The following is a 141695-nucleotide window of genomic DNA, read 5'->3' on the forward strand; positions in this document are numbered from 1 at the left end:
GCTTCTCGATCTGCTAGGGTTTCATCCACATCTCTTTCTGGTTGATCTTGGAGTTACCAGTCCGCGAGCTCGGACGCCTCTCCGTCGTCGCCTCGGCTCCTCCGGCCTCGCCTCGGCTCTCCGTCGTCGCCTCGGCTCCTCCGGCCTCGCCTCGACTCTCCGTCGTCGCCTCGGCTCCTCCGGCCTCGACTTCTCCTCCGTCGCCATCACCTTGCGGCACCAGCATCTACGTCTCCGCAGGTGAGCTCGCTTCCACTTGCATCTTCCTACACCGCATCTAGGGTTCCTGATCCTATCCTCACACGTTTCCTGTGGATCTTGGGACTGTGGATGGCCGCATCTTCCTCCCCACTCCGCCCTATGCATCCGCTCGCGAATTGCGACCGCTCGCACAGCTCTTCATCCGCCGCCCGCCGACCCGACCACGACGGCTCCACCACTACTCCGTGACTAACCGTCCTCGTCGCAAGATCTGGTGAGCCATTGTGTCGTCCGCGAGCAACACCGACGTCGCCAGCAACACGACACAACCTCTGCCTCTACAAGTTAGTCTTCTGTCCGCATCTCACACCCCTTCTTGTAGATCTATGGTTTCTTGTTTGTGATTCTATGGTTTCTTGTTTGTGATGTGAAAATAGATGTGAAAATAGAACTCAATTGCTTCATGTAGCTTAAAGATCCAACTGGTGAGCTGGTTTCTGTGTTCAGAACACCATTGCAATAGAATAGGATGGCATGTCGTGATGGATTTTTTTCTAGCATTGCACAACAACTATATTCATGCTTATAACGGTCCAGACATACACTGGTTGGGACGTTTGGTAGTCTTGCTATTTTCTAGCATGCAGACTAGTATAGTAACCGATCACTGCAGTAGCAATTTTCTACATGGTGACTGATGCATTTCTTTTATCCCATTGCAGTAGAGAAAATAGAATGCAGTTTATTTAGGAGCTGAGCACCTAGTTTTTCAAGTTTATGGGGGCTTAGCTGTGGCAATCATGCAAGTTTAGAGGAGCAAACCCAGGAGTCACAACTAACTGGGGACACATCCCAACCCAAACAATCTCTCAGGAAAGTCCAGGGAACACAGCTATGGGGCATCGGAATAGGATATGGTCAGAAGTTTCCAATTTGCCGCACATGAAACATTCTTCAGGCCCTGTCCACTTTTTCTTCTTCAGTTGAACTCCACATTGTATACGGTCATGTACTGCCATCCACAGAAAGATCTTCACCTTCAAAGGAATATTGCATTGCCATACTGTCATCATACAACGGTCCACAGCGCCTCCATATGTCATTAATCTATACAACGATCTAGAAGTATATTTCTTGGTTCTTTCCAGGCACCAGAAAACCTCATCTTTGCCTTCATACAGTTGAATATCATTCAAGAGATCTAGAAGGGAACCCATTCCTCAACCAAGATGTTATTCAGTTGTCACCTGAACTCTATATGCCACTGACCATTCACACAAACCTTGGCCACCTCTAAATCTGGATGTGACGCAATTCTAAAAAGATTAGGAAAAGGTCTGGTCAAGAACTCATTGTCAGTTTCCTGGATCTGATGGCTGGTGGGCCATAAATCTGCATCTAGATGCATATCTGCCACCTCAACACTTCCAAACAACATTTTATAATAATATGTGATGTGGGTTCTCAGACACTGGGGATCCACTGTTTCCTGCCCATCCACTTCCAGCATAGTAATCTGCATCTTCCTTCTTCTGCCATTAGCACATTTGTGAAAGTAACTGAAGTTAGAGTCCCCTGCCAGAATCCATTTCTCACCTCCCCTTCTTTGCCACTGTATCTCCTCATCAGCCAAGATTTGTTGTAATGATTTCTCTAATTCATACCTCTCAGTCCATTCTATTCGTGCCAAAGTTCTTGAGTTACTCTATTCATCTAATGTAGTTATTCTCTTCACAATATCTTTCTTGAGTTTCTTTTGATAACTGTCATAGTTCTGCCCCCAACCCTTGATAGCTCTTCTAAGTTTGCTTGAGGTAGGTTGCTATAATGTCGTTCTGCAAAGCAAAACGATCTAACCATCAGATTTCATTTTATAACACAATTGGTATAATAGATATGTGTCCCTATCTAGATATGATAAACTTATCAATTACATATCTATATATTTTTCTATTCACATCACATATAGTTTTGTTCTTTGCATGGCATCTCTGTGATTCTTCATTATGCATTTAGTTGAAACCTTGGCTTAAACTATAGTAGCTCTTCTTGCAGCCATATCTTATGACACAATGAATCTAAGTTCTGACTTTGAAATTTTAATCTTATTGGTTGCTATAATTTTATCCCTAAGTTAAATTGAAAATCTTGTGCTTACTATATCTTAACTCATGCAAAACCTCTTGCAAAATCACCACACCTTCTAAGATGTTCCTTCCTGGTATAAATGCTGTTTGGAAAGGACTAATCACTTTATCAATTACAACAGTCAACCTTAGGGTCAGAGTCTTCGACTAATGAGGGCATGATGCTTTTGCAGGAGTGATTTTCTGCTACGTCTTGGGACGGGGTGACACTGGTGTCAGGTTAGTTCCCCCCACTGTTGTTTTTTCCTAATTTGGCTGTCATTTTTGTTGTCAGTCATGTTCTAAAAAATTTGAATGCATGCATGCCTGGATGAGTAGGTGCTGCCTGGATGATTCATGCCTGGCCAATGAGTCATGCCTGGTTGGAATGACTCATTACAGTAATGCTTTAATCAGAGAGTGTTCAAGCAACACTTACATTTGAAGAAAATATACCTCTTCGTTAATATCCACCCCTTATTACAAAACCCTATCTTAACTGTTTTTTCTTATTAATCATGAGGAGGGCTTTCTCTCTTTCCATCATTCTTCATCTCACGTTGAGCTCTTCACAATGTCTATTTCCGTCAATCCTTGATCTCACGTTTACTGTGCATTGAGCTATTCGCAATGTCTGTTCCCATCAGTCCTTTATTTCCCGTTTACTGTACATTGAGCTATTCACAATGTATACATGGGGTTGGAGCAAAGAATTATGATGCCTTGCAGTAAACCTGGTGAAATATGAAAGTATACCATTTAGTGGTTAAAGTGTAACAACACTTCTTAAAAAAAAGAGTAATGTCAATTGTCAATTTAGTAGACTATTCCTGCATCACAAAAGAAAAAGGTAACAGGATTACTGGCAAGTCAAAACATGAAGTTTGAGAGGGTAGAATTGTTGAGGATATCAATCTATAAACTCTGGATGAGGACCATACAAGAAGTTACTAGGAAATGAAGTGAAATGAAAAATAATTACGGACGTATACTGTGATTTCTCATGGCAGGAGCAAGTTATCTTATTTCAAGAATGATAACCAATTGAAAAATTATCAAGACAGAACAGGAACAGGTTCATACCTGCAGTGACCACACATTGATAGTTTTATCATAACAAAATAGCAAATGTTTTAAATATAGACATTAATAGTGTTGGATTTTTACCTCCAACGGCTAATCCTGTTACACAATCACGGTGGGCAAGCAGTGTTGATGATTTAAACACTCCGGCAGACTGTGGGCCATCAATTCCTGACAAATCAATTCCCCTATTGTTTAAGAAACCATTATTACTTCCATGATCTCATTTGCAAGTAGATTGGTCAGTGTCTGAGCTGTGTTTCCGATCTTATTTGCAAGTAGCCTCTTTTGTTTATAAAAATAATGCCTCTGGTTTTGTAGAGGAGCTGTAGTACATGTCGCTCAGTCCTTGTCGCTGGTGTATTCATGTTATGGTGTTGGAATTTTGCTACTCCTATCCATTTTGCTAGGTTTGCTCATAGCTCTCTCTCTGTAGTACAGATCTTGCTATATGTACAGTATGTCTTGGCCTTTTTTTTATCTTGTGATAGAGAGGTGAGTGAGCCTGTTTGTTTTGTCCATTTCATGTGTAGAGAGATAAGGGAGATGAATGCAACTCACCGGTTCATGATATGAAATGTGTAGCAAGCATGACACTACACTGTTGTGCTGTGTATTCTTGTAAGGTGCTTGTAACTCACCATTTCGTTTGTGTTACTTGTAGAGGACTTGGCGGAAGCAACACATGATCAGAGAAAATTAAGTTTGTTCCTTTCTTCATCACAAGCATCTGAGAAAACGTTCAAGCTCATAGCGAGATTTCGCTCCTCCTGACTGTCAATTTTTATATACATGCACCTACTATTTGTCCATTTTTTTATGCTACAGCTATTTATGTAATATTGGTGTGTATGAACTGGAGGACCATAATTTATTCTTGTGTCAAAGTTTTTGGTCAAGAAATCAATATCCTGATTTATTTTTTATTATCTGTCTAGATGTGTGGATGGAGATGACTACTGATATTTCTATGGAAGCCACATATTAGTTTTGTTGGAAGATGGTACTAGTACTTGAATAGAACTTCTGTATTAATAGACTAGCTTTGTTTCAGGTTTGAAATATCCATTTATTTGTATGGAAAGACTTGTCCCTGACTTTTTTTCATGATTTTGTGTATTTTTTCTGATTTTTTTAGACAACAGTAATTTGCTTCAATTGTGCGGTCATTTTTTTCCAAACGGATTCTTGATTGTTATATTCTATATACTATATAAAACAGCAGTTGGGAAATTCATATAAAATAGCAGTAGGGAAACTCCCCTAACAGCAGTCTGCCAAACAACAGCAGGGAAATTCTCCCATACGTGGATATTTTCCCCAGAGTGGAGGCGGGAATGAGAAATCCAAAAAAATTCACGTCGGGGGCAAACTTCCCTGGGCTAATTTGCCGCTGCTGTCAAAGTAGGCCTAAGTGTGCGGATGGCCTGTTGCAACCCATGAGTCCTTTTGCTAGTATGAAAAAAAAAACATAGGAAAATAAGAAAGGAAATAAAAAGAAAACGGAGGAAAAGAAAAAAAAAAGTGCACGGAGACATCAAACGGGCGTCCTTTATCGGGGCAGCATCGGGTGGCTCCACACAAGGGCATATGGACCGTGGGATTGGAATGGAGCCACCGCCGTCGACGGGCAAGTGTCTCGGGATGGAGCCGCCGCCCTCGCCTCCGCCGGGCGCCGGGCAAGAGACTCCACTCCACCCGCCGAAGAGCGCCTCGCGCGTCTCTTCTAGGCGGAGAAGGGATGCAGAGTGGTGGCCGCCGGAATGAGGTGGAGGCGTCGCGGGTTCGGCGCCGCCGTCGTGCCCTTCTACATCGCCGAGATGGCGCCGTCATCGTCGCACGGGTTATCTTCTCTCCATCCCCGAGGTATGATTCATTGCATACTGCAGTTTGCATTTCAGTGAAATCTGAAACATGCTCTGTGCAGTGTACTACATTTTTCACCTCTATCTTGCTTGCACATTAGATCCACCAGAATGATTAGGGGATGATGACCTGAATAATAAAGAATAGTTCAAATTAGTTGGACCAGCAGTAGGAACGACAAATAGAAGAGAACGGGATCGGAGTAGTATGCCGAGGCATCCCACATGGCCACATGTGCCAACTAATCTTGGATTGGGTATGCAAACTGTAATTTTTATGGTTAGGTCTACTGGCTGCCCAATTTTCAAGTACTCCTATTGTCATTAAGATAGTTGCGTAACTATGGTTAGGTCTACTGGCTGCCCAATTTTAAGTACTCCTATTGTCACTAAGATAGTTGCATAACTATGGTTAGGTCTACTGGCTGCCCAATTTTAAGTACTCCTATTGTCATTATTCATTAAGATAGTTGCATGACCAATTGAAGAACCTCTCTATTCAAATAAAATTAATATATGCGAGGACCTCAGGACAAGCGAGCACCAAGTCTTCAATTCTTTTTTTTTTAAAGGTGCATCAATTGGAGACGTGCAGATCTCATTTTAGTCCATGCCAGCCTTCTGGATGGGCATCTAGCAGTAAGCTTGTACCAGATCAAAGGAGAGCAACCCATGGAGGGCACCGCACTGAGCATCAGCAAGTCCGTGCTGAGTGGAGCGCTTGGCTACGCCAAGTTCACTGTGGCGGAGGAGGTGGCCTTGCAGCTCGGCGTCACGTGCGACTATGCTTTCATCAGGGACGAGCTAGAGATGATGCTGTCTTTCCTGATGGCGGCGCACCAGGAGTGAGACAAGGAATGGGTAGTGGCATGAGGCGACAGGCTAGGCAGAGAGACAACTATGTGCATTCAGCTGGAGGCAGCGTGGGCAGCGGCTGTGGCGGTGGCGGGTATGGGCTCAGTCCATTGGCAGCAGAATTTTTGTTTTTTTCGATTATCACCGCCGGCCCGGCAGTGATCATTATTTTCAACGCAGGTTTAAAACCGATGGTCATGAGGCTCGATCGTTATTACTGCCCACTTTCACTTCAAAGGGCAAAACCGATGAATGGTGAAAGGGGTTTTAGACCTGACGATGATGAGTATTCTAGAGTAGTGTCAATAGCTTCAGCAGTGAGTTCGCGCTGCCATCCTCTTCACATGTTCACGCAAATATATTCTTGCATGTCGCAGTCTCGCAGCGTGAGTGTAAATTGTCCAGTAGCAATAGTAGTAGTGTGTCGAGGCATCTCACATGCCCACTAATCTTGGATTCGATGCAAATTGTAGTTTTTTCATGGTTATAGGTCTAACGGCCGAGCTGTCAGGCACTCCAATTGTCATTGAGATTGATGCATACTAAAGATGGCAACGGGGACCCGATCCCCGATTCCCCGCGGGGAATTCCCCTATTAGGGGACGGGGATGGAGTCAAATATGCCCCCACGGGGATCTAAACGGGGAGAAAACGTCCCCCGTCGGGTTTGGCGGGGACGGGTCTGGGGGAGCATTCCCCGTCCCCGATACCCGCATCCCCGCCCCGTTTATATACATGCTTTGCTCTCTTTCCTGATGGCCCAACCAGCCCACGAAGGCCCAATGTCTTCTGAGTATATATAACAGCAATAACCCTAGTTCTACACCTTTGTGATGATTAATATCCTGCTTCTTGCTATTTAGCTATTTTTGGATTGTGATTCGTGGTGTACTCTAATATTGTGTCGATGAACTCATGTGAATGATGATGAATTAACCTGAATGGTGATGAACAAATGCGGGGACGGGGATCCCCGACGGGGATTTTTTCCCTCGCGGGGGCGGGGATGGGGGAGAAATCGTCCCCGTGAGCTTTGGCGGGGACGGGGACGGGGATTTTTTCTCCCCGCGGGGACGGGGATGGGGAGGCAACCTCCGACGGGGAATTCCCCGTTGCCATCTTTAATGCATACCTTGAAGAACCTCGCAATTAAAATTACTATACGAAAGGACTCCGGGACTAGCAAACACCAGCAAGTCTTCATTTTTTTTTTCTAAAACAAAAGAAAGCATCAATTGGAAAACGTGCGATCCTATTTTTAGTCCATGCCAGCCTTCTGCATGGGCATCCAGCATTAAACTGTACTCCCTCTGTCCCGATTTATTTGTCGTTTTCGGTTTTCGTGCCATAACATTTGTATCTCCAAATAAATTTATTAAAAAATTAAATTTAAAGATTTTTCCGATAATACTAATTATGTATCATAAATATTAATATTTTTTATATATATTTTATTAAAATTGTTTCTCGAGAAGCGAAAGCGATAAATATTTTAGGACGGAGGGAGTACTAGGCTATAGCATTTCGTTCCAATCCACACAAAAACGCCCAAGAGCGCAACAACCGTACTGCACCATGGAGGCCACCGCGCTGAGCATCGGCAAGTCCGTTCTGAGTGGAGCGCTTGGCTACGCCAAATCTGCCTTGGCGGAGGACAGTACGGGAATCAGGCAAAGCCCAATTTACGCTCGGCAAAGGCTTTGCCGAGTACTGCACTCGGCAAAGAACACTCGGCAAATAATCCGTCGGCAAAGGCATCTTTGCCGAGTGTCTTTTGTCAGGCACTCGGCAAAGCCTTTGCCGAGTGCCGACACTCGGCAAAGTTGAAACCGAAAAAAACCGAAAAAAATGGGAATTTTTAAAAAAAAATGGAAATTTTTTTTTATCAATGGAGGCCCCCACCGGCCAGCGCCCACCTATCTCCGACATTTTTCACGTGAATTTCATGGCTATGCAGCCGACATGATTCGAACCTGAGACCTCTCGCATTGTACGTACCTCCTCTACCACTACACCACACTCTCACTTGTGTCTGGATTCCGTTTTAGTTCCTAATATATTATACTAAACCGAGTGTAAATTGCATATTTGAGGCCCTAAACGAATTCAATTAAAAAAGTTGTAAACTACAAAGTTTCATAACTTTTCGAGATCTACACTTTTAGTTTAGGAAGTTTTTCCATCTGAGGTCGTTTACAAAATTTGAATTTTAAAATTTTGAAATTCAAACGCAGTTTTGCATGACAAGATGTTTTCAAATCAAAAAGTTGTCAACTACAATGTTTCATAACTTTTCGAGATCTACAGAGTTTATTTTGGTTGTTTTCTCATCCGAGGTCGTTTGAAAAGTTCGAATTTTAAAATTTTGAAATTCAAATGCAGTTTTGCATGACAAGATGTTTTCAAATCAAAAAGTTGCCAACTATAATGTTTCATAACTTTTCGATATCTACAGAGTTTATTTTGGTTGTTTGGTCATCTGTTCATCCGACATGGTCGTTCTAACATTGTTCACAAATCTTATATATCTCTCTTGTAGTTTCATAAACTACAAGAGAGATATGTTAGATTTGTAAACAAATTTACTTTCACTTTGTCATATGAAGAAAAGACCAAAACAAACATTGTACATCTTGATGAGTTATACAACTTTGTAGTTGAAAACTTTTTTATTTGAATTAATTTACTGCTTCAAAATATGCTTTGAAATTTTCTTTGCCTAGTGTCAAAAAAATAACACTCGGCAAAGAAGCTCTTTGCCGAGTGTCAAAAAAAACACTCGGCAAAGAGCCTCTTTGCCGAGTGTTAAAAAAACACTCGGCAAAGAAGTTTTTTTTGTCAAGTGTAAATTGCATGTTTGAGGCCCTAAACGAATTCAAATAAAAAAGTTGTAAACTATAAAGTTTCATAACTTTTCGAGATCTACACTTTTAGTTTAGGAAGTTTTTCCATCCGAGGTCATTTACAAAATTTGAATTTTAAAATTTTGAAATTCAAACGCAGTTTTGCATGACAAGATGATTTCAAATCAAAAAGTGGTCAATTACAAAGTTTCATAACTTTTCGAGATCTACAAAGTTTATTTTGGTTGTTTGGTCATCTGTTCATCCGACATGGTCGTTCTAACATTGTTCACAAATCTTATATATCTCTCTTGTAGTTTCATAAACTACAAGAGAGATATGTTAGATTTGTGAACAAATTTACTTTCACTTTGTCATATGAAGAAAAGACCAAAACAAACATTATACATCTTGATGAGTTATACAACTTTGTAGTTGAAAACTTTTTTATTTAAATTAATTTACTGCTTCAAAATATGCTTTCAAATTTTCTTTGCCGAGTGTTAAAAAAACACTCGGCAAAGAGCCTCTTTGCCGAGTGTCAAAAAAAACACTCGGCAAAGGCGGCTTTGCCGAGTGCCCGAAAAAGAACACTCGGCAAACCACCTGGCACTCGGCAAAGAGCCGATCTCCGGTAGTGAGAGGTAGCCTTGTAGCTCGGCATCACGCGTGACCAGGCTTTCGTCAGGGACGAGCTGGAGATGATGATGTCTTTCCTGATGGCGGCACACGAGGAGCGAGACAAACACATGGTAGTCGAGACCTGGGTGATGTCAGCCGGACTCACTCCGGCGTGCTCTCAATCTCACGGTGAACTCAAGAACAGAGTGAACACAAGAAGAATTTTTTGTGCCAAGCACGAAACTCGTGTGTCAGCGTTTTCTGTATTAAGTTCTCCTACTTATACACAATGAGCTACTAACTGTAAAGGGAAAACGAAAGGCTGAGCTAGCCTCAGCTCCGCCATGCACGCCATACTCGTCATGGCCCGATCTGTGCGTGCCATCCCACGCACCAAGCCACCACGCGCAAGCTGCGGCAGACAACACCACGACGTGAACGAACGTGCACGCCGTGGCCCTGAATACAAGGACGCGCTCGGGAGGTTCTGAACAACCAGGCCGAGCTCAACTCTAGCTGAAACAAAGAAAAATGAGCGGGAACACAGGTTTACATCGGACTCGATCACATTTCACCCCCTAAACCTGATGTTCTCTGCTGACATTGACGACACCAAGCTGCACACGAAGTTCACAGAACCGATCACGCGCCAGCGGCTTTGTCAAGATGTCAGCAAGCTGCTCCTCAGTGCGGACGTGCTCAATGTCCATTCTCCCGTCAGCAACACACTCTCGAATAAAATGAAATCGAACATCAATGTGCTTGCTTCGATCGTGAAAGACAGGATTCTTACTGAGGGCGATTGCCGATTGGCTGTCCATCTTCAGCAGGAAGGCGGCGCGCTGCTCGCTTGTCAGGTCAGCCAAGAGCTGCGCCAGCCAGGTGCCCTGGCATGCCGCCGTCGTCCCCGCGATGTACTCTGCTTCGCACGAGGAGAGGGCGACAACCTTCTGCTTCTGTGACTGCCAGGACACAAGACAGGGACCAAGAAAGAACAGCACGCCTGTAGTGCTCTTCCTTGTGTCGATATCGCCTCCCATGTCCGCGTCACTGTATCCCAGCAGCTTCAACTTGCCTCCGCCGCGCCTGTAGTGACACCCAAGGTCGATGGTGCCGGCGACGTAGCGCAACACCCGCTTGACGACGTTGAGGTGTTCGGTGGTTGGGCGCTCCATGAATCGGCTGATGTAGCCGACGGCGTAGGCGATGTCGGGTCTGGTGTGCACCAGGTACCGGAGGCAGCCGACAATGCCTCGATACTCAGTGGCGTCCACCGGTGCCGCCGTGCTCTCCTTCGACAGCTTCAGGCGAGGCTCCATCGGAGTATGGCATGGGTTGCAGCCACCCATGCCCGCGCGCTCCAGGATCTTGCGCGCGTACGCCGCCTGTGAGAGCTTGATGCCGTCCTCCGTCTGCTGCACCTCAATGCCCAAATAAAAGGACAAGAGGCCAAGATCACTCATCTTGAACATGGAGCGCATCTCGTGCTTGAACCGAGCGATCTCGGTGTTGTCGTTCCCGGTGATGATGAGGTCGTCGACGTACACGCCCACCAGCAGCCGCGACGCGCCTTCCCCACGGGCATAGACTGCATGCTCCGAGGTGCTGTGAGTGAAGCCGAGCACCTTCAGCGTCGCGTCGAGCTTCGCGTTCCAGGCACGCGGCGCCTGGCGGAGACCATAGAGCGCCTTGTCCAGGCGCAGCACCTTGTCTTCCTGCCCCTTGACAACGAATCCGAGAGGCTGTCGAACGTACACCTCCTCGCGCAGCTCCCCGTTCAAGAACGCGGACTTCACGTCCATGTGGTGCACCGGCCACCCCTCCTGGGCAGCGAGTGCGAGCAGCAGCCGCACCGATTCGATACGGGCGACGGGAGCGAACACCTCATCAAAGTCGATGCCGGGTTGCTGGACGTAGCCTTTCGCCACGAGACGCGCCTTGTACTTTGCCACAGCACCGGCAGCATCCTTTTTCACCTTGAACACCCACTTTAGGCCGATCGGACGATGACCCGCAGGCAGTGGCACCAGGCGCCACGTCTTGTTGCACTCGATGGAGTCCATCTCCTCCTTCATGGCGTTGCGCCAGGGCTCGTGCTTCTCGGCCTCAGTGAACGTGGCCGGCTCTTCTTCAATCTGCAGATGGAGCTGAGCAGCAACCTGGCGCGTGGCGTAGCCCGATGGAGTTGCCGCGCCAAGGACATTGTCGACGGTGCGGTAGCGCGGCTCCACGTCGTCCGTGTCCGCGTCCCAGTACTCCTCAGCATTCGGTGGAGGGGACACGAAATCAGGTTGGGAAAGCTCGATCGGTGGCGGCGCAGGTGTGGACGGACCGGGCGCAGATGATGCGGGCGACGTCGCGGGAGTTTGAGCCACGGGCGAGCCTGGAGCAGACACGTGCGTCGACGGGACCTCAGAAGTGCCGCCGGTTTCAGCGTCGTGGTGCCCAGCGTCCAGCTCCATGATGTTGTCCTCCACCACGAACTCAGCCTCCGTGTTCATCTCCTCGTCCTTCCAGCTCCAGGGTGCCTGCTCATTGAAGACAGCATCCCTGGACACCATGGCGTGCCTCGACGCCGGGTCGTAGAAGCGCCATGCCTTGGCGCCAGGTTCGTAGCCGATGAAGACGACCGGTGTGCCACGATCGTCGAGCTTCTTCAGGTACGGCTTTGTCGACTTGACGTAGGCGACGCAGCCGAAGGTACGGAAGAAGGAGACATTGGGCCTCCTGCCTTTCCAGGCCTCGAACGGGGTGACGCCGTCGAGCGCCTTCGTGGGCGCCCGGTTGAGCAGGAACACAGCCGTGGCCACCGCTTCTCCCCAGAACAGCGACGGCACGCCGCGGCTCTTCAGCAGGCTGCGCGCCATCGTCACGACCGTCTGGTTCCGCCTTTCCACGACGCCGTTCTGCTGGGGTGTATACGGCGCGGTGCGCTGCCGTTCAACCCCGTGCTCGGCGCAGTACAGCTCGAACTCCACGGAGGTGAATTCTCCTCCGTTGTCGGTACGCAGAACGCGCAGTCGCTGGCCCGTCTCCGTCTCCACTCGAGCCTGGAACTTCTTCACTGCCACAAGCGTGTCGCTCTTGGCGGCAAGCAGGGCCACCCACATATACCTGCTTCGATCATCCACGAACAGCACAAAATACTGCTTACCGCCGGGAGTTGGCGGCGTGATTGGGCCGCACAGGTCCGCATGGACCAAATCGATCAGTCCCTCGGCACGCCGCTTTGCCTGCGCTGGGAACGGACTCCGCTTCAGCTTGGTGGTGACGCAGTCGGCGCAGAGTTGGTGGACGTGGTCGACATGCGGCAGTCCATGGACCATCCCGCGCAGCTCCAGCTTGCGCAAGGCGTCGAAGTGCAGGTGCCCGTACCGCTCATGCCAGAGCCACGCGCTGTTGGTGGAACGCGCAGACAGGCAGAGCGGCCGGGCAATCTTGACGCGCAGCAGGTAGAGGCGGTTCGCCGAGCACTTCACTCGCACGATGAGGCGTCCATTCTCGTCGCGGACGCGCAGGACGCCGTGCTTGGCGTGGACGTCGCAGCCGCCCTCGTCCAGCTGCCCGAGGCTCACAATGTTGGTGGTGAGCCTGGGGATGAAGTACACCCCCGTGAGCGGGAGGTGCTCACCGGTCTTCCCTTCGAACAGGACGGTGCCGGAGCCCTCGATGGCGACCTCCGACCCGTCGCCAAACTTGATGAAGCCGCGAACCGCCGTGTCGATGTCGATGAAGGCGTTGCGGCTACCGAACATGTGGTTCGTAGCTCCACTGTCGAGGTACCACACCCCGTCGTCGCGCTCGGAGTCGCAGTCCAGCTTGGCAAAGACCTTGCCCTCCATGACGCGAAGAGGGCGGCGCTCCGGCGGCGGAGTGGTGGCGGCGCCGTGGGGATCTGGCACCGGATTGGGGACGACTATGGCGCGGGCCATCAGCAGGGCAGGCTCGGCATCTTCTTCAGCCTGCGCGACATGGGCCTCCGCCTTGGGCTTGCTGCGGCAATCCTTGGCCCAGTGGCCGTATTTGCCGCAGCGCTTGCACTGGTCGGCCCTCGTTGCCTTGCCGGAGTTGGGCTCGGCCTGCTTCCCGTCGTGCGAGGTGGAGCCGCCTTCTCCTTTCCCGCGTCCGCGGCCTTGCCCGCGCTGGCCTCGCTTCTTCCCGCCGGAGCTCGACGCCGCACTGCGCCCGGAGCTGTCCTGGTCTCGGCGAGCCTTGCGGCGCGCCTCCCAGTCTTCCTCGGTGAGAAGGAGACGCCCCATGGCGTCCGTGACGGACTTCTGCTTGCCGCGGTCCTCGAACACCCGAAGGCGCCCGATTACGTCCTCGATCGAGATGGTGCGGAGGTTGCAGAACATCTCGATGGAGACGGCGGCTTGGGACAGCTTCTCCGGCACTACCTGCAGCAGTTTCTTAACTACCTCGGATTCGGAGATGTTGTCGCCGAGGGTGCGCGGGTTCGTGGCGAGAGTGGTGATCCGCACGCCGAAGTCGCTGACGGTTTCCCCATCCTTGAAGGCGAGGTTGCCGAAGTCGCGGTGGAGCTGCTGCGCGGTGGCGTCGCGCGCACGCTCGTCGCCGACCCGGAGGATCTTGATGGCGTCCCATGCCTCCTTCGCCGTGCGCCGGACGGCGAGTGCGTTCCAGAGTTCCTGCGGTACGGACCGCAGGATGCCCGCCATGGCCACCCGATCGTCGTGGTAGTCGTCCTCGTCAGGATCGTCGTCGATGGCGTCGACGACGACGTCCCATACTCGGAGCGTCTGGAAGTTGACCTCCATGACCAACGCCCACTCGGGGTAGTTGGATCGCGTGAGCATCGGCCACGCGACGCTCGCGGACGGACGCTCCACAATGCGCTCCAGGACGCGCGATCCGCTGCGGGCGCGAGAGCGGCGAGTGTGCGAGCGGCCTCGGCGGCGGCGCGGCGAACGCGATGGAGTAACCTCCTTCTTCTTCGACGGAGACTCGGACATGGCGCCGGCGGCGTGATCTCGGCTCTGGTACCAAATGTCAGCCGGACTCACTCCGGCGTGCTCTCAATCTCACGGTGAACTCAAGAACAGAGTGAACACAAGAAGAATTTTTTGTGCCAAGCACGAAACTCGTGTGTCAGCGTTTTCTGTATTAAGTTCTCCTACTTATACACAATGAGCTACTAACTGTAAAGGGAAAACGAAAGGCTGAGCTAGCCTCAGCTCCGCCATGCACGCCATACTCGTCATGGCCCGATCTGTGCGTGCCATCCCACGCACCAAGCCACCACGCGCAAGCTGCGGCAGACAACGCCACGACGTGAACGAACGTGCACGCCGTGGCCCTGAATACAAGGACGCGCTCGGGAGGTTCTGAACAACCAGGCCGAGCTCAACTCTAGCTGAAACAAAGAAAAATGAGCGGGAACACAGGTTTACATCGGACTCGATCACAGGTGAAGCAGGTCCGCGTCGTCGCCTACGACGTCGAGGACTCTCTCATGGACTTTGCCGTCCGTGTGGAGAAGAAACCTTGGTGGCTGCCATGGCGCATCCCACGCATGCTGCATGATAGGCGCCAAGTGGCCAAGCAGATGAAGGATCTCAGGGCCAAGGTTGAGGATGTGAGCCAGAGGAAAAAGCGCTACCTCATCGAGGGCGGCTCTAGCTCCAAGGCTACTGCTAGTGCTGGCGACACTGCCGCCTCTGCAGCAGCCATGTTTGGTATCAACGAAGCAAGGTATGCTGCAAAGACGAAGGACCAGCCAAGATTGGATCTGACCCAGCTCATCAACCAAGAGGGTGAGGATCTTGCAGTGATTGCAGTGTGGGGAACTAGCGGCAATGTTGGGCATAAGTCCATCATCTGGGAGGCCTATGAGAGTTCAGCTACCCAGAAGAATTTTAATTGCCGGGCATGGGTCAGGGTGATGCATCCTTTCAGCCCAAAAGGATTCATTCAGAGTTTGTTGGAGGAAGCTGTAGGGGGTGCCTTTCTGATGGAAACAGAGAAGACAGGGCAAGCACTGGCAGAGGAGCTCCTTGCCTATGTCAATGACAAGAGATGTCTTATTGTGCTCAACGGCCTATCCACCATTGAAGATTGGAATAGGGTCAAGAAATGCTTCCCAATCAACAAGAAAGGGAACAGAATCGTAGTGTCCACAACGGATGTTGAGGTTGCAAGCTTATGCGTGGGCCAAAATTGTGTGGTGTCAGAGCTCAAGCAGTTCTCTGCTGATCAGACCATCTATGCTTTCTACAAGGAGGTAATGTTGAAGTTTCAGAGAAGTTCTGCAGACATTATGTTTGCTATTCATCTTGTTCAACGTAGCTGTCAGTTGGCAATAGGATATTTCGGCTTCATTGTAATGTCAATTTTGAACTCCGCCTATGGTGGGGCGTCTTTGGTGTCCCAGCATAGTAGGTCCCAAGCCCTGGTAAAGGAGGAGGGTTGTGTTAGGCGTGGCGAGCCAATGTAAAAACTTAGCCACTTAAATGGAGATGAAACCCGAAAGAAAATCGTTGGGGCGTAACCCTCTTAGCGACGCGCCATATCGGAACCTGGGTATGGTGTTAAATGGGCAAGGGCCAGGTCGTCACCCCCGTGACGTGCCGTGTCGTGATCTGGGCATGGTGTCAAGTAACCAAGGATCGGGCCGTCGCTTCCTTAGTGGCGCGCTACATCGGCGCCCGGGTGTAGTGAAAAATGAGCAAGGGTCTTCGCATCAGAGTCGACGGGTGCGAAGGGTAAGGAAGCTAGTCGAACCAACTAGGATCCGTTTAGGTAGTTGGAATGTAGGGTCACTTACAGGTAAGTTAAGAGAATTAGTTGATACCGCGACTAGGATGCGTGTAAATATATTATGCGTTCAAGAGACTAAATGGAAGGGTCAGAAGGCGAAGGAGGTGGACAATACAGGTTTCAAGCTTTGGTACACAGGGACAGTCGTGAATAGAAATGGAGTAGGAGTTTTGATTGATAAGAGCCTCAAGAATGGTGTGGTGGGAGTGAGAAGGCAAGGAGATAGGATTATCTTAGTCAAGCTTGTCGTTGGTGATATGGTCTTGAACGTAATTAGTGCGTATGCCCCCCAAGTAGGCATCGATGAGAGTGCTAAGAGACAGTTCTGGGAAGACTTAGATGGCCTGGTTAGAGCTATACCTAGTAGTGAGAAGCTTTTTATAGGAGGAGATCTTAATGGGCATGTAGGTACTACAAGCGTAGGTTTTGAGGCAGTTCATGGAGGTTTTGGGTATGGTAGTAGGAATCAGGAGGGGGAGGAAGTTCTGGACTTTGCGGTAGCTTTTGACCTGATGATATCCAACACTTTCTTTAGAAAGAGAGAATCTCATCTAGTGACCTTCAGTAGCGGACAACACTGTAGCCAGATTGACTTTGTCCTCGCAAGAAGAAAGGACAAACGAGCATGCTTGGATTGCAAGGTGATACCAGGGGAGTGTGTTGTTTCTTAACATAAGCTTTTGGTGGCAGATTTTTGTTTTCAGGTGCGTGCCCGTAGGGATAAACAAGCTAAGATTGAAAGAACAAAGTGGTGGAAACTTAAAAGGGAGACGTCAGAGGTATTTAGGGAAAGGGTTATCAAAGAGGGCTCTTGGAAGGAAGAAGACGACATAAACAATATGTGGGACAAGATGGCAACCAACATTCAGAAGGTAGCCTCAGAGGTGTGTGGAGTAACCAAAGGAAGGGGACGCGAGGCTAAAGATACTTGGTGGTGGAACGAGGAAGTCCAAAGGGCTATTAAGGAGAAGAAAGAATGCTGTAGACGCTTGTACCATGACAGTAGTGTGGACAACATAGAGAAGTATAAGGTGGCAAAGAAGACTGCAAAGCGAGCTGTAAGTGTGGCAAAGGGTAGAGCGTACGAGGATCTTTACCAACATTTGAGTACGAAGGAAGGAGAGAAGGACATTTATAGGATGGCTAGGGTTCATGAGAGAAAGACACGGGACTTCAACCAAGTTAAGTGCATTAAGGATGAAAGGGAGCATCTCTTGGTAAAGGAGGATGAGATCCGACATCTATGGCAAGAGTATTTTGACAAATTGTTCAATGGTGAGAATATGGACACAACCTTTCAGTTGGATGACTCTTTTGATGACACCAATAAGCGCTTTGTGCGGAGGATCCAAGAATCTGAGGTCAGAGAGGCGTTGAAAAGGATGAAAGGAGGTAAGGCGATGGGACCGGATGGTATCCCAATCGAGGTGTGGAGATGCCTCGGGGACATAGCTGTAGTATGGTTAACCAAGCTGTTCAACCATATTTTTCGATCGAACAAGATTCCTGATGAGTGGAGGAGAAGTATATTGGTACCGATCTACAAGAATAAAGGGGATATTCAAAGTTGTACAAATTATCGAGGAATTAAGTTGATGAGCCATACTATGAAGCTATGGGAGAGAGTTATCGAGCATCACTTGAGAGCAATAACGCGGGTCTCTATGAACCAATTTGGTTTCATGCCCGGAAGGTCAATCATGGAAGCCATTTTCTTAATAAGACAAGTTATGGAGCGGTATAGGGAGAAGAAGAAGGACCTACACATGGTTTTTATTGACTTGGAGAAGGCTTATGATAAAATACCAAGGAATGTTATGTGGTGGGCTTTGGACAAACATAAAGTCCCAACGAAGTACGTCGGGCTCATTAAAGACATGTACAGCAATGTTGTGACTAGAGTTCGAACAAGTGATGGAGACACGGATGACTTCCCAATTAGGATAGGACAGTGTCGGCCCTAGGGGCAGGGCATCAGGTGCGACGGCCGAGGGCCCATGCGGAGGAGGGGCCCAAGCCCAGATATACAACAGCCTGTTCGCTTCGTATACGATCGTGGATTATAAGCTAGAACAGTATTTTTCTCTCACACTAAACTAGTGAGCAGTAAATAATCCACGATCGTTTACGGCCTGCCGAAGAGGCTGTAAATCTCCAGATCCTATAGTCCATTAGACATTAGCAAACTAATGAGAATAGAGACATAGAACTGGACAAACGGCACCAAAAGACAACATCGATATTTCTTTCCTAGTTTCCTTTTTCCACGGCCCTCGGGTAGAGAGGAGGCGGGGAGTCACGCTGCACACAGGACACTCTGATCGTGAGTTCACAACGTGCGCCTTACAAGCAGAGCTGGCGAGCCGCGCCTCCGCGAAGAGCTAGACTACCGGAGACACGAACACGATGCACGAGGACGATGACCAGACAAGGCTCCACGACGACGACATCTTGATTTTTGGCTTCTTACGAATTGCGATCATTTTTTTTAGAGATTCTAGAGAAAGTGAGACAAAGTGAAGCGAAAGAGTTTTCTTTGTATAAGAATTAGGTCTCTATCATATCTAAATAGAAGGAAAATCAAAAAGAAGGAAATGGGGATTACATTGGATGAATCCTTAAGGAAGACATATCACAAAAGAAACAAAGGATAAAGTAAGCGCTCCTTGCCTTTGGTTTGAGCAAAACAGATTCTTGTTTCACCAAGGAAAAGAGAGAAGTTCTGGATAAATTGACAATGTCAACTTGAATTGACTAATTCAGTTCCGCCTATTCCACATTAATGGGAGTACATTTATGTTTCTGCTTCACGAATATGATATTTCCGATCAGTTGTTTAGACCCAAAGTATTTTTTCTTTTTATTTTTAATCTAAATTAATTATTTGTATAGTATTCCAGACTTTCAGTACTTTGTATCCATATAGTCATATTTTTCTTCTAATTTAGGTGTTAGAATTTTAGAACGTTACCTAAGAAACATTTATCATGGGTGAGAAAAGAAAATGAATATATTATTTTTTTAATCTACATTGTTCCTGGAATTATCATACACCTACAAATATATTGCTTAATCTACATTGTTCCTCAATAATTATCAGACATGTTAAATTAAAAATATATTATTGAATTTACTTTTGTTTTACAAGTAAAATTAGTGTCTATATATTATAAGATTTTATACATGATCAAGAGGGGGCCGTTGCGATGAGATCGCCAGATGGCCCTTAAAATCCTAGGACCGGCACTAGGATAGGACTACATCAAGGGTCAGCTTTGAGCCCTTATTTATTTGCTTTAGTGATGGATGAGGTCACAAGGGACATACAAGGGGACATCCCTTGGTGTATGCTTTTCACGGACGATGTAGTGCTAGTTGATGAAAGCCGGACAGGAATGAATCAGAAACTGGAGTTATGGCGGGAGACTTTGGAGTCCAAAGGTTTTAGACTTAGTAGAACTAAAACTGAGTATATGAGATGTGACTTCGGCACTACTACTCGGGAGGAGGAAGATGTTAGTTTGGAAGGTCAAGTAGTGCCTAGGAAGGATACCTTTCGATATTTAGGATCAATGCTACAGAGGGACGGGGATATTGATGAAGATGTTAGCCATAGATTCAAAGCAGGGTGGATGAAGTGGCGGCAAGCGTCTGGTGTCCTATGTGACAAAAGGGTACCACAGAAGCTAAAAGGAAAGTTTTATAGGACGGCGATTAGACCTGCTATGTTGTATGGTGCAGAATGGTGGCCTACAAAAAAACGACATATTTAACAGCTAAGTGTCGCGAAAATACGTATGTTGCGTTGGATTTGCGGTCATACAAGAAGGGATCGAGTTCGGAACGATGATATACGTGAGAGATTAGGGGTAGCGCCAATTGAAGAAAAGTTTATCCAACACCGGTTGAGATGGTTTGGACATGTGCAACGGAGACCTCCAGATGCACCGGTGCGTAGTGGAATCCTAAGTCAGGATAGTAACGTGAAGAGAGGCAGAGGAAGACCGAAGTAGACTTGGGTAGAGGCAATAAAAGGAGACTTGAAATGATGGAATATACCCAAAGACTTAGCCTTAGATAGGAGTGTTTGGAAGACAGCTATTCATGTGCCTGAACCTTGATTGCTTCTGTTGGGTTTCAACTCTAGCCTACCCCCAATTTGTTTGGGACTTAAAGGCTTTGTTGTTGTTGTTGTTGATTGTAATGTCAATTTTGTTTTTTTGCAACCATACTAGCCCACCACCAAACCGTCTGTCCAAATCTTCACCGTGCCCAATTCTGTTCTAGGATATGGAGACAAAGATGGAAATACTCGAACCAAGGTAAGCGAATTCACTAATTTTAATTTGTGTGGAAAGCAGTCAGCTGAGCTTATGAGAACCCACGTTTTATTAATCTTACCAAGGGGTGGAAGGAAATCATTCGAGGTTAAGCAAAGTGAGAAAAAAACAGATAGCTATTTAAGTATTTCTGCATCGAAACAGAAAGAAACAAAACTGATATATAGTTCTCAGAGTTGAGAATATTCAGAACCTCTAAAATATAAGGACCATTTATTTCAAAAAAAATATAAGGACCAAAACGATAATGACTACCTACCAGTAATAAAGATAAACAAATTAGTAGTCACATACAACGTGGGTTAGAAGTATACAACACCGCTAGGATTAGTTATACTATAGTCTATAGAGTAATACTATCAGCTAATTGCATACATGATATGTGACTGAATATTCTTTTTATTTTCCTTCTTACAGAGCTCTCAACACATAGCACATTCTGCTGAGCCGGTGTCTAGCTCAACAATGCCCACATCTGAGATTCAAGTTGACCAACACAAGGATGCTAATGGAAAGATGATGTTAAAAGCATGACATCAGGAATTGTGCAGGAATCTCAGCTTACTGGGCGAGAGAGAGAAAAATAACTCATTGCCAATCTAATTTTAAAACACTCTGACAAACATCTTGAGGTGCTCACAGTATGGGGAATGGGTGGTATTGGAAAGACCACTCTAGTTACAGATATTTACCAAAGACAAGAGCTTAATGAGAAGTTTACAAAGCGTGCCTTTGTGACCGTGTTGCGTCCTTTCAAGCTTCAGGAGCTCCTTAGAAGCATAGCTATCCAGCTAAATGCAAATTCATCTGGAACGAAGGGTGCGATGGATTTTGCATGTGGAAAAGATGATTATGCATCGATGTCTGTTGAACGTTTGACTAAAGCATTGGATGGGCTATCACAGGATAGAAATTGTTTGATTGTTGTTGATGACCTATTATATACCACAGAATGGGATACAATAATAAAAGCATTTTGTGAAATTGGAAAAGCTTGCTGGACCATAGTGATCACAACAAGGCAAAAGGATGTTGCTGAGCGTTGTTGCAAGAAACCAGAATGTATACACATGCTCAACATTCTAGAAGCTAAGGAAGCTCATGAACTCTTCATAAAAACGGTACTGAAAAGACTCATATTCGGATTATTTCATTTGATATGATGCTTTGTGTAAGCACAATGTAACTCTATTCTCCATTATCTTAAAAAAAAGCACAACTCTACTGAAACAGGCTTCGAAAAGAGATTCTTTGAGTATTTTTTGGGTAAAACTATGAAAAGGGGAAAGACTTATATCTGCTGTACATGCTTTATAGGAGGTGTAATAATCCACCTATATATAAAAAGTCATCCCAAAAGGTTGAAACCATCTCATTTGATACGCCAGTGATACTACAAGATGGAGACAGATTTTTTATTCCCAATAACGATTTGCACCTTCCAATATAAAAAGAATAAAATCTAACACACTAGTGCCCATGGAAAAAAATAGCGGGCTATAGCGGTGGGAGAAGCCTGCCGCTAAGCTATTGGTCTTTTTAACGCTATGACGACTTTCGCTGCTATTTGCCGCTATAGCGCCGCTAAACGCTATGACGATTTTCTACTTATTAATTATCATTTGCTACTAATTTGGTATTTTGGACGGTTAAACTTTCATGAATCATATTGTAATGTCATTTGGTATTTGGTAATGTTACCTAGAATTGTGGAACCTTATAAACATATTTGTGTTCATCGATTTTCATATTTGTCATGTTTTTTTTATCAATTACTGGTGTTTTTCATGTTTTTTTATAAAAACGCTATCTGGCATAGCGCCGCTATAGCTGCATAGCTTCTGGAAAAAAAATTGCCGCTATTTTCAATAGCCCGCTATTTTAAACAGTGTGCCCAATCTAGCCATTTTATTTTCCGTATCTTTCACAACACCACTGAGGCACTTTAACGTGTGTTTACCTATTTTTGGTGTATTTTATACCATAATTAGCTTTCGGATAAAAAACTATATTGGTCCAAATAAAGTCAGTGATGCTCCAGAATCATGTTGTATTGCATGGGATATCTTGCATATAAGTTAATTTTGATGTACTGAACATTTTGTATTGCACCAATTTTAGGTATTCAAGGAGACAATTGATTTGAACAAGGAATATCCTGAGTTAGTTGAACCAGCAAAACTGATCCTAAACAAGTGTGATGGACTTCCCCTTGCAATAGTCACCATAGGAAGCTTCTTGGCAGAGCAAGAAACAAAAAGTGTTGTGGAGTGGAGAAAATTGAATGCACACATTACTTCTGAGATGGAGATGAATCCAAAGATTGAGCCTATAAGAGCAGTTCTTATGAAAAGCTATGATGGTTTGCCCTATTACCTTAAACCTTGTTTCCTATACATGTCCATCTTTCCTGAAGACTGCAATATCAGCCGAAGACGTCTGGCACGTCGCTGGGCTGTAGAGGGTTACTCAGCAGAGGCACGAGATAGATCTTGCATGGAAATAGCAGATGGTTACTTTGAGAACCTCATTGAGAGGAGCATGATACTACCAACTCATAATTCAATTTACAGCAGACGAAAGGCTGACTCTTGCAAGCTACATGATCTCATCCGAGACATCAGCATTTCAATATCAATGAAAGAAAATCTTGTTTTCAGGTTGGAGGAAGGCTGTAACTTAAACACTCATGGCACAGTACGTCACCTTGCCATAAGCAGCAACTGGGAGGGAGATGACAGTGGAGTTTCAGAGCATAGTGGAGATGTCCCGTATAAGGTCCTTAACTGTGTTTGGCATGTGGAAGCCATTTTACATTTCTGACAAGATGAGGGTTCTCCGAGTGTTGGACTTGGAAGACACTGTAGGTCTAGCTAACCATTGCCTTGAGAACATTGGGAAGCTTCTACATCTCAAATACCTTTCTCTAAGAGGGTGTCCTAGTATCTTTAGTTTGCCTGATTCAGTGGGTAATCTAAGTCAACTTGAGGTACTGGACATCAAAAGGACCAATGTACAAGTGCTGCCCAAAACCATAGTTAGGCTCAGGAAGCTACGTTACATCCATGCTGGCGAAGGTTTTTTCTTTGGTCCTCATAGGTCAGGGCTAAGTTACCGTGGGAAGTGTGTGAAACTCTTGGAGGTACAATGTGCAACATGTTTCGAACGGTTTCAGTATCAGTACCCTTACTCTTGGAGGTACAAGCGTGATCGGTGCGCTATAGCTTGCTGCGCAGCATTACCTTCTATTGTAATGGGCAGGCGATTTCCAGATGATGGTGGTGTTACGGTGCCGAGAGGTATGAGGAAAGTAAAATCGCTGCACACACTGCAGTATGTGCATCTCGCTTGGGGAAATGCTGTTGTGGAGGAGATACAAGGTCTCACCGGCCTGCGCAAGCTAGGAGTGGTTGGCATCAACAAGAAAAATAGTCAGAATTTATGTTTGGCAATTTCCAAGCTCAGCCTCCTTCAATCGTTGTCACTGTGCTCAGATCTAGATCTATCTAACTGTCTGAATGGCATGGAACCACCTCCGGAAAACCTCCAGAGCCTCAAGCTGTGTCATTGCAGGATGGCCAGATTACCGGAATGGATCAAAGGGCTCCAGAATCTGGTGAAGCTCACACTATTTAACACCGGTCTCTCGAGGGATTGTGCAGCCATGCTCATGCAAGACATTGGGGAGCTACGAAACCTGTTGATTTTGCGTTTGTTGGAGTGGTGTGACATAGCTATTGGAGAAGTCCAGTTCACGAATGGCCTTTTTAAGAGCCTCAAGGTTCTCGATCTTGTTTTTGGCTGCGCTCAGAAAATCGAGTCAATCAAGTTTGCCGAGGAAGCAATGCCCAAACTTGAGATGCTGCATCTGAGCCTTGGAGAACATATTCGCTTTTCTGGGCTAGAATATCTCCATAGCATAAAAAAAGTACTGGTATATTATGTTCCGGAAGAATCCAAGGAAACATTTTCTCTGGAGCTGTGGGAGCAGCTTGATAAGAATAAAAAGGGGCACGTGTTGAAGGTACACTGAAGCTTGGGTGCCGTGACTCCTACCTGGGATACTGCTTATTAGATGGTTGTGAACAAGAACCGTGAAGAGTGCGGTGCAGACCACGAGGCGATATGATTATCACTCTCACTCATGCGATCGGAGAATCATCCCTTTTACTGATCTACTCCGTATTGTAGTATTGTCTTCCCATGTATTCTGTTGACTGATGACTGTTGGCTCCTTCCTAGCTGGTATGGGATACTGCTTGAGGCTGTGTATCATGGAAAGGGTGCGGTACAGACGCCAGTGGAGAGTGTATTATGTGTGGCCATCGTCATGCATGCCATTATTTTTATTGGGGAATAATCTCCCTTTTATTCTCTTGTCTTCACTCTCGCGTTTGTTTGTTGTTGTAATAAATTCGTTTAAGGACTTGGCTCTGATAACTAATGAACGTAACCTTCTTGTGTTGCAATTTGGATTTCTGAACTATGATGCATGAATATGATTCACCAGATATGTACAGCTAGTACGCTTGCTGCTGCTATTCCTTATTCCTTCGGGACTCTACTCAGTCAGTCAGTCAGGCCTTGTTGTAGTAACAAATTCGTTCAAGGACTTGCTCTGGTAATGAAGGTAACCTTCTTGTGTTGCAGTTTCGATTTCTGATGCATGATTCACCAGATGTAAAACCAGGTGTGTACAGTAGGCTAGTTGCTGCTATTCCTTATTCCTTCCGGGCTCAGTCGTTTGGTTTGCCTTGCTGTTTAATCGTTTGTGTACTGTACTCACTCACCAAAAGGGGGAAAAAATGTGTACTGTACTTTCTTTGTGTTTGATCCCAGATGATCTGATCTATGGATGCTTCTGACGGACTAATTCCGATCCATGATGCAGTAGCCTTGGATGTCCTAAATTGCGTTGTGTTTGTTGTACCAGATGCATGCATGCATGAAACTTACCAAGACTGCTACTGATGGAAACATTTCTCATCCATGTATTGCTTTGCACTCATACCTTCACCTTCACATTGCAAAGGTGACCACAACAACACTGCTACTGATGCCTGATGGAGAAGTTCCAATACTTGAAGCTACTGTCTTATTCTTTCTAAATTCTGCAGTATCTTTATACTGCTCTAATTCACAGTTGTTTGCTTATCCCTTCGTCCCCGGGTAGGAAGTACTATTACAAAGTTACCAAGACCTGAAGTAATGTTTCACTGTGGAATCATAAGCAACAAAAAAAATAACTTCACGAATTGTTTGGGCAATAAAGCTTGCGCTTGAAGGCCCAAATTAAAGCAGGCAAATTTCAGGTTCTGCAGTTCTCTGTCTTATTACTCATCGTCATCGTCCATGCATTTGCTGATGGCCTGCAACACCGCTTGCTGAACCATTTGTTCATCCACGCTTCCCCCCTGCTGCTGCTGCTGCTTGCCCTGCTGGCCTGATCCACCAAGCGCTTGGAAGCGGAAGGCGGTGTCGTCGGCGCAGGAGACGTCGGCGTCCAGGACGTCGAGGCCGAGGTCCTCCAAGGCCTCCAGAACCGACACCAGCAGCCCAGGTCGGCTCCTCTCCGTTGACACGTTGATCCGGAACCCTCTCCTGCTGCTGCAACTGTTGCTATCAAGCTCCACTGACGAGACGCTCACCTGTGCAAACATGACATGCATGATGCAATGCATCGAGAGGTTCAATTGTTTTATCATGTATACATCCATACATGTAGGCATGTTGCGTTGCTTGCAAAATTGCCTCTGCAAATATAATGGCAATCATCATCTAGGGGTTGTGATGTTGTAACAATGTGATTACGTTACGTACCGTTGCTGGCATGGCGCTTCCAGAACCAAAAGCACTACTGCTGTCAGTGTCAGCTTGTGACCATGAGGCTGCAGCTGCTTCTTCTTCAACCTTGTCCTTGAGCTCCTTGATGTATTTCGACGCGTCTACCAGGATTGACGTCTTGTTTGCCTGCATGCATTTCATTGCTCATATAGAAATGAACAATAGATGTGCTATTTTTTTCTCTCTTTTCAGAAAAAATAAAAATCAGTAGGTACGGATCATCAGTTTTTTTTTTTTTGGAAAAAAATTGCGGATCATCAGTTAACTAGCTCGATCAATGAGTAGTCTCGGCATGTGTCAGAAACGGTCAAGTGCACCGCCGAATGGGTTTCACAATCACAACCAACATATGCACGAAGTACTAGTCTTATCATTTTCGTGATGACTACATATGTTGAGTAGTTTATATGAACTCTTTTTGAAAAGTGTATCGTCAGATTTTGAAGGGTAGAAAACTAAAGAAATCTTTAAAACAAGCACGCGCATCGAGCTTCCAACCAACGGAGAGATTGAAAGATTCCTACTATTGTTTTTGTCCTCTACTTTAATTTAATAACTAAATGATAGAATCCAGAAATGGGTTTGTAGTGGAAGGAAAGTATGATTATTTACCGCATTTGACTTTGTGACGGAGCGCAGTAGCTGGAGTTTCTCTTCTAAGGCTGCTTTCTTCTCCTTTCCTGACATCTCTCTCCCCACGCTCCTGCTACACTCTTCTCTTCAGTCTTCACACACATTCCCTCCCAGCAGAGTCTGCAGTGAGGATTTCAGGAAGCAGCAGCTCGCTCGAGGTTTTATATATATATATACAAGGACTAAGTAGAAGACACATGTATATTCTCTCTGCCTCTTTAATTTGAAGATCAGTATTGAGTACTGATCCCTGCATCATTGGGGTGCACATGATCATGCTGGAGTATCCCAAGACACAGATCGGTTGTACTCTAGTTTATTCTTCTTGTCCTTACTTCGATTTGTTCTGTACTAGTTAGTTTAATAAGTACTTTGTTGATTGCTGGGTGCAGAATTGCTCGATTGCCGTATCTTGTCGTCCTTAATTATGCTATGGTTACGTTTCATTCTAAATATATACTGTAGATCTCATGATCTTGTTCAATGGATTAGTTTTAAGTTCTTGCTGTAGTGGTTGAGTGATCATTCGTTTCTGCATTTGGTTTAGTTTCTATTTTATCACATCTTGTATGTTTAACTTGTTGTGTTTCCACAAGTAGTAGGTGTTAGACATAATCTGTTGCTCCCTATTCTCTTCTTGGTTGGAGACTGGTCGGCTCGGACGACCACTCTCTGTTGGGAAGTTGGGGACTGATCGGCTCTGCCGACCAGTTCCTGTAGGTGTAGCAGTATTGCAATAGGCCACCTCTAGTACATTAGTTGGTAGCTATTACATCAGCTATGTCTTGGTAGTGGGCCGATGTAAGTTTTGTACTGCTAGGAGTAGTTGGTATACTCTGTACCCTGGGAGTAGGTAGTTGGTGTACCCTATACCTTAGGAGTAGGTAGTTGGTGTACTCATGCACTCAGGAGTAGGTAGTTGGCCAATAACTATGTACCTGGTAGAGGTACAGCTAGAGTTGTATATATTCCATCCAAAGGGTAATGGAATACTCAGTTCAGTTGCCACAAACCAAAGGGCAGGGGTTCGGCCAACGCTGATGCTTGTGCTGAGTGTGTGTGCGCTGTTCTCAATCTTTTCTTCTACCTCTAGCCATAGTGAGTAAGTGTGTGTGCTGGTAAGCTAGTTGCTTACCTGTGTAGGGCAGCCAGGGATCAACAAGTGGTATCAGAGCCGTACAAGCGTCATCGCTGTACTAACCAATGGCGATGACGGACGGTTTGGAGATGGGCGACAGCAGCGGCGCTGCTGTGGCTGTCCAGCCACGACAGAAATTCGTTGTGCGCACAGTGCAGGAGGTTAGCGGCACCAGTTGGCCGACGCTGACTCGCACCAACTATGACGAATGGGCGGTGACCATGAAGGTCAAGCTCAGAGCCCGACGGCTCTGGAATGCCATTGACAAGGGCACCGACAACGAAGAAGACGACATGTCAGCGTTGGAAGCCTATCCTCGCTGCTTGTGCCAACGAAGTATAGGGAGCCGTTGGGGGTGAAGAGCTCTACTAAGGAGGCGTGGGAGGCCATTGCGGCGATGCGAGTCGGTTCCGACCGCACAAAGAAGGCGACGGCCTAGCTGCTGAAGCAGGAAGTACGCCAACCTCAAGTTCAAGGATGGTGAATTGATGGAGGACTTCTCCCTCCACCTGCAGACGCTCATCAGCAAGCTGAGGAGCCACGGCGTCACCATCGACGAAGAAGAGGTGGTCTCCAAGTACCTTCACTCCAGTGCCGGCGAAGTACATTCAGATTGCTCTCTCCATAGAGACGATGATGGACTTGTCCACCCTCACCATTGAGGATATGACAGGCCGTCTGCGGGCGGTGGATGAGCTCATGGAGCAGGCCACAGCAACGACGGACAGCCGCAAGCTGCTGCTAACAGAGGAGGAGTGGGCTGCCCGGATGAAGGAGAAGAAGTCCGAGGAAGCCTCCTCCAGCCATGGTGGCGATGGCAAGCGCCGCGACAAGGCTTCTTCGGAGAAGAAGAAGAAGAAGAAGAAGGTCGACCCCAATGCCTGCCGGCGCTGTGGGAAGACAGGCCATTGGGCAAAGGAGTGCCCAAATCGCAAGCAGGAGAAGAAGGCTGAGGCTCATCTAGCGTAGGCTGATGATGATGATGAGGCCACTCTTCTGATGGAGATGTTCTATGCACTGCACGACATTGAGCCCAAGGAGAAGGGAGAGGTGATGGTGGTGGAAGGGCCTGGGAAGGGTCTGAAAGCTGTCAACCTCGACGAACCACGCGTCCAAGTCCACCTCGGACATGTGGGTGGCGAGCAGGAGCAGCAGTGGTACCTGGACTCCGGTGCCAGCAACCACATGATGGGCTCCAAGGCAGCCTTCTCTGAGCTCGACGACGACGTGACCGGCATGGTGAAGTTCGGTGACGGCTCAAGGGTGGCGATCCGAGAGTGCGGCACCATCATCTTTAGGTGCCAGTACGGCGAGTACCGCGCACTAACGGATGTATATTATATCCCGTAGCTGCGTTCAAGCATCATCAGCATTGGCCAGCTGGATGAGCGCGGCAGCGAGGTACTGATCAAGGATGGCATCCTTAGGATCAGGGACCAGGAGCAGCGGCTTCTTACCAAGGTGAAGAGGTCCTGGAAATCAGTTGTACCTGCTCGACCTCAAGGTGGAGCAGCCCATCTGCTTGGTTGCACGGCGCACGGAGGAGCCATGGTTGTGGCATGCCCGGTATGGACATCTCAGCTTCGACGCTCTTGGTCGACTAGAGAAGATGGTGACTGGGCTGCCTCACATCAAGCACGTAGGCGAGCTGTGTGACAGCTACCTAGCCAGGAAGCAAAGAAGGTTGTCGTTCTCGAAGATGGTGAAGTACCACGCGGCAGAGACCCTTGAGCTGGCCCATGGTGACCTCTGTGGGCCGATCACGCCGGCGACGCCCGATAGGCGCAAGTACTTCATCTTGCTGGTGGATGACTGCACCTGGTACATGTGGCTACAGCTTCTAACTAGCAAGACCGAGGCAACGAAAGCGGTCAAGAAGTTCAAGGCGCACGCGGAGGCGGAGAGTGGCAAGAAGCTGCGCGTGCTGCGGACTGATCATGGTGGCGAAACACTAGAAGAGGAGTTATTAACTATCTTGATAGTTCATCTAGCATTGCCTTGAGCTCAAAGTTTTCCTTCTCTAGTTGTGAAACACTAGAAGAGGAGTTATTAACTAAAGCATGCTCAATTGACAATTTTTCATACCTTTCATTTATGGCCTTTAGTTCTTCTAACTTGGAGATGAGAAACATTTCTTGCCTTTGAAGTGATTTTTCTTGCTTCTTGTTCTCTTCTTCTAGCTCATCATTCTTTTCAACTATCTTCATGAATATAAGCTTGTCTTTGTTGCTTAGAAGATCAAGAGTGTAACTATCTTCAATTTCAATATCACTCTCTTCTTGATCATCCATTTGTGCTATCTCCTTGACTTGTTCTTTCTTGTTAGCCTTCTTCTTGCTTTTCTTGGCCATGAGACACAAGTGATGAGAATCATGAGATACTGAGGTTGATTCATCACTTGGTCACCACCGGTCTTGAGCATCATCGCAAATAACTACTTGCTGCTCTGCTACCTCGGGTATGGATATCGGACACGTCCGGTATGTGCAGACAGACAGCATACCATCTGCGGCTTGCACTTCTTGCTCCAGCTCGTTGCTTTGCTGGTTCCTTGAGACTTCTTCACTGCATAAAGATACAATGGACATACTTTCCATCGAATTGCACTCAATAGCATCATCACATTTGGATTTTCTATATAATTCAACAAGTCTAATCCAAATGAGATGAGCACTCTCCGGAGGTAGTTGTCCATTGAAGATTGCCTCATCTTGAACCTCTGCACTCAATGTACTCAAAATGGCATTAATTGCTTGAGCGTTGAGTTGCACACATCTCTCTTCCTCTTTTGACAAGTTTTTGTAGTTGCTCCAATCAACTATAGGAAGAGAGATGCTTGCATCCACAATACGCTCAACAAGAGGACTAATAGTCCTAAAAGCATTAAGTACATGAATTGATCAAGATAGAAAGTTTGAACCATTATTTTAGAGAAGCACTGGCTCCAACTCGATAGGCGTCGACATCCTTTTCTCACGGCAGTGAAGCTTTTTAGTGAGACCTTGCTCTGATACCACTTGAAAGGACCGAGGATGTCACCTATAGGGGGTGAATAGGCGTTTCTAAAGATTAACACCTTAAAATGCGGAAACAATTAGTGTGAGAGCTTCCAATTAATTGAAAGCTCCAAATCAGAGAAATAAGCCCCTCAAGAATAAACCACCGAGAATATAAGATATACTAAACAAGCCTAGAAGCTACAAGCCTGCAACACAAGAGTTAGAGCAAGATTTAAACAAAATCAGCACAACCCCTAAATACTGGACATGTCTGGTATTCATGATTTCAGCACAACAGCCCCAAACTTGCTCCTTTCGATTTCAATCTTCAATAGAAGCTTCAGGTGCCTACTAGAAACAATATGATACATAGAAAACCTACACAATAGCTCAAAGACCACAAGTGGGTCACAAATATCAAACGAGAAGGAAATGAGACACGGTATTTGTTTTACCGAAGTTTGGACTCCGTCGAGTCCTACTCTCCGTTGAGGGGGCTACGAGCGACCCAGCTAAGGTCAACTCTAGAGGACCCATGAAGGTCAACTCTAGCCAGAGTCTTTTCATCAAGACATGCTGTCGCTATTTCTGTCAGGAGCTACGTTGTCGTCATGGGCTTGTTATTCACCCGTTGGACCCTGGCCCAAGTTGGAGCATGCCCCAAGGAGATGGAGGACAAACGAAGGAAGCCCTTGGACGTCCTCCCCTTGGCCACCTCCTTAGGAGACTTGCAAGGGCATCCAAGCCAAGCCAGAGGCCCAATCCATGTGAAGTTCGAGTCCGTCTCGGGCTCTAAGAGTAGTCTGTAGTAAAACGGACGCCCAGGTCGCATACGGACTCTGTTTTCGACGAACCAGGTATGGATGGAAAGAAAAATTGATAAGGCAACCAATGGAAGTGGTTCCACGCCAAAATTCTTTCAGAATCAAAAGGAATCTATTAGGGCGCTGCATCGTCATCTTTTGGGCCGTTTGGGCCTTGTAACGTATCTAGACTCCTTAGGGACGCGAATAGAGGTCCTTGGACGCCCTTTAGGCTATATAATTAGTAGCCGCCGCCTACGTTAGGGTTTGGGTTTTGCTTTAGATTAATCTGTCTTTGAACAGTCGCTGCTATAGGTTTGTGAAACCCCACGTTGAGATCTTAATCATACATCTGCAAATTGTCACTTGAGTTGCATTTTATCTTGTTCTTGCTTATGTTTTTCGATTCGCAACAGAGATTAGCCTTCTTGGTGAGGTCAACCGGATTGTGATACGGTTGATAACCAGAGGAGACGTGGTGCTAAGGTTGCAGGGTTCGGGTCTTTGTAATCTAAAGCCGGATCGGTGTGTTGCTCTCCACCAAATCGATAGTTATCTTGAACCTGACGGAAGATCAGGAACCCCGCTCCCATCGTACCTGGCGATATAATCTCTATCTTTATTCTCTAATTCTCAACCTAATATTAAAGAGCAAAACATTTCTTTCAATCCACTTTTTCCTTCTCAAACTTTCCTTCATTCGTCCAGCTTTTTTATTTCCTAAATTTCCCTTGCGCCCTCTATATCCCGGATGTGACCTAGATTCATGATCCGCGCTGAACGAGTTACAACGAATCATGTCCAGTGATGACATATGGAGATCTATACCAAACTGCCCTCACTCCATTTGTATCCCATATGTGACCTAGATTTATAAGACGTGTTCATACGAGCTACGAGCTAGTAGAACAACTCACATCCAATGATAACACGGATTCTGATTTCAAGACGCATTGAGAGCGTTCCGTGTAACACGTATGTTTGCTAGTTAGCTACAAACATGCACAATGTAATTAGTGTCGATATTGTTTTTTTCCTTGAGTGACAGGGATATGGTTGTTTGCATGATGCATGGACGCATCTCAACGCGGATGGCTCCCTTTGACCTACTGTCCTTTATATATCGTGCTCCTATCCTTACGGCTACATATACACATGGTTTTTGTCCCCCCAAGAAAAACGGCTGCATATACACATATGTGTCACAGTAGTAATGGAATAACGGTGTGCAACGTATATGAGTGCATACGATTTGTTTTTTTTTTTTTAGAAAAGAGTGCATATGATTTGTGATAAACTGTTCGCGTGGACCACGTCATGGCCCATTAATTAGTTGAGCCAATCAGCAGGGTGGAGGGAAGTGACCCACAGCAGGCCCACACATACATGGGCTTCTTTCTGGGTTTATGGGCCTTGAAATTTTGGCAGGAAAGCCCTGAAAACTCCGACATTGGTGCGCGAAGACTGTAGCATCATGGAAGACAAGGACAGGCTCTCCTTGCATGTATGCCTCTATAGCTATAATCTCTAGCTATAATGGGAGAAGTGCATGGAGAACGATCGACCTCATGAATGGCCGGCCTCACAAGTGTCTTTTAGTTCAAGGTCTGAGTTCTGCATGAAAGGAAAGCCATTTTGGGACATTTATTACTGCCAATTATAAGCTATATACATAACCAACAGCCACATATGATCTACCATTTTAGGTCGCTTGGAGCTAGGGGAATATGTCCAAGGTGTCCGTGTACCAGACAGACTACCACGAGCATGTCCAAGGTGTTTCAGCGGTTGGTTCGCATCTGCTCAATTTGTCCGGCCGGAGTTACATCCATTAGAGTTGGTCGAAGTTGCATATGCTAGAGCTGGTGGTCATCAGTAGAGAGATTCTTTTGATTTATCCAAATAAAGGTCCATTCACAAAAGACTCTGATCATCAATATTGACATTTATGCTGTGGCTTGGATTGTTTTTTATTCTTAACCTTCTTTCGCTAATACTTGAAAAATAACCCATCTAAAAAGTTATTTATAGATCTAATCTTTTTTTTCAGCGTCATTGCCGCATGGCATGACAAAATTACTGTACCGTACCGCAAGATGTTCCGATCCACGTTAGAGCACACAGAAAGGGTTTACCAAGTGGAAAGCTTGTCGTGCCACTCTCATTGGCATTGTCGTTCATATATATACTTTTACAACAAAAGCTGCTTCTTCCGTTCACTAAATATTCAGAACCGGCAGACAAAGCAAAGCTAACCATCACAAATCACATGCTTATACTTTTACAAAAGTTAGCAGCTTGTTCAGTTCACTTCTCATCATTTAAACATATATTCGGAACCGGCAGGCGAAGCAAAGCTACCTAGCTAGCACTTGCTTGCACCCAACACAAAGCCTCTCTATATATTTATTTGCAAGGACTATGCATCGCCACAGCATGCAGGCCGCGGTTTGCACAGGAACACACCGTGTGTCGTCCTTGTAGCTGGCACTAACGGTGATAGATGCGGCGATGTTGAGCTCCTACACCCTCCTGAGCCGGGCGCCGGCGCCGGCGCCGGCGGAACTGGCGCCGGGGCGAAAGTTCTCTCCCGCAGGTGCACTGCAGCTTCGCAAACAACCGCCGCCGCCGCCGGCGGCAGTAGTGGCCGTGCCTTGGGCCTCAGGCAAGGAGTCCCGGTCCCGCCGGCGGGCTCCTGTTTTTGTGTGCCATGCTGCGAAGTACGACTACAAGGACATCCAACCCAGTGGTAAGCTGTAGCTGGTGTAGTACATATCCTGACCCCTGTATACTGCAACTAATAAGCTAGTACTCCTACGGTCCTACCTGACATGCATCACGTTATAATTAATAAGCTGCTATATACCATATAACTTGAGTTTGAAATTTTGGAAGGAAAGCCCTGAAAACTCCGGCATTGGCGCGCGACGACTGTACCATCATGGAAGACAAGGACAGGCTCATCATCCTCAAGCTCAAGGTGGGAGAGTCGACGAGCAAGGATCAACTAAAGGTTGAAACAACAGACGACCTGGAGCTCCTGGTCATCAAGTACACCGGCGACGTCAACGACGACAGCCCGGCGAGCTCGCTGGACCTCCGCCTGCTGGTGCCTTCCCGGCTACGACGGCAAGAAGGTGAAGGCTAAGCTGTTCAAAGGCTGGCTCCTGGTTGCTATGGCCAAGCCTAAGCACGATCCCAACCAGATTTTCTTCGATAAAGATAAAGAAACCTTTTATTACGATGCCAACAAGATACCCATCGACTAGCACTAATTGCACATGCCGACCCTGTATGTGATCATCGATCATCAGTATTACTATCACAGTATGTATATGAAAACGTACACATGAATATACGGGGCGCCGGGCTTTAAATTCCATCTCAGCTTCATTCTGATCTGTACGTACTTGCTAATACTCCATAGTGGTACGTATGTACGTACAGTTATATACTCCCTCCATCACTTTTTATTTGTCGATCGCCGAAAAGTAACTTTGACTAAATATATATAAAATATTATTAATACCTATGGTATATAATTAATATCATTAAATAGATCGTCGAATATATTTTTATAATAAATTTATTTAGAGATATAAACGTTGATAATATTTTCTATAAATCAAATCAAACCTATATGCACATAAACCAATAACGATAGATATTTAGAAACATAAGGAGTATGTATGTATAGCTTGTACGGTATACATAAGACAACCATTTAAATACTAATCTTTACTCTGATGTTTGACCATATACATCTCCTATACTATACCTACCTCACTGTGAGTCAACTGGATGTTGGAATAGTACGGAACTGCATGATTAAATACCAAATATAAATTACGACAAGAGAAAAAGGGTGACACATACATGCATGTTTCTAGTACTAGCTTCGATTTTTTGTAGGGTGGTGTGCTAATAATATGAAAATGCTACATACGTGCACACATGTCCATATTCTCAATGGTGTTTGAATTGGACGAGTTATTTGAAAAAATAATGTAGTCGTGCAAATTCATTTGGAACTACCAGCTGCAGTTTTTTTCTTTTTGTGAATTACACAAGTAGGCGCTCAACACGCACGCACACTTATCTCTATGAACACACGTACGCAAATCCTACCTCTATGAGCCTCCAAAAAACTGTGCCAGCACATCTCAAAATTGACGAAGTCACCACAGGCGTCTCGTACTCTCGCTGTTGACGGGAACGTCGTCTACCACTGAAAGCACAACGCCGTTAAATCCTAGAATAAATCTAGAAAAATGTGAGCACCCATGCCAAGTCGATGACTTGAACCCGGATAGACAGGTTCCACTACAAGGAACCTGACCAACTGAGCTAGGCTCAGTTCGCACCAGCTGCAGTTAGTGTCTTAAATTATACAACACCAGTATTTCGTCAAGTCTGCACTTGTGCAGTATAAATTGTAGGATCGGCTTTGTCTATTTCAAAGGCTTGTTTGAGCAAGAATTCCTTAAGACATTCATACCATGCTCTTGGTCTTGCTTTAAGTCCGTAGAGCGTCTTTTGGAGTTTGTAGACATAGTTGGAGAACTTGGGATCTTCAAAACCCGGTGGTTGCTCAACATAGGCAAGTTCTTGTATGGGACCATTGAGAAATGCACTCTTCACGTCCATTTGATATAGCTTGAAGTTGTGATGAGCGGCATAGGCTAGAAGCATCCGGATTGCTTCAAGTCTTGCCACCGGTGCATAAGTTTCTTCAAAGTTCAATCCCTCTACTTGAGTGAAACCTTGAGCAACCAATCTTGCCTTGTTCCTTGTCACCATGCCATTCTCATCTTGCTTGTTTCAGAAGACCCACTTGGTGCCAATAACATTAGTCTTGGGTCCTTCCACTAAGGACCATACTTGATTTCTTTCAAAGTTGTTGAGCTCTTCTTGCATGGCTATTACCCAATCCGGATCACCAAGTGCTTGATCTACCTTCACTAGTAGAGAACAGACCTTTGATCCTCGGCCAAAATGGGCTGTAGTCCCGGAATTTTTTGCCCCCGGGACTAGAAATACCTTTAGTCCCGGTTGGAGGCTCCAACCGGGACTAAAGGTCCCTGCCCAACGGCTACTGCGCCAGACAGAGGTGGCAGGGACCTTTAGTCCCGGTTGGAGCCTCCAACCGGGACTAAAGGTATACTTTTACTCCCGGTTGGTGGATCCAACCAGGAGTAAAGGTCTACTCCCGGGCCATGGCTGCGCCCGGGGTTGGAAAGTTACCTTTAGTCCCGGTTGGATCCACCAACCGGGACTAAAGGTCCCCCCTTTATATATCGGCCGTCTCCTTCTTCCTCCCCGAGCCCGAGCTCAGCGTATTTTGAAGCTCACTACAGTAGTGTTCTTGCTTCCTCCCTCCCTCCATTGTTCCTCCATCTATTCTTCGATTCCTCCGTCGATTTCTTTGATTTCTCCGTCGATTCTTCAGTTGTAAAGGTTACCAATCTCATACTCTCATTTTTCACCATTGTCTTATCTCATTTTGTTCACTATATATATATATGGTTCTTTATTGTGGTTTTTTTCATTTGTAAGCAATTTGAGCTCAAAATCACTTCAAGCTTGCATATTTACATGAAAGAAGGTTAAAGTAGCTAGTTGAACTTGCGGACCGTGTTCATCTCGGCGACCATGTTCTCTACCGAGCGGTAACGGATGTCAAGGAGGAGCTTTGATTCTACGAGGGAGAGCGGCAACGGTCGTGGAAGACCGTGTTCCCTTCCTTGTAGAATCGGAGCTCTTCCTTGACCAAGTACGTCCGGTGGAGAAATGCTCGCCGAGATGATCACGTAAGCAAGTTCAACTAGTACGGATGGTTATTTATTCACATATCCCGATATCGTCGCAGTAGTTTGTCAATCACCATACTTTTTATTTTAACTTTTTATGAAATAAAAAACATAGAAAATTATAGAAAATCCGTACTAGTTGAACTTGCGGACCGTGTTCATCTCGGCGAGCATGTTCTCTGCCGAGCGGTAACGAACGTCAAGGAGGAGCTTTGATTCTACGAGGGAGAGCGGCAACGGTCGTGGAAGACCGTGTTCCCTTCCTCGTAGAATCAGAGCTCTTCCTTGACCAAGTACGGTGCCGTCCGATGGAGAAATGCTCGCCGAGATGATCACGTAAGCAAGGTCAACTAGTACGGATGGTTATTTATTCACACGTCCCGATATCGTCGCAGTAGTCTGTTATGTGTGTACACTCCCATTCTTCTGTTAATTTACGGAAATATCATGTGAATTACTTACCTGCCGCAGTAAAAGACGAGAACACAATGACCATTAAAAATATCATTGTTTAGAGATCTAGATAATTTTATAGTTTGTTAATTTTATTTGTTTATAAAAGGAGAAATTTATAGTGTATTAAAAAATGAGTATAGAGAGTAGATGGCAACTGCTTCCGGGTCCTCGGCCTCTCATGGGTTTCCAAAGCGACTTAGGCCGGGCCTTCCTCTCATTCCATGCGGCAAGTGTCGTGATGAGACGAAGATTGTGATGGAGTACCGAGTGAAGAAGGAGGGTCCCAACAAGGATCGTATCTTCTACAAGTGTCCGGATCGCAATGTGAGTTATTTTATCGTATTTAATGATTATGGTTAGTTTATACCTATTTTCATGATGGTTGTGATTAAAGTTCTAATTTTTTGTTTTAATTTCAGTGGGATGGCAGTGGACGATGTTCAAGCTTCTACTGGGAGGAAGAGTATGTTGAACTCGTGCAAAAATATCTTGCACAACAGGTAGATACGGCGGCTAATGAGGCAGTGATCCAGCCGAAGAAGCCCAAAGATGTTGCACAATCGGGGGATCTGTCTGTTTTAGTTGAGATTGGTCGCGAAATCCTTGTGCTCCTGAAATGTATTTTAGCTTTAGTTCTTTTAGTGGTAGTTGGGATTGTCTACATTGTAGCGATGCTTTCATAAATTTGTATCTTTTGTGGTGGCACGCATGTTGTATAAATAATTAATTATGATCTAGGTTTTAATATAATATTTATGTCATATAATGCAGATGAGCCGTCATTGGATGTATAATGCTGATCGCCGCTCCCAAGAGTTCATTGACGGCGTGCATTCTTTCTTACGTGCGGCCGAGGCAAACAAACGCGACGGTTTCATGTGCTGCTCATGTGCCATATGTAAGAATACGGTGGAATATCCTTACTCAAGGACTCTTCATTCACACTTGTTCAAGTCGGGTTTCATGCCAAACTATATTTGTTGGACAAAGCACGGAGAAACCAGTGTTGTAATGGAAGAAGGTGAAGAAGAACAATGGGACGACAATGATATTATTCTTGATGGTGCGTGCTTCAATGATACTGCAATGGGAGAAGCTGAAGAAGAGGTAGCCGCAGAAGATGAGCCGGCTGATGATCTTTGCCAGGTCATTCATGACGCACAAAGAGAATGTGAAAGTGAAAAGGAGAAGATCAAGTTCGAGCGGATGCTAGAAGATCACAAGAAATTGTTGTACCCAACTTGTGATGCAGGGCAGAAAAAGTTGGGAACCACACTAGAATTGCTGCAATGGAAGGCAAAGAATGGTGTATCTGACAAGGGATTTGGAGAGTTACTAAAAATCTAAAAGAAGATGCTTCCGAAGTACAATGAATTGCCCGCCACTACCTACGAAGCAAAACAAGTTGTCTGTCCTATGGGGCTAGAAATAGAGAAGATACATGCATGTCCTAATGACTGCATCCTGTACCGTGGCAAAGAGTACGAGAAATTGGATGCATGCCCGTTATGCCATGCGTCGCGGTATAAGATCAGGCGAGATGACCCTGGTGATGTTGAGGGCGAACGTCCACGTAAGAAAATCCCTGCCAAGATTATGTGGTATGCTCCTATAATACCACGGTTGAAACGTCTGTTTAGAAACAAAGAACATGCAAAATTGTTACGATGGCACAAAGAAGACCGTAAGGTAGACAATATGTTGAGACACCCTGCTGATGGGTCCTAGTGGAGAGCAATCGACAGAGAATTCTCGGAGTTTGCAAATGACACAAGAAACTTAAGGTTTGCTTTAAGTACAGATGGTATCAATCCTTTTGGAGAGCAGAACAGTAGTCATAGCACTTGGCCTGTTACTCTAAGTATCTACAACATTCCTCCTTGGTTATGCATGAAGCGGAAGTTCATTATGATGCCTATGCTCATCCAAGGCCCGAAGCAACCTGGCAATGACATCGATGTGTACCTGAGACCACTTATTGACGAACTTCTCATTTTGTGGAATAAAGAAGGTGTACATGTGTGGGACGAGTACAAACAGGAACACTTTGATCTGCGAGCATTGTTGTTCGTAACAATCAATGATTGGCCTACTCTAAGTAATCTTTCAGGACAGTCAAACAAGGGATATAATGCATGCACACACTGCTTCGGTGATATTAGAGGTGTATTCTTGAAAAAATGTCGAAAGGTCGTGTACCTTGGCCATCGTCGATTTCTTCCTGCAAATCACCCCGTAAGAAAGAAAGGCAAGCATTTTAAAGGGAAGGCAGACCACCTGACCAAGCCTCGCAACCGAACCGGTGAGGATGTACTCGATATGGTCAATGATGTGAAAGTCGTCTTTGGAAAAGGACATGGAAGCCAACCTATTCCAAAAGACGCTAACGGTCACGCACCCATGTGGAAGAAGAAGTCCATATTTTGGGACCTACCCTATTGGCAAGTCCTGGAGGTCCGTAGCTCGATCGACGTGATGCACCTGACGAAGAATCTTTGTGTGAACCTGCTAGGCTTTATGGGTGTGTATGGAAAGCCTAAGGACACATTTGAAGCACGACAGGACCTGCGTTGTTTGAGAGAAAGAGACAACCTGCATTCAGAGAAGACAGATGATGGACGCCATTACTTACGTCCTGCTAGCTACACTCTAAGCAAAGAGGAGAAGGAAATCATGTTTGAATGCTTAAACAACATCAAGGTACCATCTGGATTCTCCTCGAATATAAAGGGTATTATAAATGCGCCAGAGAAGAAATTCTGTAACTTAAAGTCCCATGACTGTCACGTTCTCATGACGCAATTACTTCTAGTTGCATTAAGAGGAATTCTACCTCCAAATATACGTCTAGCCACCGTGAAGCTATGTGCATTCCTCAATGCAATTTCTCAGAAGGCAATTGATCCAACTGATCTAGCTAAACTACAGAATGATGTGGTTCAATATCTCGTCAGCTTTGAGTTGGTGTTCCCTCCTTCCTTCTTTGATATTATGACACACCTCCTAGTTCACCTAGTCAAGGAGATTTTCACTCTCAGTCCTGTGTTCCTACACAACATGTTCCCCTTAGAGAGATTCATGGGAGTCCTGAAGAAATATGTTCACAACCGTGCTCGCCCAGAAGGAAGCATCGCCAAGGGCTATGGAACAGAAGAGGTCATTGAGTTCTGTGTTGACTTTATTCCCGACCTTGACTCGATTGGTGTTCCTAAATCGAGACATGAGGGGAGACTAAGCGGAAAGGGGACACTAGGGAGGAAAACATATATTGGTACGGATGATGATTATTTCAATAAAGCGCACTACACAGTTCTACAGAACTTCTCTTTGGTAGATCCGTATATTGAGACACACAAGGATCTCTTACGATCCGAGTTTCTAGGGAAGACTGAAGCTTGGATTACGCATAAGCACATGGAAACTTTCGGCGGTTGGTTGCGAAAAAAATGTCAAGGTGATGAGAGCATCCATGAGCAACTGTATTTATTAGCTATGCAACCATCATGGCATATCGTCACATACAAAGGGTACGAGATAAATGGGAACATATTCTACACAGTAGCCCAAGATAAAAGGAGTACCAACCAAAACAGTGGTGTCCGCATAGATGCCACAGACCCGAATGGGAATAAGCAGACATATTATGGACGCATAGATGAAATATGGGAACTAGAATATGCACCTACTTTGAAGATCCCATTGTTCAAGTGCCAATGGGTCAAGGTGACCGGAGGCGGGGTAACAGTAGACAACGAGTATGGAATGACAACAGTAGACCTTAGTAATATTGGGTACAAAGACGAACCATTCGTCCTTGCCAAGGATGTGAATCAGGTGTTCTATGTCAATGATATGTCTACCAAACCAAAAAGAGGGAAAAACGATAATGACTCAACCAAAGAGCCAAAGCGCCACATAGTTCTTTCAGGGAAAAGAGTCATCGTGGGAATTGAGGACAAGTCGGACATGTCAGAAGAATATGAAAAGGATGACCGAATTCCGCCCTTCAAAGTGAACAAAGACCCTAGCATCTTGGTAAATGATGAGGACACTCCATGGTTACGAAGCGATCATAACCAAGGGACATACGTAAAGAAGAAGTTCACTGTTGTGCCCACTTAATGATATAGTGATTTAATATAGTGTGTGTTTGAGATATTATGTAATAATTGTGAATTCAGATGTTTATTATGTCATGTTTCAAATTAAATCAATGTTTGATTTGGTGGGATTTCTCTCTCAAAAAGGTAAATTAGGATACTGAGTGATGAAAAATTAAAATATTAACGTTAAAATGATGTGAAAACAAATTTCCTGTCCAAAACCAATAGTTTTAATAATTTTAATTAAACACTACATTTTTGCATTAACGAAATAATAAATATTAGTTACATTATGTTTTATAATTCTAACAAAAAATAAAAAAGTTAGGTTATAGATTTTTCCTATGTGCAATAAACAAAAAGAAAATTCATATTTTTAACAAAATAATTTTATGCCTTTTATTTAATTTACTATGTATTTAACAAAAACTATTGCATTTCTATTGTATTTAACAAGACTATTGCTTAAAAACAGGCGGGAAACGAAACTGCAGGCCACCTTTACTCCCGGGTGGGAAGCCCACCCGAGAGTAAAGGTGGGCTGCAGTTTCGTGGCCCGCCAAAAATATCCTTTACTCCCGGTGCGTGTTACCAACCGGGAGTAAAGGTATACCTTTACTCCCGGTTGGTAACACGCACCAGGAGTAAAGAGATCTTTACTCCCGGTAGGTAATACGCACCGGGAGTAAAGGGTTTTTACTCCCGGTTGGTGGCTGGCACTGGGAGTAATTCTCTCTGATATATAACCTCCAGCGCCTGGTGCAGATCGATCCGCTCGTCTTCTTCCTCGTCGAACACCGCCGCCCTCTTCTTCCTCGCGCCGCCTCCACCGCGTCCGTTCGCCTTCCGTGACACCGGCGCCGCCCTCTTCTTCCTCGTGCGGCCTCCACTGCGCGCGCCCGTGCCCCTCCTCCGCGCGACCCGTGGCCCTCCACCGCGCCCTCCTCCGCGCCCGAGGCCCCTCCACCGCGCCCGTGGCCCCACCGCGCCCGAGGCTCTCCACTGCCGAGCTTGAGGTGATATGTTCGTCGATCTCTTTGTACATTCGCCCGAGCCCTCCACTGCCGAGTTATAGATCACGTCGAAAACTACAACTTTGGTGGAAGCCATGTCAACGCTCGAGGTCGATTGAAAATTCCAAATTTTGAATCACAAAATCTAGGAACTGAAAATGAATATTTGGAACTCTATATATGCAGCGAGCGAGGCCAAAGAGAGAAAGATGGAGTTGTCAAGCTCACATCTCAAAACCATATCTTAACGCAAGTTTTGAATATTTGGATATTATATGGATAAATTAGCAAGTTTAGAGTGTCAAAAACTGCATTTTATGGTACTAAAATACATTTTAAGATCACTGGGACCTGAACTCATGACAAGTTTAATTAAGGACCACCAATGAAATTACTTTAGAAATTAATTACATCGATGTAAATCCATGGCTTGTATAATAAACACACTAATATTATTTGGAAACCATTGTCGTTGTCACTAAAGCTGAAAATGATCCAGCCAATCAATCGCCATATATTCATCACTATATGATATGCCATTATTCCAAGATGCAGTTTCAATAGAAGAATTTTTTCTATCTTCATAGATCAATGTTTGTTAACGAAATTTTATCCAAATATATTCATGTAGGGTCTTTTTTTGAAGGATTTGTTGTAGGATATATAATGGTCAAATAGGAACTCAATTTTGATACCCAGTTTGTAAACTAAGCGTTTTTTAGTTTATAAAAAATATCACATGTGATGATGTAAGCAGTTTTGGTTGGACTTGCATGCATGGCTACAGACAAATGAAGGAAAACTTCAACGTTTCTTCATTTGTGAACTTTGAATATACAGATATAATATATTAATGTTGCTAAAGTAATATGATGAATGACACATATACTTACATTTCATAATGACTTATACTTACATTATCAACATAGAATTTTCTCATATGATGAATGACTACATGGTTCACATGGTACATAGGATCACAACATCACGCACCGACACCGCCCCGGCTCGCCTCACGTCGTCGTCGTCGTCAGCACGCCGGCCCGCCTCACGTCGTCGTCGTCAGCACACCGGCCACCGCGCCGACACGTATATATACATCATTTGTATTCATATGCATGTATATATACGTCGCGAAGCACCGCCGCCCTCGTTCGTCCATGCGTTTCTATGTATACGGCGGAGCACCGCCGCCCTCGTTCACCCATGTGTACAGACATATATACGGCGGAGTGGAGCACCACCACTCTTGTCACACCGCCCTTTCTCGTGGCCTAGTTGATCAACATTCGTATTATCGTTATCGTTAATGCTAAACAATCACACCAGGGCGAACCGCGCTGTTGATGTACTATATATTGGTTTTGTTTTTTGAAGCTAGATGGCCGACCCGAGAAACATGGATGAGGAGGAGTTGATGATGAATTTGATCAACACTGGCACTCAAGTTGCCGGCGATGATGGTGCTAAAAATAATGTGCAAGAGGATGCAGATGACGGGAGTCAGTACTTAGCTCTTGAACAAAATGAGCAACAACAGATTGGCCAAGTATATATTTTTTATTATTAGCTATATATATTATCATATGTCTTATGTGTGCTCATGACATTAAAAATAATGTTTATGTTTTGTAGCCCTCTGGATCGACATCAACAACTACAACGAAGAGTAAAAATGTTCGAGGTCCCAAAAAGCCATTGGAGGGCCGCTTCATCATCTCGGTGTTCAATGTGGATACAGGAGAACCGGGGGGGGCCGAATAAAATGAAATTTGTGCACCACTGTGGTTACCTTGTACGGGACCGGCTCCCGATTAGTACCCGTGAATGGAAGAAGAAGACCAATGCTCCTCATATCAGTTTTGTCTCCGATCGTGACAAGGCGTTAATTTGGAATGATGTCTTGGTACATTTCACGCTCCAAACAGATGGTTATGATGATATAATAGATGGTGATGAATTGAAGGAGCGAGTTAGGGATTGGGCAATGAAGAAGATGGCCACCCAGTTTCAGACTTGGAAGAAACACCTATACACGACGTATGTCAAGAAGAACATAGCACCAGATTTTACTGTCCTAGGCCCGATCTCAAAGCAGAGGCCCTATTGGGATGAGTTTGTACAGTACAAGACTTCGGAAGAGGGTGTGAGTCGGTTGATAAAGAACCAACGTAATGCCCAACAGAAGACATACCACCATACCTTGGGATCAGGTGGCTACCCGACTGCCATTAAGAAGTGGAACAAAATGGAAGCAGACCTTCTTGCCAAGGGTATCAGACTAGAATCACTCGAGTGGGGAGAACGTGCAAAGAATTGGTTTTTCGGTCATGGGGGAACACTAGACCAGGAGACAGGGAAGTGCGTTTATGGCGCAAGACTGCAAGAAGCAGCAGAAAGATTGTTTTATGCTCAGAGAGCTACTGCTAGTGGTGCGTTCAGGCCCAACAGAGAGAAGGATGAGCTGACATACGCCATTGGGACTATTGAACATGGTGGCCGAACTAGAGGCAAAGGAAGTGTCTCGTGGGAGCATGGATTCCCTCAGGATAGACCTTCTTACAGAAGTCGCCAGAGAAAGAAGGAAGAAGAGGCACAGCGGCTCCAGAGATTGGAGGAAGCGGTGCGTGAAGCACAGGAGCGGGAAAAAAACCTTGAAGCGAGAATGCAGGAGGAAATCAGAAGGCAAGTGCAAATAGCAGTGAGTGCAAGTAAGCAGGCATCAGAGCCAGGAATCAACATTAGCCAATCTGTTCAGTTGAAAAGCAGCTGCGCTTCCACGGAGATACCAAATCAAGGGGACACAGGACTGCGCTTCCCTGTGGATGACATCACTGAACCTTGTACAATGTGTGAGCTACACATTCCGAAGGAGAATTCTACAATCAAGGTGGCTATCGGTCTTGTTAATCCTATCGACCGAACCAAGACACCAAGGATTCATGGGAATATAATCCAAGAAGGATATGCTACCATCTCGGTAGATAAAGCTGAAAAAGGTTTTAGTGATTTGCCTCTTGACATTCCTGGAGGTGATGGCGAGAAGACTCTAGGAGAAGCGGAGAAGACATTCATTCTATGGCGCAAGCGCTACATCATCATTCCAGGGATGTCGGCTCCACCTCCTCCTGAACTACCTCACCATAGGTACGTGCGGATGAAAACACTACATCATTAATTTGTATTGGCTTAAATAATTAACAATCTGCTCATAATAATATGTCATTCCTTTTTTTGTAGTAGATCCTCCCCTAACCTAAATCCAATTGTTCAATCGACAGATCATCATAGTGCTCTGTACGATGACATTATGTTGGAAGACGAGGCTGCATCTACACCATCTCCAAGGAGGTCTCCAACGCCGCAGCCGCCACCTCCAAGGAGGTCTCCAACGCCGTTGCCAACACCTCCAAGGAGGTCTCCAACGCCTCCCCCGCCCCCGCCTACCAAGAAGCCTAGCAAGAGGCCAGCCCCTCAAACGAAGAACCAGTCCCCGCCTGCAAAGAAAGCCACCGTGAAACCAAGGGCTATTCCCAAAATAATATCTGAAGAGAAGGAAGAAGGAACTGATGCATATAAAAAAGACATGTCTAGATTCTATGACAAACTTAAAATGAATCAAGAAGCAAGGAGAAACCCGGAGAAACCGTACTTCTTCGTAGCTCCAGATATTCTAAGAAAAAAGGTGACTTCTTACCAGCAACAACAGCGGGAATCTCGTAAGCCGTCCAAATCAACGTTATCAGACTATGACCGCACTCTCACCAAGTCAATTGAGGCGGCACAGAAAAAGAAGCGGGCAGGGAAAGGCATTGCCCAACTCGGACAACAAGCGCACCAATCAATCCCCCCGCTAGTTGTTGGTAATGAATATGGTTCGAATTTAGGATTAATGCATTAGGCAAACATACCTTCGGATGTCGATTTGGATCACCTTGGTGAATTTCTTGATGAGACTAGTCTCGACCTTTACCAGATGTTTGGTGATGGAAACATTGAGAGTGCGGCGGAGGTTGATATTTGGAAGAAAAAATTTGTACTAGGCCAGAGTCTATACAACCCTCAAGCCTTATCTGATCTGGGGACGCAAATGTACCTGCTAAACAAGTGGTACATGCAGGCGTCTACCAGTGAAGACTTCTGCGTTGGTGTCAGAATTAGAGACAAACATTGGTTCCGTGGCGATGATGTTATGTATGTTGACTTTGCAGAATTTCATCAACTATGCCACCTGACCTCTCTAGACAAAGTTATCATTAGCTGCTATTGCCTGTAAGTAATAATTCTTTCGATCTATTATTAAACTCATCATATGTGTGTATATGCATATAAATTATCCTAACAAGTACTATATATATGCAGATTTACAATGATAGAGCTCAGAAAGGAAGGCTGCAATGAAATTGGTTTTGTTGATCCCCATATAGTATTCAAAGACCCAATTACTCCAAAGACTAATTGGAAGTCTGAGTCAGAGAGTAACCTCATGAACTTCTTAGTGAACCAACGCCACAAGAAGGATATACTCTTTCCCTATAACTTCAAGTGAGTGTTAATCATGTCGATCATATCCTTAATGGCTCATATGTTGATTCTAGTTAATTAATGAGTGTTATGCGTTATATCCTATAAACACATGCAGCAATCACTGGATATTGATGGACATCGATCTGATGAAAAGTCACTTGATAATCTATGACTCGATGAGAAAACCACAACAAGACTACCAAGATATGATAGATATTATCCAGAGGTAATTTCGGGATCTCTAGCAACTATATATACACACAAACATGATGATTAACTATATCTGATGACGTGGCAAATTTTTTATTGGGCAGTGTTTGGAAAACCTTTATTGAGAAGCAACACATGGAAAAATGCAAAGCGCCACTGAATGTAATCCCTTTGAAAGTAAGTCCCCTGAATCGCATCATCTTTATTAATTAAACATATAGCTTTCACCGGATCACCAGATTGGATGACAAATCTTTTTCTCGTAAAGTGGTGTCTAAGGCAGGAACAGGGGAACAACTACTGTGGTTACTATGTTTGCAAGTTTATCAAAGTGCTCTCCCAAAGAACTCCTACAGAGAGACTCAAAGTACGTTAAAAATACACTATATATTCATTTAATTATTATTATTGATTGTGTTACTATGTCTTTATATATATATATATATGTACATATATTAATTTATTTTCCTTTAATTCAAACCTGTAGACTCGATGGTTGGAGGAAAAGGTCATACGGAAGACCAAATCAAAGCAATTCAAGAGTCTATAGCCGGATTTTTTAAAGAGCAGGTCATCGATTCCAAGGGCGAGTTCTACTTCGACCCAACACTGCCATTGAAGCCAAGCTAGAGGATGAGAGAAAACTTGTTATGTCACAACAACTGTAATGCAATCTTTTGTAATATATGCACATGAAATAATATAATGTAAAATACACATATGCATGCATGCATGTAAATATATATATGATGCATGCATATATATATATATATATATATATATATATATATATATATATATATATATATATATATATATATATATATATATATTCTATGCTTGAATTGTGTGATTTAATACGTTCATTGTGCCTGAACCGAAACATACTATATGCGCGTATAAATGTATAATTAGTAGCGTACAATACGACTTCGAAAACCTATTTTGAAAAGAAAACAAAAAAATGAAAAGAAAAGAAAAAAGAAAAAAACCTTTAGTCCCGGTTCGTATTACCAACCGGGACTAAAGGTGCCGGCCATCGTGGCATGTCAGGAGGCACCTTTAGTCCCGGTTGGTGTTACCCACCAGAACTAAAGGTCCTCCTTTAGTCCCGGTTCCTGACCCGGGACTAAAGGACCCCCCCTTTAGTCCCGGATGCTTGCTCCCGGGTGGGGAACCGGGACTAGAGGGGGTTCTCCACCGGGAGTAAAGCTCGGTTCTCTACCAGTGCTTGAGAGGCTCCAAAGAGGAAACAAACGAGTAAAATTGGCAAAAGTTTGCTAAATGAGAGCGAGTTGTTACTCCCTTTCGAAGACTCCCAAGGATGTTGTCAATAGGATGATATCTTTGTATAGTTTGCCTTAGCCAAGGGTTTCTTGCTGGTCTGCTGGCTCTTCGACTTCATCTTGCTCAAGGATTTGTTGTAGGTCTTGTCCTCGAACAGGTGAGTCATCAACTGCTGGACTGGTGGACTGCGGCACTGCGGCTCCCTAGGCGGCACTGCCACTATTATGGGTGGCTCTACCGCTCTTGCTTCAGCTGCTAAGTTGACAGTGGCTCCAGCTTGAGAAGTTTCCACCTCTGTAGCCTTTTCTTCCTGTGGTCTTATATCACCAATGGCTAATTGCTTGATTGCTTCACACGGTGGTTCCTCATTACCTACAACACTTGAATCAACTTGCTCTACCTGAGAGCCATTAGATTCATATCTACCACTATTTCAATTCTCTCGGAGGTTTTGTTGAAAACACGGTAGGCATGTTCGTTTGATAGATAGCCAAGAAGAAAACCTTCATCAACTTTAGGTGCGACTTTAGAGGTTTTGGGTTTCTTGTTAAGTATGAAACACTTACACCCAAACACTCTAAAATAAGACACCTTTTGGTTTGTTACCGGTTAGAAGCACATATGAAGTTTTCTTCAACTTCTTGTGTAGATAGAGACAGTTGATGGCATGACAAGCGGTGTTGATTGCATCACACCAAAAAATATCCAGGGTCTTATACTCATCTAGCATTGTCCTTGCCATATCAATAAGAGTTCGATTCTTCCTCTCTACTACACCATTATGTTGAGGCGTATATGGAGTTGAAAACTCATGCTTGATGCCCTCTTCATCAAGAAATTCTTCCACATAGGTGTTTTTGAATTCGGTTCCATTGTCACTATGCACTTTCTTGATGGGAAAACCAAACTTCCTTTGTGCTCTTCTAATGAAGATTTTCACCTTCTCTTGTACTTGGCTCTTGTCAAACACAAAAAACACCCAAGTGAAACGAGTAAAGTCATCAACAATAATAAGGCCATATTTGTTACCGCCGATGCTAAGGTAGGCGACCGGTCCAAAGAGATCCATGTGAATTATAGCTCCAATGGTTGCTTGGTGGAGACAATACTCTTTGGTGGGTGAGGTACACCTACTTGCTTTCCGGCTTGACATGCGCTACATACCCTATCTTTTTCAAAATGAACATTGGTCAGTCCGAGGTTGTGTTCATCTTTTAGAAGTTTGGCCAAGTTCCTCATCACAACTTGAGCTAGTCGACGATGCCATAGCCAACCCATGCAAGATTTTACCACTAAACAAGTCTCAAGCTTAGCTTTACTTTTGTTAAAATCAACTATGTAAAGCTTATTCTTTAGATGACCCGTAAAGAAAATAGAGGAATCCTCCCTTCTATACACTTTCACACCCTTATCCGTAAAAAGACAATTGTAACCCATCTCACATAATTGTGAAATGGACAATAAAATGTAACTTAACGAATCAACATGTAAAACATTTATAATTCAATGCTCAAGGGTTATAGCAACTTTATCAAGACCAATCACTTCCCCTTTTAAATTATCTCCAAAGATAATATTCTCATTTGAGTGTGACATCGGGGAATATGATGAAAACATACTCCTTTATCCGGTCATATGATTTGTACATCAACTATCAAGCACCCAAATTACGTTTGATTTCTCAAATTTAAAATTTGAATTTTTCAAACAATCTTAGATGGAGAAACGCCCAAAAAAGTTGTATATCTCGAAAAGTTGTGCAACTTTGTAGTTGACAACTTTTCATTTGAAATCATTTATCCAAGGAAAATTATGGTTAAATTTCCTTACATATGAAATTCCAAGTTTTCAAATAACATCGGATGGAGAAATAACCGAAACCAAAGTTGTAGATCTCGAAAAATTATAAAACTTTGTAGTTGACAACTTTTTTATTTGAACTCGTTTAGGATCCTAAATACTTATTTCAAAACCAAAGCGACATAAAATGGGGAGGATGTGAATATCCCAAATGGACACAAACGTCTTACAGGTGGAGTGGTTAAGGTACGAACACATGAAGCCAGAGGTAGGGGGTTCAAGTGCCGGCAGCCATGAAGCACGCATTTTTCACATGAAAAATCGCATGACAGTGTGGCTGTCAAGTGGGGTCTCTCATGGTATTAAAAATTTTCTATTTTTCTGTCTGTTTTTGGGTTTTCTAGAAACCACATCACTGCCGCTTTGGTTGTGCCAGTTCAGAGACCTGCAGTGATGGGGATTTTGAACCGACACTGATGTTCGGATCTGTAGTAGTGTGCATTTCTGAATAAATTTTTTTTGAATATTTTATTGGTCAAAGAAAAATAAGTTTGTTTGATTACAGCATTTTTTCAAGGTTATCATGTTTATAGAGTAATACTATAATCTAATTTCTTATATGATACACCGCTGAAGATATTTTTTTCCCTTTTTACAGATGAGTTCTCAAGACTTAACATATTCGGCAGAGTAGGTGTCTAGGTCAGCACGGTCCACTTCTGAGATTCAAGAGGACCAATCCGAGGATGCTGATAAAATGATGACGGTTGGAGAGAGCCACACACACACAAACATGACAGCAGGGGTTGTGGAGAAGTCTCAGGTCGCTGGGCGAGATGGAGAAAAAGAATGTATTGCCAAACTAATTTTAGAACATTCTGACAATCATCTTGAGGTGATCGCAGTGTGGGGAATGGGTGGTATTGGAAAGACCACTCTAGTTGCAGATGTTTACCAAAGAAAAGACATCAATGACAAGTTTACAAAGCATGCCTTTGTGACCGTCTTGCGCCCTTTCAAGCTTCAGGAGCTTCTTAGGAGTATAGCTATCCAACTAGATGCAGAGTCATCTGGAAACAAGGGTGCGATGGATTTTGTTCGTGACAACAACAAAAATTATGCATCGATGTCCGTACAAGATTTGACTGATGCACTGGACCGGCTTTCAGAGAATAGAAAGTGTTTGATTGTTGTCGACGACCTATTATATACCCCAGAATGGGATACAATAATACAAGAATTCTGTAAAATTAAAAAGGCAAAAAGCTGGACCATAGTGATCACCACAAGGCAAAAGGATATTGCTGAGCATTGTTGCAACAATCCGGGATGTATACACGAGCTCAACATTCTAGGAGCTGAGGAAGCTCGTGAACTCTTCATAAACACGGTAATGAAAAAGACTCATATTCAGTCTAATTCATTTGATATAATGCTTTGTATAAGCACAACCGTACTGAAACTGGCTTCGAAAAGATATTCTTTAGAATATTTTGTGGGGGAAAATATGAAAACTGGAAAGACTTACCTGCTGTACATATATTCTTATGGGAGGGGTGACAATTATCCACTTCAATATAAATGTTCATTCCAAAAGGTTGAAACCGTCTGATTTCATACCTTCCAATATAAATTATAAAAAATTGTAGTAGATACATAATAGACCTAGTCAACACTGTTGCTTCTTGCCATTTTCTTCCATTAACACATTGGCTAAAGACAGAGCACTAGCTCGCTGACAAGAATATAGCCAATTTATTTTCCATTTCCCCTCTCCTATCTGGCACAACACCTGAGGCATTTTTCTGTGTGTTTATATACTTTGTTGTACTTTCTATCATGATTTGCTGTCGGATAAAAAATTATAACCCTCTAAAATAAAGTTGGTGATGCTTAAGAATCATTTAAGAATCTTCATTCACGGGACTGTCTCGCATTTCCGAAAATAATCGCATATTGACTCACTACTGGATTCAGGCGTTTTGCCGAGTGCCTGCGGCACTTGGCAAAGCCCTAAATACACTCGGCAAAGGCTTTGCCGAGTGCCGCACTCGGCAAAGAGCAGTAGGCAAAGAACCCGTCGGCAAAGGTTTCTTTGCCGAGTGCCACATATCGAGCACTCGGTAAAGCCTTTGCCGAGTGTCACGTCAGCACTCGGCAAAAAAAATCCGACGTCAACTCTGCCGGCCTCTTTGCCGAGTGCCACCTCAGCGTCACTCGGCAAAGAATTTTTTCTTTTTTTTTAAATTCTTTGCCGAGTGCCATACTCTTGCACTCGACAAAGAAATTTTTTCTTTTAAAAAAAATCTTTGCCGAGTGCCATGGCTCTGGCACTCGGCAAAGCTGGAAAATTCGGTCTCTGCTTCCCAGCTTTGCCGAGTGCCATGGTCACAGCACTCGGCAAAGCCCTCTTTGCCGAGTGTAGCACTCGACAAAGAGGGGAAAATGCTATTTTTTGTTTTTTGCTTTCCATCAGCACAAACAAAGAAATCACATATATATCAACACACAGCACAGGATATATCACATACACATCCATATTCCATCACATACACATCCATAACCCATCACATACACATCCACCATCCATAATACATCACATACAAATCCATTGTCCATAATCCATCACATTCATTCGCATCATCCATGACAATATCCATCACAATATATATATATATGTCTCTAGTAGTAGTCCAACATAAGGCTAAGTCTAACATAAGTCCATGCAACATGAAAAGAAACAAATAAACGGTACCTACTGCTAGCCTCCCCACCCGGAGTGTGAACTGCCACCTTAAGGAGGGCCAGTTGTCCACCCGGCCTATGGAGAAGGGCCACCTTGAGGAGTCGGGTTCGAACCCGCCGACTGTTGCTGCACAAAGGAGAAGCGAATTCATGAGTATCTACAGGAGGGCCGCACAAGCTAAAGGAATAAACAACCATATATACTCACCGAAGTCCCTACAGGAGGAGGAGGAGCCACAACTGGAGCGGGCAGCGACTGGGGCACGACCACACCTGGCAAGGCCTGAAGGCTCGCCATGAAGCTGAACATGTCCTGCAGCCTCTGCGCCTCGGCCGCCCTCTGGGCTTGTACAGCCTCCATCTCCAGCCAATGGGCCTCCGCCTAGGCCGCCTGCTGGGTCTCCAACTTCCGCAAGTCGGCCTGCAACATTCCACCCGCAATGTTTAAATAATGCAAAGGCAAGGTAGATGTGTAAAAGCAATGAACGACGAATAAAACAGTACAAACCTGGAGTTCCGTCATCTGCTGCTGTGAGCTCTGCTGCCGAGAGCGTATGGGGAGGGAGGAGCTCGTGCTCCTTGCTCGAATCTCGGCGAGGTTGGGAACAGAGGCGGAGTCTACTGTGCTGTCCGCCATCCAGTACCGGTCGTGCTGCTTCCCTCCTCCCATCCTCATCAGGAGGTCTGTGTCCAGGGGCTGGGTGGTCAGATCGAAGTCCTCCCCATGACGCTCGCGGGCCGCCGAGGTGTACTCGCTAAGCTTGCTGTGGACGCTCGCGTTGGTGTACGCCTCGGGCCCATTCATCGGGTTGTAGGTGACTTCCGGGGCCGTCGCCTTGCCCTTGTGTGCCAGGGCGTACGCCATGAACTCATTGCATTCCTGGCCTTGGTGCGCCTGGGACTGTGAGGAAAACACAAAGATGATTACAAGTAATGAGAATTGAGCGTTAGAATAAATAAATAAAGATGAAAACACAAAGAAGATTACCCATGTTTGGGCGTACGCACTGAGGCTCCGGTTGCCTTGGTGGTGTGGCGCCCCACCCATCTGCAGACGGCAGTCCCGACGGATGTTGTGCTTCTCCGCCCACTCCTCCGAGAGCCACCTATCCACAATGGCCTCCCAGCAGAGGCGGTGCCTGGCGCACCAATCAGGACATTGCTGTATGCCATCAAGTTATTGATATATCAGAAGATGAAATGAAGCCTACCTATTCTTCATGGAAGGAGTCAGTATTAATGTTTCGTACTTATCGAGAGGTACTGCTCCTTGGTGAGCGTCCTGGTCCTGGCATCGGCCTTCCTCACCACCTGACCAAGGACGTCGGCGTTGTAGTTGATGATGCACTGGAGTCGCGTCTCGTGGTACAGGTCCGAGAGTCAGGACCTACAGACCTTGTCCTGCACTCGCGCCACCCGGTCCTCAAACCCTTCGTCGCACCTGAAGAAGTCCTGCATACAGACATCATGTATCGTTTCATTATTTCAAGAACGGCCAATGAATGCGTAGTATTGACCAATTTAGTGTGATGAAGACTCACCCAGAACTCGGCCTTGATCCGTGCCGCAACAGTGCCAAACTCGCTGTCCTCGGTGGCGTAGAAGTGGTCCCACGTCCAGGGCGGTGAAGTCACCGAGGCATAGGTGACCATGCCAGGGTAGTGCTGCCGAATCAGAAGGCCCAGGGTGCCATTGATGTGCCGGCCTGTTCCGGACACAACTTCCCAGTTGCTGCAAGAGTCATTAAGAAAAATTGTTAGTCTCCGGTTCAATTTTCAACATGTCATATGAAATAGTAGTGAAATAATACTTACTTGTCGCCGCTGGGTCGAATCACCGGGCACCGGTGAAGTGGGATCGGCCGCGCCGGGAGCTGTGAGGACCTGCACAAGTAGACTCCCGATGAGGTAGAGCCAGAGGCAGTGCAAGTGGAACCCCCTGCTATCGCTATCGCCGCCTCCCCGTTGTCCGACGAGTCAGAGGAAGTGCCACCCCTCCTATGTGCAGGCCCACTGCCTGGTCGTCCTCGTCCACCGACGGGGTGGCAGCCGGCTGCACCCTCGTCCTCGGATGGCCGTAGGGGCGGCCGCTCCTCGCCCTCCTCGTCGGCGGCTCCGGCAAGGGGTCCTCCTCAGCGTGGGGTGGTGAGAGCTCCCTCATGTAGAGGGAGTTGAACCCCCCCCCCCGACGGGCCTGCCTTCCGCCCGGTATTTTGTCGAGTGCCTGCAATTTCAAAGAGTAAACCAATTAGCACAGTTAAATTACAAGTACTTATAAAGAGATGCAAAATGAACGAAACATAATTGCAATAATAATAATAATATAGTATTACATGAATTAGAAATATTCTTCACGATCGGCAGCGGCTGGATCATAGGTGTCGTCATCACTATCAATATTGTCGAGTAAATCGGGCTCATCTCCATCGTTGTCATCATTGTCATCGCCTAACTGTAATCGCTTAAGCATTTGTAAGTCCTTGGCATTTTGCACCTCTTCTCCGTCGTCCTCATCTCCATCGTCCTGATCAATGTCATTGTCTACTTCCATGCCGATCAGCGAAAACATGTCTATGTGAAACCGGCCTCCCTTCTAGCCCCTCTGGTTGATAGAACTCCCGTGTGTTTGGGTCAAAGTTGTAATCCTCATCGTTTGGGACAGGCAGTTTACCGTGCGGCGATACCAACTGCACAAGGTACCAACCGATAAGATTATGATCACATGTGGAGATGTCCTGGTTTGTGAGCATCGTATGTGACAACGTGCTCGAAACTTTTTCAAATTTTTTCCACGGTATACGCATACGATACGGCGACAACTCGACAAGTTTCATGATTTTCGGAATTCGTTCGCATTTTATACAATTAAAAAACCACTCCCACGCAAGTTGGCGGCGTTGCCCCGTGAGCACGTTGATCGAAATTTCGAGATAGTTCTTGGATTTAGCCTAAATTTACACTAAGAAACAAGGATAGCATTTTTTGAACGAATGTAATCCATTATCCGATGCACCTGCAGTTCAAACTTACATTTTCTGGAAAAAATCAACAAAACAAAATAAACTATAGAAATATGCCAAAAGGCAATGAAAATGTCCCAAATTTAAACATGTTGTTTGTGGTAGTATACTAAAGCTTCAAAAAAAATTGGTGGCAAAAAACAAAAAAAAAATTATTTTGCCGAGTGCCAAGTTTTGGCACTCGGCAAAATAAATTCTTTGCCGAGTGCCAAACGGGGAGCACTCGGCAAAGAGGACGCCGTTGGATGCCGTTAAGCCCCTACCAATCTTTGCCGAGTGTCTGCCTTTGCCGAGTGCAGGTCTTTGCCGGGTGCCAGGCACTCAGCAAAGGCCTCTTTGCCGAGTGCCATATTTTGCCAAGTGCGGCGCTCAGCAAAGTAGGTCTTTGCCGAGTGCCCGAAATTTGGCACTCGGCAAATCACGTGTTTCCCGTAGTGACTTCACATTGCTTCAAATCCCATATTGAATGTGTTGACTTCACATTGTTTCAAATCGCATATATATGTTACCCTTGGCCTGTTCATTATTGAAGGATTCATATTAAAATGTGTTCTAGTCATTTTTTTATACAAATGAAGGATTCATCAAGTTGATACAATAATCATAATTCACTTCCGACCTCGGCATAAAAGCTCATGCTTAAACCTAGTCATACTAACCAACCTTGTGTTTCTTTATAATTTAATTTTAATGTACTGAATGTTTTATATTGCACCAATTTCAGGTATTCAAGAAGACTGTAGAACTCGACAAGGAATATCCTGAGTTGGTTGAACCGGCAAAACTGATCCTAAACAAGTGCGATGGACTTCCCCTTGCAATAGTCACCATAGGAAGCTTCTTGGCAGTGCAAGAAACAAAAAGTGATGTGGATTGGAGAAAATTGAATGCACACATTACTGCTGAGTTGGAGATGAATCCAAAGATTGGGCTTATAAGAGCAGTTCTTATGAAAAGCTATGATGGTTTACCCTATTACCTTAAACCTTGTTTCCTGTACATGTCCCATCTTTCCTGAAGATTGCAATATTAGCCGAAGACGTCTGGTTCGTCGCTGGGCTGTAGAGGGTTACTCAGCGGAGGCACGGGACAAATCTTGCATGGAAATAGCAGATGGTTACTTTAAGAAACTCATTGAGAGGAGCATGATACTACCAACTCATAATTCAATGTACAGCTGACGAAAGGCTGACTCTTGCAAGCTACATGATCTCATCCGCGACATCGGCATTTCAATGTCAACGAAAGAAAATCTTGTTTTCAGGTTGGAGGAAGGTTGTAGCTCAAACACTCACCGCAAAGTACGTCACCTTGCCATAAGCAGCGACTGGGAGGGAGATGAGGGCGAGTTTCAGAGCATAGTGGAGATGTCCCGTATAAGGTCCTTAACTGTGTTTGGCATGTGGAAGCCATTTTACATTTCTGACAAGATGAGGGTTCTCCGAGTGTTGGACTTGGAAGACACTGTAGGTCTAGCTAACCATTGCCTTGAGAACATTGGGAAGCTTCTACATCTCAAATACCTTTCTCTAAGAGGGTTTCCTAGTATCTTTAGTTTGCCTGATTCAGTGGGTAATCTAAGTCAACTTGAGGTACTGGACATCAAAAGGACCAATGTACAAGTGCTGCCCAAAACCATAGTTAGGCTCAGGAAGCTACGTTACATCCATGCTGGCGAAGGTTTTTTCTTTGGTCCTCATAGGTCAGGGCTAAGTTACCGTGGGAAGTGTGTGAAACTCTTGGAGGTACAATGTGCAACATGTTTCGAACGGTTTCAGTATCAGTACCCTTACTCTTGGAGGTACAAGCGTGATCGGTGCGCTATAGCTTGCTGCGCAGCATTACCTTCTATTGTAATGGGCAGGCGATTTCCAGATGATGGTGGTGTTACGGTGCCGAGAGGTATGAGGAAAGTAAAATCGCTGCACACACTGCAGTATGTGCATCTCGCTTGGGGAAATGCTGTTGTGGAGGAGATACAAGGTCTCACCGGCCTGCGCAAGCTAGGAGTGGTTGGCATCAACAAGAAAAATAGTCAGAATTTATGTTTGGCAATTTCCAAGCTCAGCCTCCTTCAATCGTTGTCACTGTGCTCAGATCTAGATCTATCTAACTGTCTGAATGGCATGGAACCACCTCCGGAAAACCTCCAGAGCCTCAAGCTGTGTCATTGCAGGATGGCCAGATTACCGGAATGGATCAAAGGGCTCCAGAATCTGGTGAAGCTCACACTATTTAACACCGGTCTCTCGAGGGATTGTGCAGCCATGCTCATGCAAGACATTGGGGAGCTACGAAACCTGTTGATTTTGCGTTTGTTGGAGTGGTGTGACATAGCTATTGGAGAAGTCCAGTTCACGAATGGCCTTTTTAAGAGCCTCAAGGTTCTCGATCTTGTTTTTGGCTGCGCTCAGAAAATCGAGTCAATCAAGTTTGCCGAGGAAGCAATGCCCAAACTTGAGATGCTGCATCTGAGCCTTGGAGAACATATTCGCTTTTCTGGGCTAGAATATCTCCATAGCATAAAAAAAGTACTGGTATATTATGTTCCGGAAGAATCCAAGGAAACATTTTCTCTGGAGCTGTGGGAGCAGCTTGATAAGAATAAAAAGGGGCACGTGTTGAAGGTACACTGAAGCTTGGGTGCCGTGACTCCTACCTGGGATACTGCTTATTAGATGGTTGTGAACAAGAACCGTGAAGAGTGCGGTGCAGACCACGAGGCGATATGATTATCACTCTCACTCATGCGATCGGAGAATCATCCCTTTTACTGATCTACTCCGTATTGTAGTATTGTCTTCCCATGTATTCTGTTGACTGATGACTGTTGGCTCCTTCCTAGCTGGTATGGGATACTGCTTGAGGCTGTGTATCATGGAAAGGGTGCGGTACAGACGCCAGTGGAGAGTGTATTATGTGTGGCCATCGTCATGCATGCCATTATTTTTATTGGGGAATAATCTCCCTTTTATTCTCTTGTCTTCACTCTCGCGTTTGTTTGTTGTTGTAATAAATTCGTTTAAGGACTTGGCTCTGATAACTAATGAACGTAACCTTCTTGTGTTGCAATTTGGATTTCTGAACTATGATGCATGAATATGATTCACCAGATATGTACAGCTAGTACGCTTGCTGCTGCTATTCCTTATTCCTTCGGGACTCTACTCAGTCAGTCAGTCAGGCCTTGTTGTAGTAACAAATTCGTTCAAGGACTTGCTCTGGTAATGAAGGTAACCTTCTTGTGTTGCAGTTTCGATTTCTGATGCATGATTCACCAGATGTAAAACCAGGTGTGTACAGTAGGCTAGTTGCTGCTATTCCTTATTCCTTCCGGGCTCAGTCGTTTGGTTTGCCTTGCTGTTTAATCGTTTGTGTACTGTACTCACTCACCAAAAGGGGGAAAAAATGTGTACTGTACTTTCTTTGTGTTTGATCCCAGATGATCTGATCTATGGATGCTTCTGACGGACTAATTCCGATCCATGATGCAGTAGCCTTGGATGTCCTAAATTGCGTTGTGTTTGTTGTACCAGATGCATGCATGCATGAAACTTACCAAGACTGCTACTGATGGAAACATTTCTCATCCATGTATTGCTTTGCACTCATACCTTCACCTTCACATTGCAAAGGTGACCACAACAACACTGCTACTGATGCCTGATGGAGAAGTTCCAATACTTGAAGCTACTGTCTTATTCTTTCTAAATTCTGCAGTATCTTTATACTGCTCTAATTCACAGTTGTTTGCTTATCCCTTCGTCCCCGGGTAGGAAGTACTATTACAAAGTTACCAAGACCTGAAGTAATGTTTCACTGTGGAATCATAAGCAACAAAAAAAAATAACTTCACGAATTGTTTGGGCAATAAAGCTTGCGCTTGAAGGCCCAAATTAAAGCAGGCAAATTTCAGGTTCTGCAGTTCTCTGTCTTATTACTCATCGTCATCGTCCATGCATTTGCTGATGGCCTGCAACACCGCTTGCTGAACCATTTGTTCATCCACGCTTCCCCCCTGCTGCTGCTGCTGCTTGCCCTGCTGGCCTGATCCACCAAGCGCTTGGAAGCGGAAGGCGGTGTCGTCGGCGCAGGAGACGTCGGCGTCCAGGACGTCGAGGCCGAGGTCCTCCAAGGCCTCCAGAACCGACACCAGCAGCCCAGGTTGGCTCCTCTCCGTTGACACGTTGATCCGGAACCCTCTCCTGCTGCTGCAACTGTTGCTATCAAGCTCCACTGACGAGACGCTCACCTGTGCAAACATGACATGCATGATGCAATGCATCGAGAGGTTCAATTGTTTTATCATGTATACATCCATACATGTAGGCATGTTGCGTTGCTTGCAAAATTGCCTCTGCAAATATAATGGCAATCATCATCTAGGGGTTGTGATGTTGTAACAATGTGATTACGTTACGTACCGTTGCTGGCATGGCGCTTCCAGAACCAAAAGCACTACTGCTGTCAGTGTCAGCTTGTGACCATGAGGCTGCAGCTGCTTCTTCTTCAACCTTGTCCTTGAGCTCCTTGATGTATTTCGACGCGTCTACCAGGATTGACGTCTTGTTTGCCTGCATGCATTTCATTGCTCATATAGAAATGAACAATAGATGTGCTATTTTTTTCTCTCTTTTCAGAAAAAATAAAAATCAGTAGGTACGGATCATCAGTTTTTTTTTTTTTGGAAAAAAATTGCGGATCATCAGTTAACTAGCTCGATCAATGAGTAGTCTCGGCATGTGTCAGAAACGGTCAAGTGCACCGCCGAATGGGTTTCACAATCACAACCAACATATGCACGAAGTACTAGTCTTATCATTTTCGTGATGACTACATATGTTGAGTAGTTTATATGAACTCTTTTTGAAAAGTGTATCGTCAGATTTTGAAGGGTAGAAAACTAAAGAAATCTTTAAAACAAGCACGCGCATCGAGCTTCCAACCAACGGAGAGATTGAAAGATTCCTACTATTGTTTTTGTCCTCTACTTTAATTTAATAACTAAATGATAGAATCCAGAAATGGGTTTGTAGTGGAAGGAAAGTATGATTATTTACCGCATTTGACTTTGTGACGGAGCGCAGTAGCTGGAGTTTCTCTTCTAAGGCTGCTTTCTTCTCCTTTCCTGACATCTCTCTCCCCACGCTCCTGCTACACTCTTCTCTTCAGTCTTCACACACATTCCCTCCCAGCAGAGTCTGCAGTGAGGATTTCAGGAAGCAGCAGCTCGCTCGAGGTTTTATATATATATATACAAGGACTAAGTAGAAGACACATGTATATTCTCTCTGCCTCTTTAATTTGAAGATCAGTATTGAGTACTGATCCCTGCATCATTGGGGTGCACATGATCATGCTGGAGTATCCCAAGACACAGATCGGTTGTACTCTAGTTTATTCTTCTTGTCCTTACTTCGATTTGTTCTGTACTAGTTAGTTTAATAAGTACTTTGTTGATTGCCGGGTGCAGAATTGCTCGATTGCCGTATCTTGTCGTCCTTAATTATGCTATGGTTACGTTTCATTCTAAATATATACTGTAGATCTCATGATCTTGTTCAATGGATTAGTTTTAAGTTCTTGCTGTAGTGGTTGAGTGATCATTCGTTTCTGCATTTGGTTTAGTTTCTATTTTATCACATCTTGTATGTTTAACTTGTTGTGTTTCCACAAGTAGTAGGTGTTAGACATAATCTGTTGCTCCCTATTCTCTTCTTGGTTGGAGACTGGTCGGCTCGGACGACCACTCTCTGTTGGGAGTTGGGGACTGATCGGCTTTGCCGACCAGTTCCTGTAGGTGTAGCAGTATTGCAATAGGCCACCTCTAGTACATTAGTTGGTAACTATTACATCAGCTATGTCTTGGTAGTGGGCCGATGTAAGTTTTGTACTGCTAGGAGTAGTTGGTATACTCTGTACCCTGGGAGTAGGTAGTTGGTGTACCCTATACCTTAGGAGTAGGTAGTTGGTGTACTCATGCACTCAGGAGTAGGTAGTTGGCCAATAACTATGTACCTGGTAGAGGTACAGCTAGAGTTGTATATATTCCATCCAAAGGGTAATGGAATACTCAGTTCAGTTGCCACAAACCAAAGGGCAGGGGTTCGGCCAACGCTGATGCTTGTGCTGAGTGTGTGTGCGCGCTGTTCTCAATCTTTTCTTCTACCTCTAGCCATAGTGAGTAAGTGTGTGTGCTGGTAAGCTAGTTGCTTACCTGTGTAGGGCAGCCAGGGATCAACAAGTGGTATCAGAGCCGTACAAGCGTCATCGCTGTACTAACCAATGGCGATGACGGACGGTTTGGAGATGGGCGACAGCAGCGGCGCTGCTGTGGCTGTCCAGCCACGACAGAAATTCGTTGTGCGCACGGTGCAGGAGGTTAGCGGCACCAGTTGGCCGACGCTGACTCGCACCAACTATGACGAATGGGCGGTGACCATGAAGGTCAAGCTCAGAGCCCGACGGCTCTGGAATGCCATTGACAAGGGCACCGACAACGAAGAAGACGACATGTCAGCGTTGGAAGCCATCCTCGCTGCTGTGCCAACGAAGTATAGGGAGCCGTTGGGGGTGAAGAGCTCTACTAAGGAGGCGTGGGAGGCCATTGCGGCGATGCGAGTCGGTTCCGACCGCACAAAGAAGGCGACGGCCTAGCTGCTGAAGCAGAAGTACGCCAACCTCAAGTTCAAGGATGGTGAATTGATGGAGGACTTCTCCCTCCACCTGCAGACGCTCATCCGCAAGCTGAGGAGCCACGGCGTCACCATCGACGAAGAAGAGGTGGTCTCCAAGTACCTTCACTCCGTGCCGGCGAAGTACATTCAGATTGCTCTCTCCATAGAGACGATGATGGACTTGTCACCCTCACCATTGAGGATGTGACAGGCCATCTACGGGCGGTGGATGAGCTCATGGAGCAGGCCACAGCAACGACGGATAGCCGCAAGCTGCTGCTAACAGAGGAGGAGTGGGCTGCCCGGATGAAGGAGAAGAAGTCCGAGGAAGCCTCCTCTAGCCACGGTGGCGATGGCAAGCGTCACGGCAAGGCTTCTTCGGAGAAGAAGAAGAAGAAGAAGAAGGTCGACCCCAACGCTTGCCGGCGCTGTGGGAAGACGGGCCATTGGGCAAAGGAGTGCCCAAATCGCAAGCAGGAGAAGAAGGCTGAGGCTCATCTAGCGCAAGCTGATGATGATGATGAGGCCACTCTCCTGATGGAGATGTTCTGTGCACTGCACGACATTGAGCCCAAGGAGAAGGGAGAGGTGATGGCGGTGGAAGGGCCTGGGAAGGGTCTGAAAGCTGTCAACCTCGACGAACCACGCGTCCAAGTCCACCTCGGACATGTGGGTGGCGAGTAGGAGCAGCAGTGGTACCTGGATTCCGGCGCCAGCAACCACATGATGGGCTCCAAGGCAGCCTTCTCTGAGCTCGACGACGACGTGACCAGCACGGTGAAGTTCGGTGACTGCTCAAGGGTGGCGATCCGAGGGCGCAGCACCATCATCTTCAGGTGCCAGAACGGCGAGTACCGCGCACTAACGGATGTATATTATATCCCACAGCTGCGTTCAAGCATCATCAGCATTGGCCAGCTGGATGAGCGCGGCAGCGAGGTACTGATCAAGGATGGCATCCTCAGGATCAGGGACCAGGAGCAGCTGCTTCTTACCAAGGTGAAGAGGTTCCAAAATCAGTTGTACCTGCTCGACCTCAAGGTGGAGCAGCCCATCTGCTTGGTTGCACGGCGCACGGAGGAGCCGTGGCTGTGGCATGCCCGGTATGGACATCTCAGCTTCGACGCTCTTGATCGACTAGAGAAGATGGTGATTGGGCTACCTCACATCAAGCACGTAGGCGAGCTGTGTGACAGCTGCCTGGCCAGGAAGCAAAGAAGGTTGTCGTTCTCGAAGACGGCGAAGTACCGCGCGGCAGAGACCCTTGAGCTGGCGATGCCCGACAGGCGCAAGTACTTCATCTTGCTGGTGGATGACTGCACCTGGTACATGTGGCTACAGCTTCTGACTAGCAAGACCGAGGCAGCGAAAGCGGTCAAGAAGTTCAAGGCGCGCGCGGAGGCGAAGAGCGGCAAGAAGCTGTGCGTGCTGCGGACTGATCACGACGGCGAATTCACTTTGGTGGAATTCACTGCGTACTGCGCGGATCAGGGCATGGTGCAACACCACACCGCACTGTACTTGCCACAGTAGAATGGCTTGGTGGAGTGGCAGAACCAGACGATGGTCGACATGGCTCAATCCATGATGAACGCTAAAAAGATGCGGGCAGAGTTCTGGGGAGAGGCGGTGACCACGGCGGTGTTTATCCTCAACCACAGGCCCACCAAGGCCCTGAAGGGCAAGACGTCGTTCGAGGCTTGGCAAGGACGCAAGCCGAATGTGTCCTTCCTCAAGACATTTGGCTGCATCGGCCATGTGAAGAACACCAAGCCTCACCTCGGCAAGCTAGAAGATAGGAGCACACTGGTGCTCCTAGGCTACGAGGAGGGCAGCAAGGCCTATCGGCTTTATGATCCCAAGAGAGGTAAGGTGGTGATCTCTAGGGATGTGGTGTTCGATGAGAAAGTGGCCTAGGACTAGGACAGTCCGGGCACAAGGAAGCTGGCAGCTTCACCAGCACCTTCTTTGTCGAGTGCATGGTCATCCACAGTGGTGGAGACACTGGAGAGGAGGTGTCGACCACTCCAGCAACAGAGCCGAGCACTCCTAGGGCAGTGCCAAGCACTCTAGGAGGGGTGCTGAGCACTGCAAAGGGGGTGCCGAGCACTTCAGCAGCAGTGCCGAGCGCTCCAGCAGTGGATCCGACCACTCCGGTAGTGGTGCCGAGCGGTCCAGCAGCGATGCCGACCACTCCGGCAAAATAGGGAAGCCGGGGACCACCGATCGAGTTCACCTCCCCTCCGAGCGACATTAGCGAGTTCGTGGATGCCTTCCACGACGGCGAGGAGGTTCGGTTCCACAGGCTGGACAACATCATCAGCAATGCAGGGGCCACAGGTCTGGTGAGTCAGCTATTCGACGATCCAGAGCTGCTCCTTGTTAGTGCTGAGGAGCCACCGATGTTCGTGGTGGCTGAACGTGACGCCAATTGGCGACAGGCGATGTTGGAAGAGATGAAGGCCATCGAGGACAATGGCACATGGGAGTTGGTAGATCCACCGGTGGGCTGCAGGCCAATCGGTTTGAAGTGGGTCTACAAGGTGAAGCGGAACAAGCGCGGCGTCATTGTCAAGTACAAGGCTCAGCTCGTCGCCCACGGCTTCGTGCAGCGTGAGGGCATCGACTTCGAGAAAGTCTTTGCTCCGGTGGCGCGAATGGAGTCCGTTTGCTTGCTGTTGGCCATGGCAGCAGCGAAGGATTGGCATGTCCACCACCTCGATGTCAAGTCTGCGTTCCTCAATGGCGAGCTCACGGAGACGGTCTTCGTCAAGCAAGCTCCGGGCTTCGCTGTCAAGGGCGCTAAGCACATGGTGCTCAAGCTGCGCAAGGCGCTCTACGGGCTACGGCAGGCCCCTCGGGCATGGAACGCCAAGCTCGACGCCACCTTGGGCGAGCTTGGGTTCACTCGCTGCGCTACAGAGCACGCGCTCTACAGGCGGCGATGGGGGAAGGAGGAGCTCCTTGTCGGCATGTACGTGGATGACTTAATCGTCACCGGAGCGCGAGCAGAGGACATCGATGGTTTCAAGCGTGAGATGGCGTCTCGTTTCAAGATGAGCGGTCTCAGTGTGCTCTCCTACTACCTCGGCATCGAGGTGAGGTAGGGGAAGCAGAGCATCTCCCTAGGCCATCGCGCCTACGCGGAGAAGCTGCTGGAGCGTGGCGGCATGGCGGAGTGCAAGCCGTATGCGACTCCGATGGAGGAGCGGCTGAAGCTGAGCAAGCACAGCACTGCTACAAAGGTGGACGCGATGCGCTACCGGAGTATCATCGGCGGGCTACGCTACCTCACTCATACCCGACCGGACATTGCGTTCGTGATTGGGTACGTCAGCCGTTTCATGGAGGACCCGCGCGAAGATCACTGGTCGGCAGTGAAAAGGTTGCTACGCTACGTCAAGGGGACGCTCGATCAAGCGATCATCTTCCCCAAGAGTGGCAGCAAGGGAGGGTTGCGGCTCATGGTGTTCAGTGAGGCACCCCCAAGGCAAAGGAAGGTGAGCCGGAGCTCACTGTTTTTAGCGATGCGGAGATGGCGGGCGACATTGATGGGCGACGGAGCACCTTCGGCGTGCTCGTCTTCTTTGGAGCGGCCCCCATTGCTTGGCAATCGCTGAAGCAAAAGATCGTGGCGCTATCGACATGTGAGGCAGAGTACGTCGCAGCGGCCACGGCGGTGTGCCAGGCTGTCTGGCTGCGCCGGCTGCTAGGCAAGCTAACCAGCGAGGAAGCTCACCCGCCAGCTCTGATGGTGGACAACCAGCCCGCCATCGCCCTCCCCAAGAACCCTGTCCTCCATGACCGGAGCAAGCACATCAACATCAAGGTCCACTTCCTCTGGGACTGCATCGATGGAGGGCAGATCGTCATCGAGTTTGTCGAGACCGACAGACAGCTCGCTGACATCCTCACCAAGTCACTCGGACGCCTGCGGTTCATGGAGCTGAGAAAGATGATTGGCATGGATGAGGCCAAGGCATCGGGATAGCAGCAGGATTAGGAGAAGAATTGTTAGACATAATCTGCTGCTCCCCATTCTCTCCTTGGTTGGAGACTGGTCGGCTCGGCCGACCACTTCCTGTTGGGAGTTAGGGACTGATCGGCTCTGCCGACCAGTTCCTGTAGCTGTAGCAGTATTGCAATAGACCACCTCTAAGTACATTAGTTGGTAGCTATTACATCAGTCATGTCTTGGTAGTGGGCGGAGGTAAGCTTTGTACTGCTAAGAGTAGTTGATATACTCTGTACCTTAGGAGTAGGTAGTTGGTGTACCTTGTACCTTAGGAGTATGTAGTTGGTGTACTCTTGTACTCAGGAGTAGGTAGTTGGCCAACAACTATGTACCTGGTAGAGGTACAGCTAGAGTTGTATATATTCCATCCAAATGGCAATGAAATACTTAGTTCAGTTGCCACAAACCAAAAGACAGTGTTTCGGCCAACGCTGGTGCTTATGCTGAGTGTGTGTGCGTTGTTCTCAATCTCTTCTTCTATCTCTAGCCATAGTGAGTGAGTATGTGTGCTGATAAGCTAGTTGCTTACTTGTGCAGGGCAGCCAGGGATCAACAGTAGGGTGGTCCAAGACTCAACTGGGTTATTACTGAAACTTGTTGACCGGAAGCTATTTTGTCTTGCTGATTGTTAAATTCGTGCAAGTTTTGAACCACTTGATGATCTTTTTATTTCCCTCTCCTAGTCTGGCAGCGCTAAAGTTGATGTGGACAATACTATTGTTAGATCGTAAGTAGCTGATATACAAACGACATACAACATTTTACAGCAGTCGTTTTCTTTATTTTTCTGTGAACTATGCATGCGTCAACACGGTTTCATTTCATTCACAATCATCCAATGCTATTGAGAGCTTTCAATTTGAACAACGGGCATCTTTCAGTCGCCTAATTAAAGAAGGTGGATATAAACGATTAAGCTGGCAGAGAGAGTGATGGAGTACATATATATAGAGAGAAATAATAAAGCTGCATGCATGTTGTATTGTACACGACGAGCGAGATTAAGCTAGCTTGCATGGTGACGCAAACAAAAACGCGTCCTGAGAAGGAAGGAATGCCATCTCACGCACGCTAGACGTACGTACGTGTCTCATCGATGATTGCTTTGCGTGTGTGCTTGAGTGTTTTTTGGCTAGGTAGCGCGTACAATGCAGGTGGTGTACATGCATACAACAAGCTCTCGTGGGGGAGCGTGAGCTGTACGTGCATCCAAACTGCCTCTCACGGGCTCTTTATATGCCAGTCCAGTATGCTGTGCCTCTATCCCATAGAGCCAGACGACGTCCATGCCTGTCGCTGTACTTGTTTTAGCACTGAAATAATGCAGATAAACATACATATTAGTGGCGGATCTACAGGGTATGCCGTATATGCCACGGCATACCGGCCTACGAGCCTGTCGTGCGTCGTAATAGGAAGTGTACGCAGGCATGGAACCCATACGCCAAGCCTCGGCCTCGGCCCCCAAGGCCAAGCGTAGCAGCTAGCTCGATTAGCGGTTGCAGCTGCGGCGCACCGCTGAGCCTGGAGGGGGATGCATGTGGCCATGGGGGTCCAGGTCAGAAACTATGAATAGATTTGTCGTTTGCGTATTGCACCAGCATCAATAATCTTTGATTCTTTCTCAAAAATCCTTACCTGGTGTTCATCGTCCACAGATTAGCAAGATTGATCAACAATTTAGTATCATGTGAGTGTTTGTGTCATCACATATGAGGATTGAGGATTCAATCCGTGCACTTGCAATTTTTTAAATTGTTTGGTATTGTGTTGTTAATAATTATTGCGTACGTCCGCGTGTCGTACGGTGTAATTCTCAAAAAAAAAAGAGAGAGACAGAGATATTGCATCGCTTTTTAACAATTGGTTGGATGAACGTGATATAATCAATACATAAGCGTCAGTTAAAAAGTCATATAAGTAGCATTGTAAGTCTTTTACTCTCTTTTATGCATATATTTGGAACTATCAGTAACATGCTTGAACTATTCATATTGTAATATGTGGATGTTTTTCAACTTAATCTTTATTTACTGTATATATGACGAATTATATTGCAAATTTTATAATTGTTACTGAATTGTCAAATAATTTTACCGATTTGTATATGAAATATTTTTATGGCATACCCTAATCTAAAATCATAGATCCACCACTTATATATATATATATATATATATGGTGCATTTTTTATACTTCCGAGAGTAGTTACTCCCTTTGTATTAGTGCTGTGGACAGAAACGGATCCGCTAGTTAGTTAAGTGATTTAATTAATTATTAATAAATTAGCTTTTCTGTGTCCTGTGTCCTTGACTCACGGACCCACGGTGGTTAGTTTTTTATCGTAACAACCAACTAAAATTTAGTAGATACATCGAAACTAACAGTGAGTATATAGGCATACTAAATTAATTAGTATGCATGCATATAGCCACCGTATCACTAGATTAATTAGAGTATGTATTTATACTATTAGAAGCACGTATGCATTTATACTTAGAGTATATGCATATACTTTTCTTCACAAGAGAAGTATGTGTACATTACTAGCTAGTGAGTATATACGTATACCTACCAAAGGAGTATGAGCGCACACACGTGTAATGAGAGTATGAATACATACCTTTTTTATAAGGAGTATATGAGTACATAATTATTTTTATGGAGTATGAATACGTACATGCTTTTATGGAGTATGAATACTTACATGCTTATAAGGAGTATGTAGTCATATACTGGATCTAATCTGAAAAAAAAAATTATCCAAAGATACTCTTCTGGTCTAAAAAGCATCAGATGATACTCTCATCTAAAAAAACCATGGAATTGCGGGCGCCATTGCTCCTGTCTCGCGCTCGATCTGATGGGTAAAAGTTCGCAGTTTCAGATGGAGTATTTACCAACGAAAGAAGTATCCAGCGATACACTTAATATGAAAAACACTATTCTAATCAAAGAAAGTATCAGGTGATACTCCAATCCGTGAAAGAAGTATCCAACGATACACTTATATGAAAAAAGTATGCAGAGATACTATTTTCTAAAAGTAACATGAATAAAAAACAACTCACAGCTTTCTGCATGTTCTCCTTCATGCAGATTTGCACATGGCTACATGTGCTCTTGAATCTTCTCCCCGTTGCCAGCTATATCAGGTTTAATTGGTTGTGACCCACTAAGGGTAGTAACGCATGGACAGGAGTACAGTGATAGGAGAAGGGACTAACTACTCCCAGGGAGTAGAAAAAAATTTCATATATATATATATATAGAACTACTACCCTGTAGCTGGCTATAAAATAACTTATTCTGTAGCCACTTTGAGTTACGATAATTACTATATTAATTTACGAGATTATAGTAACTTCTTACTAAGTGGTTTACTATAACGTTATAGTAAATATCCCTATGTGTTATAGTAACCCAACTATCATATATATGTATTGACATTATCGTAAATTAGTATATAAAATTATCGTAAATGGAGGTGGCTACAGTAAATGCATGATCGAGCCATGGGTAGCCAGCTTTAATTAGGGATGGCAGTTAAACCCGTGGATGTGGGTGTCCGTGGACGCCACACTGGCTTGTGTGTGGGTTGCAGGTGCCACGGGTCTCAACGGGTGAAGGCCCGAAATGAACGAGGGTAAGGTGTGGGTGCTAAATTGTACCCGCATATGCTGTGTTTATCGTGGCTTGAAGAACGTCTCATATAAGATGACTTTCGCTTGTTAACATTCTCTAACTTATCAATACAAACATAACGATATATTAATTGTGATATTAACACACCCAACCAGGGGCGGGGGGTGGGGGCTCAAGCCCCCCTACCCATACCGGAACAATAGAACCCCCGTGGAGCCCCCATGAATTTTTAGGCAAAGTTCTATAGTGTAGGGGGGCTGAGACTTAAGATCGAGCAGCAGTGTTGTTCCGTCTTCCCTGAAATATTTTCTAGATCCGCCGCCGCACCCAACTGGTGTCTAAAACCCACAAGGCCGGGGTGCAACGTTGGTTTCGAGGGCGGGTGTGCCAACATTTTCCCTAAGCAGGTATTTGCTCTGATCCCCCCGGTATACCAACATCATACCTGACCCACTGCCATCTATCCTTAGCTTTAATTTCCTACTTCCCTCCTTATATGGTACTCAACTTCAGTTGTGCTTTTATTGCGCTAATAATATGCATTTGGAGCATTTTTAGCGAAAGAAATTTTACCCGGGATAGGACATTCCGTAACAAATTATGTTCTGGACAAAATATACTTTAAATTCTTATATTTTTAGCTGTAAAGCCGAAAATAAAATGGGTGTTTGGTCTAGTGGTATGATTCTTCGTTCGGGTGCGAGAGGTCGCGAGTTCGATTCTCGCACCACCCCTAATATTTCCTCTTTCTCTCGTCTTTTCATATTTTACAAACCTAATTTTGTCTTTTCATATTTTACAACCCTAATTTTGTTCTTTTTCACAATTCTCTCTGTCTATTCACCCTTGTTTTTTTTCTTTTTTCTTTCTGAGTTGTTTCTTTTTTTTTCTTTTCACATTTTCCAATCTGAGCCATTTTTCTCTCGACACAAATCCCATGTGCTACGCTGCTCGAAACATGGCTTCTCTTTTCACATTTTGTTTTGCAGCAAGATTGGCAAGCTCCAAAAACACGTCCCTTGTCATCAACTGTGAAAAAAGACTGCAAGTCCACAGTTCTGGAAACAAGCTCAAAAGCGCCACATATTCGTTCGCTACTCAACAAGTAGTGCCATCATTTTATAAATAAAAAAAAACATAGCGCATTCAACAGATTCACAATTTTTTAGCTTACATGCTCCCTAGATGGCATATATTCTACTTGCTATAACTAGTGTTACACTGAACCTATCTAAATTCAAATTGGTATCTCTCAGTTGATCAAACAAGTGGCTAGCTCTAAGAGAATCAACAGTAGATACGGCACAATCACAGCATATCATTTTCTAGAACCAATTCGAGTAGTCAAAGTCTCTAAGCTTCCTGAAATGCTTCTCCACGTCTTGTCTTGACTTTGCCCACTCTTCTCTTTTAATGACAGTGGTTGCGTCGTCCCTTTTAGTCTGGTATAGCGATCATTTCATTAGCAAAAGACTCAAAATTACTACTGGAGCCCACTACAACAAAAAAGAAGGCTAATCAGAAGCAAGCACACTACCTTGTCAATAATTCTGAAAGACTCTCCTCCATCGCGTATCAGTAGTAGGTCGTTTCGCCTATCTCTTTTCTTTCCTTCAGGAACACTAACCTATCACACATGGGTGGATATCAGTGATCTAAGAACACAAAAGTAGGCATTTTCTTTTCTTTGTTTTTTTGTACTTGCTAACATGTAGAATTTTCTCAAAGATCATTGACAGATGGAGAAATACTCCAAAATTCTTGATGCCACAACTCATGGAACTGAATTGTATTAAGACAAGTACTGTTTGAAAAGCTTAAAAAATTAGTTTTTGAATATCTTACCACAACTTTAGCTCTTGTGATTGACCTTGTTTTCGAGTCAATAACATAAATCTCCTCAAAATCAAGAAAAAAATCTGGGTCATCAGAGCGCCTGTTTCTATAGTGTTTGGTTAAGAAAACCTGCAATATGAAACAAAACAAAACATATATTCTGAATATGAAAAACCATAAGGCCGTACCAGTGCCAAACCATAATGCACATAAACAATATAAGAATAAAGCTTTAACATGTTATGCATTAGCAGTCAGGCTTCACATTCCAGGGTAGAACTGAGTTAAGCTAACTTACCAGAAGCTCACTGACTAAGGGCAAGCAAAGCAGGATAATACAGAAACATAGGTGGACATCTCTAGTTCAGTTGACTAGGACAATCTGCAATAGACGAGATCTAGGGTCTTCAAAAACAAAGATACATAAAATCTGGGATTGCTACTACTGTTAGAAGTAAATACTCACTATGGAGTGAGCTAGGCCATCCAATCTAATGCTGCTATCCCCTAACCTAGTCTGTAGTATGTCTTATTTCTCTGCTTCAACTGGGCACTAATCTCTCGTAAAACCCTGATAGTAAATTATGTTGCAAGAGGTCAGCTTTTGTACTTTCTTCCTAATTAACACATAAAGGCACACCATTGACTTTTGTCAGAGTTACAGCAGAAACATCACTGTTCAACTATTCCTGACTTATATCTACAGTGTTTGGCCCACTAGAACAACAAACAATCTAAAATTTCAAAAAAATAAACTGCTACATTTGGAAATTAAAACTCTGCAGAATGCTTTATAAGATGGTTCACTAAATCAACTTAACATGAGCAGCTGCTTACACATAAGCTCTATATGGAAAGCAACTTGCAAAGAACATCCAGCAAATCCAGCTTGGCATTTGACAGAAAGAAGCATAACAGTGGTGGAAGGGAAAAAACGAAAGAGACCAGAAAAAATTCTCAGCATTATGCATTAGCAGTCACACTTCACATTCCAGGGTAGTATCGAGTTAAAACTGACCCAAGGATAATATAGAAACATAGGTGGACATCTCTAGTTCTGGGATTTTGGAGTAAAAGAGACAACAAGATCTAGGGTCTTTCAGAAACAAATCTGGGATTGCTACTACCATTAGAAGTAAATTCTCACTATGGTGCAAGCTGGGTCACCCAATATAATGCTGCTATAGTGCTATCCCCTAAGCCTACAGTATGTCTTGTTTCTCTGATTTAACAGGGTGATAATCTCTCATAGCACCCTGATAGTACATTTTGTTGTAAGATGTCAGCCTTTGCGCTTTCTTCCTAATTAGCATGCAAAATCATGCTATTGCCTTTTGTCGAAGTAAAAGCAGAAACCTAGGCAATTCACTGTTCAAATATTCCTGTTTTAGGATCTACAGTATTTGCGCCGCTAGGACAACAAACAATATAAAAGTTCAGAAAATAATCTGCTTCATGAGGAACTCAAAGCTCTGCCGAATGCTTTATAAGATGCTTCACTAAATCAGCTTCACATGAGTTGTAGCTTACACATAAGTGCTAAATATGGATAGTAACTTGCAAAGCACATTCCATCTTGGCACTTGTCAGAAAGAAGCATAGTAGCAGTGGCAGGGAAAAGAAGAATAAAGAGAGCAGAAAAGATTCTCAGCATACCTTCATGATCTCCCTCTCTGTCTTGTACAGGGGATCACGCAAGTGCTCTACTGGTGGCTCGCTCACGTGGTAACGGCCAAAGTTTTTCTTGGTGCACCTCACATACTAATCCCAACAAGATAAACAAGAACCACACATCAGGGCACATTCACATTCATCTGAACTGACATATGAAATAGCTGAAATGCATGTTCCTACCTTCTGCGGCATCGGGGCAACAACTCTTGGAATGGAGTAGATATCGGTGTCCGGTGGCGTGACATACATCTGTTGCACAGAAATGACATGTTCAGCAAATGCAAACCACACAATTGACCCAGAAGACATCTACATGTGGTGTTGTCAATTTGGATAGCATCGCCAGGCACGTGTTCAATGAAATGCCGCACTTGACCAGAAGCATAATTATAGACAGCAGGTTTGGTGAGATTGAAATGCCGCAGATAGTTGTCACAAATTGCACTAGGCAGCTCAGCAGTAGTACTGACTAATGAGGAGGATAGCCTATTGCTACCTATACCTCTCTGAAGTCGAAGACGTCGTCGTCGGGGTCGGGCACCTTACGGATAAGGAAGTCGCAGTGGAGCAGCCTAATCTTGTGGAACTCGTCCTCATCCACAGCGTAGTCAACAACAGTGTCTGACGCGGAGTCCCGCGTGGAGACGAAGCTCTCGGCGGCAACCATGGCGATGTCGCCCTCCTCCCCGGGGGCCGCCGTCGACGGCCCCGACGGCAGCGGCTTGACGACGGGGGCGAGGAGGCGGTCGTAGTCGACGTCGTAGTCCTGCTCGTTGTCGACGTCGTCGTCCTCGCCGACGCCGTCCGCGTCGTCGGGGTCGAAGTCGCCGAAGTCGTCGTCCATGTCGCCGTCGCCGTACGCCGCCGACACGTCGCGCGGGCGCCGCGGCAGGGTGGCGAGGGGGCTGGTCCGGAGGGAGAGGGAGCAGGAGGTTGTGGGTGGGGGCAGCTTGGGCTTGGGCTTGCCGGGGAAGTGGCGGGGGTGGCAGTGTGGATAGGGGCAGCGGCAGCTGCGGGAGAAGGAGACGACCAGTGGAGCGGTGGAGGTCGCCATTGCTGCGGCTCGACGACGGAGGGGTCAGGAGGCCCCAGGCCTTCACATACCAATACCACGCCCGGTTCGTTTCGCGCAAGGCCCACGGCCCACGAGGATATATAGCACTCAGCCCATTAGCCTAACCCAGCAAAACAGCACAATCAGTATTGCAAGTAATAATACCACTAGTTCCTCTCAACAAAAATAATACCACTAGTAGGCATTAAAAAACAGAGCGACTAGCGCCCCGACGTTCGGACACGCCTCCCGCACCCGCGCTCGATGTAGGCCTAGACTCGCACCCAACACATGCCCCACGCCCATCCCCACTCTGGAGGCAGTCCGTCCGGACAGAGCATGCAGCATGGAGGCCCGCATCCCATCTCGCCCGATGCACCGTGCCCGCGCCCATCCCACTGCACCCCGACCGATCCGTCGTGGCTTCCCGTCCCCGCTGCTCTTGTGTTCGCGGCCTCCATCTTCGCCACACCAGGAGCAGCGGTAGCTGGACCACTATGGGCTTAGACTTCCTCCACACCTACGATCTACTTTTGCAACAATCAAACAAAACAATTGCAACATACGCTTAAGATATATGAAACATTCGGAACATATACTTGCAACATAGCCATTTACAACATATGCAACATCGAGATACACACACCTGCACCATGAAAATAGATGAAACACTTCAAACATGTTCTTGAACGCATGCGTGTATAGCTATAACAACATATGCAACATCCAAATCTACTTTTGCAACATCCAGATGAAAAACTTACAACATAAATCTAAAAATATCTGAAACATACGCTTGAAAACATGCGTGTATAGCCATAGCAACATATGCAATATCCAGATAAAACACTTGAAACATACGTCTGAAACAACTAAAACACTTGAAACATTAACTTGCAACATATATGAAAACGCCCGAAACACCTGAAACACAGTGTCGCCGTGCGGTCACGGCCTACTTGGTGGGGAGCTGCGGTGGCGCAGGCCTCCCCTTCCTGCCGACGGTGCGAGGTGGACGGGGGGTGCAAGTGTATGGCTCCCCTGCCTCCCTTTCCGCGACGGGCGGGTGGATGAGGGTGCGGGTGGGAGCGAGCAATGGTGCGTCGGCGGATGAGGCACAGGGCGCATAGACCCAGTGGCACGGCGATGCGGGCGGGGTGCGCGGAGAGGTCCATCCGGACGTGACGGACGCCATGGCGTATCATTATCGTAAAAAAACTAATACCACAAGTAGCAATTAACATTGGCGATTTAATAATTATATTATATTATATTATATTATATTATATTATAAACTACAGCCCGTATGAAATACCCTATCAAAAAAGAATGCACGTCTCACTTTTGAGGAAACATTTTTTAAATTTAACTAATTATATATAAAAAATTACCAATATTTATGATCGTAATAAACATAACTAAATTAATACCATACTATACTTTAACTATAAATATATTTAGAGGTATAACTGATAATATTTTTATATGAATCTAGTCAATTTTAAAAAATATTTGATGATCCTTAAAAAACGAGTTGCTTATTCTTTTTTGGACAGAGGAACTATATACTTGAACGTTTATTAATTATACGATATAGACATTGACATCTTGTTCTGAATTGTAAAGGTTCAACAGCATGTCAGCTGCAGGGCTCGAAACATGCAGGTTTTACTATGGAGGGCACTTGCTTCCATGAGAGCATCCTCAGGCATTCGAAGGCACTTGCCAGACTCGTTGCCAGGTTCAGATCACAACTTCACAAGAGCAAAACAAGTTTCCAATCGTAGGAACAAGTATTCCGGCCAAAGAATATAAGTTCCAAGCCATAGCAACAATCATTTTGGACCCAAGAAATACGAGGTCTAAACCAATCCGGGAGCTCAATTCCGCGTACATCACACCGAGGACAAGAAGGTGCATCAATTTAAATTGCAATTTTTTTTGTTTTAACACTTCTTTGAAAACGATTAATGTGTGAGAACCAATCGGTTCTATTCATTTGGTCTAAAACCACCCCACCAATATTAAAACAATTTACATTACATTGTATCATGCAGAATGAGAAACACGCCCAACTATACACGCCGCATACCTCCCAAAGCTCCTCCCTTATTCCTTTGAGCAAGCAGATCCACAGCACTGCTACACGATGCAGCGGTGGCTGACCTGACCTGCACCAGGCTAAACAAAAGGGGACAGAGGCCTTTAGATTGCAAATTTTTGCAATCTGGACACTGTAGCACGTTTTGTTTGTATTTGACAAACTTTGTCCGATCATGGACTAACTATGCTCAAAAGATTCGTCTCGTGATTTACAACAAAACTGTGTAATTAGTTTTTTTTTTTACCTACATTTAATGCTCCATGCATGCGTCCAAAAATTGATGTGATGAAGAGAGAGTGAAAAAACTTGAAATTTAGAGGTGATCTAAACAAGGCCAGAGAAAGTATCCAATGGTATACAGTTTATGCTTCACTGGACACAAGAAAAAACTGCTGCCCAGCATCTCTCAACATTTTCAAAAGAACATAGCAAAGTCAATAATAAGAGGTTCTCCACTATTTATTGAGTTATGACAAGAGAGCTTCAACACATCCCGATCCAAAGGCTTACGACACAGTAAACTGGAAACAGCAGCACAGGCGCTCAAGTACTAGTGCTACAAAATGGAAAGAAACAACGACACTTCCAAAGACTAGATAATAAAACAATGAGTAATGATGAGTTATGCATCTAAAGTTCAACAACAGCATGGCATCGGCGGCAAGGCTCAACAACATGTAGCTTTACCATGGAAGGAACTTTAGGCTCAATGTATGTCCTGATAGCCAAGAGTCCTCGTTGAGCTTCCCTGAGAACATCAACGGGCAGTGGGGAGCACTTGCGACTTTTGTGAGCAGGCACAGAACACCTAGCTCAGCTCTGATAGGACTCCAGCGTAAGGTGTTCAAGTGATGTTATGATGCTGGTGTCCTTGCATCTTCCTCAGATCTGAGGGATCTGTGAATACGGAGACATGCTCCATTTTCTCCTGGGCTACCTAAGATGAGAAAGTAAAAAATAATTGCAGTACTGTTTTCAATGTGAGATAGCTATTAAAATCACAGAAATATGAACAGAAACATCCAAGACCAGTGTCGCCAAGGAGGGACAAGCGTCAAGAAAGGAAACTAGAGAAAAATAATCATAGGCCGGAGTAAAGGTCCGTGCGGTAAGAGCAATACTTAGCTTCTTGAGGTGGAGAAACTTGCTGTGCAGCATTTGGCATATTGGCCATCTGCATAAAGATGTTAGGTTAGTTATACATACTCCAAAGTAAGACTACTTGAGGTAGGATTCAAGATATGCACATCACTAGCCCAGTTCAATCTTTTAAGAGTATACCTCACTTGTCGAAAGTATACTAGCAATTTTAAGGTTTGGCACGATGGATGGAAGTGCAACACAAGCATAATGAAGTGCACCCGAGAAGATCAAGCGTATGTACTCCACTTTCAATGCTTCTCCAAGTGACAGTTGAATATGATCCCGATCTCCGGCGTAGAAGAAGCTGGATATATTTGGAGCTTTGTTGTCTATCACTTGCAGACTGCCACAGCAAATAACCTCTAGGTGCCTGAGCTGCCGCAGCATACAAGGGATCTTCAATCAAACTATCTGTTATCGTGGGCCGGACCTACCAGAGAAAGAGGAGGAATAGTGGCTGAGAGAAGGGGGGGGGGGGGGGGGGGGGGGACGCGCGAGGCGCGCTGGGCGCGGTCACCGCGCCCTAGGCCGGTTTGCCCCTTCAGCGAGAGTTGTTAGATCGGGAGAGAAATTAGGAATTTGTTTCTATCTTTGTAACAAGAAAGCCTATATGGCATAGACAGAGAATTAAGGAAAGGCAGCCTGGGATTGAGATTCATTCTCCCCTGGGCCCTCAGGCGTCACTGTTCATCGTCATCTTTGTGTCGACCTTGCCCCAAACCCTCGACTGTAGTACGGCGCCGTCGCGCCGCCGTTCCGCCAAGCCACGGCTCGCCTTCTCCCCTCCATACTTCCTCCGCAGTAAGGTGCGCCGTACCAACCTGGTATCAGAGACCATGGCTTCATCTTCTCCCACCCTGCCCACCACCACTGATGCCGCCGCCACCGCGTTCACCACCGCCCCACCGCTCCCCACCTAGCCGCTCGCCATCACCACCAGCCCCCAGCTGATCGCCGTCACCACCAGCCCCCAGCTAATCGCCGTCACCACCAGCCCCCAGCCGATCATCCCCACCCTCCCGATGGCATACTCCCAGCCGTCGGCCTATCCCCAAACACCGCAGGAGGCCTTCAACCAACTCACGGCTGCCATCTACGGGATGCAACATCAGCTCGGCGCCCTGGCCTTGCGCGTGACGGCCCTGGAGGATCGCAGCCCCGCTCCTTCGGCGCCCTTACCGCTGTACGGCATGCCGGGGTATGGCGGCATTTCCCCCCTGCCAGCAACGGAGCCGGTGATCTCCGAGCTCGGAACCACGCCGCCATTCCACACCCCCTTCCAGCCGCAGCGCCCGCAGCCCCAACTGCCATCACCACCACCCCCATCCACCGCTGTCCCCATCACACAGATCAGCTTCCCACACTCACCATCGCTTATCCCGTCCCTCTCGTCCATCATGAACGGGCCGAGGGCGCCAAACCCCACCTCCACGCACCTGCCTCCGCCGCTCCTGCACGTCCAAGAACAGCCGGCCGGTGGCCACGGCCCGCGTTTTCCCAAGCTGTCCCTCCCCACTTATGAGGGCAAGGAGGACCCGCTCGAATGGCTGAACACCTGCGAACAATTCTTCCAGGGGTACCAAACTCGCGCCACGGATCGGGTGTGGTTCGCGTCCTACCACTTGCAAGGCACGGCGCGCCAGTGGTACCTCGATCTTGAGGGGGACACGGGCCGCCCGTCGTGGGATGATTTCAAACGGCTGTGCCAACAGCGCTTCGGTCCGCCGCTCAGCTCCAACCACCTAGCGGACCTCGCTCGGCTGCCGTTTACCTCCACGGTAGACGCGTACATGGAAGCCTTCCAGGCCCGTGCAGCGCACGCGGGCGCCCTGACGGCGCTCCAGAAGGCGCAGCTTTTCACCGGGGGACTGCCGGAACAGATCCGCGTCGAAGTGGAACTCCAGGAGCCTCAAGACCTGCAGCGAGCCATGCGACTGGCGCGGGCGTACGAGCGGCGCAACACAGCCGCGCTGCTGGCCCTACCGGCGCCCGCTGCGCGTCCACCGCGCCGCCCACAGCCTGCCCTGCCGGCCCCAACGCCGCCAACAGGCGCTGCGACGTCCAGTGGGCCGAACGCTCTAGCAGCGCGCCCGTTCAAGCGCCTGTCACCGGAGGACATGGCCCTTCGCCGCAAGCAGGGGCTGTGCTACAACTGCGATGAGCCGTACGTCCGGGGGCACAAGTGTGCGCGCCTCTTCTTCTTGGAGGTGGCGGATTACACGGTCGAAGAGCCCGCCGAGGACGACCCAACACCAGAGGCGGACATCACTGAGAACCCGCCGTTCGACCCTGAGGCCCCCATGATCTCCCTCTCTGCGATCACCGGCATCCGCACGGAGGAGACGATGCAGCTCCGCGTTCATCTGGGCTGCCACGAGCTCACGGCCCTGCTCGACTCCGGGTCCACGCACAACTTCATCAGCACCGGGGTAGCGAGGCGCGTCGGCCTCCCCTTCAGCGACAGTGCGGGCGCGCACGTGGTCGTCGCGAACGGCGATCGCGTGACCTGCCGCGGCCTCGCCTCGGCCATGGGCGTGCGCATCGGGGCGGAGACGTTCAAGGTCGACTGCTACTCGATTCCGCTGGAGTGCTACGACATGGTGCTTGGCATATCCTGGCTGCGGACTCTCGGTCCTGTACTGTGGGACTTCGACACCCTCTGCATGGCTTTCAACCGTCAGGGACGCCGGGTCCTTAGGCGGGGCATCGGTGCCTCGGGCGCGCCCGGCCAGTTCACAGGACGCCTCCATGCTGGTCGTCTCTACTCCGCCAAGGGCACCGAGGGGGCCTTGCTGGAACGCCTCCTTGACGCTTACGACGACGTCTTCGCAGCACCTACGGGCTTGCCGCCGGCGAGGCCCTGTGATCACCGGATCCACCTCAAACCGGCCACCGAGCCTGTCGCCGTTCGGCCCTATCGCTACCCCCAGCTACAAAAAGACGAGCTGGAACGGCAGTGTGAAGAAATGCTGCAGCAGGGAGTCATCCGCCCCAGCACCTCTCCATTTTCAGCGCCTGTACTCCTCGTCAAAAAGGCAGACGCCTCCTGGAGGTTCTGCGTGGACTACAGGGCGCTGAACGCAGCGACGGTGAAGGATAAGTTCCCCATCCCAGTGGTGCAGGAGCTCCTCGATGAATTGCACGGCGCCAAATTCTTCACCAAGTTAGATCTCCGGTCCGGCTACCATCAGGTTCGCGTGCATCCTGATGACGTAGCCAAGACGGCGTTCCGGACACATCAGGGCCATTTCGAGTTCCTCGTCATGCCCTTCGGGCTCTCAAATGCGCCGTCCACGTTCCAGGCGCTCATGAACTTCGTCCTCAAGCCGTTCCTGCGCCGGTGCGTCCTTGTTTTTTTTATGATATACTAGTGTACAGTACTACCTGGACAGCACACTTGCAGCAGCTTCGCGCCGTTCTCGACGTCCTTCGCGAGCACCGCCTCCACATCAAGCGCTCCAAGTGTGCTTTCGCTGAACCGTCGGTGCATTACCTCGGTCACGTCATCTCCGGGGAGGGCGTCGCCATGGACACCGCCAAGGTGAGCGCGGTCCAGGCGTGGCCGCAGCCAAGGGCAGCCAGGGGGCTGCGCGGCTTCTTGGGTCTCGCTGGGTATTACCGGCGCTTCATCCACGACTATGGGACCATCGCCGCCCCCCTGACGCAGCTGCTGCGCAAGAACAGCTTCCAGTGGACAGAGGCGGCGTCCACAGCCTTTGCTGCGTTGAAGACGGCGCTATCTACAGCGCCCGTGCTGCACCTGCCGGATTTCAGCCGCGACTTCATCGTCGACTGCGACGCCTCTGGCTCGGGGTTCGGCGCGGTCCTGCACCAGGACGCCGGCCCGATCGCCTTCTTCAGCAGGCCGTTCGCCGCGCGTCACCTAAAGTCCGCAGCCTATGAACGGGAGCTCATCGGGTCGGTGCAGGCGGTCCGCCATTGGCGGCCCTACCTGTGGGGGCGTGCGTTCATCGTCCGCACCGACCACTACGCCCTGAAGTTCCTCCTTGATCAACGACTCTCGACGATCCCGCAAAACCATTGGGTGAGCAAGCTGTTCGGCTATGATTTCAGGGTGGAATATCGCCAAGGCCGCCTCAACGTCGTCGCCGACGCACTGTCCCGGCGGGACGGCGAGACACCACTGCTGGCGGCGCTCCCAGGCCCAGCGGCCTCTCTCGCAGCGCTGTCTGCTCCTGCGTTCAAGCTCTTCGCTGATCTGCGCAGCGAGCTGGAGGCCTCCGCTGAACTGCGCGCCCGTCGCGACGCCGTCATGGCGGGCGCCGATGGTGAGGCCTAGCTGGTGCACGAGGGCCTCCTCCTCCATCACGGTCGTGTGTTCGTCCCCGCTGTGTCCCAGGTGCTCGACGACGTGCTTCAGCTCGCGCACACCGGGGCACATGAAGGCATCCAGAAAACGCTTCAGCGCCTTCGCGCCGAGTTCTATGTGGAGCACGACCGGCGCGTCGTTCGCGATTTTGTGCGGGCTTGCGCGACGTGCCAGCGCAATAAGACCGAGGCTCTTCACCCGGCCGGCCTTCTTCAGCCTCTGCCGGTGCCGTCCCGGGTGTGGGCGGACATCTCCATCGACTTCATCGAGGCGCTGCCCAAAGTCCACGGTAAAAGCGTGATCCTCACCGTCGTGGACAGGTTTTCGAAGTACGCCCACTTCATCGCCCTGGGGCACCCGTACACGGCGGCTTCGGTGGCCCGCGCCTTCTTCCACGACATCGTTCGGCTGCATGGCTTTCCCGACTCCATCGTCAGCGACCGCGACCCCGTCTTCACCGGTCGCGTCTGGCGTGATCTCTTTCGCCAGGCGGGTGTCCAGCTGCGCCTCAGCACGGCCTTCCATCCCCAGACGGATGGCCAGTCCGAGGCCGTCAACAAGACAATCGGCATGTACTTGCGTTGTCTCACCGGCGACCGGCCCCGGGATTGGCTAGATTGGCTTCCATGGGCCGAGTTCTGCTACAACACGGCCTTCCATTCGGCGCTTCGCACGACGCCATTCACCGTCGTCTATGGGCGGCCGCCGCCCGCCTTGCTGCCATACACGCAAGGACAGGCGCACACGGCGGCCGTGGATGCCATGCTGGCTGACCGCGATGAGTTCCTGGCAGAAGTTCGCGCGCGCCTCCTTCAAGCTCAAGAGCATGCCCGCCGTGCCTACGACGCCAAGCACCGCGAGCTCACATTCTCTGTTGGCGATTGGGTGTGGCTCCGGCTTCTTCATCCCCCGACGAAGGCGCTGGTTCCTGGGGGCCGGGGCAAGTTGGGGCCGAAGTTTGCTGGTCCGTACCAAGTCGTTCAGCAGATCAACAAGGTGGCTTATCGGCTGCGCCTACCCGAGGGCGCCCGGATTCATGACGTCTTCCACGTGGGGGTGCTCAAGCCATTCCGTGGTGATCCACCAACGGACGTTCCGGCGCTGCTGCCGTTGCGCCACGGGCGTCCGCTCTTGCGCCCAGAACGTGTGCTGCGTTCCAGCCTGCGCCGCGGGGAGTGGCACGTTCTGGTGCAGTGGGCTGACATGCCGGCGTCGGAAGCTACCTGGGAGCATGCTGCAGAATTCAAAGTGGCGCACCCCGACTTTTAGCTCGAGGACGAGCTGTTTCCCGAGGAGGGGAGAGATGTTATGGTGGGCTGGACCTACCAGAGAAAGAGGAGGAATAGTGGCTGAGAGAAGGGGGGGGGACGCGCGAGGCGCGCTGGGCGCGGTCACCGCGCCCCAGGCCGGTTTGCCCCTTCAGCGAGAGTTGTTAGATCGGGAGAGAAATTAGGAATTTGTTTCTATCTTTGTAACAAGAAAGCCTATATGGCATAGACAGAGAATTAAGGAAAGGCAGCCTGGGATTGAGATTCATTCTCCCCTGGGCCCTCAGGCGTCACTGTTCATCGTCATCTTTGTGTCGACCTTGCCCCAAACCCTCGACTGCAGTATGGCGCCGTCGCGTCGCCGTTCCGCCAAGCCACGGCTCGCCTTCTCCCCTCCATACTTCCTCCGCAGTAAGGTGCGCCGTACCACTATCTCACCACAATACCTGATTACCAACCGCTCCAAAGCAAAAGAATTGCATAGAAGGCACCCTAACTAATCCCCAGTAAAAGAGACAGCATTAAGCTGCACTTTTGTCAAGCTTTTTAACCAAGGAAGTTCAGTTGTGGGTTGCAAGGAGCAACCACCAAGTTTGAGATACCGAATTGAGTCACCACTCCCATTAGACAAAAGTGAGCATGGGAAATTGTATGGTTCCCTCATTGGCAGTATAAGTGAAAGTTCTTCAATTCTTGGTATAACAGCAGTCAAAAGCCAACTGTTGAGATAACAAGAATCGTTGGCAGTGTAATATCTACACATGTCAATCACAAGTTTCTTGACACCAATGCCTGAGTGATTTTTCAGGATGTGGTCCACTTTGCTAGAAAAAATCTCTGGCAATTTCATCATTTCCATATGCCTTTTTATTCATACCCAATGCTGTACCATGGAAAGTGAGGTTGGGATGGCATCTCCAGGATCGTAGAAAAGCATGAGAGACACACGCAGCTTGGGCAGCATTTCGCATTGGCATCAGGGAATGTATATGACGCCAGATGTCCTGCATGCAAAAGCATGGAAGAGAAGTTCAGTATCACAACTATAATAAAGGTAAATGGAAGCTTACAAAACACTGCCAGTGGCCAGACCAGATTAGACACTACAAAAACTAAAAAAACTGTGTAGATGCCCAAATCAGGCATGTGCCCAACTTACTGGTTTCTTTGCATTTGTGCCAACTACGATGGATAGGATTATGTTTTACTATACAACAGTGTGCTGTCCAAAAGAGCATGCACTTCTGGACAGGGTACCATGTTAGAGTATGTCAGGGGCCTATTGGGCCTAGGCTTGCGGCATAGCCCGTTAGTGTTAGGGTTAATTAGAGATAAGGGTCGCTCTGGCTATGCCGCAAGCCTAGGCCCAATAGGCCCCTGATATACTCTAACATACCAATAGTCCATAATAATATATAAACAGGAGGTCCATGTAATTGTGCAATATTGATCAATTTTAACAGCGCTACTGTAAGAAATGTGATATAAACCTTAATAACTGAATTCATAGGGCAACTGATTGAGCAGGTCAGATAAAAGAATGGCGTCCTACACCTACAAGGCTATATACAGGCCTAAGTTACAATGTTATTGCCTGTAATGGTCTAGTGCAGAAGATAACATACCACACTTGTTAAGACTTCAAGGGAGTGGAACTTAATGATGCCACAAAGACACAAGTTATGACCTACCTAGAAAGCAACCGTTTTGTTTTTCGATTGTAAATTATAAGGAACTTATAGATGATGCAATGGAAAGTGCTTGTTGTTGATGGAACTTATGAGGCTAATAAGATGGTTGAGACCTTTGTTTTGGCCTGTGAAGCAAACAATCCATCTGGAGCACAGCACATTTAATTACTTCCGCTCTTTGCATTTGCAAAAGGGACAGCTCTTTGAGAATCATCATCTCGCTGACAGGGCAAGGCCTTTGTTTTGGCCTGTGAAGCAAACAATCCATCTGGAGCACAGCACACATTGTTATGAATAATTCAGAATTTTGAGGCACGAAGCAGCAACTAACACACCAACACGTACACACGGAGGAGAACATTTGTTCGTCTTGTCCAACTTTTAGTGCAACAATACCAACAACTTCAAATTGTGCATGTAAGTGGTTTTTTTTCTCAATGCAGAGCCTAGCAGCTTCCTTCCCCTCAAGGCTAGCAGTTCGTTTTCTTATATTATTGTTTTTTCAAAGAACAAAGACCAAGTCGTGAGTTTTAGGGCGAACAGTCCAATAATTCAATTGAACATACAATTTTGCAAGCGCATTCCAGTCTACACACAAGATTTTTAATCTAGTTGATGAAAGCTAAGCAGCAAGACGGTTATCGGCCATCCAGCCACTTAGATCGATATATAGCCCTGGAGTGAAACTCCTCCCAGTCCCAGTCCCACTCCTACCCAAACAATCTTCTTCTAGTTTTTATCAACAGAAAATTCACACATGGCGGCTGCGGTCTGTGGAAGCCACAGGGAGAAAGAGAAGGAGCAGGCGGCGGCGGCTCACCAGTGGCTTGGGCTTGCCGTCGCTCCATAGACGTCCTAGCTTCGTCGACGAGGAGAAATCCAAGCTTCCTCTTCTTCTTCAAAAAAAAAAAAAGAAGTGTTTGGATCCAATCTAATCAAACAAGAAGTGGTGACGAGGGAATGAGTCCAGCCACAAGGGAAGGAGGTGCTGTAGACGGACTGGAACTGGACTCCATCGGTGGCGGTGGCGGTGGCGGTGGCGGCGGCGAGGGCGACCGACGAGACCAATGGGGAGTGGATGGCAAGAGGTGGGCCCGTCCCGTCTCCCTCCGCCTGTCGGACACGTCCGTCGGATGCGGCGCGCACGAATCCTAAAGCACGGGCCGAAGTTGGAAGAGGGACTCCCTTGTGGCCTTGTCCCTCCTTGCTAACCCTGCCCGACCGCCGGCCATGGCGTCTGCGGCGGCAGCGCCCGCGGGCGAGGCCTCCACCTCGGAGCCCACGGAGAGGGGGAAGCCCATCGTCGTGCGGGTCAAGCGCAAGCCCTCGCAGACCCGCCCGGACGCTTTCTGTGAGCTCCCCTTCTCCTTCCTGTTCGTCCCCTTGAATTTCGACTGGACGCGAGGGTTTTGACTATTTTTCCTGTTGTATTATCAGGGCTAGAGATTAATGAGAGGCCGGCGAAGAAGGCCATGCTCGATTTCTCCAGCCTCTCCATCTCCGACCCACCCTCTTCCTCCTCCGCCAGTGCTAAAGGTACACGAGCCCCCAAGAAAATGATTTAACTTGTCACTGGTACTGATGGTTCTTACATTGTCAGTAACTTGTTTATGCAAATTACCCCGCAAGAATGCGTGATTGCCCTGTCTGCTGAATGATGATGTTGCAAGACTTGAAATTTGCCAATGCGGATTTGCCACCTTCCATTGATAATATACATGATATAATACCAAATTCTGCTTATTCAGACGAACAATTATAGGCCAATTTTTTTTTAAAAAAAAAGATAGTTGTGCCTCCTTCATCTGCAAAATGATTTACTTGCTTGCCATGCCCACAGCTTCAGAGGAACCACGAGTTAAGAAACTTCTTGTCCAGCACATCGAGACAGTACACCATTCTGAGGCTGTTGAAGATGTTTTGCACTCTCTTTTGGTAATATAAATACTTCTTGCCTTTTCATTTGCCCTTTTTCTTAATTCCTTCTTGTTATACTGGCTTTAGCACAGATTTGGCATGACATAGCTGTTTCTTTGTCTGTGTTTGATTTCAGTTGATATTTCATTTCTCATATGTATCCAGTGCTACTACTGCGTTATATGGCTTATTTGTTATTTTTCTTCTCTGTGGATTCTATATAAATCACGATTGATCTTTATCACAGCATCTTTTATGGATTTCTGTTGTTAAAATACTGCAACTGAATAGCTTCTTTGAAATAGGAAAAAAATGTTGCCATTTGCACCTTAAGTTTTTATATTTGTTATCGTTTTGAAAGGAAAACAGGAGTCTGTTTCTGTTATGCACTCAAACATGTTTACACAATGGATGGGCATTACTTGTTCTCTATATCAGATGCACAAGGGTTATGTATGTAAACAACTCCATTTGTTTCTGCAGCTTGCTGACTCAAATTCCAAGGAGATAAAGAGCAAGACAAAGGAGTGGAATGACAGAATCAAGCAAGACAAAGTAAGCAAAACTGATAATGTCTACTGCATTATTTTTTGTGTTCACTGGTTCCCACTAGGATTCTTTTTAATTTTCTCCTGGGACATTGTTGACACCAACATTTACTATTAGCAAAATAGTGTTTTCCGTATTTATAGCTGTTGAAATGAATTTAGTTAGTTAAATACTAAAGTGGACACTCTTTGTGCGAACAGAAACCAGAGGAGCTACGATCAGCAGCCAGACAGAGGCATGAGGTACACGTCATATTATTCTGAGTTTCTGACTGCAGTTAATTTCTTCTTCTCAAGTTTCTGCAAGTACTAAGGAGAAAATGAATTTGATGTTTGGTGTATATGATGAAATGGCTGTAAAGTGTAAACCAAGCATAAGGTTATCTATAGGAGCAAAAGGGGTTCATGTAATTTGCTGTGCAAATTTTAAGTACATCTTTTACCAATAACCATTTTTAACTTGCAAAACATTTCCCTATTGGCCTATTCTATTTCATCAGGGTAAAGTTGTGTTTTCTATTATGTAATTTTTTTGTTCCGCGTAGAAGTTTGTTTCCCATACTCTGATTGGTACATAAATTTAATTGACTAGTACAGGAGTGCTCCCACAATAATGATTTAGTTTAGATTTTTGAGTGCTTACATCATTGCTACTTCTGCATTCTAGTTTGACCTCACCTGCAAGTATATGTGAATTTGTTTTAGCTCCACATCACACAGATTTATCCATGTTGATGAGCCTGATTGCAACATCATGCTGTGGGAATGACCATGTTAACCAATCTATGCTAACAGTGTGGCATCCCAATTCCCAAATAAGGTCATTGGTTGGGAATTCGACTCTGGGAACATTCCCTTGCCACAAGCACATGGAAGCTAGATATGCAGATTTAGCTAGTAAAAGGATTATACATGCTAAATTAACTATTCTATGGTCCACACTACCAAACCTGGAGGCCTGGGTGCACTTGTGTATATTGATGGATGGCGCTGGACACTACTTGTGTTAGTATTTTAAATAATGTGGTCGTCAGGTTCTTTAGGAGCAGCATATTTGATTGCTGCAAGTGAGCAGGTTTGGTCCATTACGGAACATGGCTAGTCCTCAGGAGTTGCTATAGCATGGGCCTTGTAGTGTTAGATTGTGTATTAGGATTTCATGAGGGAAGTGCTACTCCCAAATTATCCTGAGACTAGAAAATTGTGATAGTATTTATTTTTAATTATTTATAAATGCCTTAGTGTTCTTTTTCATGCACTCTTATGCATGGTTTTGTTCATTGACCGTAGGATATGGGTAGAAATGCTCGCTTTGCACAAATATGGAAGAGTCGAAAAGGAGAAAATAATGATGCTGATGACTCATTGAGAGAAATATGCCATCTTTATGATGCTGTCCAAGTAGATCCCGATGATGAGAAGCATCGAGCAGAACCACGGTAAGTCTTGATTTATGACAATTTATCAAGTCATTTGGAATGTAGAGTTGTATAGTTGCATGTTTCCTTACAATATTCCCTGCAGGATTACCTCTTTCGAAGAGGGCGCTGTTCTATGCAACTTTCTTCCGCTTATACGGGAGTACTTGCCATCAGCTGCAGAGGAAATTGAGTCAGATATAATTTCATTGGCACAATCAGAAGGTATTGAAGCTTCTTGCCTTGAGATGCTCTCAACAGTACTGGAAAGGTTCTTGGTGCTTTCTTTATTAACTGTAATAGAAAGTGATTTCAAACTCTAGTAGTAGTACTAGTGCCCAAGTAGTAACGGTGAACAGTTTAGCTCCACACTAGTTTTGACGAGTCTAAATTTGCTGTTTAGCAGATTCTGAAGTTTATGATATCTATACTGTCAAGGAGGTGGATGATACAAACATGGAGGCCACGTCAGCAGCTTCATATCCAAGGTAAATAACTAAATATGTATCGCATGGTCTTATTCCATTGGGTTCTTGTGAGAGTGTCTTCTTAACGAGTTGGTCTTGTTACATAAGGTTACAAGTGGACGATGGAGAAGATGAATGCTACGAAGATGACTATCCATATGACACAGATGATTCAAATGGTAACCGTACCATCATTCTACTCCCCTTAACTAATTAGTGAGATCCTTAGTTACTTAAATTATCTGAAACTCTTTCCATATCGAATATGCAGCCGAAGACAATCCACTTTATGATTATCCCGATGAATTGTCCGAGGACGAGGATGATGGTAGCAATGATGAGGATCCTTTTGGAGACGAAGAAGGTTCTGACTCCGAGTATGAGAAGGAAGAAGTCGAAGCGGAAGAGGAATGAATAATGTTGACTAGAAATTGCAATGGAGCGTGCGATTGTAGATGCTGGGGAGACTAGCGTGTGAACTGAATGTAATGTTTGACGATGAGATGGGTTTGGAACTGACTGATGAATGTTTCTGTTGCTAATGCTGAAAAAAAAAAGAGAAATGGAACTGTGTAACAGTTAGCATTGTATATCACGTGCGTCACCTATGGCTTTTAGAGAGGCTTCACCTATGGCTTCTGTGCGTGTAGGAAGCTTTGTTAAACACTCACGTTTGAAAACGGCTTTGAAGCCAAAAACAAAGTTAAAAAAATGACGAAGCCGAAGCTGTTTTGGCCTAAAAGTCGAAGCCATGAAAATGTGGCTTTTCCTAGCTTTACTATTTATGGAGAATGGAGAAGCTAAAGCCCTGTGAAAGAGGGTCATATTTGTGTTCATGTGTTGCAAGAGAACGTATACCTCCTTACAAGATCATCTGGGAGACTTGTGGTTCGGAGATTTATGTGATGGTCATGTCATTTGTTTCAATGTATATTATAAGCACTGTTATTTATGTGATGGTCATGTCATTTGTTTCAATGTATGGGCCTGTTCGCTGGTTGGGGCTGGTGCTGGTTTGGGCTGGCTGGTGCTGGTTTTTTTGTGAGAGAAAAATATTGTTGGCTGGCTGGTTTGGGCTGGCTGAAACCAACAAGCGAACATGCTGATACAGTGGTACACCGTTTAAACGCTACACGGTGGTACACCGTTTCTGTTTAATCGACCATTTAAACGTTTGTTTTTTTTTCGTTTAAACACCCGTTTTGTCCGAATAATGTGCTAAACGGTAGGTGACCGACTGTTTAGCGTTTAGGATAACACTGATTATAACTGTATTTTATACCATCACTTGATGTACAAACGCCCGCAGTTCTAACTTATTTTTGAGTATGGGTCGTAAGTCTGAGTTCCAGACGAGACAAGAAGAAACGCAAGGTCATTTGTACAAAGTAAAAAAAAAGGATGCACCATCTGCTCTTTTGATATTAGGTATATAGATTGCGTTGCAAAAAAAACGCACAACTTATTACGCGGTCAACAGATCGACTTATTAGCATCTGACGTCATGTGAAAGCACCTACTTGAAGTTCCTGATTTGAGTCTTGGAGATGCATTTGATCCTTCCTGAATAAAAAGAGTACCCATCTTTTTGTTACTTGTGGAGGTGTGTGCTTCCTTTGGTCTGTAAGGAGCTCTTTTTTTAATACACAGTACATCGCAAACACTCACAACGCACGCACACTCACTCTATGAACGAATGCACGCAAACCCTACCCTTATGAGCATGTTCGAAGAATGGACCAGCAAATCCTCGAGATTAGCAAAGTCACCACAGCGAGGCATGATATACAACGTTGTTAAATTCTAGCAAATTCGCTCCCGTTAGGAGTCGAACCGAGGTGCTACTGAGGCTACTATATAATCTTATGACTCTTTAGCTGTCTTTCTTTCTTAGTTTTATAAATAGACCACAGCGACGCAGGGAGTTCCAGGGCACCGTTACGTTATACGGCCCACTTTGACATGCTACTTGGCAACCAAGTTTCGACTGCTTCAGAAGTGTGCAGATAAGTTGAAACACTTTATAATTCGTTTTAAATCTGCAAAAAAGTGTTGTCCTCGTCAGGCTGCAAGACACTTAGTTATTTCTCCCTTGAATGTGATCAAGTTTCTCTTGTTTAAATGTAATGCGGAGAAGACTTTGCTGTCTCTTTCCCAAGTGCATATGCATCTGGAACCTCATGTCTTGGTCTCTTGGACACCATCCCTTGGCCACAAAAGCAGCACTGTTCTGTCATTGTGAATTGCATGGTCTGCATGGTCTTTTTAAAATCAGTCAGCTTCTAACCGCTTCCGCATACTGGTTGATACAGTAACTTTTATGCTGCAATGCATAAAGACTACATCGAACACCCCGCCGTAGCGGGTCTCCTTTACCAAATTCCTTAGGATTGTCCTATCTCAGTGAGGCATCACGCATCAGTTATTATTCGTGCAATCGGGTGTTTGATAGAGGGGGTTAAAGTTTAGTCCGTGTTATATCGGATATTCAGATGCTAAATAGGAGGACTAAACATGAGCTAATTATAAAACTAATTGCACAGAAAAGTGTGGCGATGTGATCAACACATAGCAAACCGAATGATCTAAGTGGAACGAGACCGGAGATCTACTTGGCTTCAACACAGAACCAGCCGATTCTGAAAACCCAACGATGTGCCAGTCAATTTGACCTGTAATTGACAAGGAGAGAAAATCTTATCATTAATTTAAAGTGGAACATGTCGGTGTTGCACCAGACAGTTCCAAATGTACGAATTCAATAAGGCTATCGACTAAATAGTCGATATCCGGCGTATCCATGAAATGAAGATGTTTAAATCAAGGATTATCGATTAATATTAAATGATAATAATATGAATCAAAATAAACGATGCTCATGGAACATCAGAAAAGCATCATCGGCTAAATGAAACATGATCGATATAAAGCGTCGAGCCGATAAATTTGATGAAAAAAGTATAATATGCGAACAAATCGACTATATAATATAAATGAATCTACAAACAGTTTGAATCTAATCTATTATCATCAACATTGAGGTTCAATCGGATCGATGCAGCTATAATAATGATAATAAACTAAAGCCAAAGAATCTATAAAACCGTCTATATGTTGACAGATTTATGAAAACATGCTATATGCATGAGAGTATAGGCAAATCGGCTAAAATAACCGATGCAGTCATAGCAAACAAACAGAGTACGTATCTTGATCATGAACAAAACCACTAATCGATAATTTCTAATCTAAAGTCTTACCAGTGAGGTTCGACCGGATCGATGCAGCTATGGTAGTGTCATTAGATTAAATCTCATTAACCAGTGAGCTTATTCAAGATTGAAATGTCTTTAGATACATACTATGTTTGATTGGAATATAGATAAAACAACCGATCTAGCGGAATTAAGTCATCAATTATAAGATTTAAAGCGTGACCAGATCAAAAGACGATCAATTAAGATGATATGATGTCGATCTATCTCTATCTCAATCGGGTGATTTTGTTATAATTAATAAAATATTAATTATAATAAGATCGATAACTGGTGAATCAACCAAAAAAATAGCAAGAAAAATCTTACTAATATTAGCAGATTCGATAACTGGTGATATTGTATTAAACAACAAATTATTTAACACAAGATCGATAATTTTGATCTATATTATGATTCATAAGAGATCAATCAGCTGATGAAGCCTTACAAACTACGATACAGATCGATAACTAACTTATATTATGGCTCATAAAAGATCAATCAGCTGATGTAGCTTTACAAGCACAATACAAGTTATGTACTCACAAGCAAGCTGGAGGTCAATCAGTCGATGCAGCCCTGTTTGCTGAAGAACTTGTCGAGATCTACAGTACTTCTACTCCTAATGCGATGGCAAAAGCCGAAAAGATTTTATTGGTTGAGTGTTTGTTTTTTTTACAATAACCAGGATATTTATACCCAGAACCTAAATATGAATCATACTCAAATACGACTCATTACAATTCTTGGAATAAAAGAAAACTTTCTAACTTAATAATAACTTGGACCCTAATTTTTCTTATTTGTAGAGTCCGACACATCTTTCTGGCGCCATTCAAGCATAGCCTATTGACGCCGTCTGCTAACGTCATCTATAAAATAGCCGATTCTAACATCGCATCTAAATCAACTGATACCGATTTACATCTAATCGATTCCTTGATGACACAATCCTAGAAGCTTCGAATTCCCGCGTTCGTCTTTCCAATTTTTTATTTAAATAGCTTCAACTTCGAATTCAGCGTCATCAATTATGCCTTTGTCGTTATTTGTCGAGAGGTTTCACCACCAACTTTATCGACATCGACACCGCCAATGCCAACATATTGACAAGGGGCTTCACCATCGATTCAGCGTAATCGACATATTGCCTTCACCAACATTTTGGCGAGGGGCATCGACACCGCCCTGTTCGCTTGAGCTTATTCAACACTACTTTTCAGCTATGGAACAATATTTTTCTCTCACAACATTTCAGCGTAAGCATCAGCATAAGCAACTTTGGCATCATCGACTATGCCTTCACCAACCTTTCATCATGGGCTTCACCACCTATTTCGATGTCATCGACTACGCCTTCTTCAATGTTTCAGCGAGGGGCTTTAAATTTGACTTCGGCAAGGGGCTTCGCCACTGACTTCGACGTCATCGACTAACCTTCACTAACTGTAATTTTTGCCGAGGGGCTTCGCCATCACTATTGGCATATTTGACTTCGCCTTTGCCACCAATTTGAAGTAGTGGGATCACCATCGGAATCTTTGACTTCACTTTGTCGTCAATTGGACCGGAGGGGTCACCATTGGCATCTTCATCTTCGCCTTCGCCGTCAATTTGAAGTGAGGGGATCACCATTGGCATCTTTAAGTTTGCCTTCACCATCAATTGGAAACAGGACGATCGCCATCGACATCTTTGGCTTTGCCTTCGCCATTGATCTGAAGCAGGGATCTCCATCACCATCTTTGACTTTGCCTTCGCCGTCAATTGGAGCAGGGGGTCGCCATCGACATCTTTAGCTTTGCCTTCACCATCAATTTTAAGCAAGAGTCGCTATCGGCATTATCAACTTCGACTTCGTCGTCAATTTGGAGCTAGGGGTCACCATTGGCATCATTGACTTTGCCTTCACCGTTAATTGGAGTGGGGAGGTTGCCGTCTATGACATCTATGACAATGACCATGCCTACGTCGTCTACTTCAAGCATGTGAAATAATTTCTCACAAGCGCTATCTAAGTGGGGCTAGCGAAGAACACATTAGACAAGCGATAAACCCAAAGTCCCAAGACTTTTCTAGCACCCACGAGCGAAAGCTTGAAGACGTGTCACAATCGTCTATAATTACGCCGCCTACATCGATCACATCAACTGCTTCTCCGATGGCTCAGTTATAAAGAGAAGCTACCAAGGATTCAAGGCTAGACAAAGGAGCAAGCTACCAAAGGCAAAGTTTTGGAGGTTAGAGTGAAGTTTCGCTAAAGTTAAAAGCATCTCTAGATGATCTGAGTATAGACAAATGTCGTGTGTGTGCTTTTTTCTCTCTACCTTTTTTCCACTGGGTTTTTGGGATGGGTTTAGTGATGCACAAGCATGCGGTTGTGAAGGATGATCCTCGCAGTCGGGTCTAAGTTACAACTGGGCCACACTTAGTTGTATTCAGCTATTGAGTCTTGTACTTCTGATCAAAACTGAATAACTAAGGGCTATTAGAAACTCCAATCCCTTCGGGATCCTAGACTTTGCCCTGAGTGGGTAATCCATGAGGATATCATTCTAATTATCATTATAGTTCTTAGTGGGGGGTTTTCATCCTTGGGTTTTGCTCCCCTTGCTTCCAAAAAAGCCCTAAGGGGCTATTGTTGGGTGTATTATATGTTATAGAAACCCTCATTAGAGTTGAATTACATAGCCAAGAGGCATGAGAGATAATATGTTTAGGGCCCATTTGTAGCCTTTAGAGGCTCTTTTATAAATACAAGCCTCGCCAGGAAACAATGAAAACATTTCCTCCCACCTCTTCTATAAAAGGAGGAGAGGAGGAAGGTGGAGAGGGACTTCCCCTCACTCATTTAGCTCCCTCTCTTTCTGTTTACTGCCAGAAGATACTCGATCATAGCCAATGCTTGTAAATGAGATAAAGCAAGCAGTCATACATACGACTAAACATTATATTCATCAACAATTAATTTTGTATTGTCATTTCTCTAGAAAATTGACCTTACGCACATGACTCGATTCACACAAGCATCCCACATTCATTGTCACAGTAGATTCATGATCATTGCCAATTACACATTCATTCTCATATCCTAGCACCTGCCTAACTGCCACATGGTCACAGTGAGTGAACATTCATTCTTATATCCTAGCACCTGCCTAACTGTCACATCATAGTGAGTGAACAAGTAGTATACATAGATGACAATATATAGATTCAAACATGAATTTATATTTGTCATATCACTTTCATCTAAATCAATAGCTATGGTATTGTAACCAGACGAGTCGATCCATGTCATAGCGCTCCATGGCCCTCGGATGCGCAGCCTGCGCTCCATCCTGCTCTCCACAATCCACGATTGGTGCTGCCCTCCACCATCCACGATTAGTGTGTTGTTATGTGATTGGCCACGGAGAAAACACAAATTCCAGTTTCAGAGGGGAAACACAAGACCCATGATCCAATTTACCCCCTCAACTACTCGGCAGTTTTCATTTACATGTACAAATATTTATATTTTGGACCATCGCTTTTTAGATTCACCGTATGAGAAAAAAATACTTTTATAATATACTATATAATTCGTAGTTTGTAAAACTATACTTCCTCGGTCTCTAAACAAACGCCGTTCTCGCTTTTCGAGGAGTCAAACTCTTTTAACTTTAACCAAATATATAAAAAAATATCAATAATATTTATAGTACATAATTAGTATCGTTGGATAGATCATTGAATCTATTTTCACAGTAAACTAATCTAGAGATACAAATATCGTTAATATTTTCTACAAACTTAAGAAAGTTTGATCGGCACGAATACCATAGCGACGCTTATTTGGGGCGATGGGAGTAAGGATTTTCCAAAATGGAATGTTAAAGGTAGTAATATTTGGCTTAGGACAAATCTAATATGAAATGTAAAAAAGAACATAGCGAGTATTAAGTCGTCCGCTTTTGCTCAATGAACTACAAAATCATTTTTATGTCTCCTACTTTTAAAACAGTTTGTTTTTGCACATTAGATGGTTTTGATGCTGATTTTGCGGATGTGCTACCACATCATAGAGCGTAAATCGAACTAAGTTGAGAGTTCACATAGACAAATCGAACTAAAACATTTTAAAAAAGAATATCCAAATTTAGAATTTTAAAAAAATCTAAATATTTTTACATGGAAAAATCCTTAAAAATATGGTTTAATCTTAGAAATTTTGTCTTTCCTCGAAAAATTATGAAACTAGTTTTCTATTTTTAATTAAAAAGAATCATGCTCTACCTTATGGTGCTTAGCTTGAAATTGTTTTAATGTTTTTTTTGACCGAATTGTTTTAATGTTGATGGACTCGTTTGGGTGCTTATTTTCTCCTAGAAGCTCTCATTCTCTGCTATGCTCGTCCAGACTATGTAAAAGAATCGTCAAGACCGCATTGGTGTTGGTCCCCTCTCCCGAAAGATTGGGATGGAAAACAAGAAGAAGGCCATGTGCCACGGCCCAAAATTGGACAACAGTAACATAAGACGGCTTTTGTGCGCGTCCACCTCGACATCGAGCAGAGGCACCACGACTTATTTGCATGCGAGTATCTCCGACTTCTTTAGCCGTCAGCCAATCTGGCCCAAAAAAGTGTGGCCACTGAAGCACGCCATTTCGGCCAACCCCAGCTGCCACCGCAGCTCAGGCGAGAAGAGCAGAGAAGGACCCCCTTGGTGCACTGACTGGATCGTCTTCTTGGCCTCCTGATCCATCTGCTTCCTGGCCGGCATCGCCTGCAGGAGGCAAAGGGGCATCCATGGCACTATATATATATATATATGTGTGTGTGTGTGTGTGGCCATACAGCCCGAGCCCGTCGGCCCAGCACGAGACCCTTTTTTTTTTGGCCCGGCCCAAGCACAGCCTGGCCCGGTGGCGAGCGAGCCCGGGCTGGCACGGCCCGGAGGAGCAGGCTGTGCCTGGGCCTTACCCCAGGCACGTGGCCTGGCACGGCATGGCCCGATCCATAGTGCATGGCCCGGTGACGGCCCGAGCAGCCAGCCTGCTAAGAGCCCCAGCCGACCCGCCCCGCCCCCACCCCAGCCCCCCACCCCCGAACTGTCGAACCCTATCCCTTCCCCTCCCCACGCACAGTGCCGCTGCCGCACTCACTCCTCCTCCTCCTCACCTCTGCGTCGGCGCTGCGGACGCCCCCTCCCTTCCTTCGCATCGGGCGAGGCGAGCACGGACGCGGGACGCCTCCTCCCTCTCCTCGGCGTCATTGACTCCTCGCGCGACCTCTCCTCTCCTCCGGCCGCCTCCTCCACGCCCCCGCACCACCGCCTAGCCCCTGGCGACTTCGAGCACGGCGGCGTCAAGTGCACCAGCGTCGAGCGTGGTGGCCGGCCTCGAGCGGCTCCTCCGGATCCAGCTTTGAGGGCATTAGCCTCCTCCACCGCTCCACGCCTCCTGCTCCTCGGTGGCGAGCGCGCCGGCCTCCTCCGGATCCAGCGTCGATCTCCTCGGCGGCGAGCGGCGTCGACCCCCTACACCTCTCGGGCTCCCCTTCGCCCTTCCCCTCTCTCTCTGTCGGCAGCCAGTGGGCCTCGGGCTGGCACGGCCTGTGAAATTGGCCGTGCTTCTCGGGTTGGCCCGCGCGCGAAAATCGGCCCATAGTGCCGTGCCTGGGCCGGAGGCCAGGCCCATGGCCTTGGGAGGCACGGCCCGGGTGGCACGGTGTGCCGTGCCTGGCACGGGCCCATGCCGTGCCGGGCCGAGCCGGGCCGTTGGCCATCTATACATGGCAGTGGCGGCGACGCTTGCAATCGAAGGAATTAGTCGGGAGAGAGTTGCGAATGAGAGAATACAGGAAGCAGATTGATATGGTGCTTAGTGGCAAATGCATGAATTTTTTGTGAACTAGAGGTTGGGTTCCTAGACTACGGGTCTAAGCGAGAAAGCTGTGAAAAGCTACTATTTCAGTTTTATCCCATCTCAATGAGAGCATGATTTAATGAGCTTCATCCACAAAGTCGCTTGCAAAAAGATGTTAGAAAAAAAACAGCTTCAAATAATTCATGAGGCTATTGGTGAAGCTGTGCCAAATAGAACCTTAATTTTAACTTATCTAATTTTAAATATTTTGTATAAAAAACATGTTGACAACTGTGATACACAAATACATGCAATATCGAGATACATTTTATGATGGGTTTAATGTGATGCTGTAGATTTTGGTGTATTTTATGTAGATATATCAAAATAGGTAACTTTAAATGAGGTCAAACTAAAACAATTCCGAACAGATGGTTTAATAGATCTTGAAAACCCTCACGAAAACAAATAACATCTTATAAATATTAGAGAAATAATATTTCTCAAAAAAGAGAGAGAAGAGAAAGAATAGTATGGGAAAACAAGAAGGGCATCACGGGCCACGCCCCCCAAAATTAGCAAAAAAAAAAAAAAAAAAAAATCGATTTCCATTTCTACTTTTTATAGCAATTTTATTTTCCTCTCACCGGTCAATCTCTCTCGGCGTCGCCTGCTTCCTCCTGGCTCCCTCCCGCACCGAGACGCCGCTTCCCTTCCCCTCCCCCACCTTTCTCTCTCCCTGTCCTCTCTCTCCCTCCTCCCAGCTGCATCCAAACCCTAACCCTAAACCCCTCCCCCACCGACCTCCGCCCAGTCTCCGCACCCCCACTGATCTGGCTCCCCACCTCGGACTCGCCACGCTGGCCCGATTCGATCGATGTAGGTGAGCGAGCTTCCCGACCTCATGATAGCTGCGGGGTGACTGGGTGCGGAAGACAGGCACAGCAGGCGTCGATGGCATTGGGAGATCTCATGGAGTCCAGGCTCGGCCACTCCTCGTCCTCGCCGTCGCCGTCGCCGGCCGCGGCCGCGGCCGCGGCCCCGGTGCCGCCGCTGCCCCATCGGCACCACAACCACCAGAACCACGCCGCGGATGACCTCCCCGTTGCCAACGGGCCGGAGCCCAGGAACGGGCTGGAGGTCGCCGAGGTGGAGAAGCCGGCGCCCGTGGCGTACCTGCCCCAGGTGGTCGTGCTGTGCGAGCAGCGCCACCAGGGGATCGACGAGGCTACGGCCGCCGCCGCAGCGCCCTCCACCAGCGGGCTCGTCTCAAAGTGGCGACCCAAGGACCGGGTAATGGATGTGATGCTTGTTTGCAGATGCTGTTCCTAGTGCTTGCACTGATGGTATACTAGACTGTTCGCTGGATTTGGCGCGTCGCGTGGGAATGGGGCGGGACATTCTTAGGATAGCAATTAACTGACTGAGCTTAAAAATGGCAAATTGGGTGCAGCTGCTGGTGGTGTGAATTGATTATGATATCTGCAAACTGAACGCTATTTATCAATTTCCGTTACGGAATACGTTATGATCGCTAAAAACACCCCAGAAGTCACGGAACATGTAACGTTCTGCTCGCTACTCTTGTGAGCAGGACAATAGTGATATGGTGGAATTAATTATTGCTTGCCACAGCCTAGTATCTTCTGCTGCTTAAGTGTTTCGAAATGTTGTCGGAATTACATGTCGTATTACTCTTTTACTGTACGACACTGACCATTTCTTTGTTCGTAATAAAAATGGATGCAAAACGAAAATATTGTACCCAACTGTGTTGCTGTGGGCTGTAACATCACTCATGCAAATTCTTAATTTCATTAACCACTTAAATGTGGCATGATGATCACCGGTCTTTTAACTAGTATGTTTCAGATAAAATGTAAACAGTATTATTCTGGATACCTAACTGGTCCTGTAAATATTTTGATGGTCATGGTGGCGTATATACATACAGAGCAAAAAATGCCAGCCCCCTCCAAGTTCCTAGTGATACTACTACTATCAGTGACTTGTTGGCATCATATCTAGTCTTACCGTGTTGCTGTAAGTTACAGGCAAATTTGCCTCAATAGCACTACTCTATGAATCATTTTGCTAACATCCCACTTTCAATTTTGCCAAAGTTAAAACATAGACAAAGCCTGGATCATGTCAATTAGTAGCCACTGGTCAAGATAAAGTTGGCTGACCCCAATCTTTTGATGTCATTAGAGGCTTAAGACATTCCAGTAACAAAGTTGGCATGAAAGCGCATGGTTATTTCAGGGTTACCACTCGCCATATTGTACATGTTGCAATGACATGAAGCACCATGTGAAATAGGGTGTTTCAGTTCATGGCACCAGACATATATGATTGCTAGATAGGAGGTTTTGATGATAAATATAAGGTTGAACATTATGAGCCTTGAAGTTCCCCTGTGAGAAACATTAGAGACTATTGATGCTCTTGGGCAAAGAATGCAGAACCGCTTGGAATTTCTAAACATTAGATCCTTTTTGGATTTTCAATGCACCATATAAATTAAGTTGTCCTTTCACACTTGAGGCAAAGTCACTTCGGTTTGCAGCTTATGTTCACTTGTCTGAGGATCATGTTGACTTTAAACAACCCACACCTGTTATTTATTCTGTTTACTATTTTATTTAATTCCCTGTGTGTTCTCTCTGGTGCCTTGATTTGCACCATACATTACTGATTTAGTCATTGTAGAATTTATAGCCATTCTCTCTATTGTTTCCGTTTGGCCATTGGATGGCTCGCCATTTCTTTTTATAAGTTTTCCGCATCTTTTACACGATATTTACTAATGATGGATTTTGTAGTGCAGATGAAGACTGGATGTGTTGCACTTGTATTGTGTTTAAACATAAGTGTTGATCCACCTGATGTAATTAAGATTTCCCCTTGTGCAAGAATGGAGTGCTGGATAGGTAAACTTTTAGTTGGCTATATATTTCCAAATTTCAAATTAGTTGAAAAAATACAGTAAATGAACTGCTTTTCACCATTTGAGTGAAACTGTGTCTTTCTTTTTCGTGAATATCATTTCTGAATGCCAGATGAGAGCATATTGTTAATTAGAAGTACACAACAAAGTCTTTTAGTCCCAAGCACATTGGGGTAGGCTGGAGATGATACCCAACATGAGCACCAACAAGAAGTAAAAAGAAAAGGGAAAAACTTGTACAAATATACACAAGGCATCAACAGTATAGTAATATTATTAAAGGATCTAGAGCCTTGTTCATGGTTCATTCTTGTAGATAGCTGGTTTCCATGTGCTTCCATAGTTCCATCCAAGGACAATCCTTGCATGTATTCAGTCCTTCCAAGTAACTTTTCTTTTAGTATATTGCTAATTTGAAGTAAATCACAAGGAAACTATCTGGCACCTCTTTTCTCAAAAGACACTGTTAAAATTTATATTCTGAAAATGAGATTTTGCTCCATAGTTTTTAGATGAATCTAAGTTAAGAATTGGCATTTCATTGTAAAGGAAGTGAAATTTTCTAATGTAAGATACTGCATCTATTGGATGGTTATTTTGTCAAGCAAGTGTTACCAGACTTTAGGCAACGGTGGTAATTTACATTTGTTGATAGGTTTGTACTGCATTACTGTTATTGCACTCGTTGAGCTGCTTTGTGATATGTTCATAGGTCTATTCCTTTCTTTTCAGATCCTTTCTCTATGGTACCTCCTAAAGCTCTTGAAAGTATTGGAAAAACTTTGCATTCTCAGTATGAGCGCTGGCAACCTAAGGTAAAGAACTTGCTTCCCTGTTTATCTTCAATGCTATTTTGGTGAGGATTATTAGCATCTTCATGTCCTATTTCTAATGGCACTTGAAGGCTCGATACAAGCTTCAGCTGGATCCAACAGTGGAGGAAGTTAAGAAGCTTTGTAATACTTGCCGCAAATATGCCAGATCAGAGAGAGTCCTTTTCCATTATAACGGCCATGGTGTACCAAAGCCTACATCTAATGGTGAGATTTGGGTGTTTAACAAGGTAATATTATGAAGACACTGTAATGTTTGCCGCATGCTTTATTTATGATAGGTGTCTCTGATAAAATGGTTGTTTTTGCATTTTGCTGCAGAGTTACACACAGTATATTCCACTTCCAATTACTGATCTTGATTCATGGCTGAAGACACCTTCCATTTATGTTTTTGATTGCTCAGCAGCTGGAATTATTGTGAAAGCTTTTCTAGAGGTATGCTACATGTTTCTAATTATCATTTGTTTCTCTTGTGCTTGAAGTTGAAGGTCATCATGATTTATGTGTTCTGTTTTTGTTCCTGGACTGCCTAATATTCATAGTGACTTGTTTATTTCAGCGCCTAGACTGGAGTTCTACCTCCTCTGCATCTTCACAGAAGGATTGCATTCTTCTTGCTGCCTGCGAAGCACATCAAATGCTACCCCAGAGTGCAGAATTTCCTGCTGATGTGTTTACGGCTTGCCTCACAACTCCCATCAAAATGGCTTTGCACTGGTTCTTTCTCTCTCCCTCTTCCCTTCTCTTCTTTGTGTGTACATGCTTATTGGTGTGTACAGTTCCTTATCTCCTCTCCTTTTCTTAGCATGTCGTGCTTACATGAGGACATGCTTGTAAACCATGCAGGTTTTGTAAGCGAACATTACTCTGTGGTTCTCTGGATCATTCTCTTATTGACCAAATTCCTGGAAGGCAAAATGACCGTAAAACACTTCTTGGAGAGCTCAATTGGATTTTTACTGCTATAACAGATACTATCGCATGGAATGTTCTCCCACATGGTACGGTGTTTAGGGGAGAGAAATAATGTTTTGGGGAACAAGAAAACTAGAGAAGATTATTGAAGTTCAATATAAATGTTAGCCTATATTTGGTATATGATACAAGTTTCACTGTGCAGATCTGTTCCAAAGGCTTTTCAGGCAAGACCTTCTTGTTGCTAGTCTCTTCCGTAACTTCTTGCTTGCTGAGAGAATCATGCGATCTGCAAACTGTTCTCCAGTTTCTTATCCATTGTTACCACCAACACATCAACACCATATGTGGTAACTAACCTGACTCGTCCTTCTCTTTTTGCTTCAACTACTTTTTGTGCATTTTGTAACTTGCTAAATCCCAGGGATGCATGGGACATGGCTGCTGAGATTTGCCTTTCCAAGCTTCCTCAGTTAATCGCTGATCCAAATGCAGAGTTTCAGGTTTTCTACTCATCATTTAGCACTTCAAGAAACATTAATAGTTTTTGTGTGTTGTTATTGCTAATTTCTTTCTCCTTCAAACCAGCCAAGTCTGTTTTTTACGGAACAACTGATGGCTTTCGAAGTGTGGCTCGATCATGGCTCTGAGGACAAGAAACCTCCTGAACAGTTACCCATAGTACTTCAGGTAAGGCATTTTGCTTTTACACTTACATACAAGTCATTTTTTTTGTAAAACCCAGTTTAACTTTGTACCCTCGTTACCCTTCTCTTTGCTGCTATAGTTTTAATTTAGTAAAATTTAATATTCATATTCCTTTATTCAATCACAAAAAGACTCTCATTTTGGGTTGTGTGCAGCCAGCCTATCAAAAATTCGATGTTATTTGCTCTGGTGTACATTGAGATTTGACATTTGAAAATGTTATGGGTAGATTTGTCCCAAAATGTATACCCATAATTATATAATTTTACTATTCCTTTTAAATTGTTGTAGTACAAATTACTTGGCCAAGTTATGTCTTGTGGATTGTGTCAATACCCAAAATACACTATTTTATGACTGGAGAGATTATATTTCTTTTATTGTTTTACTTTCCTTCTTACATCTTCTCTTTTTTGCAGGTCCTGCTTAGTCAATCACATAGATTTAGAGCACTTGTTCTGCTTGGAAGATTTCTTGACATGGGACCATGGGCAGTTGATTTGGTTTGTAGTGACCTCTTATGCATGTACCTTTTTTTATGAAATGTTTGTTGTTTTTTCTCTTTATTTAGTCTTCAACCTCTGGCACTTCATTGTTGTAGGCCCTGTCTGTCGGAATATTTCCTTATGTACTCAAACTACTTCAAACAAGTGCAATGGAGTTACGTCAAATTCTAGTGTTTATATGGACAAAAATTCTCTCTCTTGATAAGGTATGCACTCTTCATTGTAATCTTTTAAGGTCCTTTTGTTGTTTTAGATTAGATTCTGGTGTTTAACCTGTAACATTTTCCCAAATGGCAGTTATGTCAGGTTGACTTGGTTAAAGACGGAGGACATGGATATTTTATTAGGTTTCTTGACAGTTTGGATGCTTTCCCAGAACAGCGTGCAATGGCCGCTTTTGTTATAGCAGTCATTGTGGATGGGCATAGGACGGGTCAAGAGGCTTGTATGAATGCAGGGCTTATAGATGTTTGCCTGAGTCATCTGCAACCTGAGAATCCTCATGCACAAACAGAACCTTTGCTTTTGCAGTGGCTTTGTTTATGCCTTGGGAAACTCTGGGAAGATTTCCCTAAGGCTCAGTTACTTGGTCTGCAAACAAATGCACCAGAAATTGTAATATGCTTATTGTCAGAGCCTCAACCTGAGGTATGATGCCTTCATATTCTGTGTACTCTTTCTTTTGCCTACTTCCCAAGATACATATTAAACATTTGGTCTTGCCAGGTCAGAGCTGCTGCTGTTTTTGCACTTGGGAATCTCCTTGATAATACGTTAAATGGCTCTGATGATGATTCTGATGATGAAGAAAAGGTGAAAGCTGAAATAAATGTAGTTCGAAGCCTTCTGCAGATGTCTTCAGATGGTAGTCCCCTTGTTAGATCTGAGGTTGCTATAGGTATGTGCATTGGAAAATTAGATTGTTTTTCCTAGAACACTTGTTTTAGTGTCTTGAACATAGGAGATTTCTTTTAACCTTATGACAATGATTTTGGGTTGAACTGATGTTTTTCCAGCGCTTACTCGCTTTGCGTCGGGTCACAACAAACATCTCAAATCTGTTGCTGCGGAGTATTGGAAACCTCAATCCAATTCGTTGCTGAAGTCACTACCATCATTGGCAAATATAAGTAATCCAAGCAATGTTTACAGTCCCAACAACAGCATTGGTCCTGTGCTGAGGGTTGGCAGTGATAACGGTGCCGCTGGTCGTGATGGAAGAATTTCTACAAGCAGCCCAATTGCAACAAGTAGCATCATGCATGGCTCTCCCCAGTCAGATGATTCTTCCCAACACTCTGATTCAGGCATATTACTGAGGGAGAATGCAAGTAATGGTGGTCTCAGCTATGCTAGGCCGAGGCCTGTCGATAATGTCATTTATTCTCAATTTATATCAACTATGTGTTCTGTTTCTAAAGATCCTGACCCAAGAATTGCAAGTATTGGTCGGAGAGCACTGTCCCTTATAGATGTTGAACTAGTGGTCATGAAAAATACTAGATTTAACAGTGGAGGTCCACATCGAGGAGAGACATCTTCGTCAAACTATGGAATGGCACGCTCTTCTTCTTGGCGTGATATGAATTCTGGTAAGTTATAACCACTTTACTTATGATGTGCTTGGAAGTTGTAACACCTTGCCTCATTGGGTGTTCATGGAAAGACAAGAATTGTCGACTTGAGTTTTCCTATATTTTTCAGGTAGCAGCTCGATGAAATTTATGACCCCTCCTGTTAGCCCCCCTCAGCATGATTATCTTATAGGATTACGCCGAGTGTGTTCTATGGAGTTTGGACAGCATCCTATAAATTCACCTGATGGCTTAGCTGATCGCCTTTTAAGCTCTGCTTCAGGCCTCAGTAATAGAGAACCACTTCCCCAATCAACAATTTACAACTGGAGTTGTGGTCACTTCTCTAGGCCACTTTTAACTGTCTCTGATGATAATGAAGAAACCAATGCTAGAAGAGAAGAGAGAGAACGAATTGCACTAGACTACATCACTAAGTGCCAGCGCTCCTGTACGTGGATGTACATTTGTCTGCATTACATTATTGTTGTTGATTTTCTTGATTATTTACCTGTTGTTTTTCTTGGTGGTTCACCCTGGGAATAACAGCTTGCAAGATGACAAGCCAAATTGCTAGTTGGGATACAAGGTTTGATTTGGGAACAAAAGCAGCTTTATTGTTGCCATTTTCTCCAATCGTCGTTGCAGCTGATGAAAATGAACAGATAAGGTGAAATTATTATTGCAATTAAAAATCCTAGTGCCTGAATGCCTAATATGCACTGCTACGACTGTGCTGAAATTCTGTCTCATTCCAGAGTGTGGAACTACAGCGATGCACTACCAGTGAACTCTTTTCAAAACCATAAGTTATCCGACAGAGGGCTATCTAAACTTTTGCTTATCAATGAGCTTGATGAGAGCTTGCTTTTGGCCGCCTCAAGTATGCCTCTCTTCTCTATGCTTTTCCTTCTATACTTAACTTCTGCCATTGCACTGTCTAATTTTTATGTTGCAGGTGATGGAAATGTACGTATATGGAAAAATTTTGCTCAAAAGGGAGGACAGAAACTTGTAACTGCTTTCTCATCAGTTCAGGGACATCGAGCTGCTGGTCGCAGTATTGTGATTGACTGGCAGCAGCAATCTGGTTATCTGGTACATCCTATTTTTTCCTGTAGTTGTATTATTTTATTTTACGCATTGCATGTTCTATTACAACTTGCTCTCCTTGTCCAATAGTATGCATCTGGTGACATGTCTTGCATCTTGGTATGGGACCTTGATAAGGAACAGCTTCTCAGCACTATTCAGTCAACTGCTGATAGTGCCATTTCTTCCCTGGTGAGTTCCTGTGGCCTTGCGCTGTCTGAGAAATTGGAATATTCATACAACTATACAAGTAACTTCTTTTTATTATTTGACTAGTCTATATGTTACACATTGTCACTGAAGAAATAACCATAGATATGTGATTCTGTGTTTTCTATTATGCGGTTCATGCTGTGTACTTGATCTTCCCGTCATATTAATCAATAACTTAGAACATTACTCTGTAACTGCGTTTCACCGCCAGTAATTAAGTGCCATGGAATCATGGGTTTGTTTTTGATAGTGAAATTGTGACAAAAAAAAATAGTACACATGGTAGGAAGGACTCTAGGTACATCTGCATGTGAGTTGCTAGTAGAGGTAAAGTGGAGTCACACTATTCTTGCATGAGTAATGATTGTATGCATGCATCCTCCTAGACTCCTAATGATTATGTGCCATTCATATACAATAACAACAACAACAACAACAACAAAGCTATTCACGTGCCTGAACCTTGATTGCTTCTGCTGGGTTTCAACTCTAGCCTACCCCAACTTGCTTGGGACTACCTCTTGTTCACATTATGTGCCATTCATATGGTTAAGATTTTATGCATGGAAGTGGCATTTGTTGTTGCTTTCTGTAGGAAAGTTGTTAGCTTGTCTTAAGTTGGTTGAACAATGTGAACAAGAGGTGAATTTGGCAAAGGATTTGCTCATGTTATGTCTTAAGCTCTGACTTGTTTTTACTCATCAAAAAATAAGTACTGTCCTCCAGTAGTCCAGTGTAATGTTTTTTTTAGCTTATCTTGTTGTTATACTTTTATAACATTTTAAAAGTTTGTTTCTCAAGAACACATTTTCATTCCATAGGTGTGAAATTAGCTGTTTGATTACTCTATATATTTGATTCTTGCTGCAGCAAGTTTTATGTTAATCTGGTTTGTGTTGATCTGTTTTTGAGATGTTGCTTGTTGCTTCTATTTCAGTCTGCATCTCAGGTCCGCTCCGGACACTTTGCTGCTGGTTTTGCTGATGGTTCTGTCAGGATATATGATGTTCGCTCTCCTGATAGGTAAGTACAGTAGTGTCTACATCCTCTGGCCTTGCATTTCATGCATATGTGCCCTATGAAATGTCCTATTTCCTCTTTCTTTTCTGCCAACTTAATTATTTGTACTCTGAATATTCTTTTTCTACACTGTAGGCTTGTCTATGTGGCCAGGCCGCATGCCCCAAGAACGGAAAAGGTTGTGGGCATAGGGTTTCAGCCTGGGTTTGATCCATACAAGGTAAATACTTCCACTGTACATTGCTATGTATTTTCGTTGTTGAAGCAACTAAGCAATTCTATAGTTGTCTGGGCTTTCCTTAAGCTTTACAATGCTCCCTTTTGTATTATTTGTGGTATCACAGATTGTAAGTGCATCACAAGCTGGAGACATTCAGTTTCTTGATGTTAGAAGGGCAGCAGAACCCTACCTGACTATTGAGGCACACAGGGGTTCACTTACAGCATTAGCGGTTCATCGGCATGCCCCAGTTGTTGCTAGTGGCTCAGCCAAGCAGATGATTAAAGTGTTTAGTCTTGAAGGAGAGCAGTTGAAGATTATTCGCTACCAGCCATCTTTTATGGGTCAAAGAATAGGCAGTGTAAATTGCCTTTCTTTTCATCCATACAAATCACTCCTGGCTGCTGGTGCTAGTGATAATGCTCTTGTCTCTATCTATGCTGAGGAAAATTACAAGTAAGATGAGGCCTATATCTTATGACAATGCAGCCACAGTGCAATCGGTAGGCCTTCCATTTTTGGCCAAGTGATGCTCCACAGCATGGTCCAGCTTCAAGATCCAAGATGATGGTAAGCCTTGTCACAGAGACAGTGTTGATGGCGCCGTGGCTTTCGGTGCATATATTGCCTGTTGGACGGCGTGTTGTAAGATACAGTCAAGATTCATTAGCCTCCTTGCAGAAGGTTTGTGGACCCTACCCTGATCCTGCCATTGAACTCGGAGGCTCCCCCCAAATAATTAATCATACCTAGGTTAACCAAAATGTAAATAGCCAGCGAAGATTCGGGTTGTACTTTGCCAGCATTATTCCTTTTTCAAGTGTAAAATGTTCTGAAGATGCTTGATATGATAAACAGGGCTTGGTAGGGGCTGCTGCCTGGGCAAGTGGGGGTTGTTCATATGGGCCCAGGTAGAATGGTTGCACATGTCTGCTCACAGATGTTGAATAGATAGATGCATTTGTCCAGCTAATATAGCGCTAGATGGGGGTAGTATTGGCCTGCATGAATGAAGGAATGTTGTCGAGTGACTTGCATTGTAACCCTTGGATAGATTGTCCGTTTGTATATATGAATCGTGTTTGTACAGTTGCCTGCTTTCTGTCCCCCCAAGTTGTGATCCGTGCAATGATGTGTCTTACGCTGGTGCATTCCAGTAGAGATGAGCCGAGGTGCTGGAACAGTTGAAGGCGGTCTTGTGATCTGTAACTGTAATCCCCAGCAATGGCCACCGTGTTGTTGAGGTGATTGATGGTAGAGGATATGTGAGTCTTCGTTGAGTGATTGATCACTTTCCCCATTGCCGTTCTGTGCTAACAGAGAATGAGGCTTTACAGCAGGCTGCATTGTCAATGGAATGATGGTCTTGATCTGCTTGAGATTTCGGTTAACTTCGGGAACCATAAGGAAAGGCATGGATTGCTTTGCATCATGAGTTATCAGATGACCGTGGAGATACATATATCTGTGTTGTGGGAAGTGTGCTGAGTGAAAGATAAAATGTACTGTGAATCTTGTGTCGATAAATGTTATTCTAGTGTATAATTCACAACTCTGGCTGCTTTTATTTAAAGGAAAAACATCATGTGTGATCTTTTCCCTAATTGCAATGCAAGTTCCCTAAGTCTTTCTGAAACTGCAGGATCGCTGAGCATAAAAGCTTCGTCGCAGCGGCGAGCGCGCGCCCACGCTTCCAGACCAGTGCTACCATGGCCCGGAGCCGCCACTCGGAACCGCGGCCTGACGCCACGGGCCACCTGCACCGCCTACTGTCCACCCTGGCGCGCCACGGCCGCTTCGCCGCCGCCGCGACCCTCTTCTGCACGGCCCACCGCACGACCGGCGCCCTCAACGCCCTCCTGGCCGCGCTCTGCTCGTCCCGCCGGTCCCCGACTCTTCTCCGCGCCGCCCCCGCCGTGCTCCTCCGCGCCGCGCCGCACGCGGCCCCCGACGCCGCCACGTTCCGCATCCTCACCTCCGCGCTCTGCCGCGCCGGCCAGCCCACCGCCGCCGCGGACCTCCTCCGCTGCATGCCGCCGCTCCTCGTCGACCCGGACCCGCGCCACTGCCGCGCGGTCCTCGCCTCGCTCTGCCGCCGGGGCGCCGCCCCCGCCCGGGACGCGCTCGCGTTCCTCGACGACATGCGCCGGTGGGGCGTCCCGCCGGCCCGGCCCGACCACCGCGCCGTCGTTGAGGCGCTCCTGCGCGAGGGGTTGTCAGCTGAGGCGTACGAGGTCGTGGCCAGGCGGATGGACCGCGACGGCGTCGCCCCGGGCCTCCCGGAGTTCGAGCGGCTGCTCCGGGCTTTCCGAGACCGCGGACGGCTCGACGCCGTCGAGGAGGCGTTCGACGAAATGCTCCTGCGCGGGCTCCTCCCCGGCGCGCGCGTCTACGGCGTCTACCTCGGCACGCTCTGCGACGGGGGCGACCTGGCCGCCGCGCGCCGGATGCTGGGCTGCATGGAGCGCGCCGGGTGCCCGCCGGACGCCCGGACGTTTGGCGTCGTCGCCGCCGGGTGCGTGGCCGCCGGGGATGTGGACGCCGCGAGGGAGGTGGCGCGGGAGGCCGTCGGGCGGGGCCTGCGCTGGGACGCGCCCGCGCTGTCGGAGCTGGTCGCCGCGCTGCGTGCCGGCGGCTGTCTCGCGCCGGCGCGTCCGCTGCTGCTGGACATCCTGCGGGACGGCTGCTGCGCTGCCCCGGCTGATGCGGCGGCATTTGAGCGGCTGGTTGGAGAAGGAGCGTCGTGCGACGGCGGCGAGGGTCTGGGCGCCGAGGCCGCCGGAGTGGTCGGCGAGACAACGCCGAACGACTGAGCTTGTACTCCACTGCCATTCCATCATTTGCGGCGCGCACTGAACACTGACTGATTCATAGGCACCTAGCAAATGCGGAGTACTGTAGTAGCTGGCCTCTGGTGCACTTCTTTACAGCGTCATTACGCCGGTGTGTGTCCTTGCCGTCGTTGCCGTCACCGGCGACGGCGAGTGTTGTTTTGCTTCCGTGCTTCGCTTGTGAGGCAACAGCTACTGACAGGTGGGTCCACCTGTCGGTGGGACCAGCTTGCAATTCGGACAAAACGCGAATTTTTGTTCTGATAAAAAATGCTACAGACACACGCGGGGGGAGAAAGGATCGGAAATCATCCCGTCCGAACGTTCGGACGGGACCGCGTGCCAAACGACGAGCACGGGAACCGAGTTAGCGCGGTAATAGTGATGCGTGCACCGAAGAGACAGCAGTAAGGTACAATATAGTTTTTCTTGTTGGCCTGGCCGACGATACTGCAGCCTTCCCTTTTCTTTTATTATTTATCTTCTTTTTCTTTTCTTTTCTCTTCTCTTTTCTTTTCTCTTTTCTTTTCTTTTTTTGTTTCCTTTTTATTATTTTCTTTCTGTGATTCTATTTCTTCTTTCTTTCGTTTCTTTTTAGTTTTCTATGTTTCCATTCTTATTTTATTTTTTTATTTCTTCTATTTTTTAATTATACTTTTCTATTTACATATTTTTATTTTTATTTTTATTATTTTTTGGTTTTTTTCCTTTTCCTATTTTTTACTTTTTCTGTTTTTACTTTTTTTCCCTATATTATATGAGATACGTTTGATGTTCACGTATTATATATGCGATGTTTCTATGAAGTATTTTGTCATGTGCAGGTAGTATACATATGATGTTTATGTAGTATACATGTGATGTTCTATTGTATATGTTGTGATCTTCTGTGATGTATTTTTATGATGTGTCCATAGTATATATGTGATGTTCTATTATATATTTTGTGATGTATTTTTATGATGTTTACGTAATATATATGGTTCATATAGTATAGGCACGATGTTCTATAATATACTTTACGATGTTCATATAGTATACATGTGATGGTATATGATGTATTTTGTGATGTATTTTTATGATGTTCACATGATATACACACGATGTTCTATGATATATTTTTATGATGTTCATACAATATACAAGTGATGTTCAATGATGTATTTTGTGATGTTCATGTGCTATACATGTGATGTTATATGATGTATTTTATAATGTTCACGTAGTATACCTATGATGTTCTACGATGTATTTTAGAATGTTCGCATTTAATAAATGAGATGTTCTACGATTATCTTTGAGTATTCATATAGTAACCATGAGATGTATGGTATTTATGTAGTATTCATAGGATGTTCTTTAATGATTTTAGGTTCTTTTTCCTTGTTTCCTCTGTTACTTTTGACTGTATTCTATTTTTTTTATACTTTTATTTTGTTTTATCTCTCACGTAGCTTTTTTTATATATTTCATGTGATGTCACGTGGTGTTTTTTAATCTAAAACATTATTCTTGTGAGGGTAGAATATGTTTTATTAGATTTAAATACTCTGATACGGTTTATAATAATATAAATATTTTATAAGCAACACAAACCGTCTCGTATGGTGTAGTGGTGAGGGATGATTACTATAACCTTTTGATTAGTGTTCAACCTCTCCCATATATTATTTTTGTTTCTATATTAATATTTCTTCTAAAAATATTTATTTTCCATCTCTCGTCTTGGTACACGGCTTCTTTGTGTGAGTAAAGATGGCAATGGAGACCCGCGACCCAATACCCGATGGTATTTACTCCATTAGGGTCTGAATATGTAACACCCTCGGTGTTACACCGTAAATCATCTGCTAAAACATGTCATGAGCATCATGTTTATGTGTTACTGCATATGATAAAGTGTGTAGATCAATTTTCGTAACTCAAAACGATCAACTAAAATGCGAAATGAAAGTTGATTCAATAGTCATGTTATATCACTTAAGGTTGAAAACCAATTTTTATTAAGCAAAAATGCTATAGAACATTTATGTGTCACCTTAATAAAGTTGGAAGTACATACTTTGTAGATGACAGTGAAATATCTACAGTCGAAAAATGATATTACTAGCTAATATTTCCACTAGCTTAGAAATCGCAAATGGAAATCAAATTCACCTAAAAAACTTAGAAATTTTCAAGTCTGCTGACAGCTAGACATTGGTATGTTTAGCAATTTATTGTGAGAGATTGGGTTAAGGAGTGGTGTAGTGTTATGATTCGATTTGGTAGTTTCATATGCCATCTTGAGTGTAGTGAAGACGGTTTAGGTTTAGGACCAACCGTTTGGTCATGTTGAGCGCTTTAAAATTCATGCGTATTACCTGTCTCGGGTTGGTTGGCGTCGGGTAAGCGGTCACCGCACGGCCTCCCCACGGCGCGCACACTGTCGCGTCCCGCGCGGTCACCCGTGCCACCGCGCTCGGTCGGTCGAGCCGCCTGGGCTTGGCCGAGGCCGGCCGCAACGAGCCGCTGGCCCCGCGCCCTGCTGCTCTGCCTCGCACTGTCGTCTTGGGTGCCGCCGTGGACGTGCTGCGCTGTCGTCACGTCCGCACTACCATCACTCCTCGTGTCGCGACGCTGTCGCTGTCGTCGCGTCCGTGCCTGTACGCTGTAACCGCTGCACCGCGCTGCGTCGCTGGCCCAGTTTGATGCCGTGCGCACGTGACCGTGCCGCCATCGCCATGTGATTTATGACACTGCGGCCGCGTGGGCCACGTCGGTCGGGCGCGCGCGTGCCTGTCGGCTAGCGCCGACGTGTGGGCCTCCCGGTCTCGCCGTCGCGTCCGGCCAAGGCGAGGATGAGCCGAGCCCACCTATCGAGCCGTCTCTTTCTTTTTCTCTTCTGTCTCTCTGTTTTCTGCCGCCGTCACGTCGCGTCACGACGAGTCAGAGAGCGAGCACCTCTCATCAATTCCTCATGCTCGCGTCTCCACCTTCACATCCCCTCTCCAATCGCCCTCACCCCGCCTTGATTGTGGCTCAGCCGAGCTCCAATTTTGGAGCTTTGCCGCCACCGTGTCATTATGAACCGTCGCCGCCTGCGTCATGGCCAGCCTTCACCACTTCACCCTGTGTAAATTCCTCTGCACCACTAGCGCGCCTTGGCTCCCTCTCCACCGTGCGCATGCCAGTGGGAGCACTACCGCCTCCTCGCTGCCGCTGACGCGGCCGTGTCCGCCGCGGCTTGCTGCCGTGCTCGTTGCGCGCACGTGGCCAGCACTACTCAGGTAGTCGCCGGCCGAACCACCACTTTGGTCGGGTTCACGGTGTGCCCCTGGTGCTTATCCCCTATCTCTACCGTCCTGTTAGCGCTGTGGCTCACCGGAACACGGTTGCCGCCATTGCAGGTCGCCCACCTCCAGGGAGAGCCCGCTCTGCTTCACCCCATTCATGCAACCACCGCCCATCGTCGCGCGTCGACTCATAGGTGAGCATCGGCCCCCTAGCCAGGTTTACAAGGATCCCGGGTGGCTGGCGTACCGCCTAGTGCCACCGCTCGCCGCGCCGGAGCGCGCGGGGGAGGCCAAGGACCATGCCGCTGTAAAGAGAAGAGAGTATGAGGGCTTCGTTGTAAAGTCATTGTCTATAGAAATAGTAACGTGGACTACGGGTTGTTTTGCTCATAGTCCAGGGGCGTTTTTGCTAATGTACTAGCGTGCGCGGGATTCCCCCGCCGTGGGCCGCCTCGCGCTGTAGGCCGGCCTGGCGTGGGCCGCGTTGGGCCGAAATCGATTTATCTTTTTCGTGGAGAATAGAAATAGCTTTTTATTTTAATTCTGAGTTGATCTTTGGTAAATCATATAAAATCATATAGGTATCAAAAATTGTGAAACAAATTTTGTTAGGTTCCTAAAATTATGCTATATCTGTTAGTGTATTTAGTTCATATATGTGCTTGTTGATACCAGGAGCTATTAAATCATTTGAGAGTGCTTAACACATGTAGCTACAACGTATAATTATTTATTTTTTCTTCGTATTAGTATATCAGCTTGGTAGTTTAGATGTAGCTTGTGGGGACGTTTCCGTTTATTTTTAATAATGCAATTTAAGGGGCTATTTAGATTATCAATCAAAATGGCAGGGTGGGTAATTTATATGTTACTGGATTGTCTCATAATGGCAAAGGTGTGTAATTTAGACACGATTTTAGTGGTTAAATGGAAAAGGCGTGTAATTTTGTTAGAAAACAAAGTAGATCACGTTGCTCTTATATATTATATATAGAGATTATACTCTAATGTAGTGATGGCCTAATCTTTCTGATATTTTGAAAATCCTTATAAGATATATCTTTTTTGTACTAGTATGTCCCATGAGGATGTGTTGAGACCTCTAATTAGTAATGGTAATATGGATGGTTAGTTTCATCTTTTCATTGTTTTGTAGATTTTCTCCAGATTTGAGCCGGAGAATCTTGACAAGAATGCCCAAATATTTGAGCGTGTTAATTCAATGGCAACAAGAAAAGGATGTACGCCATCACAACTTGCATTGGCTTGGGTTTGCCATCAAGGCGATGATGTTTGTCCCATACCAGGGACAACAAAAGTCGAAAATTTCAACCAAAATATCGGAGCATTATGTGTGAAGCTCACACCGGAGGAAATGAAGGAACTTGAGTCATACGCTGCTTCGAATGATGTCCACGGAGACCGATACCTTCTGATGGGCACCACCTGGAAGTATGCTGAGTCTCCTCCACTCTCTTCTTGGAAATCTGAGTACACTGATGCCCAACTTTTGGTATCTTCAGATACAAGCAATTTTTTCTAATATCTTCAGCTTTGCCTGATGTAATGGTTCCAAATACTTGTCTGGCAGAAGGGGCTGCTTATAGGTTTATATTGCAATAATCCCCTTTATATCAGCTTGGTGTTGTTACCTATGTCGGCATGCCTATGACTAGTACTCATCATACAGTAAATAAAGTTAATGTAAGTGAGAGCAGTATGTTGAATTGAAACTATGGCGTAATGGTATTGCATACATCACTCCTTGGTAGTGCCATGCTCTTAAGAAATAATTAATGTTTCTCTCCCAAATCCACCTTTTTTTTCAGGAAAACACTTGGCGATGCAAATTGATGGTTTCTTCTCTATTCAATTTATTCGCCGTCCAAAGAGTATATATATATATATTTTGGATGGAGAGACGATTTGCAGAGTTGTTCGATGAGTGGCGCTTGAGTTGTTTTTTGCTTTAGCTTTTAAATTTGCAGAGTAATTTAGGATCCCTCCTAGCTGATGAACTGATTACAATTATTACAAGAGATAGATTGATAAAATTTCAGCAGCGAAAGGGAAAAAAACGACGATCGACGGATCCTTCTAGTCATTGACGGAGCTTCCGACGGCGGCCATTTTCTTGGGCGGCTGCTGCTGGATGACGAGGATGGAGACCTTGGACGCGAACTCCGCGGAGGCGAGCATGTCCCCCAGCACACCCAGCTCCGGGAACTCGCTCCACTCCGACAGCCCGCTGGTGAGCGCCGTCGACCCCTCCGGGTCGCCTTCGCTCTCCCCGCCGCGGCGCCCCACGATGAGCAGGTCGAACTTCTCGCTCATGGCGCGCACCACCGACGCAGTGCCCTCCGCGTCCTCCACCGTCTTCTCCACGTACACCACCCGCTCGTTGTCCCTGTGCCTGGCCCAGAACTCCTGCAGCAGCTCCTCGTCCCGCGCCTCGTCTTGCCCGCCCATCCCGACCCAGTTCCGGAGCTTGAACCGCACCACCGTCAGCGACATGGTCCCGGCCTCGGGCATCCGCGCCGCGTACGCCAGCGCCTCGCGGTCGTCGGCGCCTCCCAGGAAGTAGAGCGCCGCCCGCTGGAGCAGGCTGTTGGCGGCGGTGGCGCACGCCGACCCGGACGCGAGGCCATGGTCCACGAGGATGGCGACGGAGCAGGGCGCGTACTGCAGCACGCTCCGGTTGATGGAGCGGATGGCGTTGTTCGCCGTGCTGCGCGCGCCGTCGGAGGACTTGTGGAAGGGGAGCAGGATGAGGTTGGCCTTCCGGCTGTGCGCCAGCGAACACACGTCGTGGTGCATCGAGCTGAAGGGCGCCTGCGCCACGTACGGGCTCACCGTCACCGCCCCCGGCGCCGCCTGCTGCTCGAAGTACCGGAACGCGTTCACGATGCGGTCCGACGGCGTCGGGTTGCCGCCGCTGTTGGACGACCTCGTGCTCTTCCGGTGGGGCTTCAGCACGGACGCGGCGCGGCCGACGAGCTCTGTGAGGTGGAGCACGATGAGCGACATGGGCGAGTCGCGGGAGGAGCCCGACGCCTCCAGCAGGTCGATCAGCGGCGCCGCGTGGTCCTCGCTGTAGAGGCAGGTGAGCACGCGGAGGTCGGCGCTGAGCCGCGCGTGCTCCAGCGACCGCCGCTTCGCCCGCGCGAACTGCCCCGACGGGTCGTACAGCAGCTTGATCAGCGGCGTGGACACGGCGGTGATGAGCACCATGGACATGGTGAGCATCGAGTAGTGCTCCGCCGTCGCCTTCATGGTGTCGCCCCAGTTGTTGATGGCGGCCACCTCCACGATGCCCCGGATGTTGAGCATGAGCGCCAGCACGATGGCGTCCCGGAACGGCATGGTGAAGAAGAGCCCCGCGGCGACGCAGCCGACGAGCTTGCCCGACACGCAGAGCGCCACGAACAGCTCCAGCGCGCACCACTTCTCCGACGCCTCGGACCTGGTGAACTCGGCGAGGTCGGTGCGGTAGCCGGAGAGCGCCATGTAGACGGGCAGGAAGAGCGCGATGAAGAAGGAGTCGAGGCGCTCCGTCATGGTGGCGCCGATGGGCATGCCGCCGGGGAGCGCCAGCCCCAGCATCATGGGCCCGATCATGTACTTGAACCCGATGGCGTCCGTCACCAGCGCCGACAGCAGCGCGGCGATGACCACCACCACGAAGGAGCCCTCGGAGAGGAGCGCCCCCGTCGGGGTGCGCTTGTACGCGATGTACCGGCCGGCGGGGCGCGCGACGAAGCCGATGAAGAGCACGAACGCGACGAAGGAAGCCAGGATCTTGGCCGTGAAGGCCGGCGACCTGGCATCACCGATGAGGATGACCGCGGCGGTGCAGGCGCGGATGAACCACGAGGTGACGTCGGTGATGAGCGACGCCGTGAGCGCGATGCGGCCGAGGTCGGTGTTGAGGAGGTCGAGGTCGGAGAGCGCGTCGGCGATGACGGGGAAGGAGGAGAGGGAGAGGCGGACGGCGAGCTCGGTGACGAGCGAGGAGCCCTTCAGGTCCTCGGGCAGCGTGGGCTGGAGCGCGTGGAAGACGGGCAGGGTGACCGCGAGCGGCACGACGGCGCCCATGATGCCGACGGCGACGGCGCGGCCGCTGGGCCGGCGGAGGAGGCTGAGGTCGGTCTTGACGCCCATGGAGAAGAGGAAGAGGATGAGCGACACCAGGGACACGCTCTCGAGGATGTAGGTGCCGCGCTCCGAGAAGAGCACGTCGCGGAAGGACGCGCTGCGGCCCAGCACGGAGGGACCCAGGAAGATGCCGACGAGCATGTGGGTGACGAAGCGGGACTGGCCGAGGCGGCGGAGCACCAGGTGCGCGGCCGCGGAGAGGACCAGGATGACGGAGACCTGCACGAGGAGGAGAGGTAGGGAGAAGCGCAGCGGCTGGTCGCCCAGGAACACGCCCTGCGAGTTCACCAGGTTGTTGTCGTAGCACGCCGCCGCCAGCGGCTTCACCGTCGGCTCCAGCGCCCGCGACGTCAGGTTCGCCACCGCCGTCATCTCGCTCTCCGGCGGCCTCTCTGTTGGAATTGGATGCTAATTAAGTGATGATCTTGTCAGCTACCTAGGCTGCATGCGCCATTGCATTGGTTGCTGCCATTTGCTTGGAATTGGATCGATCCGACTCTTCTTGTGTTTCTTTCTGGGCAATGAGGGCATCAATTCAGTGTGGCTGTGAGACACTTATTTCTTTCTCGAACAATTGGCTGTGAGACACTGAAGGGCAATGCACGCATGGCAGAGGAGGGGCTTTTGATTTGCCTATTTGTAGCTGTGGATGAGAGGGACAATAGACGGAACCTGAAGATATTGGTCCATAAATAGAAACAAGGATGACTGTAACAATATTTGAAAGAATAATTACATGCAGGGGCGTTGCAGTTGAAGGCAAACATTGGATTGGACTGAACTTTAGTACTATACAAGTCTGAAGATATGGGATGAAGCAGCTTGATGCCTTGATGTTGAGTAACTTGGTCGCTTTCAACAAATCGGTAATGGTAGGAATCAGTCGTCCGTCCACGGCTCCACACAGGACGTCTTTTTTTTTTGACATAACGATCAAAAGGCTTTCTATCCTATCCGTAATATGCTCCCTCCGCTTCTCCCTAGTCGCCGTATATTAAAAAAAAAACTAACGATGAAACTGCACTCCACGACCGTGCTTCGCTGCGTCTCCCGCACGCCTTCCTCTCTACCGCGCCTCCCGCCGGCCTTTCTCTCCACCGGCGCCGCGGCGCGCTCCCCTCGGACCGCACAGCCGCCGCCGCCTCGCCGCACAAGGTCGCACCCACCCGACTGCTGTTATCGGCTCCACCGCGTGCGCCCCTATTGTCGGGGGCAGCGCCGCCGCTCACCGGGGGATGCGTAGCCACTGCCCGCTGTCATCCTCCTTCTCCACCATGACCGCACAACCGGATCCCGCTGTGCAGTGCTCCGCCCACCCGACTGTCAGGTTTTGCTGAAAGCGCATGTTACGAGTGTATGTTTTTAGTGTTTCAGATGTATGTTGCAAGTGTTTCAGATGAATGTTGTAAAAGTAGATCGAAATGTTGCATATGTTGCAATGGTTGGACACGTATGTTGCAAAGGTATATTACCAATGTTTCATCTGTGTTTTCGAACGTATATCGCAAGCGTGTTTATTTGGATGTTGCATGTGTTTTATTTAGGTATTGCGTATGTTTGCAAAGATTTTCAAGTGTCCTCAGGTGTTTTTTTTCAAGTGCTTCAGAAGCATATTGCAAGTGTGTGTTTTAAATATTTCATACATATGTTAAAGTGTTTTATCTGAATGTTGCATATGTTGCAGTGGCTACACACATATGTTGCAAGCATGTGTTCCAAATGTTTCATCTGTTTTAGACGTATGTTGCAACAAGTCCTCCATGTTGCAAGTGTTTCATGAGGCGCAGACGGTCCCCATGCGCCAGGGGCACAACAGGGCGAGCAGACACAGGCGCGCAGTAGGGCACAGACGAGCAGGAGCTGGGCGCGGGCATGCAATAGTAGGGCGAGTAGAGCACGACGAGCAGCAGGGTGGGCATGCATGCTCCGATGCGTGTCCGTGTCTGGGGTAACCAGAGGAGCGCGTGGGAGACAGGCAGATAGCCACTCAACGTGGGACCCGTAGCGGAAGCAGGGGCGCTGGAGCTTTGCCGTTTTCTGACGATCCGTTTTGGCTGTTGGTCGGCCCAGTTGATAGCATAGGGAGCTACGCTCCGCTAGCTGTTCAGCCGCATGTCCGCTAGTGTGCAGGGACGAGTGCGCCACGTGGGCTGCACGGGTGAGCACGCGTTGGGCTAAGCGGCGCGCCACGTGCGTCTGGACGTCAGGGCGCCAGCAATCCCCCCTCTTAAATTTATATTGTTTCTTCTTCAATCGACCTGTGTAGATCGCCGGCAAGGGCTCATCAATGGATGTGAATGGAGATGGACACGCTCGTCGTACCCTGTTTGTTTAGCTAAAAAGCCAAGCTGAAAAATAGCGTACGCTGTTTTCTGAGAGAAAAACATCGTCTGTCCGGTGAAAAAGTACGGCAAAAAAAAAAAAAAGACTAGCGAAGAGGGCCACGACGGCTTTGCTCCAGACGGCAGCGTTGCCATCGCGCTCGCGCAGACGGGCCAGAAAAGAGCGCGCCAGGCTGTAGGCTCGTGGGCTAAAATTTTTTAGATGGGTCTCTATAAAAATATCTGGCTCATGACTTGAGATTCGACATGGTAAAAGTCTATTATATCTCCCTAAACCATCGCCAAATGTGATTTTCCTATTTGAACTCTAAGACCATTCAAACTGCCTCCCCGTTCTGATTTGGAGTGCTTTTGTCCTTCTTTTATTTAGTTAAAAAATGATTATTACTCAATAAGGTTTATAAACTAGAAAATATCTCTATGCTTTTGAAAATCCTGAAAACAATTCTAGAGATAGATTAGGATACACCAAATCCAAATAAAATATTTAGAGCACATGAAAATATCACTAGATGCTTAAAGAAAAAGAATTAACTCTAGGAAAATAAAAAAATCAAGGAAAATGTAGAAAATTCCAAATTCTAATCGATGTATAAATGTGTTTTCAAATTTTGCATGGCAAAAATGGAACTAGCATGAATGCAACATATATCATTAACGCTGAATGCATCCATGCTATGCATTTGTGCTGGTTGTGAATTATGTTTTTATTGTGATAAGTATTTAAAATACGTTTATAGATTGATTAGAATGTTTTGGGAATTTTCTAGATTTTTCTATTTTCCTAGAACTAAATATTTTCACCAGCTTTAAATATTTAGATTTTTCTATCTTTCTAGATTTTTCTATTTTCCTAGAACTAAATACATTTCTACATTGATTAGAGATATTTTCATGAGCTCTAAAAAATTTATTTGGATTTGGTGTATGCCAATCTATCTTTAGATTTTTCTTTTGGATTTTTAAAAGTTTAGAGATATTTTTTTGAGATTGTCTTACCAAAGTGTTTATCCATTTTTTAATAAAAAATAAAACCACCTTGAAAACCACTCTAAACCAAGGCAGGAGGTAATTTGAATGGTTTTTAAAAATCCAGGAAGTAAAATGTCTAGTTTTCAAGTTTGAGGAGGAAAAATCAAAACTATCACGCTAGTTCATGAAGATAGAACGGACTTTTTCCATTTAACATCGTTCGCCTATCTGTCTTCCAGCCCAAGACCAGCGAATAAGACACGGCCCATGGAGGCCCAAAGAACACGCGCCCTCTGGCTAGTTTGAAAGAAAGACAACCTGTCTACTCGAGGCTTTTTGAGCCAGTTTGGTTGAGACCGACCCTCGGCGACTTGCCTAGGCCTGTAGGCTGAGGCTGAAGCTGTCATCATCTTCCTCAACTCAAGGTCAAGGAGACCAGCAAACAAGCTGTCATCATCTTCCTCAAGTCCGATTGCTGCTTGCTTTGGACAGCTTGGGGGAATGAGGCAAATAATGGCGGCAGCAGCGATACAGGCTCTGGAAGAATCCGTCAGACGTTCCGGCACCCGCGCCCTGGGACGGCTGCCGCCCTGGAGCCAGGACACACGGGAGGAGCTAGCACTCAACCTGTCGCTGCTAGCGGAGGCGTTCCTGCAGCTGCTCGCGTCGGGGCTGGGCACGCTCGCCCTCGTCTGGGCCACCGTCGTCCTTCTCGGCGGTTACTCCACCGCGCTCGTGAGAACGGATTTCTGGTTCACCACGGCCATCGTCTTCGTTGAAACCGCCAGGTAATTAACGTGCTTTCATACTCAGCGTCTCAGCCCATGCATCTTCCTTATTCTGAATCTTTTTTTTTATCTTTCGAAAAATCCTTCTTTTTCATTTCGAGATCTTCGGATTCGTTATATATATAATTTAGGCCGCGTTTAGAATGAAGGATTTTCACGGGAGAAACGAAGGAAACGAAGACAGAGGAAAGGAACGCAAGAAACACGAAACCCTTTCCTCCGGAATTGAAATGCTATAGATATAGATGCCAATTTTGCGGGAAAGGAAAAATCTACTCCCAGTCCCAGCCCTTGTTTCCTCTTCCGTCACATAAGTCCGAGGCAGCTCACGGCGTAACTCGGCGAACAACCGGAGATTAGGCAACAAGCACCGCCTACAGAAAATCAAGCAAGATCGCTGCCAAGAGCAAAGATCTCGGACTTGCTTGATTTCGGTGATTGCGACGGCGTGGAAAATATCTCAGCAAATATCCAGGGTAAACGATGGTAATGGCTGGGAGCCTGACTGCCTGAGAACGGCGGGTAGATGGATAAGATTATAAGAACGACGATTGCAGGAGGCAGAGAAACTTAGTTCATGGACCAAGGGCCCCACATGTCATACAATTTCTTTAACCCAAACCACGATACCAGAGATTCCCAAATATGTCATACTTGATATCTGTCTGCTGTCTACCGTCTGCTTTTCAAATTCTGTACTTTAATGTTTAATTTTTTAATAAAACTACAGTAGGAGCCTCTCCCACTGATTCCTCAAACAAAAATTCAAGTGCTTAATTTATATTATACAATATCTTTGTAATGGCATATGTGGTCAACTCAAAAGCAAATTTAGGAGGTACTTTGCATTATCTGTTATAATGATATATGTAGATAATTTAGTTATAATTTTATTTTTTAGAGTTATTCTAAATTATGTTTCATATGCAAAGTTAGGGATTGCTCTGTGTATTTTTAAATAATGGCAGACGTATGTAGGTATTTTTTTTAACGGGAAACAGATTAGATATTATGATCATTTTAGTAATATTATTATGGCTAAGATAGCAATAATGGTCATTATATATGCATGAACTCGTAGTAATATATATGAAAACTCTCCATCCATTCATATATAGGATCGTCGGCTACAACTCAGCACCCGAGGCCAAATTCTTTCTCGGTGTTCCGGCTGCTTTCTACCATCTGAAACACGTTTTGCGGGTCACAAGTGCAACAAATATTGTAGGCCTACTCGCCATGGCGCCAGCATTGGTTGTTCTAGCTCCCATTTTCTTAGCAATAGCATGCATGTCGTTATCACTTATTCGTCTTCATGGCATTACTAATCCTAGAAGGCATGATGAGTACGGAGGTCCCAACAATGGCGGTAATCTGAAGCCAGCACTCATCTTGTTCTACAGCCTGGTGCTCGCTCAAGGTGCGCTGTTCCTCCTGTGGTTCCCGGTTGCGATGAATCGCCTGAACATTGCTAAACCTTTGGGTTCCAAGTACTTGGCAAACGAGCTTCTTCGAAGAAAGAAAAACTTGGAAAACTACAGTTCATCAAGAAATAACAATAAAGATCAGGTAAACGAGGAGGAGATGGAATTGGTTGACAGATATGTTACCAGCATAGCGGAGACGTGCATCCAAAAAGGCGTGTCTGGCACCATCAACACTACTCTAGTCTCGTTTGCAGCAGAATTGTTATTGCAGTCTCAACACCCCGATGACTACATCTCTGCAGTTTCAGTTCTACACTCGCTGGTGATTAAGAACAAAGAACGTTCAGATGCAGCGATTGACCAGATTTGTGCCTCGGAGAAGTTGGTTTGCAGGCTTGTTCGGATGCTACGCTCCTCAGAGAATCTTGTTTCTATTCCTCAACCTCAAAGAATAGAAATTGCCAAACAAACCAAGAATGACCTTGATGCAGATATCAAGGCACACGTCGCACAAATTGTTGCGAAGCTTGCCTGCAAGCTGCGCCTAGCAGACATACCTGGCGCAGGGCACTGCATATCATCCCTACTTGATTATTCACATCCCATTTCCATGAAGGTGAGAAATAAGGCAGGCCGCAGTGACGACGATCGAGGAGGTGTAAATTATCAGCTGAGAACCACTGACATCGAGAGCGAGAGCCGGGACCGGGACCAGGAAGAAGAAACTAGCAAGCCCCTTTTTCTTCATGGACTTGTGATTCTTCGCGAGCTTGCTGCGGACCCGGAGAACTGCACAGAGATGTACAGCACCATGGATCTTGTGCACAAGATCATAGCGCCAATTAGCAATGGGCTACTTATGGCCATCAAGAATGATGAAACAACAGTTGAGGTTGTGAGGGAATCCTTACGCGTGCTGGCCAAGCTTACCAGCGGGACAGCAGGTGAGAGCGGTAGGAAATTATGCCATGAATTAACAACAACAACAACAACAACAAAATATGGCAGCAGGACAGCTGAAAACTTACTTTGGATCTTGAGAAACAGTAGCGACCAGGAAATGGGAGAGAGAGCTACTGAAATCCTCTCGAAGCTAACTCTGAGTAAACAAACAATGCACGACTTTGTTGTCGTGCTGCAACGCCGCCTACTCGTCGATCCTGATCAGGACAGCCCACTGAGAACTGAGGCAGCAGGGAAAGCGCTGAGCGCCCTTGTAACATCCCGTGGGCACGAGTTTCGGGACAAGTTTCCAGACATTCATCAGCTGCTCACAATCATGGGTGCTGCTGATGATGCATACTGTAAGGAGTACCGGGTGGTGATGGCAGAAATGTTGGCAAAAATTTGTGCCAGGTCCAGAACAGATCAGGATAGGAACCTCCTCAGCTCAGTAGCGTCCAACGCATTGTCCACGGTACGTATATATACATACTAATTACACACACACACACACACACACACACACACACATATATATATATATATATATATATATATATATATAAATCTTCTACAGAATATATTTGTTTCAATACGAACTAAGATGCATGTAGGTTAAAAAAACTAAGATGCATGCTACTATATATGCAAAAATTAAGATTCATGTTCACCTTTCCCTGCCCATCTTTCAGATTTTCGTCCTCACCACGAGACATGTTTACACCAATTTCACATAGATAAGGGTCATTTTTATGAAAAAAAAAACAATTAGTGGTAGACCGTTGGCCAGTGAAATTTTCAGTATTTAGGTTGCAAGAATTCTTTGTCATCGTACTAGTAGTGTTCAAACACCGCAGGTACTGAAACGAATTCGATGAGGTGAGCTGACATACAACAGTTCTTCTCCTCCTCACTGGCAGCTTATGAATCTTTTTTTTTTCATTGCCACTGCTGCAGGTACTTAAAGCGATAGTAACTGAAACTGGCATGGACAGGAAGTTTCTCGCGTCGTTCTTAGGCCTTGCAGTGCAGATACGTGAGAAGCTTGCGACAGCGGAGGCTTTTGCGGATGCGGTGACAGGGCTTCTTCCAATGGGGAACAATGTTTTTGCAGAGAAGCTGGAGAGGATCATTGAGATGACGAACGACAGCGAGGATGAAACTTGCCTGGCGATCATGAAGTCCGTGACTAAGCTGGTTACGTGGATGACGGAAATCGACACCATCAGCCCCGGTTATAACATAGAGTACTTCCCGCGGGACAACATTGTTAAGAAACTGGAGGACGCCGTGGAGGCTATGGCTCACCTCGAAAGGTACATGGTTATGACTGGTGGTGCTGATGAGAACAAAGGTTATGTGACGCTTCAGATGCTTGTGGAAACAGCTAGGAACAAGCTGGTTTCACCTTCATGGCAGCAGCGTTAGAATGCAAACCAAACCTATGGGTGCCGGGGCGGAAGTTCAACCCTTGTCATCTACTCATGTCCTTGTTATGTTCCTTTGTGTGATTTTTTTGAGATCAATGTACTGTATAAAAGAAACCTTGTGGTTTTCTTTTCTTATGGAACTTGGCAAGAATCTGTAATAGTTGTGGTTAATTTGATGTATGTCTAAGACAGGCGGACTCAAGGCAGAACTATTTCTGTTATCTAAACATAGTAAACCTTAGTGGAAGATATCTGTTCCCTATGCTACAGACTACACTACACGGTCACCTTAAGAGCAGCTCCAGTGTAGATGAGGTTTGAAACGTCAATGCATTGCCTCGTGCGAGCAGCGGTGCTTCAGATGCAGGATGCAGGATGGGCCTATATTCAATAAAATACAACAGCTAGCTCAACTTAACTGCTATATATCATTGCTATAAAAAAAACTTAACTGCCATCTAACAAATAAATAATATTCTACAGTATTTATTTATCAACTGAAGCTTCGATGTCTGCTTTCTCCAAATTAGCATAGGTAGCTAAACGATGCTCTAAACAAAACATGATAGAGAAGAAACCAAGGATGGTTCCATTTCTAGCGCCAAGGACTCCGGGTTAGGCTTCAAGAATTTTATTTTTTTCGAGATCGTGCCTCGAATTAGGCTTCAAGAAATCGAACGCCTGTCTGGCTTTTAGCCCAAGCCCAACGAATAAGACACGGCCCAGTGCAGCCTAACAACACAGCAACGCATGCATCTCTAGCAGACTACGTTTTTGTGCTTCTTGATCCACCATCAATGAATGTTTTAAGCTGTGCTTGTTATATTATCCCGTTGCCACCACACCATGCATCACGCAAACATTTGATCATTAAATTTAAGAAAGAATGAGTAACCATTCCATAGATCGATCACGTTGATATGGTGTCAGAAATTAATCTCACCGACAAATTACAGTTACAGCAGCAAACGCAAACGGCGAACCCTTGACGGTTCACGCAACCACTCACGCAATGTTAAAGTAGCAGTAGTATATAGCTGTCTAAAGTCACATGCGAGCAGGATGAACAACCATTCAGATTCAGCCAGGGAATGAAGAAAGGAAAAAATCCATATTACCTCCTTAATTTTCGCGAAACTTCGTTTTTCCTCCCTGAATTCCAAAACCGGGCAAAACACCTCCCTCAACTTTTAAAACCGTTCGTCTTACCTCCCTGACCCTGTTATAAACAGTTTTGAAGGTGGTTTTGTCTTTTTCTTTTTTATTTATTTCGGCTGAATCTTTGAAAAATTATAGTAAATCATAGAAAAATCATAAAATCGAAAATCCAATTATGAATTATTCCAATTAAGTACATAAAAGCATAGATCTAAAACCACAGCAAAAACTTTGTATTAAAGCATATCATATTATATGTTCACTGTGTAGATTTACTCAGGTGGAGTCCAACAAAATTGGATTTTCCATTTTATGATTTTCTGTGATTTACTATGATTTTTCAAAGATTTAGCCGAAATAAATAAAAAAGAAAAAGACAAAACCACCTTCAAAACTGCTTATAACAGGGTCAGGCAAGTAAGATAAATGGTTTTAAAAGTTAAAGGAGGTGTTTTGCCCGGTTTTAGAGTTTAGGGAGAAAAACGGACTTTCACGAAAGTTGAGTAACGTAATATAAACTTTTTCCACGAAGAAATGCTACTCCAGTCCATGTCACCTCATCCATTTCAACAACCTGAATGCGACAGCCCATTCACTACCGGATACAGGAGCTTTGCCGAGTGCCAGGGGCACTCGGCGAAGCCCCAAAAACACTCGGCAAAGGGTTTGCCGAGTGTCAACACTCGGCAAACTCTTTAACGGCAAACGCTAGTTTGCCGAGTGCCTAAAAAATACTCGGCAAACAATTTTTCAGAAAAAATAAAAAAAACCAAGCCACCGTCTTCTCCTCGCCGCGCCACAACCACGCCGCACCACCACCACGCCGTGTTGCCACCACGCCCAGGCTGCCGCCACGCCCAGGCCGCCAACACGCCGAGGCCGGATCCGGCCTCCCCGTGCGCCACCGTCGCCAGATCCGTCCGCCCGCGCCGGGGCCGGATCCGGCCTCCCCGTGCGCCACCGTCACCAGATCTGGTGGAGGCGATGGAGGAGCGCCGTCGGTAGATCCGCTGCTCGCACAGGGAGAGGGAGGGAGGTGCGCCGCCGCGCAGGGAGAGGCAGGGGAGCGCCGCCATGCCGAGAGAGGAAGGGGGAGGGCGCCACCGCCGGGAAAGGGAGGGGGAGGGCGCTGCCGCGCTGGGAGAGGGAGAGGGCAGGGCGCCACCGCGTCGGGAGAGGGAGGGGGGAGGGTGCCGCCGCGCCGGGAGAGGAGGACCACGACGCGCTTGGGAGAGGACCGCCGCCACCACGCACGGAGAGGGAGGAGGGGAGGGCGGGGCCGAGGGGGCGGCCGCGGGGGAAGAACAAGGGGGAGGGGAGGGGCGTCCGCCGGGGGAATTAAATAGGATTTCATCCTTTGCCGAGTGTCCTAGATCTGGGCACTCGGCAAAGTTTTTTTTCATTTTTTTTCTTCTCGTTCTTTTCCAGAAAAAAAAGATTTTATTTCTTTACCGAGTGCAAAAAAGAAAACACTCGGCAAACCCTCTCTTTGCCGAGTGTTTTTTTGACACTCGGCAAACCTCCTCTTTGCCGAATGTTTTTTTTGCCGAGTGTTTTTAGTGCAGCACTCGGCAAAGAACTTGTTCGCCGAGTGCCCGAGGGAATACACTCGGCAAACATAAAAACACTCGGTAAATTTGACGTTTCCGGTAGTGATTACGCCAATTAAATCCTAGAATTCTTTTTCAATTTGGCTCGCGTCCATGCACGAATGGATTTACGTGTACCGGCCATGAAAACGACGACCTCCAATAGAGTTACTTTTCGTGATCTCCGCCAGGGAATAGACACAAGAACTTGATTGGGGCAATCAATATGAGTAATAGGAAATCCACAATTGCAATCACGGCCCAGTGCCATCAAATGCAACCTCAAATGCACATATTAAGGTTTCCCATATCCTCTCTCAAATGAGCACCACACTTGAAGAAGGAGAGGAGAGGGAGGAGATGCTCTTGAAGCTCTCAAGGTCAATACTAGAGCTCGACCTCTCACATGAATGAAGCACAAATCCTTGGAAACTAGTGAGAGAGGAGAGGAGAGAGCTTGTTCTTCTCTTTTGGATCTCAAATGAGCAATAGGGAAGAAGAAATGAGCAAGAGAGAGCAAGAAAGGTTCTCACGGAAGGAGAGAGCACCCCTAAAAACACTCAGCTCGTGCTCGTTGGGGTAGCCAGATGTTAGCTGAACCGAAAATTCCGGGTAGGGCCTAAAAAATTTCAGGGCAAAGGTTCTCACGGAAAAATTACGGTTAGGGCAAGATAAAATGCCGGGCGGACCTTCCCTGTTTGGCGTACTTTTGCTTCTCCTTTTTTCCTCTTTTTATGTACTATCTCTTTCAAAAGATCTAAAACAATTTTGAGCAAGAGATATCATTTATCACAAAGATTTTTTTCAGGGTTTTCTCATGCATCCTCACCACGTCACTCAGCGCGCAAAGTATATGCAAATGAAATCACACTTTAGTGGCACTAGATAACCATTGCAATTAAAGATTTTTCCTCTTTATAGTATGATTATCTATCCTAAACCAGTCACGCACTCTATTACGTCTTGATTGCCAAAACAAAATGGCCATTTACTTATACCTTTGCCTTAACCCCATTTTGTTGTTCTCTTTCTTCTTTTCCATGTTGGAGCACTAGAACAACATATTTTGGTCATCTCTATCACTTGAGTGTCATCTAGCTCCAGCATGGATGTGAACCAATCTATCTCATACATCACTTAGAGCAAAGGATTAGTTCACATAGGTTTCTTCTCATCAAAACCAAACTAGGGCTTTCACCTGAGCGTGCGCCTGCTGCCACCTCAGCGCGGCTGCTCGCCTCGTTCGCTGGTTCCGACACTCCACTAGCCAGCTTGCCACCAACCGGCTCGCCGCCAGCCACCTCACCAGTGTCAGCGCCGCCACCGCCGCCGCTACCGTCACCTGTTGTGCCCAGTGCTGCTGGCCCTACAGACTCATTGTCCCAGGCTATTGCCAATGGCGCCGGGCGCACTACCGGCCGGATGTCTTCCACGACCTCATAGGCCATCGTGCCGGTGACAAATGCGCACAATAAACGCACCCGTGGCAAAGCTGGCATTCGCCAACCCATGGACCGCCTCAAACTCAACACGACAGTCCTCTCCCCGGTGCCAACGACCTTTCACACTGCTCTTTCTAACCCGCACTGGCGTGCTGCTATGCAAGCCGAGTTCGATGCGCTACAAGCTAATAACACTGGACCTTGGTTCCTCGCCCGTCTGGTGTTAATGTTGTTACAAGGAAATGGATTTTCCATCACAAGTTCCTGTCTGATGGCTCACTTGACCGCTACAAAGCTCGGTGGGTTCATCGTAGATTTATTTAGCATCCAGAAATTGATTATGATGAGACCTTCAGCCCTATCGTCAAGCTACTACTATTCGGGTGGTACTCACATTGGCACTGTCTCGCTCTTGTCCCATTCAACAGCTGGATATGATGTCAAGAATGCATTTTTACATGGGACATTAACAGAGACAGTATATTGTGTTCAGCCATCCGGGTTTGTTGATTCTTCTAGACCCGACCATGTCTGTCGATTGAACAAGTCTCTCTATGGATTGAAGCAAGCTCCTCGCGCCTGGCACAGTCGCTTCGCTTCTCACATAACCTTCCTCGGTTTTGTTGAAGCTAAGTCTGACACCTCCCTGTTTATTTTCTATTGAGGCACTAATATGGCTTTCTTGCTCCTATATGTTGATGACATTGTTCTTACGGCTTCATCTACGAGCTTTCTCTAGCACATTATTTCAGCTCTTCGCCGAGAATTCTCTACGACAGACATGGGGCCTCTTTATCATTTTTTGGGTGTCACTGTTGAGCGCTGAGATGACAGTTTGTTCCTCTCACATAGACATTATATGTTGGATATTCTAGATCATGCTGATATGCGTGACTGCAAGCCGTGCAGCACCACTGTGGATACTCACTCCAAGCTCGCCGATGATGGGGCCTCCGTGTTTGACCCCACCCATTATTGCAGCATAGCTAGGGCCCTCCAGTATCTTACTTTCACCCGCCCGAATATTGCCTATGCCGTTCAGCAAATCTGTCTTCACATGCATGACCCGCGAGAGCCTCACCTCGGCGCCATAAAGTGCGTCCTGCGGTATCTCCAGGGCACTTTGGATCTTGGTCTTCACCTGTAACGGAGCTCATCGGCTGATCTTATTATTTTGGTCTTCTTCGCTGTTGTAACACGGCCTCCGAGAGTGGCGGAGACCTACGCGGCCAGCAGTTCGCAGAGACGTCTCCGACCGACTACCTAAGCAAAGGCCCGGCTACCACGCCTCCAGACCCAGAAAGATGACGGTTTCTCAGACTGCTTGCAGGACGCCGTCGGTGACCCTGGCGCAGCCTCCGCCCGGTTAGCTCGTAGGCGTCTCCGGCCGGAGGGGGCGGAGGCCGCCCCGCTGCAAGGCTAATCAAGCGCCAACGTTATCTACGTGTGTGTGTAGGTAACCAGAGGAAGGCGCTCGTGGACGGCGCGGGCGCGCCGGTTCGGTCTCCGCTCGTAGGGGCAGAGACCCAAGCAGGAGGACGACAATACTGGGCGTCGGGGGTCTGCCGCCTCGGCGTCCCAGGGGCGGAGACCGATGGCAGAGGCCTAAAGGCCCATCGTCGAATCCTGAGGCCTGATGAGCCGGCTGATCGCGCAGGCCCAGTACCTGAGGGCGGCAAGACAAGATTACCCCCGAGAAGAAAGGCGAGAAGCGGGATATTCCGAGAATGTACTATAGCAGTTGAAGAGTACTATTGTAAACTCTGTAAAAGTGGTAGTTGAGCCCTATAAATAGGGAACACTTGTAACAGTACGAGAGGTTGGTGAATGAATTAATGAAACCCTAGTTTTACGTGCCATTTCCCTACACGCCCGCTTGTCGTGTCTGTTTCCCGAGCCTCAGCCTGAGGGCAGCGCTTGGCGGGCGGAGGCCTTCACCTCGTCCACATTGTCTGAGACCGCAAGTCTCAACATTGGCGCCCACCGTGGGGCTCGAACCCATGACCACAAGGTTAAGAGCCTTGTGCTCTACCGACTGAGCTAACGCTGAGAAGGTGGCGATAGGGTCCGAAGAAGGCGGGCCGACGAGTATGGGCGGAGGTGGAAAAGGAAGCCACCGCGGCGGCAGCCTAGGCGGAAGACGCAAGCGGAAAGACGGAACGCGCGAAGGCAGCTCAGGCAAAACTGAAGAGAGCAGAGAGCGATTTCTCAGAGACAAGGAAAGCGAATGAGCAGTGCGGGGGGGGGGGGACCCCGCAACCAACCCCGCCCTTATATAGGACGCGGGCGGGCGGTTCGGCTACCGCCGTACAACGGTCATCTCCGGACAATTCGCCTGCCGCCCAACGGTCATCTCCGAAGAAGTCGCAAGGTATACAACGGAAAGCAATACGGCGTAAACGGCCACAGCGTAGGACAACGGCTAGTTTTGCAGCCTAACGGCTACTATGACAAGACCAGCGGCCACGCCAGAGCGGGCCAGGGGGGAACCTGCGAGGATCGGTCAGAGACGTGACTACGCGCAGTCTCCGCCCCCGCGGACATCCTTGCTTAGGGCGTTTTGAGTTCACGACACGCTCGGGCGGACCGTGGTCTCAAAAGGGGGGAACTGTTGTAACACGTCCTCCGAGAGTGGCGGAGACCTACGCGGCCAGCAGTTCGCAGAGACGTCTCCGACCGACTACCTAAGCAAAGGCCTGGCTACCACGCCTCCAGACCCAGAAAGATGACGGTTTCTCAGACTGCTTGCAGGACGCCACCGGTGACCCTGGCGCAGCCTCCGCCCGGTTAGCTCGTAGGCGTCTCCGGCCGGAGGGGGCGGAGGCCGCCCCGCTGCAAGGCTAATCAAGCGCCAACGTTATCTACGTGTGTGTGCAGGTAACCAGAGGAAGGCGCTCATGGACGGCGCGGGCGCGCCGGTTCGGTCTCCGCTCGCAGGGGCAGAGACCCAAGCAGGAGGACGACAATACTGGGCGTCGGGGGTCTACCGCCTCGGCGTCCCAGGGGCGGAGACCGATGGCAGAGGCCTAAAGGCCCATCGCCGAATCCTGAGGCCTGATGAGCCGGCTGATCGCGCAGGCCCAGTACCTGAGGGCGGCAAGACAAGATTACCCCCGAGAAGAAAGGCGAGAAGCGGGATATTCCGAGAATGTACTATAGCAGTTGAAGAGTACTATTATAAACTCTGTAAAAGTGGTAGTTGAGCCCTATAAATAGGGAACACTTGTAACAGTACGAGAGGTTGGTGAATGAATTAATGAAACCCTAGTTTTACGTGCCATTTCCCTACACGCCCGCTTGTCGTGTCTGTTTCCCGAGCCTCAGCCTGAGGGCAGCGCTTGGCGGGCGGAGGCCTTCACCTCGTCCACATTGTCTGAGACCGCAAGTCTCAACATTGGCGCCCACCGTGGGGCTCGAACCCATGACCACAAGGTTAAGAGCCTTGTGCTCTACCGACTGAGCTAACGCTGAGAAGGTGGCGATATGGTCCGAAGAAGGCGGGCCGACGAGTATGGGCGGAGGTGGAAAAGGAAGCCACCGCGGCGGCAGCCTAGGCGGAAGACGCAAGCGGAAAGACGGAACGCGCGAAGGCAGCTCAGGCAAAACTGAAGAGAGCAGAGAGCGATTTCTCAGAGACAAGGAAAGCGAATGAGCAGTGCGGGGGGGGGGGGGACCCCGCAACCAACCCCGCCCTTATATAGGACGCGGGCGGGCGGTTCGGCTACCGCCGTACAACGGTCATCTCCGGACAATTCGCCTGCCGCCCAACGGTCATCTCCGAAGAAGTCGCAAGGTATACAACGGAAAGCAATACGGCGTAAACGGCCACAGCGTAGGACAACGGCTAGTTTTGCAGCCTAACGGCTACTATGACAAGACCAGCGGCCACGCCAGAGCGGGCCAGGGGGGAACCTGCGGGGATCGGTCGGAGACGTGACTACGCGCAGTCTCCGCCCCCGCGGACATCCTTGCTTTGGGCGTTTTGAGTTCACGACACGCTCGGGCGGACCGTGGTCTCAAAAGGGGGGAACTGTTGTAACACGTCCTCCGAGAGTGGCGGAGACCTACGCGGCCAGCAGTTCGCAGAGACGTCTCCGACCGACTACCTAAGCAAAGGCCTGGCTACCACGCCTCCAGACCCAGAAAGATGACGGTTTCTCAGACTGCTTGCAGGACGCCGCCGGTGACCCTGGCGCAGCCTCCGCCCGGTTAGCTCGTAGGCGTCTCCGGCCGGAGGGGGCGGAGGCCGCCCCGCTGCAAGGCTAATCAAGCGCCAACGTTATCTACGTGTGTGTGCAGGTAACCAGAGGAAGGCGCTCATGGACGGCGCGGGCGCGCCGGTTTGGTCTCCGCTCGCAGGGGCAGAGACCCAAGCAGGAGGACGACAATACTGGGCGTCGGGGGTCTGCCGCCTCGGCGTCCCAGGGGCGGAGACCGATGGCAGAGGCCTAAAGGCCCATCGCCGAATCCTGAGGCCTGATGAGCCGGCTGATCGCGCAGGCCCAGTACCTGAGGGCGGCAAGACAAGATTACCCCCGAGAAGAAAGGCGAGAAGCGGGATATTCCGAGAATGTACTGTAGCAGTTGAAGAGTACTATTGTAAACTCTGTAAAAGTGGTAGTTAAGCCCTATAAATAGGGAACACTTGTAACAGTACGAGAGGTTGGTGAATGAATTAATGAAACCCTAGTTTTACGTGCCATTTTCCTACACGCCCGCTTGTCGTGTCTGTTTTCCGAGCCTCAGCCTGAGGGCAGCGCTTGGTGGGCGGAGGCCTCCACCTCCTCCACATTGTCTGAGACCGCAAGTCTCAACATTCGCCACGCCACAGTTGTCTGTTGTGACAACATCAGTGTTGTCTACCTCTACACCAACCCCGTCCAGCACCTGCGCACTAAGCATGTCGAGATTGACTTGCACTTCGTTCGAGAACGAGTCACCTTCGGTGAAGCCCGTGTACTGCATGTTCCCACTTCGTCCCAGTACGCCGACATCTTCACCAAAGGTCTGCCGACGTCCATCTTCACAAAGTTTTGTGCTCCTAGTTCCAACTGCGGGGGGCGTGTTAAAGAGTAAACCAGCCCGTGGGCCTACCGACCTAGGCTCACTACCGTATGCACTGATTTCCCTTGAGTAATGTCTTGAGTATTCCCTGCTCCATTCTCTCTCAGTCAGGATCAGGAGAGGCCCGCCGTTTAGGTAGAGGCACACGCCCTTTGCATTAAAGAAAAAAGATTTCGAGACAATAAGTACTTGAAGCATATTTTTGATCAGATTTTCTACCTTCAGGAAGATCTTTTATCAGCTCAGAGATTTCAGAAGGAAGCTGGTAGGATTCGTTATCATTGAAAGAGAGAATATATGCAAGGAATTCTTTTCGCATCTCTATCGATTCCTGTATAGTATCAAAGACCACCACAGAAAAACAACAAAGTCATTAGCTTAAAAATCCATGATAATAATACAAGTAAAGAAGAAAACAAAGACCGTGCATCCTAATGATTGTAGCTTACGCTAATGATTCAACACACACTCACACACACACACTCTCTCTCTCTCTCTCTCTCTGCCGTTGAGACCACATTCCTTGGCAACCTCGAATGTCCAGCCGCTAAAATCATTAGACTTGTTTTTGAAAATGTTGAATTTGACCTTCACAAACTGAAGAGCTTTGCAGATCTTCAGCCTAATGCCCTTGTAGCACTTACAATTTCGTCTTTGATCTAAAATGCTGAGCTTGTCGTCATTCATGTTGAAAGCATACAGACTCCAATGACCATCATGAACTACTGGAATACATAGCTGCACGCAGCAATATATTATGTATGTGGTCGTCAGTGGAAGATATAAAAACAGATATACAATAACTGAGGCTGTAACAAAAACTAACCAGCTCAGTGCTTTGCAAAAACTAATATGAACATGGAGCACCAACCAACATGGAGCGTTATATTACACAAGGTCGTTCTGTAAAGTTTCCTTAACAAGTACACGCGTGAGAATGTAAAGGGAGTAACAAGAACAATACTATATGACGCGCGACTTTAAAAGTTCCAAGGTCGTTCTGTAAAGTTTCCTTAATAAATTCATAACACCAACTAGTAATATTTTTTATGCAATTATGCATTCTAAATTTCTGAATGCTCTGTGCACTACACCAACTACTACTAATAAAGGTCCTTTCTAGCTTAGTCACGTACGATTAGATGAGGATATATGTAAAAAAAAAATCTCCAATTGTTAGTAATAACAAAATATATGAAGATACCAATGCTCTAAACCACTAGTGGAGTTAAAAGCTAGTGTACACTTTGAGAGGCTACACGCTGTCACGTCAAAAACAACTAATTCCGCAGCATCTTATCGTGTGCAAGCATTAAAGAAACAGAGTCCCTCACCCACCCACTCTCTCTCACACACAAAATGAACTATTAGCACCTAGTATTAGCACTCCACTAACTAATCAAATAGTAATTGTTACCAACTCCACTTACCACCTCCAGCATTACAAAGGCACCCGCTATTATTTTACTTCTTCACACGGATTAACTATCCAAATCTCCATACGACTATCCAAATCTCTTGTTGGTTCAGACCCTGAGGGACAAATAATTTTCCTAGGACTGAAGCTGTTATCTTCCTCGAGGAGATCGAGTTGGTTGGTGCTGCGGCGCCAAGGTATCGGAGTCAGGTTGCTGCTTTGAAGTGAGGTGAATGGCTTTTTATGAAAGTTGGCTAGCGGCGGCTCTGATCGAATCCTTCAGACTGCCCACCGCCCGCAACCGGGCACGACTCGCGACCTGGAGCAAGGGTACACCGGAGCTGAAGCTCAACCTGTCTCTGCTAGCGGAGGCGTTCCTGCAGCTGCTAGCTTCGGGGCTCGGGACGCTCGCCTTCGTCTGGGCCACCGTCGTCCTGCTGGGCGGCTACTCTACCATGCTCGTGAGATTGGATTTCTGGTTCACTACGGCCATCGTCTTCGTAGAAACTGACAGGTACGTAGTGCTTTCGTACTCAGCCCAATCTTCTGTATACTATCCTGAATGCATGCAACTTTCTACTATAGTTTTAAATCTCCCGCTATAGCTGCCGCTATAGCCTTATGAGGCAGGGTGCCGCTATTTGTTTGCATGTATAATTTAGCCGCTTTTTCCCGCTATGGCCCAATATAGCTCCGCTATTAGCTGTTTTAGAGACATACCGCTAAACACCTTAGCCCGCTATTTAAAACGTTCTGCTGTCTGCTCTCTGCCCTGGTTGGGTCTGTCTGGCCGCCGCCAGCTCTGGGCAGCGCGGCAACCAATCTATGCCGGACATCCCACGCAAGGTTGTCGCCACCCCTCAGCTTTCAACGGGCAAGGAGTTGCTCCATCTTAGCAGCGTCTTCGAGGTCAGTGAGAGCAGCAAACGCCGGGATACCTATTAGCTGACAGTGGAAAACGCTAAGGTTTATTTGATCCTATTATCAAACTAAAGACTAAACTTTAGCCGCTGAGTTTTAGATCATGAGGTTGTTTAGATCATGGCTAAAATTTAGATCTAATTTAATAAAAATACTTGTGTGCCCAAGACAGTGTCAGAGACAGAGGAGGCGAGGGGGGAGGGGGCACCTAAGCCCCTACTGTTTCTATTGTTTTTTTCTAATTACTATTTTTTTTTAAAAATGTACTTCTGTCTCCTCCCCTAAAAAATAAAAATCGTATTTCTAGCTCTGCAACTGCCCCAAGAATTGTTCAGCATTATTCCCACGGTCTACTCTATTGCTGCTAATCTCCGTGCTCTGCTATGTGTGTGGAGAGGCCTGAGAGAACAACTAATCTTAAGATATATAAGCTCTTGTTGCATCTCTTTCTGTGATTTTATAAATTTATAGTTTGGCTTTTAACTTTTAACGGAGTTGTTGCAAAATTTTCCACATGTTAAGTAGAAACTCTAGTGTTTCTTTTATCTTGTATTCAGAATTTGTTCTATTATTAAAAGGAGTTTAGGTCTAGTACTATTATTTTCCACATGTTAAGTTGAAACTTAGCTTGCACCCGGACACTGAACATGTTGAATATGTTATATCACAAGATTATATGTGTGTATTGTTTTGTATATGAGTACTTAAAAATAAATTACCTACATCGATATGACATAATGTTTCAGTCAAAATGTATAAACTTATTTAAAATAATAACTTATAAATCTTATTATCATGGAGTATTATTATAAATTATAAAGTGAGCTGTCAGTGGTATTGCTATGTGGTTTGTTAAATAAACATTATTCCATTCTTCATAATTAAAATAAATATTTATCCTAATGCATACATGTTTACTTGGTATATATGGTGAAACATAGCATTTTGGTTATTTAATTTAAATGTTGTAGAAGTCTATAATATACAAATATATATGTATCATACTTTATGAATATTAATTTATTTAGTAACAATATATATTAGTATTTACATAAGGATATGAGAGATATTTTTGTTTATTTTTTTATAACGACTAAGGTAGATACAAATATAAAAGTAAATTTTTATATTATTTTTTATAATGATATGTATGGGTAGGTTGAATACAAACTTAGGAGGTTGCTTTGTATTATCTTTTAAAATGACCAATATGAGTAATTTATAAAATCATTAGGAGGTATTTCAAATTATCTTTTATGATGGTAGACGTGGGTAATTTGGATATAAAGTTAGAGGGTCATTTTGAATTATCTTTCACAATGAAAAAGGCAGACAATTTAGATGCAATATTATGAAGTTGTTTTGAATTATGTTCCATAATGATAAAAGTATGTAACTTAGATGTAAAATTAGGAGGTTATTTTTGAATTATTTTTTGTAATAATAGATATGGATAATTTATATACAAATTTAGGGGGGGTTATTTGAATTATCCTGCGTAATGACATAAGTGTATAATTTAGATGTAAAATTAAGGGGTTTCTTTATGTATTTTTCATAATGTCAGAGGAGGGTAACTTTTTTTATAAATTACAATAGATCCAATAGCTATTATCAGCGATGATGACTCGAGTCTATAAAATTAAAGGTCAGCTATTTTTTATTATTACAAGAATTTCTAAGATTTATCTTTTTTTCCTAACGCATTCGGTGGGAATTAACGTGGTGGCGCTCTATAATTAGTTATAGTAAGATGGTGTTAGCCTTCTAGATCTTCGGCACGGGTGAGCCGACCACTCACCAGCGTTGCCGACCACACACTATCGTTGCCGAGCACACACTATGGATAGAGGTAGAACAAGGGAGGGAGAACAGAGCACACACACAGCACAAGCACTCGCGTTGGCCGGAGCTCT

At 46.3% G+C, this 141695-nt stretch overlaps 9 protein-coding genes, 1 long non-coding RNA gene, 2 other non-coding genes and 2 pseudogenes across 16 annotated transcripts; 7 read left to right on the top strand and 7 right to left on the bottom strand.

Moving 5' to 3' along the window:
- Positions 1 to 5156: 5156 nt before the first annotated feature.
- LOC136479187 (disease resistance protein Pik-2-like) lies at positions 5157 to 25884 on the top strand (annotated as a pseudogene).
- Positions 25778 to 27288, bottom strand: LOC136481310 (basic helix-loop-helix protein 004-like). Its single transcript, XM_066478669.1, has 3 exons — positions 27168 to 27288; positions 26532 to 26681; positions 25778 to 26359 (listed from the first exon to the last, which is right to left on the bottom strand). Exons 1-3 carry the CDS (start codon positions 27240 to 27242, stop codon positions 26045 to 26047), a joined length of 540 nt encoding a protein of 179 aa, XP_066334766.1. The 5' UTR covers positions 27243 to 27288; the 3' UTR covers positions 25778 to 26044.
- A 7317-nt stretch (positions 27289 to 34605) lies between these two features.
- LOC136482595 (uncharacterized) lies at positions 34606 to 35504 on the top strand. Its single transcript, XM_066479816.1, has 2 exons — positions 34606 to 34877; positions 35029 to 35504. Exons 1-2 carry the CDS (start codon positions 34640 to 34642, stop codon positions 35274 to 35276), a joined length of 486 nt encoding a protein of 161 aa, XP_066335913.1. The 5' UTR covers positions 34606 to 34639; the 3' UTR covers positions 35277 to 35504.
- A 16623-nt stretch (positions 35505 to 52127) lies between these two features.
- Positions 52128 to 60874, top strand: LOC136479188 (disease resistance protein Pik-2-like; annotated as a pseudogene).
- On the bottom strand, positions 60705 to 62279 carry LOC136481311 (basic helix-loop-helix protein 004-like). Its single transcript, XM_066478670.1, has 3 exons — positions 62159 to 62279; positions 61523 to 61672; positions 60705 to 61350 (listed from the first exon to the last, which is right to left on the bottom strand). The coding sequence occupies exons 1-3, from the start codon at positions 62231 to 62233 to the stop codon at positions 61036 to 61038; spliced, it is 540 nt and encodes a 179-aa protein (XP_066334767.1). The 5' UTR covers positions 62234 to 62279; the 3' UTR covers positions 60705 to 61035.
- Positions 62280 to 72526: 10247 nt separating this feature from the next.
- LOC136481312 (PLASTID TRANSCRIPTIONALLY ACTIVE protein 6, chloroplastic-like) lies at positions 72527 to 76093 on the bottom strand. The gene is made up of 6 exons (XM_066478672.1): positions 75448 to 76093; positions 75126 to 75194; positions 74928 to 75032; positions 73281 to 73400; positions 72973 to 73062; positions 72527 to 72877 (listed from the first exon to the last, which is right to left on the bottom strand). The coding sequence occupies exons 1-6, from the start codon at positions 75997 to 75999 to the stop codon at positions 72761 to 72763; spliced, it is 1053 nt and encodes a 350-aa protein (XP_066334769.1). The 5' UTR covers positions 76000 to 76093; the 3' UTR covers positions 72527 to 72760.
- A 2444-nt stretch (positions 76094 to 78537) lies between these two features.
- LOC136483369 (uncharacterized) lies at positions 78538 to 87431 on the bottom strand. The gene is made up of 4 exons (XR_010765428.1): positions 87356 to 87431; positions 86649 to 86803; positions 85722 to 85848; positions 78538 to 79277 (listed from the first exon to the last, which is right to left on the bottom strand). It is a non-coding gene; the product is annotated as an uncharacterized lncRNA (long non-coding RNA).
- Positions 87432 to 87753: 322 nt separating this feature from the next.
- LOC136483368 (RNA-directed DNA methylation 4-like) lies at positions 87754 to 91475 on the top strand. 2 transcript variants are annotated; one of them, XM_066480397.1, is made up of 10 exons: positions 87754 to 87886; positions 87973 to 88071; positions 88376 to 88470; positions 88936 to 89007; positions 89202 to 89243; positions 90291 to 90439; positions 90525 to 90643; positions 90822 to 90906; positions 90994 to 91064; positions 91157 to 91475. In XM_066480397.1, the coding sequence occupies exons 1-10, from the start codon at positions 87766 to 87768 to the stop codon at positions 91297 to 91299; spliced, it is 996 nt and encodes a 331-aa protein (XP_066336494.1). In that variant the 5' UTR covers positions 87754 to 87765; the 3' UTR covers positions 91300 to 91475. The 2 variants fall into 2 exon arrangements, with proteins under 2 accessions (XP_066336494.1, XP_066336495.1); XM_066480398.1 differs by having other exon boundaries at positions 90825 to 90906.
- A 9219-nt stretch (positions 91476 to 100694) lies between these two features.
- On the top strand, positions 100695 to 111115 carry LOC136483370 (regulatory-associated protein of TOR 1-like). 3 transcript variants are annotated; one of them, XM_066480401.1, is made up of 23 exons: positions 100695 to 101285; positions 102823 to 102925; positions 103675 to 103757; positions 103847 to 104005; positions 104097 to 104213; positions 104338 to 104495; positions 104625 to 104779; positions 104899 to 105043; positions 105118 to 105196; positions 105282 to 105383; positions 105821 to 105904; positions 106003 to 106113; positions 106205 to 106555; positions 106634 to 106805; positions 106924 to 107499; positions 107612 to 107932; positions 108031 to 108151; positions 108240 to 108364; positions 108440 to 108579; positions 108664 to 108765; positions 109724 to 109809; positions 109942 to 110026; positions 110151 to 111115. In XM_066480401.1, the coding sequence occupies exons 1-23, from the start codon at positions 100947 to 100949 to the stop codon at positions 110484 to 110486; spliced, it is 4050 nt and encodes a 1349-aa protein (XP_066336498.1). In that variant the 5' UTR covers positions 100695 to 100946; the 3' UTR covers positions 110487 to 111115. The 3 variants fall into 3 exon arrangements, with proteins under 3 accessions (XP_066336498.1, XP_066336497.1, XP_066336499.1); XM_066480400.1 differs by having other exon boundaries at positions 108240 to 108579; XM_066480402.1 differs by lacking the exon at positions 108664 to 108765 and having other exon boundaries at positions 109736 to 109809.
- A 150-nt stretch (positions 111116 to 111265) lies between these two features.
- LOC136483371 (pentatricopeptide repeat-containing protein At2g38420, mitochondrial-like) lies at positions 111266 to 113443 on the top strand. The gene is made up of 2 exons (XM_066480403.1): positions 111266 to 111528; positions 111669 to 113443. Coding segments are annotated over exons 1-2 (1173 nt in total). The 5' UTR covers positions 111266 to 111526; the 3' UTR covers positions 112840 to 113443.
- Positions 113444 to 118089: 4646 nt separating this feature from the next.
- LOC136481313 (cation/H(+) antiporter 15-like) lies at positions 118090 to 120953 on the bottom strand. The gene has a single exon (XM_066478673.1). The coding sequence runs from the start codon at positions 120657 to 120659 to the stop codon at positions 118230 to 118232; it is 2430 nt and encodes an 809-aa protein (XP_066334770.1). The 5' UTR covers positions 120660 to 120953; the 3' UTR covers positions 118090 to 118229.
- A 3058-nt stretch (positions 120954 to 124011) lies between these two features.
- On the top strand, positions 124012 to 128429 carry LOC136481314 (uncharacterized). Of its 2 annotated transcripts, none has more exons than XM_066478674.1 (3): positions 124012 to 124389; positions 125508 to 127233; positions 127716 to 128429. In XM_066478674.1, the coding sequence occupies exons 1-3, from the start codon at positions 124103 to 124105 to the stop codon at positions 128184 to 128186; spliced, it is 2484 nt and encodes an 827-aa protein (XP_066334771.1). In that variant the 5' UTR covers positions 124012 to 124102; the 3' UTR covers positions 128187 to 128429. The 2 variants fall into 2 exon arrangements, with proteins under 2 accessions (XP_066334771.1, XP_066334772.1); XM_066478675.1 differs by having other exon boundaries at positions 125793 to 127233.
- A 5925-nt stretch (positions 128430 to 134354) lies between these two features.
- TRNAK-CUU (transfer RNA lysine (anticodon CUU)) lies at positions 134355 to 134424 on the bottom strand. The gene has a single exon. It is a non-coding gene; the product is annotated as a tRNA-Lys (tRNA).
- Positions 134425 to 135775: 1351 nt separating this feature from the next.
- TRNAK-CUU (transfer RNA lysine (anticodon CUU)) lies at positions 135776 to 135845 on the bottom strand. Its single transcript has one exon. It is a non-coding gene; the product is annotated as a tRNA-Lys (tRNA).
- Between the last annotated feature and the right edge of the window lie 5850 nt (positions 135846 to 141695).

The sequence above is a fragment of the Miscanthus floridulus genome, chromosome 9 (assembly GCF_019320115.1).
Source record: "Miscanthus floridulus cultivar M001 chromosome 9, ASM1932011v1, whole genome shotgun sequence".
Lineage (NCBI taxonomy): Eukaryota > Viridiplantae > Streptophyta > Magnoliopsida > Poales > Poaceae > Miscanthus > Miscanthus floridulus.

Coding starts and splice junctions, on each gene's coding strand:
- LOC136481310 (XM_066478669.1), bottom strand. CDS start 27,242: ATGTCAGGAAAGGAGAAGAAAGCAGCCTTAGAAGAGAAACTCCAGCTA. Junction 26,682..27,167: donor CCGTCACAAAGTCAAATGCG/GTAAATAATCAT, acceptor AAATGCATGCAG/GCAAACAAGACGTCAATCCT. Junction 26,360..26,531: donor GAAGCGCCATGCCAGCAACG/GTACGTAACGTA, acceptor ATGTTTGCACAG/GTGAGCGTCTCGTCAGTGGA.
- LOC136481314 (XM_066478674.1), top strand. CDS start 124,103: ATGAGGCAAATAATGGCGGCAGCAGCGATACAGGCTCTGGAAGAATCC. Junction 124,390..125,507: donor GTCTTCGTTGAAACCGCCAG/GTAATTAACGTG, acceptor ATTCATATATAG/GATCGTCGGCTACAACTCAG. Junction 127,234..127,715: donor CGTCCAACGCATTGTCCACG/GTACGTATATAT, acceptor CCACTGCTGCAG/GTACTTAAAGCGATAGTAAC.
- LOC136482595 (XM_066479816.1), top strand. CDS start 34,640: ATGTTGAGCTCCTACACCCTCCTGAGCCGGGCGCCGGCGCCGGCGCCG. Junction 34,878..35,028: donor CAAGGACATCCAACCCAGTG/GTAAGCTGTAGC, acceptor TTGGAAGGAAAG/CCCTGAAAACTCCGGCATTG.
- LOC136483368 (XM_066480397.1), top strand. CDS start 87,766: ATGGCGTCTGCGGCGGCAGCGCCCGCGGGCGAGGCCTCCACCTCGGAG. Junction 89,008..89,201: donor ACAGAATCAAGCAAGACAAA/GTAAGCAAAACT, acceptor TTGTGCGAACAG/AAACCAGAGGAGCTACGATC. Junction 90,440..90,524: donor AAGCATCGAGCAGAACCACG/GTAAGTCTTGAT, acceptor TATTCCCTGCAG/GATTACCTCTTTCGAAGAGG.
- LOC136481312 (XM_066478672.1), bottom strand. CDS start 75,999: ATGGCGACCTCCACCGCTCCACTGGTCGTCTCCTTCTCCCGCAGCTGC. Junction 73,401..74,927: donor CAGAGAGGGAGATCATGAAG/GTATGCTGAGAA, acceptor TTCATATTGCAG/GTTTTCTTAACCAAACACTA. Junction 73,063..73,280: donor TCACAAGAGCTAAAGTTGTG/GTAAGATATTCA, acceptor CATGTGTGATAG/GTTAGTGTTCCTGAAGGAAA.
- LOC136481313 (XM_066478673.1), bottom strand. CDS start 120,659: ATGACGGCGGTGGCGAACCTGACGTCGCGGGCGCTGGAGCCGACGGTG.
- LOC136483370 (XM_066480400.1), top strand. CDS start 100,947: ATGGCATTGGGAGATCTCATGGAGTCCAGGCTCGGCCACTCCTCGTCC. Junction 105,905..106,002: donor GACCATGGGCAGTTGATTTG/GTTTGTAGTGAC, acceptor TCATTGTTGTAG/GCCCTGTCTGTCGGAATATT. Junction 108,766..109,723: donor ATAGTGCCATTTCTTCCCTG/GTGAGTTCCTGT, acceptor CTTCTATTTCAG/TCTGCATCTCAGGTCCGCTC.
- LOC136481311 (XM_066478670.1), bottom strand. CDS start 62,233: ATGTCAGGAAAGGAGAAGAAAGCAGCCTTAGAAGAGAAACTCCAGCTA. Junction 61,673..62,158: donor CCGTCACAAAGTCAAATGCG/GTAAATAATCAT, acceptor AAATGCATGCAG/GCAAACAAGACGTCAATCCT. Junction 61,351..61,522: donor GAAGCGCCATGCCAGCAACG/GTACGTAACGTA, acceptor ATGTTTGCACAG/GTGAGCGTCTCGTCAGTGGA.